Here is a 139,425-nt window from a genome sequence, read left to right on the forward strand (position 1 = left end):
CTGCCAGCTTGCGCCTGTGCCAAGCTGCCAGTTCCCGCCAGGGCCAGGCTGCCAGGTCGCGCCTGTGCCAGGCTGCCAGCTTGCGCCTGTGCCAAGTTGCCAGTTCACGCCAGGGCCAGGCCGCTAGGTGGGACACCATCAAATTGGCTAAGGCAAGTTGTTGCCAAAGTGGTTCCGGGTGTCACCTAGTTGTTCCGAGGTGCCATGTGTCACAATATCATTGGAGGGCCAAATCCGCCATCATCAATAATTAATAACATCCTAATGAAATATATATGACCATCATTTAGTAGGTGTTTGGTTCAGTTTAATTTTTTTCATTCAAACGTTTGTATTTTATTTGATTGTAAAAATGAGAAAGGTAATAATTACAATCATTTATGACAAATAGACACCACATCAGCGTAACAGTGAAAAATGCTTAACTGTTTGTGGAAGCTTTAGTATATGTTTGGCATCAATGCTGCAGTTGATGTGTGGCTTGGAGTACCATTTTCTGGAGCAATAACAACTTTTTCTGTTTGGTACCAATGCTCTAGGAAATGTTTTATGCACTTCTATCCATTTTCCGTTGCTACATTACTACCCTATTGACAACAACGAGCTTCAGCTCCAGAAAACGCCAAATTTGGCATTGCTCCAAGCCATGCCTTCCCGATACCCAAGGTGTGGCTTGGAGCACTATTTTTTATGGAAAAACGGTTCCAAATAGAAGGTTGTTTCCTAGAGCACCATTTTTCCTACATGGTGCTAATGTGGCACCGTTTTCTGGAGCAACAACAACGATTCCAAACAAACAGTTAATGATAGGCATGCACAGAAACCAAAGTCTACTTTTGCCATTCTCGATACATATGGAAGAGTATGAGAGAGGGATTGATGAAGTGACGCCTATGTGGCAGCATTTATTGAATAAACACCCACGAAACCAAACACCCTCTCAATCTCTCACTTAGTATATGGCTATAAGGTTAGGCTATTTTTTTCTTTTCTTTTTTCTTTTGGCTTCATGGGGTTACACAATGGGGTGAAGCCCATCCCCCTCCCTTAAAATGGATGACCGATGAGAAAGGGAAAATGGGTGAATGTTTTTCAAGTTGTATGGTTTGGTTGCAAAAAAGGGAAAATAGTGGAAAAATCACCATAATAACAATTATTAATTAATTCATAGAATAGTAATATTTTATTAATTATTTAATTGATTAATATTGATAATTAGTGAATTAATAAATAATTAAGAACTATTATTTTGATTTTGATTTTATTAATTTTATTATGTGAATTAATTATTTTTAATATTTATTTAGTTAATTAATTATTAGCTATTTTGTTGTTAATTATTAATTAGTTAATTGTTTTTATTTAGTATTTTATTATTCATTATTTAAAAGTAATAATTAGTTAATTAATTATTATTAATAATTAATATTTTAATTTTTATTAGTTTATATTATATTGTTGATATTTTTGTTTTATTAATACCTATGACTTAATTAATAAAATTTTAATAATTTAATATTTATTATTAATAAATTAATAATTTATTTTTAATTAATTAATTAATTAAATTTAATTAGTAAGTTATTTTAATTAAATTATTAATAGTCACTGATTATTTAGTTGTTCATTAATTAGCTGATTAATTAATTATTAACTTTTTCTGTTAATTAATTATTAGCTGAACCCACGGTCCTTTTGTTTTTTTTTTGGAAATTCACTGTCCAAATATTTGTAGTAAAGACGTTCGATTTAGTTGATTTATCTCTATGGTGGGACCACCAATCGAACTAAATCCACATAAAATGGAGAGCGGATCTGCTCCTCACTCATGGCGCCTCACACGAACATCCTACATCTCCCGTATTTATAAGATTATTCACGGGAGATGTTCTAAATGCACGGTGGATATTCCTGTGAGGCGCCCCTGTGTGAGGAGCAGATCCCGTCCCATAAGATGATGTATAGTCAACACGACAGAACTTCTCTGTCCGTTAGGGGGTGTTTGGTTGGTGATCAGAAATCCAGGATCTAGATTCTTGCCCACCCACGTGATGGATTGGTGGTTGTTGTGCTATTCGACATATTATCAGGGGTAATTTACTCGTACGAAATACTTTGGGTTGATTTCCGTCCTTTCGTATAAAAGTAGGGATATTGTCCGTAATTTGCCACTATTTTCCTCCATACAGAACCGAGAGGGCGAGAGGGGTTTCGCAAAGTGAAAGAAGGGACGAGAGAGGGAATGGAAACAGTAAGTAAGAAGAGTTTTGTAAGCAGAATGCAAAAACCGTTGGGTTTTTATATTTGAAATCTCAAATATTAGTTAACATCCGTTTCTTCTTTCCCGCCATGGTGGCCCAGTTGGAGAATCGATCCTCCCTCGACCAAATACAGAAGACCAAGGCATTGATCTGCGCCCTGAATCTCATCTCCAGAAACCTTCCTCTTCCTCCTGAGATCTTCGATACTGTTTCGTCCATCTACAGTGCCGACGATGTGGCCGATGACGCTGTGGAGGATGATGGTGGAGGTAAAGCCCACAGTAAGGACGGTGACCGCTTCCCGGAGGAGGATTCGGTATGGCTTCTCTCGACGCCCTTTTCTCTTCGTATTTTCTTGGGTTGGTTAGCATCGGATTTTGCTTCTCTTTAGTCTTTATGGAATATTCAAGATGAGGTCCACTGACCTTAGGACAGAGAGCCTGCAGTTATGCGGGTTTGATCCTGTGCCTCTATATACTGAAGGACACTGAGTGACCATCTAAGCTTACTAAGCTACTGGGTCATTGGCATGGTGTTTAATTGATTATGACACCACATATCATCTGCTTTTCATGATGCTATGTTGTAGTTTCTGCTGTAGCTTTATTGACTACAAGAATTATGATTTAGCTCTAAATTTGAATTTTCTGTGAACCTTTATGATGCAGGGTGGCCCTAGGGATTTGAATGAGGGGTATTCAATAATGGAGCTTGAAGATGCACTGGTGAAGCAACGGCCATATTGCATTTCGGGTTTGGGGTTGATAGAGTCAAGGGAAAGTCTTTTGGAAAGCCATATTCATCGTCGTTTAACTGAGCTTGAAGGTTACTATTTCATTCATTCTTTTAAGAAGCTTAATGTTGTGCCTTTATTTGTATATGACTAGGATCGATGAATTTTATCTGTTCATGATTGTTAATAACTTTGCTTTCAAAGATTCCAACCTCTACTGATCTACATTTAATTTGCCAATAACCTCATTGATAGAAAACTACCATTTGGATTTCTGATGTCTACAGGAAAAAAAACTTTGAAAATCATTTATCTTTTTCAGTATGACAGCTTCTGACTGTTTTCCTTCTTTAATCTGTGGAACTGTGATATTGTAAATTCATATTTTTCCTTATATTTGCAAATTAGGAGCTTAACTCTAAAACATTAACCAAAAGGACGGTCACCTAACAGTATGCAGATACATGCAGAGTATTATAGAAAAGGGAAACTACCTTTCAGTGTGATCCTACAAAGGATGTCTTTTATGCCACAATGCTTGATCAAATAATCAGCTGCTCCAAAGATGGAAGCTTAAGCTTATCAGTTTAGTTGATTTTTGGCCAAATGATCTCCTTAGTTTGGTCCATTCAGTGGTTGGTCCCAATAGAACTTCTAAATTTGATACTAATAATGAAAAGAAAAAAACTTCACATCTGACCTGCACAGAAAATTTTCATTTATTCTGTTAATGAAATGATACCAATGCACTTTTCGAAATGAAGCTTTACTATATTTCCAGCTATTTGGGAGTTCTTTATCGTAGCTGACTCTACATATTATAATGAAAACAGAGTTGCCTTCGAGTAGAGGTGAGGACCTGCAGATGAAGTGCTTACTTGAGCTATATGGTCTAAAGGTAACTTTATAGTTAAAAGTGCTATGACCACTGAATCATTCTTACACATAAAAAAGATCATTTTACTTCCATATAGTTGTCCATGGTCATGAATCAGTATTTTTGAGATATGCTTGCATAACAAAATTTGTGCTTTGAGTTACAAGATTATCAATTTTTTGTAGAGACCATATAACTGTTTATATTGTTGGAAAGCATAGTTTACATCTATCAATAAATTGGATGGAGAAGTTTTTTTCTCAAATTGTGGCAACAGGAAGAGTATCTTGTACCCTGCGTTGCCTTTTTTGGCTCATTCATTTGGATACACACTGCTGAGGGGTGTATTCCAGGGCAATTAATGCTAGTATAGTTACCACAACGTTACCTATTATGCGTGAACACTTCACTGTTTTTAGGTCTCCTATAACTTATTTTCTTTTGAAATTGAGGGATGACATTTGTTCTGTCCTTGTGGGCAAGGATGTTTTTCTACCAGTTAGCAGATTTGCAAGGCAAGGTTAGGACTGAAGTGTGTTCAGAGTATTGGTTGCGTGATAATTGTGCATATCCAGACAAGCAGTTGTTTGACTGGGGAATGATGCGTTTGCATCATCCCTTTATTATGTATGGTGTGGGAGATGCTTTTGCCATGGAAACTGATGAGCGGCTGCGAAAGAAACGGGAAGCAGAGGTGATTTAGTACTATATATGTTGCTTGTTTTTTTCTAGATTCTTTTTCTTCCTTAAATGGGAGGTGTAAAGCTTGATGTTAATGGAAGTTTGCACTGTATTTGATGCATCCAGACTAGGCATTCACCTTTGCAAAATTTTACCTGCTTAGATTCTTTTAGATAATTAGAGATTTAGAGGAGTTGTGGTAAGAAATCCAATGGTTGTAACCATCCTATCAGGTTAACATTTCTATTAGGATAACTCCTAGAAAGGTAACAACTTGTTGTGGTTTCCTCCCTCTTGTATAATGCTTAAAGTATGGATCTTTAATTCATTTATGGGATTTGTGGATTCCATTCCTGGACACATTATATTAAATTTTTATCTTGTTTTCATAATATTCTGTTCAGTGCTAATTTTGTGAAATCTCTTTGTTATAGAGACTGTCAAGGTTAGAAGAGGAGGAAAAAAACCGTATGGAGACCAAAAAAAGGAAATTTTTTGCAGAAATTCTTAATGCTGCTCGTGAGTTTCAATTGCAAGCACAAGCTGCTCTGAAACGCCGCAAACAAAGGAATGATGGGGTCCAGGCATGTCCTTTATTCTGTCCCTAGTAATGTGTTTATATGTTCCATATGAAATCATGTTTTATACATCTTGGCTTTGTTTTTCACTTTCTTCATTGTATATCTTGTCTTCCTAATAACTGACCTTCGATCCATATCTTGATCTAATCCAAGAATCAAGATATGTTGCCTACCTGAGTCTAACATTTACCTGACTTAGGTTTGGTCAAGGTAGTGGGATAGGGCATAAAGGTTGGAATCAAGTTAAAGTATAGGTAGCAATACATGAATTTTTGTTCACATTTTTTATTATCTTTTCTTGATATATATATGTACTTATATCGCCATCATATGTTCTAACTACTAAACCACACTCCATTTATCTATACTTGTTGTAATTTGATCTCTACTTTTAGGGAGGGTTAAGAGATTTTACCCCTCCCTTCCTGTTGTATTTTTCACTCATCTTTTCTTCTTAATAAAAGTTTCTTTTATTGATAAAAAAAAGGTGTACGAGTCTTACATCTCAAAGCAAGGGTCAAGAAAAACACCTTGAGACTCAAGCTTAAAGTGTATTATCATATTATGTCAAAACATTTGTTATATTGATTAAATAGTTGTAAGAGTGTAGGAGGAAGAAAAGAAGAGAAGAAGAGGAAGAAGAGGAGAGTTACAGGAAAAGAGGGTGTTATTGTTTATGTTTATTAGAATCTTAGGGAAATTTTGTGTGGCGAAGGAGGCCATGGAGAAAGGGAGGTTTCAGCAGACTGAGGTTCGAAGAAGATCTCTAAGGGTGGAAGCAAAGCGGTTCCTATTTGAAAGTTACAGGGTGAAAGGGAAGAAAGCTTTAAAAATCAGAGAAATTAATATGGCCATGGTGTTGCTGGTAGGGGAAGAAGCATAGGTGTGGTTTCAGACTTTCATCGAAGATGCTGTTCAGGTGAGTAGGAAGTCTGAATACAAAGATTCAATTGAGACTAATGGCATGAGGTATATAACAGAAAGAAGGGAGAATCCTAAAGGAAGGTACGTGGTGCTTATGGAATTCTTTGGGGAAGGAAAAAAGCAGATGGTCTGCTTCCCTGAAGGTAAGAAGTGGAATGGCTGGGAAGAAGTTTCAGGGATCTTGAAGGACTTCATTACATGGGAGAAAGCTAGAGAAGAAAGTAGAAGGGAGCTAGTAGAAGAAACACAGGGGGTTTATGGAGACTCTACAGTGAGGGAGCAGAAGGAAATGCCAGAAGAGGTAACAGAAATGCAGCTCATGGCTCAAGCATCAAAGGACTGTAGAATGGTTTGCAACATGCATAAGAATGACTGGGAGAAGAAATTTATTGTTACCTTAACAGCCCCACCGAAGGACTGGAAGAGAATTGCTGAGGAGTTGCTAAAGAAGCTGAAGTTAAACAGTACTGTTATTTTAACCCCCTTTGAAAAGTGTAAGGCCCTTCTAGAGTTGGTAGAAGAGAAAATGGAACTCCAGGCTATGTGTTGTCAATTGGAGTCAGCCTCTGTGACTGTTTCAAAATGGACTCCTCATTCTAACTCTAAGGATCTGCACGCGAGGGACAAAGTAATTGTTCGAATCTTGGGGCTACCGTTTCACCTATGGATTTCAGATGTTTTTGCCTCAATAGCTACTCTGTGCAAAGCAAGGTTAGAGGGTTTTTTTGTTAAAGACCTCTATTCAGCTGCAGTATGTTTGAGTAATGTAAACTTGGAAGATATCCCACGTTCAGTAAAGGTACTGGTTGATGGAATCTTTTTTTCAGCCTGGCTAGTAGCAGCCATTGAAGCTGAGTTTTGGAGGGAGGGAAGAAGGGAAGAAGATGAGAAGGTAGAAGAATGGTTACGTGGAAGAAGTCACGTGGATGCAGGAAAGGAGAAAGGAAATTACACTGAAATGGCTAAGCAAAATCTGGGGAGAGGAAAAGGTGAACTAAAAGAGGAAGAAGCTTATAAGGCAAGGAAGGAAAGGGATGAGACACACGGCTGGTCTTATGCTGAGGCGCTGACCAATGGACCTCGACGTGTGAAACAATCCCAAATTCAAATTTCAAAAGAAGGGGTGGGTCAGCCAGCTGGTGTATCAGATTTGAACAGAACTGAGCCATTAGGGTCAAATGTTAATAACCCATCACTTGGCACTTTAAGTAATCACATGATGGGTTATAAGAAAAATGGGCCTGGGCTTTTGAAACAGGGGCGGGGTACCTTGAAACATAATTGGGGCCCAGCTGTTGGGCATTAAAGGGCACGTGAGTCATAAGGACAGCCCATTGATGGACGGTAATGCTAGTCCATCTTCTTCCTCTTTGATCAAGTCAGTGACAAGGAAACCGAAAATACCAAGGCAGTGTTCGGCAATGATCTGGGTACAGAGTAAAGGGAAAACTCTGGTTTCCCCTGAAAAGCGAAACCCAAAATTTAATAGATGTGATGGTAAAGGTAAGGAGAAGGTACAAGACCTAGATTCAGAGTTTGAAGAGAGTTCCAGCGAGGGTGAGTCAGACTTGAGTGAATACTCAAGCTTGGGCAGTATAGATCAAACAGTGCGGATTGATATGAACGAAGCAGAGAGTTTCAACACTGAAGAATTGTTCTTGGGAGAAGAAAAGGAAAAATCGACCAATACAAAAGAAACAAAGGAATCTGGGCAGGCAGTACATGCAGTCAAAGTTGAGCAGACGGCACCTTCCCCTGACTTAGAGAGATTACCTCCTGTGTTCCAGCAAGAACAGGATGCACAGGAAGTGAGTCAAGAGGAAACTTTGAAGATGAGTATGGAGGCAATGGAGAAGGGTGCATTTGAAAAGGTTATAGGCGCAACCAGAATTGTTAATAATCCCACTCCCACTCAACATAGGCAAATTTCAGGGGCTGATTCTGATTTGCTGGGCTCCAAACAGGACTTCCCAACCACACTTGTCTTCGATCCTCATCGAACGTCTCCAAGTAAGTGTGTCCTTTCAGTTTTGGCTACTGATATGCGTGCTCTGCCCGAAAAAGGTACACCAGCTACCTAGCTTGATTGGTTAAGGAGAGAGGGTGGAGATAGGACTGTGAGATTAGAAGAGGGAGAGGTAGAAGATAGGAGGGGGAGGGAAGAGGAAGTGGAACGGATTTGGGGCCTAATCAGTGAAATTCTTGAGGATTGGAAAAAAAAAGAAAGAGATAAGTCAGGAGGGTGTGTAAGAAAAGGATGACCCAATCTTAAGGGAGAATACAAAAGAGCAAGGAATTCAGAAGACAAAGATGTTTTCTAGAAAGAGTGAAGAAAAAAACAAAAAGCGGAAGAAGAAAAAGACAGAAGTGGAAAGGCTGATCTTTGATGTAGAGGGTGATATCGAATTTAGTGGGAGAGGAGATAGACATAAGCAACCAAAGTAGGGAGGGAAGAATAAAAAGAGGGTTCAAATTAAAAGGTGAAAACATGAAATTAATTAGTTGGAATGTAAAAGGTTTGGGGAGTGCAAGGAAAAGGAGTGTGATAAAAGACCTAATAAAAAGAGAGGATCCTGATGTGGTAATGCTGCAAGAGACCAAATTAACAGAATTGAATCGAAGGTTGATCAGTAGTGTGTGGAGATCAAGAGGAATAAGATGGGTTGAGGCTCCATCTTGGGGGGCTTTAGGGGGTATAGTGATCTTGTGGAAGGATGAAGTGATTGAAGCAATGGAAGAATTGATAGGTAGGTATACCATATCATTAAAATTCAAGAGCGTGGAGGATGGATTCAATTGGGTGTTAACTAATGTCTATGGACCAAATAGTTATAGAGAGAGAAGTGATATGTGGGAGGAACTGTTTGCAATTTGGGGTTTGTGGGAAGGTGCTTGGTGTTTGGGAGGGGACTTCAATGTGATAAGGTTTTCCAATGAAACTTCTAATCCCAATCAGTCTATCACCACTAGTATGAGGAAATTTAATGAATTCATAGACTTGTGTGAATTGAAGGAGATCTCCTTGTTGCAATCCAATTTCACTTGGTCCAATTTTCAGGAAAACCCACTATGCTCAAAGCTAGATAGATTTCTGTTCAATATAGGATGGGAAAATCATTGGGAAGGTTTGGTTTCCAGAGCGTTGCCTAGAGTCACTTCAGATCACCACCCCATTAGATTAGGAACAGAAATCTTTTTACATGGCCCTACTCCTTTCAAATTGAAAACATGTGGTTGATGCATCCGGATTTTATTCGGAAAGTGGAGGATTGGTAGAAGGAGGAATTAAGGGGAATAAGGTGGGAAGGAATCAAATTCCATGAGAAATTGCAAAGATTAAGATCTAAAATGAAAGAGTGGAATATGGACCATTTTGGAAGGTTAGAGGAAAGGAAACTGACTCTAATTTCCCAGATTGAAGAGTTGGACAATGTGGAAAATGAGAGAAATCTCTGTGTGGAAGAGAGGGATTTAAGATGGAAATCAAAGAAAGAATTGGAAGAAGTCCTCAAGAGAGAGGAAATTTCTTGGAGACAAAAGTCAAGACAAAAATGGATAAAGGAAAGGGATGGGAATACAAAATTCTTTCACGCGATCGCCAATGGAAGAAGGTGCAAAAACTTTGTGGCTAGGTTGGAAATCAATGGAGAGCTAATCTCAAATCAGGGAGAAATTGCCAAAATCTTTGTGGACCACTTTAAATCCCTTTATAGGAGACCTCTAGAGGATAGGATGAGTTTAGAAGGATTGGAGTGGCCTTTACTAGATGAGGAGGCAGCAAATTGGCTGGAAAGAGATTTTGAGGAAGAAGAAATAAGAAAGGCAGTGTTCTCCATAAATAGGTCTAAAGCACCGGGCCTAGATGGATTCACAATGGCTTTCTATCAAGATCGTTGGGAAGTGTTGAAAGATGATTTGATTAAAGTCTTTAAGGAATTCTCAAATACACATATTGTTAGCCCTGGAGTTAATGCAACTTTCTTGGCCTTGATTCCAAAGAAAGGTGATGCTAGCCATCCAAAGGATTTCCGACCCATTAGTCTAGTGACTAGTGTTTACAAGATAATGGCTAAAGTCCTATCATTGAGGATCAAAGTAATTCTCCCTTCCCTCATTTGTCAGTATCAAGGAGCTTTTGTTCAAGGGAGACAAATAGTTGATCAAATTCTAATAGCCAATGAATGTGTAGAGGAGATGAAGAGGTCTAGGAAGGAAGGTTTTGTGTGCAAATTGGACTTAGAAAAGGCCTATGACATGGTGGATTGGGGTTTTTTGCAAGAAGTTTTGCATCAACGGGGGTTTGGGGGGTGCAGTTGGATGCTTGGGTGTGTACGATCTTGTCATTTTTCTATCCTTGTTAATGGAGTGGTAAAAGACTTATTCCCAACTTGCAGAGGGTTAAGGCAAGGTGATCCCCTCTCACCCTTCCTTTTTACTTTAGTGGCAGATGTCTTCAGTAGACTCCTCTCTAAGGCAGATAGAGAAGATGACTTTAGGGGTTGGAGAGTGGGTAGAGACAATGTTCCAATTACTCATCTCCAATTTGTAGATGATATCATTATTTTTTGTGAAGGAGGAGACATCAGGAAGGTCGGGAGATTGAAAAATCCAATCAAGAGGTTTGAAAAAGTGTCAAATATGAAAATCAATTTGGACAAGAGTTGCATAGCAGGGATTAATATGGGGGGGATGGCCCTACATAGGATAGCAAATTGCTTAGAATGTCATATCACCCCGTGGCCTTTGACCTACCTAGGGCTTCCCCTAGGTGCAAACCCGATGGAAAGTAGATTTTGGAACCCAGTTATAGAAAGATGTAAAAATAGATTGGCTGCTTGGAAGAGCTTTGGGAGGTAGGATCACTCTGATAGAATCATAAAATCAACTTTGGCTAACCTACCCATCTACTTCCTATCTGTTTTTAGGATTCCACCGAGAGAACAAAAGAAATTAGAAAAAATTATGAGGGATTTCCTTTGGGAGCTGGGAGAGACCAAAAAGGATCACTTAATAAAATGGGAGGTTGTGTAAAAGAAAGGAAGAAGTGGTTTAGGTCTAGGAAATGTAAGGAAGAAGAATACAACTCTGTTAGGGAAATGTTTATTGAGATGGCCTCTTGAGAGAGAAAATTTGTGGGTTGAAGTAGTGGCAAGTATACATAATAGACTGGGGATGGCTGGGACGCTAGTGTATCGCGTAGGGCTACCTTGGAAGCACCTTGGAAAGCAATTCATAGCCTCCTCCCTCAGTTTCTCAAGTACATCAGGTATGATGTTGGCTCAGGGAATTTAATTTGGTTTTGGGAAGACACCTGGCTTGGTGACCGGCCTTTAAAGGAGGTGTTTCCTTCTTTGTATTCTATTTCATTGTATGAAAATAAGGTCTTTTCAAATTTTTTGGTTCTTCCTTCTTTGCCTTCGAGTCTTAATTGGGATCTCGGATTTCGAAGGGGTTTGAGGGATGAGGAAGCAACTTGTCTGTCAAAGCTTCTCCTTCTTCTTGATAGTGTTTGCTTAGAGCTTTCTTGTCCAGATAGAAGAATATGGTTCCCAAGCTCTAAAGGTTCCTTTTCTTGTGCCTCCTTTTTTAAAGCTCTTTGTCAGTCCCTTTCCTCTCTGTCCTTTCCTTGGAAAGAAGTGTGGTTTCAGCTGATTCCCCCTAAAATTCAGGCCTTCTATTGGGAAGTGGCTCTCGGGAAAATTACCATTTACTAATTTCCTGTTCATTTGCTACAGCTATATGGGATTGGTTTTTCTCTTTGTTTGGGTGCAGGTGGAATATGCCAACGGAGATAAAAATGTTGTTTGTCTACCTTTACTTTACCGAAGAAGAGGGGAAGAGTAATGTGGAGGTACACTAGAGCAGCAGTGGTGTGGACCTTGTGGGAAGAGAGAAATGCCAAAATCTTCCAAGAGAAAGAAAGGAGCATACGACAAATTATGGAGTGTGTAATGACTAGGGTTATACATTGGCTACAAACGTTGGAACTATTCAAAAATTTCACATTTGATGATATTTGGAGGAATTGGCCTTTAGTGGATTCTAGCTCAGTGCAAAAGGTTAAGTCAAGGTTGTCTTGGATTCCTCCCATTGAAGGATTTCTGAAACTAAACTTCGATGGGAGTAGCCAAGGAAACTCAGGACCAGCTACAATAGGAGTGGTCATCAGAGACAAGGAAGGAAAGTTAAGAGCACTCTCTCAAGACCAGTGGGGAATGGAGACTCCTTAAAGGCAGAATTGTATGCAGCCCTACAAGGCGTACAGATTGCACAAGAGTTAGGATTGGAGAATTTGGTGATAGAAGGGGACTCCAAGGTGGTGGTGGATTGGATAAAAAACCCAGATTCATTGATTTGTGCTTACAGAAATGAAATGAAGAAATTCAAATGGATAACTCAGCAGATGGATGTAACTATACAATGGGTGGGGAGGGAGGCAAATGCTTTTGCTGATTCTCTAGCTAAACAAGGAGTAACTAGGGATCAATTGTACTGGGCCCACTTGTATCTTTATGATGTTTCTGTATTAATGAGTGAGGCTGCACCTAGAGCCTCATATTGGGATACTTGTAACAGACTATTTATCATCTGCTTCTAATGAAATCAATTGAATTTTTATCTATAAAAAAAGAGGATGTTTATTGTTCACACCCAAAAGGTTTCTTTTTATATTAAAGAAAAATATACATTTATGCCCCTATATGGGCACCCAAATACAAATAAGAGGGAATGACAGCAATGCCCTTATGCCAAATACATATTCTCAACACTCCCCCTCAAGCTGAGCATAGATATCTATCATGCCCAACTTGCTTAGGTTTCTATCAAATTTCAGCTTGTGGAGACCCCTAGTGAGACAATCAGCAAGTTGATCTTCTGACTTGACAAGAGCACACATTTATACATTGGCTATCTTTTCTCTAATGAAATGCCTATCAACCTCAATGTGCTTTGTGTGGTCATGCTAAACAATGTTATGAGCAATGTTTATAGCAGCTTGGTTATCACAGTAAGTCTCATTGGGGCTTCAACCTGGATCCTAATCTTAGATAACAAGGTCTTTACCCATAGCAATTATAATACACTATGAGCCACAACTCTATATTTGGCTTCAACACTAGATTGGGCAATAGTAGATTGTTTTTTGCTTCTCCAAGATACAACATTACCTCCTATCGAAGTGCAATAACCAAAGGTGGATCTTCTGTCATCCACATAACTTGCCCAATCAGCATCAGTATAAGCCTTGACCTTGAGATGTCCCTGGTTGGAGGACAACATTCCTTTTCCTGGACACCCCTTTAGGTAGGCAAGAATCTTGTTGACGGACTGCATATGTGAAGTTCTAGGGTTATGCATATACTAACTCACTACGCTTATGACATAGGATATATTAGGTCGAGTCAGGCACAATTAAAGAAGTCGACAAGCAAGTCTTTGGTAAACACCATTGTCTGGAAGAATGTTTCCATCGTCAACACTCAGTTTATGATTGGGGTCAATGAGAGTTTCAACTGGCTTGCACCCTAATTTCCCGACCTCATGAAAGAGATCAAGGATAGACTTTCTCTATGAAATGAGCGTCCCTCCCTTTGACCTTATCACTTCAATTCCAAGAAAGTATCTGAGATTTCCGAGATCTTTGATCTCAAATTTAGAACCAAGAAATGACTTTACTTGGTTTATCCTAGAGTGATCATCTCTAGTGACAACAATATCATCAACATACACTAGCAATAGAGTCACTAGGTCATTAACCCTTCTTATCAACAGTGTATGGTCTACCTGTGATTGTGTGAACCCGATTTTGAGAACAGCTTTTTTGGATCTATCAAACCAAGCTCTAGGAGACTACTTAAGCCCATAAAGAGATTTTTTTAGACGACAAACCTTCCTCTTGAAGGTCTTCATTCAAGAAGGCATTCTTTACCTCCATTTGGTATAATGACCATGAATAATAAGCAACAAAAAACATAATGACTCGGATAGAGTTCATTTCAGCTATAGGAGCAAATGTCTCATGATAGTCAATCTCATAAGTTTGGGTATGCCCTTTTGCTACCAACCTAGCTTTGTATCTTTCAATTGATTCATTAACCCGATGTTTAATAGTATACACCCACTTGCAACCCACTAGGACATTATCCTCAGGAAGAGGAATGATCTCCCAGGTGTGGTTCTTTATAAGGGCCTCCATCTCTTGGTTCATAGCATCCTTCCACTGAGGGGATTGCACTACATTTGACAAATTATGAGGAACAAAAATAGAGGAAATAGCAGAAATATAGGCACAATAGGAAGGTGAAAGAGCATCATAAGATACATAGTTAGTGATGGGATAGGTAGTGCATTTTCTTTTTCCTTTTCAAACTGCAATGGGAAGATTAATGTTAGATTGTGAAATATTAGGCTCAATAATAGTAGGAATAGGAACTTCAGGGTTGCTTTCAAAATTACCTAGAGGCGGGTGATTAGATTGTTGTGGACATTTAGACTCAGGAGTAACCTTATTTTTGCGTCTTACGAACCACTACTACCAGGAGCACTACTAAGGAACGGGAGGAGGAGTAGGAATATTGTTACTACAAATGGGAAGGAAGGAAAATGGACCAGGAATGTCCATAGAGATAGGAACAGGAAAACAAAAGGGAGTCCTATCTTCATTGACACTCTCCCTCTGAAGAGAAGGACAAGTGGGCTGGAAATATGGAGTGGACTCAAGAAATATAACACCCTTAGATACATACCGGCGGACAGAATGGGGATCAAAGCACTTGTACCTCTTTTGGACCGAATAGTAACCCAAAAAATTGCACTTGATAGATTTAGGATCAAGTTTGAAATGAGAAGGACTCATGTCATAAACAAAGTAGTTACAACCAAAAACTCTGAGAGGTAGACGAAAAATGGGATCTTTAAGGAAAAGAAGTTGATGAAGAGATTGAAGACAAAGGGTCCGTGAAGGAAGTCTATTAATGAGATACACTGATGCTTCAACTGCATATGTGAAGAAACTCCCTGATGTACAGTTATGAGATTTGTAAGAGAACTAAGAGATAAAAGGTTTTTGTATAACTAAGGAACATGGAGAACAAAGCTCAGAGAAAGATCACGAGTAAGCTTAACTTCACCCATACCAGAAATTGGAGTATGAGATCCATCAACTACAGTGATTTTGCCCCCCCCCCCCCCCCTGGAGCCAATTTATAGCAAGTGAAGTGGGACATCATACCAGTCATATGTGCCCTAGTTCTGGAGTTCACAATCTAGGAGCTAGCAGAAGAAGATTGGCAAGCAAGTGCAGTACTTGTATTTGCAAAAGCATTGGAAGGATTACTAGAACCAGTAAAGGTAGAGGACTTAGGCTTCTCAAGTTGAGTCAGTAGGATCCTGAGCTTCTCCATCACATTAGAGGGATAATGTGTAGGAGCTTGTACATTAGGAGGACAATCCACTCCAATAGTAGCAAGGTGAACACATTTCACTTCTTTGTTGTTTTAAACCTTTCAAGCTTCAAATGCGGATTTAGTTTCCAACACCTATGCTTGGTCTGCTTTGGCTTCTTTCAATATTCACATACCACTTCATCAGGTTTTACATTAACACCATTTCTACTTATACTCTACTTGGGTTTGGAAGACATATAAATAGAATGGTCCACCATTGAAGTCTGCATCATGGCAACCCTTCTAATCTCCTCTCCCTGTACCAAGGAATGTAGTAGCAAGAGAAACAATATTTGCACTCAAGATATGTTGTTGAGTAAAATCATACTCAGCATTCAATCCAACTAAGAAGTCAAACACTTAATTCTTCTCAACATACTTCTGGTATTGTTCACCATCCTCAAGGTTTCCATTCCAAGGCCTCCAGATGGTCCATTTCTTCTTATAGAGACTGCAAGGAAGAGAAGTACATGGCTATAGTCCTCTCCCCCTAATGCATATTATAGGCTTATCTTTAGAGTTAGACTTGGGCTGTATTTTTTGCCTGAGAGTATGTGGCTGTAACACAATCCCAAATATCCTTGGCAGTGGAGAAGAACATGTAGTTATGGGCAACATGTGGCTGCATCGAACACACCATCTATGACATAACTAAAGAATTATCTTGTTCCCATTTGGCAAATTTGGGGTCATCAGGTTTCAGCTTCCCCTCCTTACTAGTAATGAATCCTGGCTTACCCTACCTCCAATAGTAAGCTTGACTGATTGAGAGGTTCCATTAAATTTCACAATGGTTATCATACCACTAGAGGCATCAACATTGCCCGGGAGCACTCCAGTAACAGTCTGTACTTCCATTGACATAGTAACATTGAAAAAATTGTAAATATAGCCTTTGCTAAAAACAATTGTAATTTTCATGGTGGTGGGGTAGGTCAAATTTTGTATTCCTGTCCCAATAAGTTGGATAAGGTTCAGTTTGGGACCCATACTGAACCCAACCTGTTGACATCCCTACATTACATATAGTGACTAGTTGTTTTGGTCTCTCTAGTCAATTGATGACTAGTCAGTGCCACTGACTAGTTGATGAAAAAGGATATGTTCTGAATTTAAGATATTGATGTAATCTCATAAATAAGTCAATATAGACTACAACATGCAATAAAAGAATGACCTTGAACATTTATTTTATTGTCTTCATTTTGCAAACATAAAAAATAAAAGGTCAAATTGGATAGGCTAGGAAAGGGAATTACAACCTTTGTTTTCCAAAGGAGTGCAACCTTGACTAATCAGTGTGCGCTTTGTTTGTGCAACTCTGCACCAACACAGCACTGATTGAAAGAAAACTTAAAAGTACTCCTGCATTCTCTTCTTTTATTTTATGTTTTTTTTTTCTATTTTATATGTCATCATCCAATCGTGCTCCATCACAAATATTTAAGACAATGGCATGAATATAACAAAATACAAACATACTCAATATTATTTCAAATAATTTGAAATACAAGCAAACAAATAAAGCTTTAAAATAACTTTGTTGTTAATTGACTAGTTGATGATTAGTCATCCTAGATGATTGCATCATGAGTATTGACCAACTAGTTAGTGGTACAGTTAGTCCAGTCCTCAACTGACTAGTTGGTTGATGACTTGCTGACACTTTTAACACTGATGGTGTATGATATTGTGAGTTTCATGAAAAAAATTGAGAACAAAATAGCATTTATTGTGGTTCTATATGAGTGGTCTTTTTTTTTTTCTTTTGAGAAAGAGAGAGGGAGAGTTAAGTAGTTTCATTGATACTTAACTATAACCATGTACAAGTATTCTCCATGTAGAGCAAGAGAACTATACATGATAATGAAAGGATGTACAAGATAATTATAGAAAAGAATATGTGAAGTTCCAAAAAGCTACTCGACAAACTCTACGATAGATCTCAAGCAAACAATATTGAATACTCAAAATGAGAATGGTGGGAGATGCCTCTAAACAGCACATGGGCTGCAAGGCAAGAATGAAAGGTTTCTATGGCCCACCTAACCACTTAAGTCACAGATTTACCCTTGTCATTAAAATTTCTACTGTTTCAAACCACCTAACCAGAGGGATTGTGCTCAAAAAGGTCCTTCCCCTCTTGCTCATCCCCTGTAAGTATTATTCTTTATTGTTATCTTGTAAAGGGATTCACTGTGGGCCCTCTCATATGTTAACAGGCATGGCATGGAAGGAAACGGCAACGTGCTACACGAGCAGAAAAATTGAGGATTCAAGCACTAAAAGCTGATGACCAAGAAGCATACATGAAGATGGTAGAAGAGAGTAAGAATGAACGGTTAACAATGCTTCTTGGAAAAACCAATGAGCTTCTTGTGCGTCTGGGAGCTGCGGTTAAAAAGCAAAAGGATGCAGAGCATCTTGGTGGAATTGAACCTTTGAAAGGCTCAGAAGATGATGATGCTTCCCAGTCATCTGCTTCTAAAAGTGAAACCCCTAGGGATTTGCTTCCTGATGAAGACATAGAATTTGTTGATTTAGATTCTGGTAATCATGTTAAGACAGGTGATTTACTTGAAGGTCAGCGGCAATATAATTCTGTCGTTCATTCAATTCAGGAAAAGGTAAGATGCAAAACCTCAATCATCTGCCTGCTTTGTTCTTTTTACAAGATATGATAATTTTTATGCTCTTGTGGAGTTTATCCGTATGTAGTTTCTTTATTAGTTATCCATATGTAGTGTTATATCTCACTTGCATCTTAATTAGTGGGACATTGTTAAAATTAAACATTCAATCTTAAAGACCCATGTGGAATTAAACTGTTCATAATGATTACAGTATTTAATCAACCGAGTGTTTGGTGAATCTTTTTGTTTAGAAGAGTTCTTCTTGCCTGTTGGATAGACCATAAAAACAACATCATGAACATCATGCTCAAAAAGGATATGGTGATTGGACACATCATTTGTCCTTTTTGTATGTTTAAAGATATTTGGTCAGCTGATTTTCATCATAGAGGATATCAAAGGTTGGTCTTGGTCCCATTACAGAATTTGTAGTCCCCTGCATATATGTACATACTACTAATTCCTTGCTAGTTTTTCTTTTTCTTATCTTAACAAGTCCCTGATATATTGCCCTTCTAATGTTTCTAAAGCATGCTCAATTTGAGTTTCTATATTTAATACTAAATACTGACAAATGAACTGGACTACCTTATAAAAACAAATTTTGTAGGTGTGAGAATAACCTCCTCCAAAGTGCTTAATTACTTGAGACTAAGTTAACATATAGCATTGAGGTGGGGATTCTTGGCTCCTGCAGTTTGCACTTTTGTGGTGACAGTTTGAAAATAGACTTCATTTTGCAGAGGATGTTATAGCAGCCACATGAATTATAAGTTTATAAAGAAAATATCTATAAAAAGTTAACTGGTGAAAGGTAAGAAGAGTAAAGGATGGTGTAGAGAGACTGGGCCGAATGGGCCCTAGTGTCTATTTTATGTTTCAGTAGTAGGTTATTTATTTTGTATGCTAATGGACCTGTCTTATGTGCATGTTAAATTCTTTTTAAGTTATTTTAAGTTTATGCTTAGCTGGACGCCCCACTTAAGGGCTGATTTGTAATTAACCACATTAGTGAAGATTAATAAAAGGATTAGTGAGGGGAGAGAGGTGATTATCGAACCCTCTTCTTCTATTCTGCTGTTTTCCTCTTCCTTTCTCACTTTTTTACTTCTTTAATCAAGTTTCTTATTAGATTTAGAAGTCAGATTTACTTGGTATCAAAGCAGATTTTCCCTCTTTTTTCTTTTCTCTTTTCCCATACACCCTTCGATTAGGAGTGTGTATGGAGAGATAAGTTCCTGATAGATTAGAGAATATTTTTGCCTAGTTGGTAGAGGGTTTGGAGAGTTAGAATCTGGTCGAAAACTGCCAAGAAGTGGAGCTGTAATTTTCTGCCCAAAACCCTAGCCGACTAGAGAGCTTTTAAGTTACAGGTCAAGGAGAAGATTTGGGTGTGGCGCTTAGGACTTGGGAGGTGTAATTTGATCTCTAGAAGTGTGTGGTTGAGACTTGTAGGTGGTTTGGAAGCTCTGGTAGGAGCGACTACCTCTTCTTTCTTCCTCTCCGACAACCGGGTGCAATGAAACCCTAGTTTTCAAGTTTCTAGGTACTGTAACCGTGGGGCACTTTTTGTAACCGAACCAGTAGTACAGGTTTTTGGAAAATCGATAACCGAAACAAACCAAAACTTATCGGTTAACCGCTGGTTCGATTCATCGGTTTTTTCGGTTTTTTATTTTTTACAATATAAATTATAAAAATATATATAAACATATAATAAGAAATTATAAATATAAATAAACTATTATATTTTAAACAATAAATAATATATTATATAGTATAAATATATATATTTATATATATAATGCATATTTATTAATTTATAATATATAAAATATATATAATATACATAAATATATATAAAATATATAGAAATATATGTATACCGGTCAGTTCGGTTAATCGCCGGTTTTCTATATTGGTTAACTGAAACCGAACTGGTACCTTAGGTTTTTTAAAAACACCGAACCGGTCGGTTCGGTTAACCAATTTTTTGGTTCAGTTTCAGTTGGTTTTTTCAGTCGGTTCGGTTTTTCGGTTTTTTTTGCTCACCCCTAGTTAAATTTATATAGATTGAAGAACTGATTTTTTTATTTTCGTTTGATTAATGGAGCATTCCAAAAGTGAATCAAAGTAGATGCTGGTATCCGGGGTTGGCCCGGTAGATTCCTTTTTGACTGAAGTGACCACTGTAGAGAAACTGATGTGGGGCCACTCTGTCCGTAGGGTAGAATATACCTAGTCTATCTGTTATGTTATTCTGTTATTCTAGTTCTGTTATTTACTTTTCAGGTTTTTTATATTGTTAAGTGTTATGATGTAAACACCAAGGGCAAATATGTCCTTTCATGTAACTAGCATGACATATAAATATTAAATTGAAGTGGTGGCGGCAGATCATTCAGAATCTGTCCTTCCTTTCAAACTTGTGTTCTATTGCTCTCTCACTAATCTTTCTCCTCTTCCTTCTTCACTTTCTCTTCTGTTCGAACCTGAAATTCCTTAGTGTCCAAGACTGATAGCAGTCTTGATCATCTTCATGGTATCAGAGCCAAGTTAGGGTTTCTTATGTGAGTCTAATACCAGCCGACCACATGAGAATCTCCTAAGACTAGAAGCTGAAAAGGTGGAGTTCGCAGACTGATTCTTGGAGATCGCCAGAAGTGCTAGCAGCTGTTGGAAGTTTTGTTATGGTTGCAGAGTATTGGTGGTTAGGAAGGATCAGAGAAGACTAGGGTTCGGGTAACCCTAGAAGGCAGCGAACAATTCTTTTCTTGTAAGTCATCTACTTTTTTAAGAAAAGATAGGTTGGACCTATCTGGAGAGGAAGGTTGAACCGTTCTAGGTTTTTCATCTCTTTGATTCACTAGGGTTTTACAGCAAACCCTACTGTTCTGCTGTGATTAAAACCCTACTGTTTTACACCGAACTGTCTCAACCTTGTTTCTTTCTGCACTAGAGTTTGAAAGTGATCTTGCGGCAAGCCCTAGTGCTGGACTGAATCTTGTGATCTATCTAGAGTTGTCCTCAAGTTTATTGTTAGCATTGATCAGATTCTAGGGTTTCATATTAACCCTACTGCAAGTCTATCTATACAGTACTGATTAGATTGTGCAACTGAATTGATCACTTTAAGGACTGATTAAAACCCTAATTCTGCAAAGGAAAATCAGACCTTCTTCTAAGCTGTTTTTCAGAGTTTTTTGGGGTTTTCGAACTCTCTTAAAGGGGTGAGAGCTCTATGGACAGCCATTGTTGTGTTTGTTAGTTGATTTCAGATCAGAGTTATCCCAGTTTTGTGCACATACACTGAATACAGATCAGGCCTATACTGTTTTTGGTTGTGATTGGTAGTCAAAGTGTTGTTTTAAGACTTGACCGAGATGGAGTTTAAAAATCAGGCAGAAGGCAGCTTTGGAGGCATCAGTTATGGCAGTGTTTCTGAGATGGGTGGTCAGATTACAACCGTAAATTCAGGTACTCTAGCTTCAGCCTACCATGCCTCAGCTCCAGGTACTACTGAACCTTGTTGGGTAATAGATTCAGGTGCATTCGACCACATGACTAGCTTGCCTTCACTGTTTACCTCTTACCATTTGTCATCTGGTAGGGATAAAGTATCTATTGCTGATGGCTCCCCGGTTCCTATTTCTGGGAAGGGAGACATTAAGTTATCAGATACGATCTCTTTGTCTTCTGTCTTACATGTTCCTAAGCTTGATACTAACCTCCTTTCAGTCAGTAGTATTACCAAACACATGAACTGCTCAGTAACTTTCTTCCCTGACCAGTGTGTTTTTCAGGACCTGGAGACGAAGAAGGTGATTGGGACTGGCCGTGAGACGAATGGGATCTATCCGCTCGGGGAGAGTTCTCGTCGGGAAGAGTCAGTGGGTAAGAGGTCACTTGTTTCCCAGAGTGTGAGTTCGGTTATGCTTTGGCATAACCGATTGGGTCATCTGTCTTTTCGGTCCTTAAAGAGTCTGTTTCCTACTTTGTTTGAGTCTGTTGAGTTGTCCTAGTTGCAATGTGAAAGCTGTGAGTTTGCTAAACATTGTAGAAACTCTTATTCATTGAGTAATAAAAGGATAATCGTCCTTTTGATCTTGTGCATACGGATGTTTGGGGGCCATATCACATTCCTTCTATGGGTGGGTACAGATATTTTTTGTTATTTGTTGATGACTATACCCGGTTTTCTTGGGTTTATCTTATGCGTTCACGAGATGAGGTTCCCGCTCTGACCCAAAACTTTCACCAAATGATCCTAACCCAGTTTGATGTCAAGATTAAAGTTCTTAGATCTGATAATGCAAAGGAATACTTTGCTAAGTCATTGGCATCTTACCTTCTTACTCATGGGGTTATCCATCAGAGCTCTTGCCCTCATACACCTCAGCAGAATGGGGTTGCAGAAAGGAAGAATAGGCACATCTTGGAGGTGGCTAGAAGTCTTATGTTTACCTCCAATGTCCCTATTCGCTTTTGGGGTGATGCTATCCTCACGGCGGTATATCTTATTAATCGGATTCCTTCCCGGGTTCTTGATTTGTGATCTCCTTTTTCCCTTCTATACCCACATGAGGAGTTGTTTTCTATTCCCCTTAAAACATTCGGTTGTGCCTGCTTTGTTCAGCTTCTCGGACCCCATCACTCCAAGTTTGAACCCAAGGCCTCCAAATGCATTTTCCTTGGTTATGCACAAACTCAAAAGGGGTATTGCTGCTATGATCCTGTCACAGGGAGGAAGTTCGTCTCCATGGATGTCACTTTCTTTGAGGAGACACCCTATTATCCTCGGGTTTCTCCTCAGGGGGAGAGCAGTGAGAGTGGGGTAGTTCCTTTACCTATTCCATTGGGTGATGGGAGCTGTAATGGTGAGGGTGGCCAGAGGGATCAGGAGTTGAGGGGGAGCTGCAATGGTGAGGGTGGTCAGAGGGATCAGGAGTTGAGGGTCTATCACAGGCAGTGCAGGCAGGTTGATCCCGATCATCAGCAGTCCAGGCCAGCTCCAATCTCATCTACGGCTCCAGGTCCAGACATTACAGTCCCAAGACCCACAGAGACTTCTTCTATTGTTGCCATTTCACCTCCTACAGATGACCTTGATCTTCCGATTGCAGTCCGTAAAGGGAAACGACATTGTACCACATCTACAGCCCACTGTATTTCCCATTTTTTATCCTATGATCGCCTATCTCCTACCTACAGGTCCTACCTTAGTTCCATTTCCAATGTCCCTATTCCAAGAACAGTACAAGAGGCCTTATCAGTCCCGGAGTGGAGAGGTGCAATGCAAGTTGAAATGGATGCCCTGTTGAAAAATAATACCTGGGAGCTAGTTGACTTGCCCAAAGGAAAGAAACCAGTTGGATGCAGATGGGTATTTACTGTAAAGCACAATGCGGATGGATCCATTGAGAGGTACAAAGTTCGGCTAGTTGCAAAAGGGTTCACTTAGACTTATGGTATAGATTACTTGGAGACATTTGCCCCGGTAGCCAAGATGACCACCATTCGGGTTCTATTATCTCTTGCAGCAAGCCACACTTGGCCTTTGTACCAAATGGATGTTAAAAATGCCTTCCTGAATGGGGACTTGCAGGAAGAGGTTTACATGCAGTTGCCTCCTAGATACTATGATACAGAGACAGGTAAGAAGGTCTGCCGGCTCAATAAGGCATTGTATGGTTTGAAGCAGTCACCTAGAGCTTGGTTCGACAGATTCAGACTAGCTCTTGGAAACTTCGGTTATGTACAGGCCCAGTCAAATCATACACTGTTCATCAAGAGGGTGGAGTCTTCAGTGACACTACTTGCAGTATATGTTGATGATATTGTGGTGACAGGAAATGACAACCATGAGATTGAGTCCCTCAAACAGCTCTTTCATCAAGAGTTTGAGGTGAAAGATCTGGGTACACTACGGTATTTTTTGGGCATTGAGGTTGTTAGATCTAAACAGGGGATCTTTGTCTCTCAGAGGAAATATGTTTTAGATTTGTTGGCTGAAACTGGAAAGCTGGGTGTCAAACCTGCAGATACACCCATTGAACAGAACCACAAGATTAGTGCAGAGAGTGGGGAGCTGCTTGAAGACAAAGTTATGTTCCAGCAATTGGTAGGAAATCTCCTATATCTCTGCCTCACTCGGTCGGATATTACTTATGCTGTTAGTGTTGTCAGCCAATACATGCATTCTCCTAGAACCACACATCTTCTTGCGGCAGAAAGAATTTTAGCCTACTTGAAGAGATGCCCGGGTAGGGGTATACTGTTCAAGAACAATAACCACATGAAGGTGGAGGTCTATACAAATGCCGATTGGGCTGGAAGTGTTGATGACAGACGGTCTACCTCAGGATATTGTGCCCTTGTGGGAGGAAACATTGTCTCCTGGAGAAGTAAGAAACAAAGTGTTGTCTCCCGGTCTAGTGCTGAAGCAGAATACAGGTCCATGGCCAACGGAGTGGCTGAAATCCTATGGCTAAGATCTCTACTTGAGGAGTTGGGTATTGAGTATGAGAAGCCTCTGATGTTGTATTGTGATAATCAAGCAGCCATTAATATAGCACATAATCCAGTGCAGCATGACAGAACCAAACACATTGAAGTTGACCGACATTTTGTACGAGAGAGGGTCTCATCTCAAGAAATATGCCTCCCTTACATCACATCCAGTATGCAACTAGCAGATATCCTCACTAAAGCTGTATCAAGAAAGAAGCTAGAAGCGGATCTATCCAAGTTGGGAATGATAAACATTTACTCCCAACTTGAGGGGGAGTGTAGAGAAACTGTGGGGCCACTCTGTCCGTAGGGTAGAATATACCTAGTCTATCTGTTATGTTATTCTGTTATTCTAGTTCTGTTATTTACTTTTCAGGTTTTTTATATTGTTAAGTGTTATGATGTAAACACCAAGGGCAAATATGTCCTTTCATGTAACTAGCATAACATATAAATATTAAATTGAAGTGGCGGCGGCAGATCATTTAGAATCTGTCCTTCCTTTCAAACCTGTGTTCTACTGCTCTCTCACTAATCTTTCTCCTCTTCCTTCTTCACTTTCTCTTATGTTCGAACCTGAAATTCCTTAGTGTCCAAGACTGATAGCAGTCTTGATCATCTTCAACCACAATCAAGCTAGACAACACCAATTATCTACCTTGGGCACAACCTATACGGATTCATGTCTGTAGTATAGGTAAATTGGGATATCTCACAGACAGTAAGGTGAAACCCGTAGAGACAAGCCCTGCATATGAGAAAAGGATGCAGGAGAACTACACTGTTATTGGATAGTTGGTTAACTCTATGCAGTCCCATATAAGTCAACATTATCTCTGGATGTCTTCGGCTAAGGAAATTTAGGACAATGTTACAGAAACATTCACAAAAGTTGAATGTGGCAAGAGTCTATAAGCTGAAAAGTGATGTGAAAATCTGAGACAGGGGGAGGAGTGTAGCGATCTACTATTCCATGCTGAAATCACTATGGTAGGAAATTGATGTTATGGAGACAGTTGTTTGGGAGAGTACTAATGATGCAGAGACTTTTAGGAAATTGGTGGAGTTCTTACAAGGCTCAACCCTGAGTTCAACATTATTAGACAGAGTATTCTGGCGAAGGATGAGATCACTCTTGCTCAGGCATATGTTATGGTAAGCAGTGAAGGGAGTAGGAGACAGGTGCAGTTACAAAGTCCACCTACAGAGAACATTTTGCACATGCTGAAATAAAGCCGAAAGGTCCGACTAAGAAGAAAGAAGTGATATGTGAGTATTGCAAGAAACCAAGGCATACTAAGTACACTTGTTGGAAACTCCATCCTGATCTTCTCCCAGACAGGTTTTGGAATAATAACAATAACAACAATTTTAAGAAGAATGGTTAGATAGGAAAGCCTAAGAATGCTAATGTTGCCACAATACCTGAAAGAGGGAACAAGGAGAGTGAAGAAAAGTCAGCTATGGAGCAACTGGCAGCCATAAAGGCAGAGTTTGAGAAGTATGAGAGGTTACTGAATCACTTGGAAACCATTGTAACAGCATCCTACCCTTCTAGTGGCACTTCATCATCTGCATTTGCTCACTCATACTCGTGCTTTTGCAAATCATGCTTTTGTTTTAGGTAATCATAAAATCCCTTGGATTACGATTCTGGTGCATTAAACCATATGATCAGTTTGGCTAACCTCTTTTGTTCCTATCAGCTCCTCTCTGGTAGAGAGAAGATATCTCTTATTGATGGCTTTCTTGCTTCCATCTCTGGCAAAGGAGATATCAAGGCCTCTGACACACTTGTCTTATCCTCTGTTCTTCATGTCCCCAAGCTTAATACCAATCTTTTATCTATTAGTAGCATGACTAAATTCATGAACTATAGCATAACCTTTTTTTCCTACCCATTGTGTTTTTTAGGACTTAAAATCTCGAAGGACGATTGGAAGTGACCATGAGACGAATGGAATATGCTTGTTGGACACACCTGATAGGAGTCTTGGACCACCTAATGGAGTAGCTTTGGAGTCTGTTGTGTCAGAGTCTATTGATAGAGTCATGTTATGTCATTTGCAGTTTGGTCATTTACCTTTTTCAGCCTTGAGTCATTTGTTTCCCGATATGTTTAAGGGAATGTATTTATCAAGTCTTCATTGTGAGTCTTGTGAACTTGATAAGCAGTGTAGACAATCTTATTCAGTAAGCAATAAAAGATCCATTTTCCTTTTCATATTGTTCACTCTGATGTGTGGGGACCATATCATTTGCCTACTATGGGGGGTTACAGATATTTTATCCTCTTTATTGATGATTATTCTTGCTATACTTGGATTTATCTCATGAGATCCCGGGATGAAGTACCAACTATTGTGAGAAATTTTCATGAGCTTATCCTTATCCAGTTTAATATACGGATCAAAATATTATTCCGATTTGATAATGCCGAGGAAAATATTTTGAAAAGAACCTTTCATCCTACTTTGAGACCTTTGGGGTTATTAATCAGAGTTCTTGTTCCTACGCTCCACAACAGAATGGAGTGGCGGAAAGGAAGAACCGCCATGTGGTTGAGATTGCTTATTGCCTCCATTTTACATTTCATGTTCCTATTAAATTTTGGGTGGATGTTGTCCTTACTGCCACCATCTTGATTAACCGTATGCCTTCTTGGGTTCTGGGTTTCAAAACCCCATTTAGCCTTTTCTTTCCTGATGGGGATCTCTTTTCTCTTCCTCTCCGAGTCTTTGGGTGCACTTGCTATGTACATGCTCATAATCATCAGAGACACAAATTTGAGCCTACGACACATAAGTGTCTTTTTAGGATATGCCTTCACACAAAAGGGATATTGTTGTTTTGATCTGGCTCGTGGCACCCGCTTTGTCTCTAGGGATGTCACATTTGCTGAGTCCATTTCTTTCTTTGGTATTTCTTCTGAGGGGGAGCATCTGATGAGCCATTTGCTATTTCTCCAATTGTTACTCTTCCAGTTCCTTTTGAGTCCCCTATTGAGTCATCCTCTTCTGATGCCTCCCCTTCCACTATGTCTCCACCACATGTTCCTGCTCCCCCTCCTTCTCCAGCTCATCCTCCTACATTTCCTTCACATAATGTGCTCCAAAGGTGGTACCAACAACAAAGATTCAGGCATGGGCAAGTTGTTTCCACACCTTCTGCAGAGCCTCTTGCACCTCCCATCACTACTAAGGTAACAAGTCAGCCCTCCTCTGACCCACCTACCTTTCTATACTTTGACCTTCCTATTGCCCTTCGAAAAGGCAAGCGCAAGTGTACAACACATTGTATCTCCAAACACCTGTTCTATAGCCTTCTATTCCCTACCTATTACTCTTTTCTTGTCTTTGTTTCTGTAGAGAACACTGATGTGGGCCCCACAGCAGTGGTCCCCACTGTGTTCGTAGGACAGCATGTGTAGTTATTTGTTTTCAGTTATAGTAGTGTCAGTTTGTTAATTCAATTGTTATTTATTTCAGTTTTTGTTTACTTTATTTATCATGTAAGTACTAAGGGCAGATCTGTCCTTTCCATTATGTACTGAACATAACCTATAAATGCTAAGAGAGTGGCGGCGGCAGATGTGTTAGAATCTGTCCCTCCTTTCAACTCCTTGTGTTCTCCTGTTTCTCTTCTCTTCCTTCTCCTTTCTCTCACTTTTCTTCTACTTTTGTAAACCTAAAATCTATTAGGATTCAAGACTGATTACAGTCTTGATCTTCTACTTGGTATTAGAGCCTATCTAGGGCTTCTCATGTGTGTCTAGTCCAGCCGACCACATGAGGACTAGCTAGGGCTGGAAGCCTATGAAGAAGTATTCGGCGGCTGATTCTTGGAGATTACCAGGAGAGGTTCGCAGCAGTTGAGGACTTGTCGCGGCTTGCAGAGAGTTGGTAATCAGGAAGAAACAGCAAAGGTTAGGGTTCAGGTAACCTTGGAAGGCAGTAAACCGAACTGTTTTAAGTTTGTTTCTAGGGTTTGACTGTTGGGCCGAACCCCCCTTCTCTCAGAGATGATCAGTTTTAGGGTTTCATATTGACCCTACGACAGGTCCCACTTGTACGGACTGCTTGGAGAGTGCAGATGAGCACTTATTTCAGACCTACAGTTGAAACCCTAATTCTGCTCTCGCAGCAGTGGGCCCCACAGCAGTGGTTTCAGAAAATAGCATCTCAGATTGCTCTTCTAGAGGATAAAAACTTGACAGATTGCCTGGTACTGTGCTTGCCGATTGATTTCAGATCAGATTTGAGTTGGTTTCTTGCATATACTGTGATAGCCGATTAATTTCAGATCAGATTTGTGTTGGTTTCAGATCAGATCAGATTTCGGATCAGATCAGATTCGTGTTGGTTTCAGATCAGATTTCAGACCTGCATTGATTTTACTCTGTTTTTCTAGTGTAGTGGCTCTAACAGTTTGTAACCACTGGTTCTTAACCAAAGATGGAGTTTAAAGGTCAGGGAGAAAGTAATTTTGGAAACAACAGTTATGGTAGTGTATTTGAAACCGGGTTTCAGATTACAACTATGAGATTTGATGGGCCAAATTACTTGGAATGGGCTCAATCAGCCATGATGGCTATTGGAGGAAGGGGAAAACTGGGTTACCTCTTGGGAGATGTGAAAGAACCTTCCAAGGAGGACCCAACATACACCAAGTGGGTTCAAGAGAACTATTTGGTTATGGCATGGCTATGTAATTCTATGCAGCCACATATCAGCCGAAATTACTTGTGGGCAAAGACAGCCAAAGAGATATGGGATGTTGTGAAAGAAACCTATTCCCAACCCCTTAATGTTGCTAGAGCCTATGAACTGAAGTGTGAGGTGAACAACCTTAAACAAGGAGAGAAGCCAGTTTCTATCTACTTCTCTACCTTGAAATCCTTGTGGCATGAGATTGACCATCTAGAGACCCTTGAGTGGGAGAGTCCCAAAGATGCACAGACTCACAGAAAGCAAGTCGAGACAAATAGGGTATTTGAGTTTCTGGCTGGTTTGAATTCAGAATATGACATTGTGCGACAACAAATATTGACAAGAGATAGTGTGACCCTTTCTCAAGCATACTCCCTGGTGCATAGTGAAGAGACCAGGAGGAAAGTCATGATGCAGCCTCAGCCCCCTTTCCCCGCCCTAACAGCTATTAAACCTAAGTCAAGGGGTGATCCAGAAAGGGACCGGAAGAAGGAAGATAAACGGGACCTGGTATGTGAACATTGCAAGAAACCCAAGCACACAAAAGACACTTGTTGGAAGCTACATCCTCACTTGGTCCCAGCAAAACTAAGAAATAAGAAGGGTAATGCTCATGTGGCCGTGAACACTGATTCAGCATCCTCATCAGGCACATCCCTAGAGACTTTAGCCGCTGTTCGGGCTGCCCTCATACAGTTGAAAAAGGAAGTTGGGAGTTCAGCTCAGCCATCTCAGTCACCATCAGCTCCTGCCACATCTGCATTTGCACATTCAAGTACTTGAGCCTTAGCTTACCATGCTTCAGCTCCAAGTAATACTGACCACTGTTGGGTAATATATTTAGGTGCATCTGACCATATGACTAGCTTGCCATCATTGTTCACTTCTTATCACTTGTCCTCTGGTCGAGATAGAGTATCCATTGCTGATGGCTCTCTTGTTCCCATTTCAGGCAAGGGTGACATCAAGCTATCGAATACTATCTCCTTATCTTCTGTCTTGCATGTCCCTAAGCTTGATACTAACCTGCTTTCAGTCAGTAGTATTACCAAACACATGAACTGTTCAATAACCTTTTTCCCTGACCGATGTGTTTTTTAGGACTTGGAGACGAGGAAGGTGATTGGGACTGGCCGTGAGACGAACGGGATCTATCTGCTTGGAGAGAGTTCTCATCGGGAGGAGTCAGTGGATAAGAAGTCTTTTGTTTCTCAGTTTGTGAGTCCGGTTATGCTTTGGCATAATCGATTAGGTCATTTGTCTTTTAGGCCTTTGAAGAGTCTGTTTCCTGCTTTATTTGAGTCTGTTGAGTTGTCAAAGTTGAGGTGTGAGAGTTGTGAGTTTGCCAAACATTGTAGAACCTCTTATTCTTTGAGTAATAAAAGGAGTAATTCCTCTTTTGATATTGTGCATACTGATGCTTGGGGGCCATATCATATCTCTTCTATGGGTGGGTACAGATATTTTCTATTGTTTGTTGATGACCATACCCGCTTTTCTTGGGTCTATCTTATGCGTTCTCGGGATGAGGTTCCTGCTTTGACCCAAAACTTCCATCAGATGATTCTCACTCAGTTTGGGGCCAAAATCAAAGTCCTTAGATCTGATAATGCAAAGGAATACTTTGCTAAGCCATTGACCTCCTACCTTCTTAGCCATGGAGTTATTCACCAGAGCAATTGCCCTTATACACCACAGCAGAACGGCGTTGCCGAAAGGAAGAATAGGCATATATTGGAGGTGGCTAGAAGCATTATGTTTACCTCCAATGTACCTATTCGCTTCTGGGGTGATGCTATCCTCACGACAGTATATCTCATTAATCGGGTTCCTTCCCGGGTTCTTGATATGAAAACCCCTTTTTCCCTTCTATACCCAGACGAGGAGTTGTTCATTGTTCCCCTTAAAACCTTGGGTTGTACCTGTTTCGTTCAGCTTCTCGGGCCTCATCATTCCAAGTTTGAACCTAAGTTCTCCAAATGCATTTTCCTCGGTTATGCACAAACTCAAAAGGGTTATTGCTGCTATGATCCGGTTTCAAGGAAAAGGTTTGTCTCCATGGATGTCACCTTCTTTGAGGAGACACCCTATTATCCTAGGGTTTCTCCTCAGGGGGAGAGCAGTGAGAGTGGGGCTGTTTTGAGTTTCTTTCCTCAGGGGGAGCGCAGTGGGAGTGGGGCTGTTCCTTTACCTATTCCGCTGGGTGGTGAAGGCTGTAGTGGTGAGGGTGGTCAGAGGGATCAGGAGTTGAGAGTCTGTCACAGGCGATGCAGGCAGGTTGATCCTAGTCATCGGCAGTCCCGACCAGCTCTAGTTCCTTCTGCGGCTCCAGATCTAGAGCCTACTGAGACACCTTCCACTGTTGCCATTTCCCCTCCTGTGGATGACCTTGATCTCCCTATTGCCATCCGCAAAGGGAAACGACATTGCACCACTTCTACAGCTCACAGCATCTCATAGTTCTTATCCTATGATCGCCTATCTCCCTCTTACCGGTCCTATCTCACTTCCATTGTCGATGTCCCTATTCCAAGAACAGTGCAAGAAGCCTTATCAGTTCCAGAATGGAAAGATGCAATGCAAGTCGAAATGGATGCCCTGTTGAAGAATAATACTTGGGCACTGGTTGACCCACCAAAAGGAAAGAAACCGGTGGGATGTAGATGGGTGTTCACTGCGAAGCATAATGCTGATGGCTCTATTGAAAGGTACAAAGCCCGGCTGGTCGCAAAGGGGTTCACCCAGACTTACGGTATAGACTACTTGGAGACCTTTGCCCCAGTAGCCAAGATGACCACCATCCGAGTTCTGTTATCCCTTGTAGCAAATCATTCTTGGCCCTTGTTCCAAATGGATGTTAAAAATGCCTTTCTGAATGGAGACTTACAAGAAGAGGTCTACATGCAGTTGCCTCCTAGATTCTATGATACAGAGACAGGGAAGAAGGTTTGCCGACTGAACAAGGCATTGTATGGTTTGAAGCAGTCACCTAGAGCATGGTTTGATAGGTTCAGGTTAGCCCTTGGAAAGTTTGGTTATGTACAGGCCCAGTCAGATCATACACTATTCATCAAGAGGGTGGAGTCCTCTCTGACATTACTTGCAATATATGTTGATGATATTGTGGCGATAGGAAATGATAGTCATGAGATTGAGTCCCTCAAACAGCTCCTTCATCAAGAGTTTGAGGTGAAAGATCTTGGTGCACTACGGTACTTTCTGGGTATTGAGGTTGCTAGATCCAAGCAGGGGATTTTTATCTCTCTGAGAAAATACGTTTTAGATCTGTTGGTGGAAACTGGAAAGTTGGGTGTTAAGCCTGTTGATACACCCATTGAACAAAATCACAAGATTAGTGCAGAAGGCAGGGAGCCTCTTGAAGACAAAGTTATGTTCCAACGGTTGGTTGGAAAGCTCCTATATCTCTACCTCACTCGGCCAGATATCAATTATGCAATTATTGTTGTTAGCCAGTATATGCATTCCCCTAGAACTTCTCATCTTCTTGCGGCAGAGAGAATATTAGCATACTTGAAGAGATGCCCAGGTAGAGGTATACTGCTCAAGAACAATAATCACATGAGGGTGGAGGTCTATATGGATGCCGATTGGGCTGGGAGTGTTGATGACAGAAGGTCTACCTCTGGATATTGTGCCCTTGTGGGAGGTAACCTTGTCTCTTGGAGGAGTAAGAAGCAGAGTGTTGTTTCCTGCTCCAGTGCTGAAGCGGAATACAGGTCAATGGCTAACGGAGTGGCTGAAATCTTATGGCTGAGATCACTACTTGAAGAGTTGGGTATTGACTATGAAAAGCCCTTATGCTGTATTGTGATAATCAGGCAGCTATTAATATAGCTCACAACCCAGTGCAGCATGACAGAACTAAACATATCGAAGTTGATCGACATTTGGTGCGAGAGAGGGTCACATCACAAGAAGTGTCTTCCGTATATCACATCTAATATGCAGCTCGCGGATATCCTCACCAAGGCTGTACCAAGGAAGAAGTTAGAGACAGACCTATCCAAGTTGGGAATGGTAGATATCTACTCCCAACTTGAGGGGGAGTGTAGAGAACATTGATGTGGGCCCCACAGCAGTGGTCCCCACTGTGTTCGTAGGACAGCATGTGTAGTTATTTGTTTTCAGTTATAGTAGTGTCAGTTTGTTAATTCAGTTGTTATTTATTTCAATTTTTGTTTACTTTATTTATCATGTAAGTACTAAGGGCAGATCTGTCCTTTCCATTATGTACTGAACATAACCTATAAATGCTAAGAGAGTGGCGGCGGCAGATGTGTTAGAATCTATCCCTCCTTTCAACTCCTTGTGTTCTCTTGTTTCTCTTCTCTTCCTTCTCCTTTCTCACTTTTCTTCTACTTTTGTAAACCTAAAATCTATTAGGATTCAAGACTGATTACAATCTTGATCTTCTACTGTTTCTACCCATGTGATTCCCATGTCTGTACCAAAAGCCCTGTCCAAACCTGAATGAAGGGATGCTATGATGACTGAACTTGATGCTTTGCATAAGAACCATACCTGGGATATTGTGGATTTGCTTGAAGGGAACGAACCTGTAGGTTGTAAATGGGTATTCACCATTAAGTACCATTCTGATGGCACTATTGAGAGGTTTAAGGCTCGATTGGTTGCTAAAGGCTACACTCAGATGTTTGGTATTGACTACCTTGGGACCTTTACTCTTGTGGCCAAGATGACTTCAGCTCAAGTTTTGTTGTCTATAGCTGCTACTTTTGATTGGCTCCTTCACCAGTTTGATGTTAAAAATGCCTTTTTGAACGGAGACCTCCATGAAGATTCAGAGTTGCTCTTGTATGGAAAGGAAATGCAAGGGAAGGTGTGTAAACTACAGAAATCTATTTATGGTCTTAAACAGTCTCCTCGAGCCTAGTTTGAGAGATTCAGAGCTGCTCTTGTATCCTTTGGTTACACACAAACCCAATCTGACCATATTTTGTTTCTAAAAATAAGTAACTCTTTAGTGACTTTTCTGATTGTTTATGTTGATGACATTGTGGTCATAGGTAATGACACCCAAGAAGTGATTAAGCTCAAAAGACTTCTTAACTCTGAATTTGAAATCAAGGATTTGGGGGATCTTAGATATTTCTTGGGAATTGAAGTTGCTAGATCCAAGGATGGTATCTTCATTTTTCAACGCAAGTATGTTCTTGACCTCCTTGTAGGGACTACTAAACTTGATGCTAAACTAGCTTCCACCACTATAGATTCCAATCATAAGCTCTTTGCCACTGATGGTGAACTGTTGCCTGATAAGGGAGTGTTTCAAGGGCTGCTTGGGAAGTTGTTATTATTCTGCATGACTCGGCCATATATTTCTTATGCAATGAGTGTTATTAGTTAGTTTATGCATTCTCCCAGAGACACATTTAGCTGTTGCAGAAAGAGTTGTGTTATTTGAAAGGCACTTCAGGGAAAGGTATTTTGTTTGCCAAACATGGACACATGAAGTAGGAAGCATACACTAATGTTGATTGGGCTAGATGTATTGATGATAGGAGATCCACCTCAGGATATTGTGCTTTAGTGGTAGGGAACATTGTCTCATGGAGGAGTAAGAAATAGTGTGTAGTAGCCAGATCTTCAGTTGAAGCAGAATACAGGGCAATGACACATGGAGTGTCGGAATTACTATAGTTGAGATCACTTCTGGAAGAGCTGGGTGTTGACTATGAAAAGCCAATGATGCTCTACTGTGACAACTAGGTTGTTATCAACATTGCACATAATCCCGTTCAACATGGCAGAACTAAGCACATAGAGGTTGATAGACATTTTATACGGGAAAGAGTTGCTTCAGGAGAGGTTTTGCTTGCCATTTATTTCTTCAAAAGAGTAGTTGGCTGATGTCTTGACCAAAAGTGTTTCAAAAGGGAAGCTAACACACTATAAGCAAGTTGGGCGTGATTGACATCTATGCTCAGCTTGAGGGGGAGTGTAGAGAGACTGGGATGTATGCTAATGGGCCTGTTAACTTCTTTTTAAGTTATTTTAAGTTTATGCTTAGCTGGATGCCCCACATTAATAAAAGGATTAGTGAGGGGAGAGAGGTGATTATCGAACCCTCTTCTTCTTCTTCTCCATCCCCTTCTATTTTTCTGTTTTCTTCTTCCTTTCTCACTTTTTTACTTCTTTAATCAAGTTTCTTATCAGACTCAGAAGTCAAATTTACTTCTGATGGTAAAGATAAAGAAGGTATAGTTGTCAAAGTTCTACTTCAAGATTAAGGATAACTAATTATTTTACTTTTTCTAAGCATTCAATATTTCAGTGTTGAGGTGAGGAAGAAAAATGATACTATATTATGAAGTATACATTTCATATTTCCTTTTAAGTCCAGTACAAGCATATGTAATTGATTATCAAGAAAAAGGAAAGTACATGCCAGAGTGTGTAAAAAAATCATAAGGAGGACTTGCAAATTTCCGACAAATTGACAATCTTTTTTTGATCAGTCAAATTTCTATCTATAGTATACAGTTTAGATAATAGGTTTTTTAAAACATTATTTTGAAATTTAAGTTTATATTTTTTATTAATATTATGTTTAATTTCTTTTGAAAATTTTTGGCTTTTTTTTTGAATTTTTTGACATTTTTTTTTATTTTTTACCATTTTTTTTTGTATTTTTGCACCTTGCGCCTCAGGCGCAAATTGACCCCTGTGCCTTTTTTGCGCCTTGCGCTTTTAAAACACTAGGGCCATGAGGAAGTGAAGTTGGAGGTGTAGGATTAGGATTAGGAGCACGCAGTCTTCTACGAGAGAAGACAAGAAAATCCTTCACACCAATAGGAGGAGAAGCATCCTATGAGTCAAAATTCTGCAAGACAAAAACAAATGGAGAAGATAACTTTGCAACAACAGAAAAAAAAGGAGATATGCTCAAGGAAAACAACATTTCAAGAAACACGAATATGACGAGTAGAGGGATCATAACAAAGAAATCCTTTGTGGTCTGGACTATATCCCACAAAGGCACACATAACAGACTGAGTAGATAACGCAGATAACTTAGAACGTTCACAAGGAAGAAGATGAACAAAGCGCAGACACCCAAAAATATGGAGGCTAGATAAGTCTGGTGAACGAGCAAATAGTTTTTGGAAAGGGGACATATTAGCTAGAACTGATGAGGGAACATAGTTAATCAAGAAAACAGCAGTACTGGCAGCTTCCACCCAAAAGGAAGAAGGTGCATGAGATTCTTGCAGTAGGGTTCTCACAACACTAAGCACATGACCATTCTTGCGCTCTGCCACTCCATTCTATTGAGGTGTATCTGGACAACTTCGTTGAACTTGTATCCCATGACTTCTCAAGTAGGTTAAGAAGTCTCCATTAGTGTATTCTCCCCCTGAATCTGAACGGAGAATATGCATATGAGACTGAAATCGGACTCGTATCATAGTATGAAAAGGCCGAAATGTAGGATATACTTCAGATTTATGTCTCAGAAAATAAATCCATGTATACCTAGTGCAATCATCAATAAACAAGACAAAAGTACTTGTATCCAAGTCGAGAAATAACAGATGAAGTCCAAACATCACTATGAATAATCTCAAATGGTGATTTGGCATGCTCAGATGTGTGAGAAAAGGGTAGAGTGCGACTTTTATTTAAGCAACAAGAAACACGAGATATCAAACTTTACGGTGTAGTTAGATATCAAACACATGAGAAAAGGGTAGGTGGCATGCTGTAGTTAGTACCATCAAACTTTATGGGAATGATATCAGCCTTCTCAGACATTTTGGAAGCCCAAAAAACGATAACAGATTTCAAGAAAGGGTAACAGTCCAAGAAACTGGTGATTAATCACCCAAATAAAATCAATAGCATCCACACAACAATACTGAAATAATACTCCACCAAAGGAAATTGAGACTCTGCTGCAGAGATCTCAAAAAGAGGGCTGTATCACTCTCAATCCTAAAATGGTAAGTTTCAGGACTGTTAGCAACAAGATGGGATTGAAACCCTATCAAAACTGATCCAAACTTCAAAGAAGAATGATGAACAGATAAAGAAGGCCTGGGCAACACCAACTACAAAGTTCTAGGCTGATTGAATCAGCCGATTAAAAAAAAAAAAAGAAAATCTGACCTGCTGGGCGTCTTTTCCAGGAAAAATGATATCAGCTTCGTCTGATCACAGCAGCACTTAAAAAACTTCAAGTAGGGTTTGAGAGTGATCTAAATACTCCTTAAACAGTCTACTAATCACCCCAAAACTCAAATCAATCAGCAGCTAAAGGATATGGCCCACTCTGATACCATGTCAATCTTCTAGGTTGAGAGAAAACCAAGAGTTTCAGGGGTGTCAAACAGTATATCCGACCCCCACCCTCAAAGAGCCTATATATCTTATTAATTATAAGTATTTACAAAGAGACCCTTGAAAGGCTAAAGATAAAAAAAGGAATAATTACAAAGAGGCCCTTGGAGGGCTGAAAGATAAGAAAGAAAAAGAATGCTATGGTACAATAGGGACCATAGAACAACATTACATCAAGTATCTACACATCTAACTAGCTTTTGAACTCTGTACAGGTCACAGAGCAGCCATCTATACTGCAAGGTGGAGAATTAAGGCCATACCAATTGGAAGGTCTTCAGTGGATGTTATCTTTGTTCAACAACAACTTAAATGGCATTTTAGCTGATGAGATGGGGTTAGGGAAGACAATTCAAACCATATCATTGGTTGCATATCTCATGGAACACAAAGGTGTAACTGGGCCCCATTTGATTGTGGCTCCAAAGGCTGTATTACCAAATTGGGTTAATGAATTTTCAACATGGGCCCCTAGGTATGTCCTTCATATCCTTCTCTTTTTTGTTTTATTTTATTTATTTGCTTTTTGTTTTGATTAGTGTTTACTTTGTTTCCACTCCACTTTCTCAACAGCCTTGTGTTTGATTCAGTATTGTGGCTGTTCTATATGATGGGCGTCTAGATGAACGTAAGCTTTTGAGGGAAGAGTATTCAGGAGAGGGGAAGTTCAATGTAATGATTACCCATTATGATCTTATCATACGGGACAAAGCATTCCTGAAGAAAATTCACTGGTACTACATGATCGTTGATGAAGGACATCGATTAAAAAATCATGAATGTGCTCTTGCAAGGACACTTGTGTCAGGGTATGCCTTAAGCAAAATCTGAAGGCCTTTCTTATTTATTTATTTATTAATTTGCTGGTGTATTGCATTGTCTGCTAGTAGATGCTTCATTGTCTGCTATGTCTCTTAGAAGGTGGGTGCCAGTCCCATACCTGATTTGAAGAATTTACACTGTACCAGGTCCAGGCCCCTTCAAATTTTAACAAATGCTCAACCCAACCCCTGCCCAAATTGCACCTCAAGTGTCATGAATTTTGTTGATTAACAACATGATACACAAAGTATTCCAATCATAATCTATTCATGCTCCTTCATTTCTATGATCCGATCATTATTGATTACCTTGTTAGAACTCTTACCAGTCATTACTTTATGCTGGGCTCAGATTCCACTCAGATTTGAGATAACAGGATTGACCCAGTATGGCTTCACTTAAATATCAGTTAATCTGGTGATTTCTTTTTCAGTTTTCTAGGTTATATAATTTACCATTTGACAGTGCATCCACAAGAATGAAATGCTGTTAATTGGGAAAGAACATTATAGTTCTAAGAAGTAAGGAGACATATTAATGCAGGAATGGTTTTCTGCAGTATCATCGAATTGTAAATTGGATAGATTAGGATGAAATGCAGGAAAATATCATCAGAGACCCTACCAAGAAAACCAGTACATATTTAAGTTTTAAATACATCCCAACTGCTTCCTCAATTGCTTGCAAGCCCTGTACATGGGCAATATCAAAAATGTAGAAGAGAGATGGTTTAGGATGGCGATATAGAAGAAGTCTCACAAGGTAAGAAGACAACTAAATGGTTAAGTCTATCCACACACCCCTCCCAGGACTCTGGATTGCTAGAATCAGCATTGGTAATTGAATAAAAAAAAGAAAACAAATGGATATGGTTGTCATAAGATGGGGAGGTCAGAGGTCATTGACTTGCTATCTATTCAGTAACAGTTTTCTTCTCGCAACCCTCTACCTCGTTGATCAGTGCCAACATAATCCTATTAGACACCTGTCAGTGCAGGAAGAAAAAATCCAGCCAATGTTGATGCAGCATTGAGCTGGCCAGTGTATAAAAAATATAATGAATCATCTAGAACCAGATACATGCATTTCATCAAAGGTTGAACCGCAGCTGGATCAGGCCATAGGGATAAAATTCAAATGTTTGAGATGTCTCATGGATAACAGGATTGATCAACTGTAACATAGTAGGGAGATAAGTCATCACATTCTATTCCTTAAATTGCCATACAAAATGTCCATTATCATACCTTATTTTTTTCCTTTTCAATGACTTATTCATACTGAGTCAGGTTGACCCAGACTTGTGATCATATTTTTATCTATGATCCATATCTGGATTGACCAGATCAAAATCATGGTCCAATCCATTAATGGACTAGAAGAGACGGTAATGAATTTGTGGATTAACCAGATCAACTATGTTTTCAACTGTTAAGTCTTGACTAATGACAACGCATTTGTGGCTCTTCATGCAACATATTTACTTCCACCTGATATTATGCAAGCCAATTACCAGGATTTTGCAAGAAAAGAAGCATTTCCCATTGCAATGAACTGACCTAACATTAACTGCAGATTTACTGTTTTTCTCCTATGACTACTTTGTCACATTTTGTGGACTTAATTTAGTGCACACTGTCCCACTTGATTGGTAAGTAGCAATAGATATTTCCATGGTTACCTGTATTTAGGAAAATGGGCATCATGAATGAGGCTCCTCCTCATAAATGATTACAGGGATACAGTTTCCGTGGTGACAGATCCATGGCTGATCTGTATCCAAGTCTATTTAATATAGCCTTCAACATGGAAAGGAAGATATATATGCTGCTTGTTTTTCTGGATCTGGATAGTCTTGACTCTGGAGTTTGTTCCCTGAATTCAGAAGAAACCTCTTTGATTGGGAGATCAAGCAGCTAGAAACTTGTTTTGTTGGTGTTAAAGTCTTTTTTTATCAGCAGCTCAAAGAATTTTATTAAAACTTAAAAAGAGGAGAGTACAACAAGAAGTTAGAAATTACACCCTTTACAACAAAGAGTCCCACCACCCTATTAACATTGAGCCCAAAATAAATGATGTCTATTTACTCCTTGTTTACCTAATCCATCCGCCAAACCATTAGTGGACCTCCTAACCCATCTTAAATGAATTTGCATTTGTCTGGCAGCAACTTGAACCACCTGAATTCATTTATGAAGTGCCATAATACCCTTCTCCTTTTTTCATCCACTGATGACTATTTTTGAATCCCCTTCTACAATCAGCCTTGTGATTCCCATTTCCTTAGCTTTTTGCACCCCAATAATAGCCACCACGAATTCAGCTCTCACTGAATTTCCTGATCAATAGTTCCTGAAAACAAGCCTCAAATGTTCCCACTCTCATCTCTAATCACTCCTCCATCAAAGTTAAGTTTCATCCATCCTCCACTTGGTGGAGACCAAACCTCCAAGACCTTTTGTTTCCTAGAGGAAGAATGGGAAATTGACCCTCAATTTCTAAAAGGTTGCGTTTATTTTGCAAGAAAGGGATAAGAAAATAGGAATATTCTTTAAAGATTCCATTTTCTCGAGTTTAGTTTGTGAGATGCACAGGGATGGGACGGGAAAATTGTGGGACACAGTTTCTCAAAAAGTGGGATGCAGGGCCACGCCAAAACAGTGTGACCCCAGTGGGAAAGAAAATTAAGGTAAGGTTTATCGAGTTTTATCGAGGCTTGTCACACCAAAACAGTGTGACCCTGGTGTGACACTTTGACCTGCAACGTTCAGTCATTTCTATGCATGAAGCCGTGAATACCTTTCTGAGCTATTTTTACTGAATATAACAAAACCCAGGTCTAAGTTTTTGTCACCAACTTGAGTTCAATATCTCAGATTTGGGTTTGCCTAGATATGATAAAAGGGCTTCACAACATCTCAAACCAATTTGCCTAGATATGATAAAAGGGATTTGTCTTATTTCTATTTTTTACAACGTCTCAAAGCAATTCCACCCTCCTCCATTGATGCATACGCTGATTTTCATATGTCTTCTCATCCCCAACACTATACAACATAAGGACTTAACCTGTATCTACTTCTTTCATTTCAAAAATTTCTTCAGTAAGTTGGTGGGTCTGTATTGTACAAGATTCCTCCACATTTGTTTTGTCCTGTTTCATTTTTGGTGTTTTGCCTTGTTTCAATTTAATTAGTCAAGTTTATCACGTTCCACCAAACCTCCATTCCTAGTTTCAAAACTAGGTTTAGCACTCTTCTTTGCTCATTGTTTTCCCTCAAGGCACTATGGAGGAAATAGTGAAAATCATTCCTTCTAGTCACTTGCACCATGATCAGTTGCTATGGAAACACTCAAGCTCTTAAATTTACACAGTAAAATCATACAAGTTCTTTATACAGTCCTGTCCCAGCCATTTTCATCACACGGTACAATGGAAATCTATATGGTAGCTAAAAATTCCATTCAGATTCCATATTTTCCTATGGAGAGTTTACTGGGATGCAATTCCCACTGTGGACAAGCTTTTTTTCTTACATGAAGAGGATAAACCATGCCTTCTCTATGATGTATATTAGGAAACAATGCATCATTTGTTTTTCTTCTGCCATTTTGCAAGAGAAATTTGGTTGGCTCTCCATCTGAACATCTTCTAGCAAGCATTAAGATGTTCCACAAAATCATCATAGAATGGAAGGGAACTGAACTGTGGTATTCCCTTCTTTGGGTGGTGATGTACAAACCTTTTTCAATATATAATAATATTTTATTTTTGGGTTTGGTTGACAAAAAAAGTAAAGCAAACATTTTTCTCTCAATTATTTCCCCACAAAACAAACATGGGAAAAGGAATATTCCCATTATTTTCCCATGTATAACCAAACGATGGAAAGTGAAAATTTCACATTTTCTCATCCCATCCCATCCCATCCCCACCAAATCTTCCCACAAACCAAACAGAGCCAAAAAGTCTTCACTGAGAAATTTGAGAATAGTTTCAAAGTCTTCACCCAGTGAGCTACTCTAATTGTAACAGTCTTTAAGATTGCTTCCTTGTTTCTTTCTCTATTGTCCACACATGTGTTGCCCTTGCACACTTCCACAAGATTCTACCTATTCTCTTTGTGCTTCTCAGAAAGGATGGGCTAAAGAGTCTTTCCAAACTAACAGGAGGGATTTACCTGGGACCAAAAAGAGAGCAAAACCATTATCAAATATAACAAGCAAAAGGACAGGAGATTAAGAGATGGAAAGCACTTTCACAATTCAACTTACACAAAATGTACCAATCAGGGAACAAGCACCAATTTGGTCTTTTCTTTTGCAGCAAATCACCTGTGTTGATGATCCCATAATAAACTTCCCAACAGGAGTAGAAAACTGTTGAAATAAAAATCTGTAAAAGAAAAAGAATATTTCTTGAAGAAGAATAAAAGAGAGAAGAAAGAGAAGAGGAGATTTGAGAGGGAAAAGAGAGCGCAATAATTCTGGCCGCCCTCTTCACTTTACAAAGACCAATATGCCCTAATAGGGTAGCTAACACATAAAACAGCATAAAACACTTAAAATAACTACTCAAAAAGGACCCAACAAGAGTGTTGTGGTCCCTGCTTCCTATCTAAACAATAAATAATCAAAAACTACCACTGAAAACTGCACAAAACTGTCTAAAATCTCAACAGAAGGCATTGACTTCTAGGGAGATAGGGGCAAAGGACCCAACAAGAGTGTTGTGGTCCCTGCTTCCTATCTAAACAATAAATAATCAAAAACTACCACTAAAAACTGCACAAAACTATCTAAAACCTCAACAGAAGGCATTGACTTCTGGGGAGATAGGGGCACACCGAACTTCTTTAATAGGGAAGGAATGGGAAGGGGAAGTGGACATGAGGGAAGAGAACAAAGATTTACAGGCAAACAACCCAGAGGGACTGAGAGCCCACACCCGTCTATCATCCACTGACTCATAAAAAACTTGGCTATCCAGGATATTCAATAGGTTGACAGCTAAGGAGACAGGATTGAATCTATCTCAGCTGAAAATCATTCTCTCTTTATTCTCCCTCTTTTCTTCTCTTTTTCTTTCTTCCAACTGAACCTTTTCTTCTTGTTTTTATCTCATTTTTTCTGTAATCTAATAGCATTCCAAGTCTGCTTTCAGTCAGCTCCAACCCTTTCACCTGAATCCCAGCTCTGATGACAACAGAATTTGGAAGCAGGCTAGCAAAGGCATATTCTAGTTAGGTCCATGATCCACCACTTCTATTCTAGTGCGCCCATCTTTCCCTTAAAGGCTGTTTGAGCTCGTAAGGTGCCATCAAAAGTGGCTTTTTTCTGTTCTGAGCAATTGCTTTTGGCAAATGCTTAACTAAGAATAAGCTAAACAGGAGGGGTATCTCTATTTCTTCCACCAACTATCCACTCTGCAACGTGGAATTGGAGACAGTAGATCATCTCTTTCTGCACTGCCCCTTTAGCAGACAAATCTAGGCTCATGCTCTTGGCAGTCTCCTGCTGAATTGGGTCTTCCCTGAGACAACTTCTCAATTTTTAGAGAGCTGATACACCAAGGGCCTTTCTAGAGAGGGAGGGTCATTTTGTTCATGATTCCTGCTGCTTCCATACGGACCATCTGGATATAGATGAACTGTAGAATCTTTGAAAACTGAGCCTCACAAACTGATGAAGTGATCCAAAACATGACTGCAAAAATCTGGACTAAAGTTTCTAATCTGTCTACAGAGGCACTTTTTTGTAATTAGTATACTTCTGCATTTTCTTTGAATGCTCATACTGTACAATCACTCACTGTAAAGGGAGCTTCTCCCATTTTCTTCATTGATAAGATTATGCTTTACCTTCTCTCAAAAATAAATAAATAAATATATGACTACAGGGATTTCCTAAAGAGGAGATGAGTCTTTGTGGGAGCGCCATAGCAGCTAAGTATTGTGAATTCGAGTGTGGGTAGTCTTCTAGACCTGTTAGTTCTTCATGTGATTGAAAGGCTTCCCAAAGGATTTTGGAGATAATGTTGCCTTAATTGGGTTCAAAGTTGGAAAGGACTTTAAAGGTTAGGTTCTAAGACGGTAATTTGGGTGCAGTTTGATCTTTTGGCTTTTTTCCTCACCTTTATAGGAAGACAATTTTAGGTGTTTATCCACAAAAGGGAACTGTATTATTTAGAATACACCTTTTAGACAACCTCTTTTGTGTATAGAAATTGATTTCTGCTGCCAATTTCACCTGAAACCAGAAGATATTTTCATTTGATAGGTTTAGAGGATGAAATCATTTCAAAAAACTAAGGCCGCATTCGCTTTTCAGTAAGTTACTTAGCCGGGTAAATGCACTTCCCTGGGTAAGTGTTTCTTGGGAAACATTTACCCGGGTAAGTGCATTTAGCCATGTTCTTTTATTTCCCAAGTAAATAAGGCAACGTCCATTTTAGCCACAAAAATCCATTATTAAAAGGGGCATTTTTGTCCCATTCAAGTGTTGGCAACTTTCCCTCCAGATGGGAAAGTTATTTACCCACCTAGGAGATGGGTATCACTTACCCAAGTAAGTGATACCCAAGAAAATAAAGTTTCCCTGGTCCCCACATAAATCTGAAAAAAAACATGGTTTCTTGGTCAATGGGAACCCAAAATCCCATTGACCAATTTCCCCCCTCTCAAAATCCAAAAAAAGAATGCCCCCTAAAAGAAAATTTTAAAGTGAGCTTTTCTGTGAAGCTCTGACTAGAAGGGATTTGGAGGTGATCGAGGTTGATTGCATTTGGGGTCATTATATTTAGGGTTGTCAATGGGTTGGGTCCAACCCGATGGATCTAGTTCTGGGAACTGGAACCGATGGGTCGGTTCTGAGTCCTGATATAGGGTCCCGATTACTACCGGTTCGGAAGCGGTTCCACCTAGTCTTGAACCAATTTAGGCCGACCCGATATATATAATGTATAATATAGTAAATAAATAAGTTATATATACTACATATATAATATAATATATAGAATATTTAATATATTAAACATAAATATTTATTTTTAATTTAATATAATCGGGTCTGTCGGGTTAGACCCGACTGTCCCGAGAACCAATCGGTTCATTTCTGGGTCCAAAAATTACATACCCTATCGGGTCCAGGTCCTCAACATTTCATGTTGGGTCAATTCCAATTCCAGTTGGTTCCGACCTGTTGCCAGCCCTAATTATATTCCCCTTAGAGTAAGGGTTTCATGTTATATTTGAATAATATAGGCTTTCCAAACCCCAATAGATAAAGATTTCTTTTCCCTTACTTTTGGTTTGAATCAAGCTTGGTCAGGTTTTATTCACTTTATGCTTCATGGCCTACTTTTCTTTTAGCAGCCTTTAGCAATCTTGTGTATAGTTTCATTTGTGATTTGTTCTTCATCTTGAAGATCGATTCAAGTTGCTTGGTGTTCTGTGAAATCTACAAGGTGCGGCTGAGTTTTTTCTATGTCTCCTGGGTTCCGGGTGTGATGCAGTTGATAGGTACGGCTGCATAGAGGTTGATTCACAACACAATATTTTTTGTCTTCATTGATTGTTATTTGAAGTTATTAGATGTTATTTTTGAAGTGTTTTAAGAAGATGGACTCTTTAGAAGTTGAAAACAAGCATATTGCTGAATCTGGACAGGTTCCGGGAGCCTCTGTTAACTCTTTACTGGCTGTGACCATAGTCAAGCTAGATGGAACTAATTATCTGGCATTGTCACAATCAGTAAAAATTCATATTTGCAGTAGAGGCAAATGAGGTTATATCTCTGGGAGCAAGAAGGCTCCCTCGGAAGATGATCCATCCTATGAAAAATGGATGCAAGAAAACTATACTATAATCGGATGGTTAGTGAACTCAATGCAACCTCAAATTAGTCAACACTATTTGTGGATGAGTTCAGCAAAGGAAATATGGGGCAGTGTTGCTGAAACCTATTCCTAGAAATTAAATGTAGCCAGAGCATACAAGCTAAGGAGTGATGTGAAAAATTTAAGACAGGGGGAGAAACCTTTTGCTGTTTATTTCTCAATACTGAAATCTCTATGGCAAGAAATTGACTTGATGGAAACTGTAGCCTAGGAAAGCGCTAATGATGCTGAGACCTACAGGAAACTTGTTTAGAGAAACAGGGTGTTTGAGTTTTTGACAAGGTTGAATCCCGAAATATGACATCACAAAGCAGAATACCTTATCCAAGGATAGTGTTTCATTGTCTCAAGCCTATGCCTTGGTAAGTAGTGAAGAAAGTAGGAGATTAGTCCAAGTTCAAGGGGCTGGCCTAAATGATCACTTTGCTAATATGGGGGTGAAACCTAAGGGAATTATAGGAAATCCAGTTGGCTCGGGGAAGAAAGAAATTATTTGTGAGTACTGTAAGAAACCAAAACACACACAAGACAAGTGTTGGAAATTGCATACGGAACTTCTTCCTCTTCGTTTTCAAAAGAAATATAATAATATGAAGGCAAGGAGTGCCAATATTGCTGTTGGTTTAGATAGTGACAGATGCCTAACTGAAGAGAAGATTGCTAGTGAGCAGTTAGCAGCTATGAAGGCAGAGTATGAGAAGTTTGGAAGGATGATCAGTCACCTAGAGGGTGTGGCCTCTTCTTCCAACCCTCTAGGAAATTCAACCTCTTCTGCATTTGCTCATTCAGGTATACGGGCTTTTGCTAACTATGCAACTATCGCAAGTGATCGTAGGATCCCTTGGATTATTGATTTTGGTGCTTCTGATCATATGACCAGTCTTTCCACTTTGTTTATTTCTTATGATTTGCTTCCTGACCGTGACAAAATCACCCTAGCTGATGGCTCTCTTGCTCCTATCTCTGGCAAGGGAACCATCAAGGCTACAGACTCTTTGGTACTTTCTTCTGCTCTTCATGTACCCAAACTAAATACAAATTTGTTATCTGTAAGTAGCCTAACTAAGTCTTTGAATTGTTATGTAACCTTTTTTCCTTCTTACTGTGTTTTTTAGAATCTGGAGTCTCAGGAAGTGATTGGGAGTGGCCATGAGGCGAATGGAATATATCTGTTGGACACTCCTGGACAGGGCCATGGACAACCTGGGAAAGTTGCATTTGGATCTACATCTTCAGAGTCTGTCAATCATGTCATGTTATGTCATTTTTGTTTGGGTCATCTTTCTTTTATTTCATTAAGTCATTTATTCCCAAAACTATTTATGGGAATTAGTTTGTCAAGTCTTCATTGTGAGTCTTGTGAGTTGTCAAAACGTTATAGAAGCAGTTACCCTTTGAGTAATGAAAGATCTTTTCCATTCCATATTGTGCACTCTGATGTGTGGGGGCCTTACCACTTACCCTCTATGGGTGGCTACAAATATTTTATCCTGTTCATTGATGATTTTTCACGATATACTTGGATATTTTTTGATGAAGTCCCGTGATGAAGTTCTCAGACTTGTAAGGCAATTCCATGAATTTGTTCTAACCCAATTTGATACAAGAATTAAAATTTTCAGATCCGACAATGCAAAAGAATATTTTGAGAAAAACCTAACCTGTTATCTCACTGATTTCGAGGTTATTCACCAAAGCTCCTGTGTTAGGACCCCAGAACAGAATGGAGTTGCTGAGAGAAAAAACCGGCATATTGTTGAAGTTGCAAGAAGTATCTTGTTTGCCTCACATGTCCCTACAAGATTTTGGGGTGATATTGTTTTCACTGCAACCTACCTAATTAATCGTATGCCATCTAGGGTGTTGGGGTTTAAGTCTCCTTTCAGTCTTCTTCATCCGGGCAAGGACCTTTTTCCTATTCCACTCCGTGTCTTTGGCTGCACTTGTTATGTACGTATTCCAAGTATCCAAAGACATAAATTTGAACCAAAAGCCCACAAGTGCATTTTCCTTGGTTATTCCCCCACACAAAAGGGTTATTGTTGTTTTGATCCAAAGACTGGAACTCGGTATTGTCTCAATGGATGTCACTTTTGATGAGCTTTCTTCTTTTTATTATCCTTCTCAGGAGAGGCATTGTCCAAAGGGGGTGAATTTGTCACAGTTGTTTGCTCTCCCCCTTCCTGTCCCAGTTGAGTCTTTTTCTAAGCCTCTTCCTCCTTCAAATGAGTCAAGGGAGGATCAATCATCTCATTCTCATTCTAGTGTTCCTATTCCTCCTCCATTACCTCCTTGTCCTCTTTCTAATCCCAGGCTGTACCAACGGCAGAGAACTAGAAGTGAGCAGATTGTTTCCTCTACATCACATGAGCCTCTTGCACTTCCAGTCACAGAAGAGACAACAAGTACTGATACAACCCCTTTGGAGCCATCATTCCCAGACCTTGATGTCCCTATTGCTATCAGGAAAGGTAAAAGGAAGTGTACTGCACACTGCATTTCCAAACACCTTTCTTATAGTTTGCTCTCTCCTTCATATTTTGGCTATCTTTCTTCTGTTGCTTCTAACCCAATACCCAGGTTTGTGTCAGAAGCTTTTAATATTCTAGAATGGAGGGATGCTATGAGAACAAAAATTGATACCCTGCATAAGAATGACACTTGGGAAGTGGTTGATTTGCTTGAAGGGAAGGAACCAGTAGGTTGTAAGTGGGTTTTTACCAACAAATATCATGTTGATGACACCATTAAAAGGTACAAAGCTAGGCTGGTTGCAAAAGGTTATACACAGACATATGGGATTGGCTATCTGGAGACTTTTGCTCTTGTTGCAAAGATGACTTCTGTGAGAGTTCTGCTATCTCTGGCTGCACACTCAGATTGGCCACTTTACCAGCTAGATGTAAAGAATGCATTTCTGAATGGAGAGTTACATGAGGAGGTTTATATGTTTCTGCCTCCAGGTATGTATGAAACAGATATGGAAGGGAAAGTCTGCAAGCTGAAGAAATCTCTTTATGGACTTAAACAGTCCCCTAGGGCATGGTTTGAAAGGTTTAGGGCTGCCCTTGTTAACTTTGGCCATGTACAAACTTAGTCTGATCATACCCTCTTTGTGAAGAGGAGAGGATCTTTGGCAGTATATCTGATAGTGTATGTTGATGATATAGTTGTGACTGGTAATGATGTATTAGGGATGAATGATCTTAAATCTTTCCTTCATATAGAGTTTGAGATCAAAGATCTGGGGGAATTAAGATGTTTTCTTGGCATAGAAGTTGCTCGATCTAAGGATGGGATTCTTATCTCTCAACGAAAGTATGTACTTGACTTGCTCATTGAAACAGGGAAGATGGGTGCTAAACCAGTTGCTACTCCTATTGATATGAGTCATAAACTCTCTGCCTCAGATGGAATATTGTTGAAAGATAAGGGGAGTATTCTAGGCTACTTGGGAAACTGTTCTATCTGTGCATGACTCGGCCAGACATTGCATATGCTGTCAGTTGCATTAATCAGTTCATGCATGCTCCCAGGGATACTCACATGGCAGCAGCAGAACGAATTCTATGCTATTTGAAGGGTTCTCCTAGAAAGAGAATTCTATTTGCTAAGCATGGTCATATGAAGCTCGAAGCCTACACAGATGCTGATTGGGCTGGAAATGTCGATGACAGAAGATCTATGTCCGGGTATTGTAGCTTTGGTGGCAGGTAATATTGTTCTTGGAGAAGCAAGAAACAATCAGTTGTGGCCAGATCTTCAGTCGAAGCTGAATACAGAACCATGGCTCATGGAGTTTCTGAGTTGTTGTGGCTTCGATCCTTGATGGAAGAACTGGGTATGGAGCATGATAAGCCATTGATGTTATACTGTGATAATCAGGCTGCCACAATATTGCTCACAATTCAGTGCAACATGACAAAACCAAACATATTGAAGTTGATAGACATTTCATTTGAGAAAGAGTGGCTTCTGGAGAAGTTTGTCTACCTTTCATCACTTCTGAAAGACAGCTAGCTGATTTCCTTACCAAGGGCATCCCCAAGGCTAAACTTCAGCATGATATAGGCAAGCTTGGCATGATTGACATCTATGCTCAACTTCAGGGGGAGTATAGAGAAGATGGGCCCAATGGCCATAGACTGTTGGTCTTATTTTGTTTCTTTATGTTCTTTGCTGTAATGGGCCTCAACTTAGGGCCTCTGTAAATTACTAAAATTAAGTTAATGAAATAGGAATAGGGGTGTAAGAGGAGATTATGTTCGAAAATCTCTCTCTGAACCCTTATTGCCGCCATCTTCTTCTTCCTCTCCTCTCTTCTTGAAACCTGATTTCTGCTATTCTTAATCAATTTTCTGCAACATTTTGAACAGTCCTTTCATTTCAAAAGGCTGTTTTTCTTCTCTTGCATTTGTGCAGATGCTCGTAGTTCATTAATGATCTTGGCATTAGCTTTGGAAGATTTCAACCCTTCTAATGTGTTTATTTACATTGTAAAGCCTTTGGTTGTTGCTGTTTATTCTCCTACTCTTTTGTATATACATGCATTAAAAGCTTATAGGTCCTTGCATTTGGGATAGTATAACATATAAAATCCTGGGTTTTGGTAACATCTTTTTAAATCCTCCTGCATCTATGTTACATCATTGTGCAATAAAAAATAAAAGAGAAAAACAGAACTGTTTTTAATATCAGCAACAAAAAACAGAACTGTTTTTGAGCCACGCTCAAATTTAAGTTAACATTGTTCTGTAAATAGCATATTTAAGTTTGCAGTCTTCTGGAAGTAGCATATGTAATGTTGTATGTCCAGAAGATTGCTATGTTTTTCCTTTTACTCCTCTATCATCTTTCTAATTAATTTATTGCTATTTCCATGTTGTATTTTGTCCTAACAGAAAAGGAACTTAGCATCTCTAATCGCATTTATTTTTTTGTGCAGCTATCGCATTAGACGTAGACTTCTATTAACTGGTACACCAATACAGAATAGTCTGCAGGAGCTGTGGGCCCTGCTTAATTTCCTCCTACCAAGCATTTTTAATTCTGTGGAGAATTTCGAAGAGTGGTTTAATGCACCCTTTGCAGATCGATGTGATGTTTCTCTTACAGATGAAGAAGAGTTATTGATTATTCGCCGATTGCATCAGGTGAGTTTTTGTAGCTACCCAAATTCTGTTTTGTGTAACCCTTTTCAGTTCTCATTTCTCACATGTTATGGGATCTCCAGGTTATAAGACCATTCATACTGAGGAGGAAGAAAGATGAAGTGGAAAAGTTTCTTCCTGGGAAAATACAGGTCATACTGAAATGTGATCTGTCAGCGTGGCAGAAAGTATATTATCAACAGGTCACTAATGTGGGCAGAGTTGGTCTTGATACTGGTGAGTTTATTTTTCTTCCTGGTTTCAGCCATGAATAATTTTTCCCAATTTTAAGTGTGGATGATTGTTTGTGTCAACAAGGAAGTTCTTATATGCATCTTATTAGCTAACTAACCCCTATCCCCTAGGCAAAAGAATAGAAAAATAGAGAAAGAATCTCTGGTTCTGGTTTCATCTGTTCTCATTTTTTTTTTATGAATGAATATAATTTATTAAAACAGCAATATGAGGCAATACAGTAGACCCAAGAGGAGGCACGAGTTGTTACCTCTTCTAACAAATATTACATCAAACTAAAGCAGAATTGACCAAAATTAACCAGAACTAAAATTACAAAGCAGCCCAAAATAAATGTTCCCTTGAGGCCCCTTGCTTAGCTAACCCATCCGCTAAGGCATTTGCTGATCTTCCCACCCAATGAAAGGTAACATCCATGTCTTTTGTGATCCAGTTGACTTTCCTTAGCATATCTCTATGTCGCCACGTAGCTGAAGCTGGTTCTGTCAGCCATCCCACAACAATCTCAGAGTCCCCTTCAACTACCAAGTGCTGGACTCCTAACTGTTCTGCAATCTGGATACCTTGTACTGCCTCTAATAACTCAGCTCTATTGGAGTCTCCTATTCCCATGGGGCCTGAAAACAATGCTAATATTTTGCTTTCATTATCTCTCAGCACCCCTCCTATCCCGGAAGGGCCTGGGTTTCCTTGGCTGCTTCTATCAAAATTCAGCTTTACCCATCCTTCAGGTGGAGGCATCCACACAACAGAATTCCTGTCCTTCCTTGTATGGCTGTTAGCCACCGCTAACCAGTTTCTCCAAAAATCATCAAAGGAGAACGTATAAAATAGGCCCATAGTTCTCAACCAATGAATGGCCCTAGTTAATATACAGTCCTCAACAACTTGAGTGCTTCTTTCCTCCTCCTTAAATACCCTTGCATTCCTTTCTTCCCATATTGTCCACAAGGCGGCTGCTCTAATACATCTCCACATTATTTTTCCTTGTCTCGTAGGCCACACAAAAAATGAAGGATCGAATAGCTGACTTAAATCTGTGGACAGATTCCACCTGCACCCAAACAAAGAGAAAATCCAACTCCAAATAGCACTAGAAAAGGAACAAGATACAAGTAAGTGAGAGCAGTCCTCACCACTAGCCCTGCAAAGTACACACCAGTTAGGGGACAAACACAAAGAAGGTCTTTTCCTCTACAAACAGTCCAGGGTATTAATCTTTCTATAAAACACCTCCTAACAGTAAATAATAACTTTAGGTGGAACCGGTCTAGACCACAAAAAATTCCTCACTTTTTGCCTGTCACCCTCTTCACAAAAAATTATGATATCATCAGCAAACTGTAGGTGGGTTACCCTAATGTTATTCCTTCATATCTTCCAGCCACTCACTTCCTCTTCCCTATCTGCCTTAGAGATTAATCTGCTGAAAACATCTGCAACTAAGGTGAAAAGAAATGGGGAAAGAGGGTCACCTTGTCTAAGGCCTCTACAGGTAGGGAAAAAATCTTTGACCACCCCATTCACCAAGACTGAGTAATGACAGGAGCTAATACAACCCTTTGCCCAGTTGCACCATCTATCTCCAAAACCACAACACCCAAGGACCTCTAATAAAAAGCTCCAATCCACAAAATCATAAGCCTTCTCCAAGTCTAACTTACATACAAAACCTTGATTCCCCGACTTTCTCATGTCCTCCACACACTCATTTTCTATTAGGATCTGATCTGTTATTTGCCTTCCCTGCACAAAAGTACCTTGTGCTTGACTATTGATGGAGGGTAGTACTACTCGAATTCTTAAGGACAACACTTTGGCCAGAATTTTATAGGTGCTTGTAACCAGACTAATCGGCTTGTACTCCTTACGGTCCTTCACATCTATCTTTTTTGGGATTAGGGCTAAGAAGGTGGCATGAGCTCCAGGGCTTACCCTTTTCGTATCTACAAACTCCTGAAACACCTCGATAAAATCTTCTTTTACCACATCCCAACAGTCCTGATAAAAAGCCATTGTGAAGCCATCTGGGCCAGGTGCTTTGGATCTATCCATTGAAAATATCGCCTGTCGGATCTCTTCTTCACTGAAATCCCTCTCTAACCAAAACACTTGTTCTTCAGATAACCTAGTCCACTCCAAATTCTCCAATGTTGGCCTATTAATCAAAGGTTTTCTATAGATTGATTTGAAGTGATCCACAAACAGTCTTGCTATCTCATCTTGATTTGTGACTTCCTCCCCATTTACCTCTAACTTAGCCACAAAATTTTTCCTTCTCCTCCCATTAGCCAACGCATGGAAAAATTTTGTATTTCCATCCCCTACCTTAATCCATCTATGTCTTAACTTTTGCCTCTAGGAAATTTCCTCTCTCAGAAGAACCTCTTCCAAATCCTTCTTTAAGTTTCTTCCAAAGTGTTCCCTGTTCCAATCCTTGATCTTGGATCTCAACCTTTTTAGCTTCTTGTGGAATCTCACTCCCTTCCACTTCACCCCTCTTACCTCTTCCCTCCACCAATCCCCAATTAGATGCACAAAATTCGGGTGAGTCAACCACATATTCTCAAATCTGAATGGTCGTGGACCAAAGGCTAGTGTTTCAGGACTTAACTGGATAGGGTAGTGATCAGAAGTGACTCTGGGTAAGGCTCTAGCCATCAGGTTCCTCCAATGGTTCTCCCACTCTTCATTTTTTTTTTCATGATGTCTATGATTCAAGATAAGGATTTAATCAAATTCACAATGTCTGTGAGGTTACTATAGGAGATCTATTGACAAACATCGTGAGTGCACTTTATGAATCCATCTTCTTTCTTTCTTGACCGATATCTATAAAACAGGACAAGACTTCAGACTGACAATGCATATGAGATTACCAGTTACCTTAGGAGATTCATGAATGCACACTATAGCACTCAATTATCAACATCTTAGACTATGGATCTTCTTTCTTCTTTTTTGACCAATAATAGAAATACATATTATATATATATAGACACCTCATGAGCTTTTGCAAAATGGAATCTTGTAGATAATAAATGTTTTTTAATATGTTTTTTCAATTAATCAATATAAGCCTAGGGCCATGCTTGGACAAGCAACCTAGGCCCAAGCCTTGAACAAGCTGCCTAGGCTCAAGCCCAGGTCGAGCTTGGGTTGGTTGGCCCCAAGCTTGACTTGGAAATTTGTGAGCCTAATGTAAGCTCAAGTTGGGCACTTGGGCTAAAGTATTGAGCCAAAGCTTGGCTAAAATTTTATGGGCCTAATGCAGGGCCAAGCCCAAACCAAGTTTAAACGTAAAACTTAGGACCAAGCCTAGAATTTTTGGGCCAAGCCTGGCCTTTTCATCTACCTCTATTTAACGTCTCAATCAAATTCCATGAAACGAAAGAAAACTAATATTTTAAAACATTCTATCTCCCCTCACTCTCTTTCTCTCTCCAAGAATTCAACCACTCCTTCCATTGGGTCGGGCTTGGGCTAGGCCTAAAGTATTGGGCCCAAGCTTGACTTAGAAATTTGCAGGCTTGGGCTAGGCCTAAAAATAAAACCTATCCCAACTAAGGTCACAATCGAATCGAGCTCTAATCGAATAGTTTGGGCTCGAATTCGATTAGGTTTGATTCGAGTTCGAACCTTAGGGTAAAGCTTGATTAATTATTCGAGCTCGGGCTCGACCAATAAAACGTTTGGCTCGAAAGCTCGTAAGCTTGGCTCGATTAACACATACACATTGGCTCGGGCCCGTGCCTTTGTTTTAAAAAATAAATAAATTTTTAGAGTTTTATCTTTTTTGGCTTATATTTGAATAAAATAAAATAAAATAAAAATCCATGATTTCAATTGATGGTTAGATTTTTTGTGATCAGGAAGGATAAAATGGAGTAAATGTGTGGCCAATTGACGTTTCAAAGATTGAGAGAGAGAAAGAAAGAGAAGTGATATGATTTCAATTGTAATATTTGCAAGGCAAAATTCATGTTCCATCAATTTTCGTTGAATGTATTATAGAGTATGCCTTACTATAACTTTGAAAAAAAATTTAGATATTTCAATTAGGTAAATGAAGCAAATTAATTTAGTGTAATTAATTTAGTTAATTTAATTTAATTGATTAAATATGGTAAATTAATTAATTACTAATTTAATTAAACTAATTAAATACTTAAATTACATTAATTACTCGAATTTTAAAACAAATAATTTTACAATTACAATTAATGACTTTAAAGTAATTAATAAAGTCTTGAAAATTACATTTAAGCAAAATTAAGTAACTTAACATATGATATGCACTAAGACATTTTATCAAGTGTATATTGTTGGAGGGGTTGGGGGGAGTGAGGGAGAGAGGGTGGGGAGGGATGGGAGGGGGAGAGAGGGGGGAAAGTCAGGGATTTAGCAACTTTTCAAGGAAAATGTTCCCTAGCTCAAAATAGGCTATAATAGGGATATTGGCATTTTTGTTTTATTATTTTTTTATTTTGGATCAACTATTTTTAATTATTTGTAGGATACTTCCATGGTGGCTCCATATATCCATAAAGTAATTAGGTAATTTGTTTTTTAAAATGGTTTTGATCTCCAACAACATTAGATTATATAGATATTATTTTTGGCATCAATTTATTTTTTATATTTTCTTTAAAATTCTTATATGATGTGAGCTTCAAAATTTACAATTAAGAAAAAACTTTACTTTTTTTCACTTGTTCTGATAAAATATTTATTCAGGGGCCTGACGCTAGTTCAAAATGAAAAAGAATGCACACAACCCTGAGTTACACATTAAAAAAGAATTGAAAGCAAGATGAGCTAAATGTAGGGCTCTCTGTACAAACAATATACACCCTCTCTAACAAGACTAGCAGTGGAATTGGCTGATCTTGGAATCCAATGGAAGAGTTTAGTGTGGAAGGAAAGGTAATATTTATATTCTAACAAGTTTGCCTTGATGTGCACCCCTGGATGACCCCTCATTCATCCAATGGTTATTGTAATTTGTTAATCTCTGCTGATAATGATCCATTGAAAATTAACTGTTGAATCATGCCTTGAAGATGTTAGTAACCAAATGCACATGTAGTTGATGCATGTTGGAATGGTAGTATCAGATTGTGCTTCAAGTGTCTGTGTTAATATAGTATGGGTTGCCAATTCTCAATAACTTCTTTTCAACAGTAAAGCTCAAGAGATATCTAGGTCACACAATGGTCCACAAGGTACTGCAGGGGCAGCATACTGTGGAGTTCGGCAACAGATCTTAAATCTTATCGAAGTTCTAATAAGTTTGCACCTACACTTTGGATGTTTTTGGATCGCCCAGTGGAAGTGTAAATGGAATTTGACTCGAGGAATCCTCTTCCACTGATACCAAAGCCCATAGAATATGAATCCATTGATAATGTATTTCTGTTGTTTGGATGCTAGTCCTTGGATTCCACTTCTACTGTTTGGATGCAGCGATGTATAAGCAGAGCACAGTTACACTGAGGGATCTACTGCAAACGGTTTCTAGATTGAAACAACTTGACATGCACACAAACAAACACAGACTGTAGAACAATGGCATTTTGCAATTCACTGATCATCCAAACCCAGTTATCTTGCATAAATCTTCACTTGACTCCCTGTTCTTAACTTGTTCTTGCCATTTCCACCATCAGAGCTTCTCTCTACCAATGTCCTTTAAATTTCAGGCAGTCAGTAGCTGAAACTGTTGCAATTTCCGTATCTCTTGCATCTTTATCATCTTCAAAGAACTTCCAAACCCTAAATAAGTTCTTTCTGAATAGGAGAGAGATGGTTGCTTCAAGATGAATGAAGGTTTTTTGTTAGATTTCTTTGCTGGGAGGGAAAAGAAAATGGCTACCCCCTGCCCTCCACGCACACACAACAGGATTCACGTTTCAGCAAAAATAAGTTCAGTGCACCTTACTAAAAATGTGCAGCAGAAACTAGTTTCCTCTTTTGCCCTTTAAATGAAACCAATTCGCATAAGCAAACTTTAAGATTTACTTTCTCTCTTCCATTTCATTCCCACCCAAATATAGATTTTGGCCACCCTACTTATGTCTTTTCACTAGATGGTTGGCATTTTTCTTTTCCTTTTTCTTTCTTGATCATTGAGATCCTCCTTCTCTGGTTCTGGAAAATTATTTGAGGTCAAAATGAGGTTAGAATTAAATTTGGAGCATCTTCATCATGTAGTATTCTCATTGTTGTTCATCATCTTCATCATGTTGATTGAGGAAATCAGTTGAGATTAGGGAAGGGTGGTTTAAAGGTTTCTTCTGGGTTCATTGTTTTTTTGGGGTCTTGAGGAGAGTGGATTTTGGTAGTAAGTGGTTGGATCTAAATGGATAAGGGAAGGGGAAGTTCTTGTTTGTGCTTCAAGGGTCCTGGAGGGTTTTTGGCTTATTGGTTTTTTCTTATCCTCTTTGTGGGTGATTTCTTATCACCTTTCTTGTACTTTCTCTTTCTTCTGTTTTTCAATAAAATTTCCTTTTTATTTATTACCAAAAAAACTTTGTTCTTAATGTGATTATTCTTATTTTCCTTGAAGTATCTTATGTCAAATTTAAGCTATCTAATTTTTTATTATATTCATCTTTCTCCCTTTAATCGGATTTAACTTGCTGAAGGGAGGAAAATCAAACATATTACTAATAAGACAATATGCAGGATCTGGGAAGTCAAAGAGTTTACAGAATCTGTCAATGCAACTAAGGAAGTGCTGTAATCATCCATACCTTTTTGTTGGAGAATACAATATGTGGCGTAAGGAAGAGATTGTGAGAGCATCAGGAAAATTCGAACTGCTTGATCGCCTACTTCCAAAACTCCAAAAAGCAGGGCACAGAGTTCTGCTTTTCTCACAGATGACACGCCTCATAGACATTCTTGAAATTTATCTGCAACTGCATGATTTTAAGTATCTTAGACTTGATGGCTCAACAAAGACAGAAGAAAGAGGGGCACTACTAAAGCAGTTCAATGCACCAGATTCTCCAATTTTCATGTTTCTTCTAAGCACACGTGCTGGAGGCCTTGGTCTGAACTTACAAACTGCAGACACTGTCATTATCTTTGATAGTGATTGGAATCCCCAAATGGATCAACAGGCAGAGGATCGAGCACATCGCATAGGGCAAAAGAAGGAAGTTAGGGTTTTTGTGCTCATTAGTGTTGGTTCAATTGAAGAGGTTATATTGGAACGCGCAAAACAGAAAATGGGCATTGATGCCAAGGTCATCCAGGCTGGATTATTTAATACAACTTCCACAGGTATGACTCTTGATCCTTCAGCAGTGACTCCATAATAGTTATAGTGTAAAAATGTGGATGTATCTATACGTTGAGATTGAAGAAATTTAACTTGACAGCTTTCAACATTATACTGCTTGAAAATTGGATATGGTTATCAACTTTTATTTATAAAACTTGGCCATGTAAACCTAGTTGATCTTTGTTTGTGCAGCTCAGGACAGAAGAGAGATGTTGCAGGAGATCATGCGGAGAGGTACCGACTCATTAGGGACAGATGTGCCTAGTGAGAGAGAGATAAATCGTCTTGCAGCTAGAACGGAAGAAGAATTTTGGTTGTTTGAGAAGATGGATGAGGAAAGACGACAAAAGGAGAACTACAGATCAAGATTGATGGAGGAACATGAGGTACCTGATTGGGCATATTCTGTCCCTGATAATGCAGATAAGACCAAAGATACTGAACCCAACAGTGGTAGCATTACAGGGAAACGACGTAGAAAAGAGGTGGTTTATGCTGATACACTGAGTGACGTACAGTGGATGAAAGCTGTTGAAAATGGAGAAGACTTGTCCAAGCTCATGACCAGCAGGAGAGAGCATCTTCCTCCTGATGCCAATGAGTCAACCAGTGATCATGTCGGGGTAGAGCAAAAGTTATCAGAGCCAAGAAATGGTGAGTCTATGACCAGTGAGGGAGCAAGCGAAAATTTCATGAGCCGGACCCCGAAGAGGCTCAAATCTGGACCTGTACAGTGTAACAAACCTGAATATGAAGGCATTGGGGACTATGGTTGGAGTGGGGACATCTTTACATGGAAGACCCACAAGAGGAAGAGATCAAGCCATGGTGTTCCAGGTTCCTCATCATCTGATGCAAAAGGACAGAATTCTAATGGCAGAGGAAATGGATGGGTTTGATTGACACTAATCAAAGCTAACACCAAATCACGAAGGGATTTATATGTACTGTAGCTGAGCCTTGTCATTGTAACCTTGGTTTCTGGAATTCTTCTTCAGGGTAGTGATTTTCACACCATTCCTCGTACTCCAGTTGAAAGAGCTTATTTCTGACTGCTGGTGGCTCGTGCCCCTATTCCAATTCATTTATGGTAATTTTTAGTAGTAACATCTCATGATGCAAATAATAGATCTTTTTTCTTTCAAAAAATAGTTACATGATTTACCAAAAGCAGGAAAGATTCAGGGGCTATCTATCATTTTCCTGTTTGAATATGAAGATTTCCATTTTAGATTGAGTGATTGCTTTCGGAGAAGTTTTGGGATATGAATGTGATAAAATCATCGTAAATGGATAAGAGCATATTCGGAATAGATGTGCCAAATTAGAGAATTGAGGCTGAACTTGCTCCAAAACAAGCGAGGCCGGTGTTTCACGTCTGTAGCTTGGCTGCTGGAGGGTGAGAAGGTATCCCCTATGTGATCTATTGTTCTTGATGGTATATCTGAGTCGGGTGATATCTTCCAAAGGACATGGTTGTCCCTTCATAAATATTAAACAGTTAATCAATAAAAGGTCAAAATGAAATGTACACTGACTGAGATCGGGTGTAGTGTGTACCATGATTCAAAGTATGGGAAATGTCAAGTGTATTGGAAAGACAATTTTAAGAGATTCATTAGGATATGTCTTAGATATGCATGTGTATTGAAGAAAAATTAAGATATGCATGAAACATTATAAATACTTTAATAAATTATAAAAATATATCAATAACACTAGATACAAGGCCTAAATAAAGTATATATACATTAAATTAATATATTTTAATGGGTTTATGAAAAATATATCATAGTCAATTATAATTTTTGTGGGTTTTATGAAAAATACATCATAGTTAATTATATTTTTTGTTAAAAGACCTTATACTTGACTATAATTTATAAATTATAATTCTTAAGTTCTAAGAGATGGGAAAACCCCAACTATCCTATCCAACCATAAAGCACACATTGGCATAACTTCAAAGTGAAAATATAATTAATAATTATTTTTATTTAAATAATTATTATCTATTTTTAATTCCAAATATTACAAAAAAAATCAAATTTAAATAAAGATTGTACAATATATTCAAAAAATTATTAAAGAAGAAATTTCAATTGCATTGTGGATATGAAAAATTATCCAATGATCTACAATATATTTAATTCTTATGATTAGATCATAAAAGTACAATTAATTTTTTTGTTCTAAAAAATATAAAGAAATAAAAAATAATAATTATTGAAGAAGAAACTTTAATTGCTCTATGGATATGATAGATCATTCATAGATCTACAACATACATAATCTTTATGAGCATATAGTCTTTAGAGGTAGATAAAAAAATACATTTTTCAATTTTTTTTTGTTATTTTATATTTTTCCCAAATTTCTTCATAAAATTTTCATACATATGCAAATCAACATAGTTTAAACATTTTCAAGCATTCAAGAAAAAACAAGAAATCACTAAGATATTATGAGAAAATTTGAAAAAAGCTTACCTATTTTTGCAATATTTTTTCAAAACTCGAAAAATCTTCAAAAACTTTGATGATTCATGCTTATTTCTTATATTTTTTATAAATATATAACACTCTAAAAATGAAGTTTGGAATTTTAGAGTCATTTGGAGGTGAAAGAAGACTTATTTTGAGGGAAAGAAGCTTTTATCCCCTTCAGTTTTTTCATTTGTTACCTATATCATATCGACCTATACATTCATTACACCACTAATACGCCCAACGCATGGCCGATATGGGTGCAATACAATGAGGAAAAATGATACCACTTATTTCTCATCGTATCTCACTCAATCCTTCAAAGATATGATGCAATAGGCCCTGTATCAAGTGTATCATGTCAAAATTTTAAACCGTGTTGTGTACAACATTATATCCAAGTCATTACGGTAGATTTCCGATATATGTTGATGGTTTGCTACAAGGAGGTTTATTGTTGGTCATTTTCATCAGTGCTCTCATGAGGTTTACTTGGAAACATTGTTTTCCACTTGTTCATAGGGTTGTAAACAAATCAAATTTGAATCAAATCAGTCAATATCTGAATTTGAATCCGATTAGAAAATTTGATATCTGAATTTGATTTGATATACAACGGATATTGAAAATTAATATTCGAATCCGATTAAATATTCAAATATTCGACTCGATTCAAATTTAAATTCGAATTCGACCATTTAATTATTTTAGGTCATTAATAAATATTTTATTTATATAAAATATATAAATATATAAATTATTCATATAATTTATATAAGAATTAAATAATTGGTCGAATTCATATATTTATCGAATCAAATCAGGTCATATCTAATTCGATTGATTAGATATTTCGATTCGATTATATCGAATCTTGAATTAGAAATCAGATTTATATGATTTTGGTAGGTTGAGTTGGAGAAAGGAATGTTGTCATTGTATCTACTTAGATCTTGTTTGTCGTAGTCTAGTCCAGTCCTTTTTTATCATTGTTACTAAGGTTGCATTTATTTCTAGGGCAAAAACAAATATATACCATTCAAAAACTTCTCTTGACAGCTTCATGAATACAAACTAGTTTAATTCTGTGTTCCAACCAAAAGGTTTTTTGTTGCACAGATTCCAAGACTGAAATCCACCTTTTTTTACATTTAATTAACTATGAGTGCAAAGTTTATATCTAAGACTGTGTTTGGTTGCAATGTAAATAAATTTGCACTGATGCAAAACTATGATAGTCAAATGATTTGAGAAAATTCTGATATATTTTTGTTTTAAATTTTAGTTTGTTTTGTTTGATTGCAGTATAAATGAAGTAAATCAAGATCTGAACCAAAATAAAGTAAAACCAAAAACAAAATTAAACAAGAATTTACATTTTTTTCATTGTACTCCCATGCATTTGTACTAGTGCAAATAAAATTGCACTGCAACCAAACACAGCCAAAGGCTCAGTTTGAAAGGAGTACAAATACAAATATGTAGAGTGCAAAACCTTAAATTTTGTATGTATTTACACCCTATATATTTGTATTTGTACTCTTTCCGAACTGAGCTTAAAAAATTGATACAAACTTTGTATCAATTGTGAATACAAACATGTCTTAGAAATTGTGATAGTTGTCATTATCAGTACATGGATATATGCTTACCAAATGCTTGCAAAACTGACCCAGAATACATTTATGTATTGAACTAGCATTTGCATCACAAATACAAATATGTAGAGGGAAGGGAAACAGTCATTTGAGGGGAGGGGTGTTGGACCAATTACCTGGGTTTCAGATGCCATAGTATTCCTCTGAAAGATGAAATTCTAATGATAACCAACTATTTCGTTTTCTAAAAACTTCAATGTTGTAAAATTGAGTAGCTGGATGAAGAGAATAGCTTTGCACATTTAAAATCTTTGGGGTGAGACCGTGAGAGCACTTAGATATTTGTAGTAAGGGCTCAGTTTGGAAGAAGTATAAATACAAATATGTAAAGTGCAAAACTATGTATTTTTATATTATTTTGTATGTATTTGTATTGTACATATTTGTATTTATATTCCTTCTAAACTGAGCTAAGACAAATTTACTTGAACTAGTACCATATTCGATAGGTTGCAAAACAACCCACTGACCAGTTAAGACTACACCTATTTCATTTTGGTAACAGTTTCTGTTTTAAATTTAAAATTTACTTTTCTATTAGAATAATATTAGTGTCAAAAAAATTTATATCTTTAATTATTCTATACTTTTTAACATTTTCCAAGTGTGTCCTAATAGTTCACACTTCACATAAATGTGTTTCTTATATGTATATACTTCATTTATAAACATCTAAGACTTGAATTTAGTGTTATTGAATCATTAGGATTTATTGAAGTTTCACTAGCAAAGTGCATACCCATGTGTATCCTAATTTTTCGACTGTAGGCATGGGTGTTCAAAGGTATCATACATCTTTTAAGTTTGACTTTCCTATATTATGTCTTTTGATACTTTGAACTTTGATTTTAACACTAAGGCTCAGTTTGGAAGGAGTACAAATACAAATTTGTAGAGTGCAAAACCTTGTATTTTATATTATTTTGTATGTATTTGCACAATACATATTTGTATTTATACTCCTTCCAAACTGAGCCTAAAGTACTAAAAATGAAGTCTTTATTGTTATTATTGTTACTTTTAATTTAACTCAAAGTGCATAAAATCATCACATGACCAATGTATTTTCACAGATTTGAGAAAGTGGTAAAAACTGAGGCCCTGTTTGGCTCGTGGGAATGGAATTGGAATCGGAATGGGCTATTCCAATTCCAACTGTTTGGTTGGATGGAATCAAAATCCCATTCCCACTCCTGTTAATGGCATTCCCCCATTTGAGGGAATGGCCATTTCCTGACCCTCCCTTACCCTTAGAAATGAAATCCCATCATGCTGATTCCAATTCCCATTCCCATTCTTATCTGAACCAAACAGATTATGAGAATAGACCATTCCGATTCTGATTCCAAAGAATTTTGATTCTAATTCCAACAATTAACCAAACGGACCCTGAATTTATTAGAAAATACAATTCACCATAACCCCAGCGATAAGATTAGTAATATTTAATTCAAAATTAAGTTGCATTGCAATTAGAACAAATTTTAAAATATATCTGTTATTTGCTAAATAGTGTGAAAATGAAAATCTTTTGGTAATCGAAACTCTATTGCCCTTGTCATTTTGAGGCCATCAAGCCACAAAAGACTTGGATTTGTGAGGAAATTTGAATCTAGCACAACTCACACATACCAGCATATCTCAAAACATATCAACCATCTAAGCAAAAAGCAGAACAAAATCCATTCCAATTCACTAAAGTAACATCAGAAATAAAAATAAATAATTAAATCAGTGTTCTTGGAATGGGGAGAAAAAAAAAACATGACCCATTACTGACTCGAGTGGTTGAGTTACAGAATCAGTAACTGTATTAGTAGGATACAATGAGCTGATCAATTCCAAATATCACAAGAAAAATCCTTTAAACCTCTTCAACAAGTTAAAAGTTGATATCAGAATCCATCATAGTCTGCTATTCCTCATTGCTGACTTCAAGACGTTTAAGTTTAGATTCCAATTCATCCCCATTTTCATCACCCTTCTCTTCCTCTTCATCACTTTCTCCCCCTTCCTCGTCATTCTCATCAAAGGGCCCTAGCACATCAGGTGATTTCTTGAATATTTCCTTTTCCTCGTTGCTGACTTCAAGATGTTTAAGTTTCGATTCCAATTCATCCCCATTTTCATCACCCATCTCTTCCTCTTCACCACCTTCTCCCCCTTCCTCATCATTCTCATCAAAGGGCCCTAGCACATCAGGTGATTTCTTGAATATTTCCTTTACCTCATCAATACCTTCATCAGAAATGCAATTCCCATTGATAGTCAGCAACTTAAACTCAGGCTTATTTACTACAGCTTGTGCCAAGGACCTCGCCCCAGCCCTTCTTACTGAATTAGTGCTGAAATCAACTTCTTCTAATAGGCCATGGCCTTCTTCCAGTGCTTTTCCGATCAGAATAGCACCCTTGTCCTTCAGTTCATTCTCAGCCAAGTTAAGCTTAGCAAGGAACTGTTTAGCTGCTATACAGGCAGCTAAGGCCGGAGCAGCTTCAATGGTGATGTCATTCCCAGCCAGCTCCAATACTTCAAGTAATGGAGCAGATTCCTTCAGAGAATTAGCAAGAGCTATTGCCCCTTCATTTTCTAAGTTGAGATAGCTGAGGTAAGCCTCAGTTAGAGATGTATGTCCTGAAAGAGCTTTACTCAAGCCAAATCCAGCATCAACACCAAACATATTGTCATGCAGATCCAGTTTTTTCAAATGAGTACATGTACCTAGTGCCTCAGCCAGGACAATACCTCCTTCAGAACCTACTCTTGTAGAGGAGCATCTGAAATCCTCCAATGCAGGAGAATGCATAATGACCTTAGAAATAGCAAATGCACCCTCGTCTCCTGTCATATTATTATGAAAATGAAGGACTTTAAGCTTCTCTGTGGAAGGAATCGATTCACTTACTGCTTGAGCAGCTTCCTTGGAAATGCCATTGTTCATTAAATAGAGCTCCTCCAAGTTATTCTGGGATTTCAACAGCATTTCAAATGCCCTGACACCCTTCTCACCCATTGCATTGTTTGAGAGGTTTAGGGACTTCAAAACACAACCTTCCAAGGCTGACGAGAATATATTCATTACTTCAAGGGCTTCCATTTCTGGCCGTCCAGCAACAAAATCTGAAAGGTCTACATCCGTCAATTGGTTCTTGAGCGACACTAAGATGGGTTCTGCAACGTGGGCTGCACCAATCCCAAAGCTCCTGTTACTGAAGCATATCTTAGTGTATGCATTCCCTGGCTCCATTAATGGTTTTAAAAGGTCCTTTGCCTCCTCTTCCTCAATAAAGGCCCGACGACCTCCAGATATATCAAATAATGTTGCATGAGGTGCAGTATCTTGGTCAGATATCAGACTGCCTTCATCCTCCTTGATTTGTGGGCCTCTTTTAAGAACTTCCAGCATGAGCTTACTAGATTCCTTGGCATAAAGTTGCACTGCAGAACTGCCATTATCATCTGACTCCTCATGGTGCTGATTTGCAGCAGCAAAGGCTGATTCTTCAATTTGTTTAGCATTCTCCTCAGCCTCTTCTTTGGTTAGAAGGCCATGCTTCCTAGAAAATATGGATGGAGTTGAAAGATTCTTGGACATTCGCTCCACAATAACCTGCCGTGTGTTTTCGCTAGGGGGCCACAGTGAAATCGAGCAATCTTCAAAAGACGGCATCCTAGAAAATGTGTTTGCTGCAAATATGTGTTGGAACGATAACATTAACTTCTAAGAAAAACTTAACTAAAAAATTAGGACATCCAGTTCTCAAATGAAAAAATAAATAAAACACCAAAAGGCTTGGATGAGTAAGCTAGTGCACCTCAGTAGCATTTTAATAGTTCAATGAGGTGAGTGGCTAACATTCAGTTCTAGCAACCACAAGCAATCCACTGACTAATCAACAAATTCCACGGTTCCTTGAACCCAAATCACAAGCAACACTTGGCCAATGGCACTCATCAAATCAAAATAATGTATTTGGTGGTACCAATGAATTTCTATGGTGCATATGAAAAAGAGATTCAAAGTCGTAGGACTCTAACATCCACTACTGGCTTATCTTATGCAAGCAGCACACTTTTTTCTTTGTATAGAGGAAAATGGGGAAGATACAAGGAGAAAATTGAGGCGTTACCAATAAAAAAAGAATATGAAGTTTATACAATGCACACATTGCATATGTGTTTGGTTTTCTTTATTTTAATTCAATAGCAATAGTTACTGATAAAAAATACAAAAAAAAAAGCATCTGGCAGGAAATTGGAGAACTAACTCTACCTAAAAGAAAACAAGAAATGAATGTTATTTAAGGGACCATTTGACAACAACTAAAGTTGCTCAACTTAAAGACTTGTTGCTTTATTTTTTAGTTGCTAAAATATTTAAATAATAAAATTTTCAAGGGTATAGTGATCTACCCAACTTCAGTTTTAGCCATTAAGGAACCTACAACCACCTTAACAACTTATTCACTAAAAGACAAAGCAATAAGCTTTTCAGTTCAGAATCTTTAGTTGTTATCAAATGGCCTCTAAATAGTGCACTAATTGAATGATGACTCAGTCCCAATCTGCAGCTGCTACTGCTACTGCTACTGCTACTGCTACTGCTACTACTTTAATATGAAATGTATACTTTTCTTATGAAAACCATGAATAATTATTAAAGAAATATGGTTATGGTACCTAGGGAACTACCCTATGATCTATTTTTTAACATAAAAAAAAATTCATCGCCTAGGCGACTAGGCGGGCACCCCCCAATCGCCTAGCCTCACCTGGGCACCTTGAAAACTGTGCAAAAAGCATCTATTTCCTTGGTGTGTAATCAGGCTGAGTGTGGGAGGGAGACTACCAAACTTCTACTTCACAAGCACAGATGAAACAAATTTGTACACCCCAAGGTCTCACAACAAAAGAATCCTCCCCTAACCTAGGCCAGCTCAGTTGTCCTTATCTATAAATTATGTCTTCCGATTTTAACAGATTAAAGGACAACATGAATAAGAGAAAAAAATCAATCAAGCAATAAGAACATGGGTGAAGAAATAAAGAAATACAAAACATCTCTGAGGAGGGAATTGCCTGATTAAGATTTTCTGTTTTTTCATTGATCTTACTTGCTTAAGGTTTTACTCTTAATGATGCTTGTAACGAAGCCATTCAAATACTTGCTGACATAAAAAGGGGCCAAAATAATGAAAATAGAGTCTAAAAGGTTCATAGGGTTAACTAGAAAATTAACAAAGTAAAATTGAAATTGTAATTGTTATTAGTCTAGAGAAAATAAGACAATCAAGCACTGATTATTACCATACACTCTTTGTAGAGCATTAAGGTAGAATGGGCATAGTTTTCTTGACAAGTTGCTTTCTAACTCATCATATGGCTGAATGGAAGGAACCATAGCATAAGGTAGACTCAGGTGCATCTGACCATATGACTAGCTTGCCATCACTGTTCACTACCTATCACTTATCTTCTGGTAGAGATAAAGTGTCCATTGTTGATGGTTCCCTTGTTCCCATTTCTGGCAAGGGAGACATCAAGTTGTCTAATACCATTTCCTTATCCTCAGTTTTGCATGTTCCTAAGCTTGATACTAACTTGCTTTCAGTCAGTAGTATTACAAAACATCAGAACTGTTCAGTAACCTTCTTCCCTGACCGATGTGTTTTTCAGGATTTGGAGACAAGGAAGGTGATTGGGACTGGCCGTGAGACGAATGGGATCTATCTACTTGGAGAGAGTTCTCATTGGAAAGATCATAAAGATAAGAAGCCTTTTGTTTCTCAGTCTGTTAGCCCGGTTATGCTTTGGCATAATCGGTTAGGTCATTTATCATTTCGGTCTTTGAAGAGTTTGTTTCCTAATTTGTTTGAGTATGTTCAAATGTCAAATTTGAGATGTAAGAGTTGTGAGCTTGCAAAGCATTATAGAACATCTTATTCCTTGAGTAATAAAAGAAGTAGTAATTCTTTTGATGTTGTGCATACCGATGTTTGGGGCCCGTATCACATCCCTTCTATGGGGGGTACAGATATTTCTTGTTGTTTGTTAATGACTATACCCGTTTTTCTTGAGTTTATCTTATGCGTTCTCGAGATGAGGTTCCTATCCTGACCCAGACCTTTCATCAGATGATTTTAACCCAGTTCGGGATCAAAATCAAAATCCTCAGATCTGATAATGCGAAAGAATACTTTACCAAGCCACTGGCCTCTTATCTACTTGCTCATGGGATTATTCACCAGAGTACTTTTCCTTATACACCACAGCAGAATGGGGTTGCCGAGAGGAAGAATAGGCACATTTTGGAGGTGGTTAGAAGCATTATGTTTACCTCCAATGTGCCTATCCGTTTCTGGGGCAATGCTATTCTCACAGCAGTGTATCTCATTAATCGCGTTCCTTCAGGGTTCTTGACTTGAAGCCTCCGTTTACCCTTCTATACCCAAATGAAGAATTATTTATTGTTCCCCTTAAAACCTTTGGTTGCACCTTCTTTGTTCAGATTCTTGGACCTCATCATTCCAAATTTGACCCTAAGGCCTCCAAATGCATTTTTCTCGGTTATGCACAAACTCAAAAGGGTTATTGCTACTATGAACCTACTTCCAGGAGGAGATTTTTTCTCGATGGATATTACTTTCTTTGAGGAGAAACCCTATAGTAGTGAGAATGGGGAGAATGGGGTTTGTGAGAGTGGGGTTAACTCATCTAAAGTTCCTTTACCCATTCCATTGAGTGATGAGGGATGTAATGGGGAGGGTTGTCAGGAGTGTTAGGAGTTGAAAGTCCATCATAGGCGGTGGAGGCAGGTTGATTTCGACCATCAACAGTCCAGGCCAGCCCCAGTTCCTTCTGCAGATCCAGATCCAGGTACTACAGTCCCCTTATTAGATCCAGGTCCCACTGAGATACCTTCCACTGTTGCTACTTCACTTTCTTTGGATGACCTTGACCTCCCTATTGCACTCCGTAAAGGGAAACGGCATTGCACCACATTCACAGCTCACTGCATTTCCCAGTTTTTGTCCTATGATCGCCTATCTCCCTCTTACAGGTCCTTTCTCACATCCATTGCTGATATTCCTATTCCCAGAACAATGCAGGAAGCCTTGTCAGTTTCTGAGTGGAAAGATGCAATGAAGGTTGAAATGGATGCCCTTCTTCTAAGGAATAATACTTGAGAGTTAGTTGACCAGCCCAAAGGAAAGAAATCGGTTGGATGTAGATGGGTATTTACCGTGAAACATAATGCTGATGGTTCCATTGAAAGGTATAAAGCCCGGTTAGTTGCAAAAGGATTTACTCAGACTTATGGTATAGACTACTTTGAGACTTTTGCTCCAGTGGCAAAGATGACCACTATTCAAGTTCTGTTAGCCCTTGCAGCCAGTTATTCTTGGCCCTTGTTCCAGATGGATGTTAAAAATGCCTTCCTAAATGGAGACTTACAAGAAGAAATCTACATGCAATTACCTCCTGGATTTTATTATGCAAAGACAGGTAAGAAGGTTTGCCGATTGAATAAAGCCTTGTATGGACTAAAGTAATCCCCTAGAGCTTGGTTTGATAGATTCAAACAAGCCCTTGAAAATTTCGGCTATACATTGTTCATTAAAAGAGTGGACTCTTCTTTGACCTTGCTTGCTGTATATGTGGATGATATTGTGGTGACAGAGAATGATAATAGTGAGATTGAGTCCCTCAAACAACTCCTTCATCAAGAGTTTGAGGTGAAAGATCTGGGTGAGCTATGATACTTCTTGGGTATTGAGGTTGCTAGATCTAAACACGAGATCTTTATTTCTCAGAGGAAGTATGTTCTAGATCTGTTAGCAGAAACTGGAAAGTTGGGTGTTAAGCCTGCAGATACACCCATTGAACAGAATCACAAGATCAGTGCAGAGGGTGGAGAGCCTCTTAAAGACAAAGTTATGTTCCAACGGTTGGTTGGAAAACTCCTATATCTTTGTCTCACACGACCAGACATCAGTTATGCAGTCAGCGTTATCAGTCAATACATGCATTCTCCTTGAACTATTCACCTCCTTGCAGTTGAGAGAATATTAACATACTTGAAAAAATGTCCAGGTAGAGGTATATTATTCAAGAATAATGATCACATGAAGATAGAGGTTTATACAGATGTTGATTGGGCTGGGAGTGCTGATGACAGGAGGTCTACCTCTGGATATTATGCCTTTGTAGGAGGTAACCTTGTCTCTTGAAGAGTTGGGTATTGATTATGAGAAGCCCTTAATGTTGTATTGTGATAATCATGCAGCACAATCCGGTACAGCATGACAGAACTAAGCATATCGAAGTTGATCATCATTTTTTCAGAGAAAAGGTTTCATCTCAAGAAGTGTGTCTCCCGTATATCGCCTCTAGCATGCAGCTCGCAGATCTTCTCACCAAGGTTGTTCCAAGGAAGAAGTTAGAGGCAGACCTATGCAAGTTGGGAATGAAAAATATCTATTCCCAACTTGAGGGGGAGTGTAGAGAACACTGATGTGGACCCCACAGCTGTGGTCCCCACTGTGTTCGTATGGCAGCACAGCATGTATTCTTTGTTAATTATGTCAGTGTTAGTTGGTAGTTATTTCAATTTTGTTGTTACAACTTGTTATTTCAGCTTTATTATTAGTTTATCTGCCATGTAAGCATTAAGGGCAATTCAGCCTTTTTACAATTAGTAAACATATAAATATTAATAGTGGGTCGGCAGATTGATTCTATTCGACCCTCTCTCTCCTTTTCCTAAAACCCTTCCTGTGCTTCTACTTTCTCCCTCTTTTCTTCTTCTTTTCTCCATCTGAAATCTTTCTTTTTACTTTCGGATTCAAGACTGATTGTAGTCTTGATCGACTACTAAAGCATATCTAGCAAGGTACCAATATGAAGATATTAACCAATATAGTGTCTTGTCGTTTTGGTTCTATAATCCATAACAAAGGATAGATTAAAGAAGATGCAGCCAAAGAATTAGAACAGGATGGGCAAAATGAAAGGGTGCACCTAGAGTCCTATGTGAAAGGAGAACCCCAATTAGGCTAAGAGGGAAATTTTATAAAATGGCCAAAAAGCCAATATATTGTATATAATAGTGTTGGGCAACCAAGAAACATGTACCAAAAAATGAATATGGTAGAAATGTAACTGTCAAGATGGGTAAGTGTGAAACCTTGGAAGGATGGGTTCAATGAACTCATTCAAAACCACCTAGAAGTGGCTCCACTTAGGGGTGCAAGTTGGGCTGGGTTAGATCGAGTTGAGGCCAATCCTAACCCAACCCAAGTTGATGAACTCCCAACACTAATCCTAACCCTAACCCTAGGTTTGGGTTCGGATCAGTTTAGCCAAGTTTTTTACTTCATTTTGCTAAAATGTTCTCATTTCTTACATTTAAGTAATCAAGGTTCACTGATTTTAGAATTATTTTTTAATACAAAGACAAAGCTAGGGTGCTTTAGAAGTATCATAATTATATCATACTACGAAAGTTGTCTTTAAATTTGAAATTGTTGATAATACATATACTAAATACATTTATTCATGGATGCATAGTTGCATCATTGCATGAATGCATAAATACATACATTTGTATATAATATTTATACCCTCAACCCTAGCCCAACCTAAAGTTCACTCAGGTTCATATATTTCAACCTTAACCTTGTCCCAAACTTCAACCTGAGACAAACCAACCTGAAGTTTTTGTCTTCAGGTTGGGTTCAGGCTAACCACTAACCTGGCCCAAGTTGCATCCCTAGCTCAAATTGGTGATAAAATGAGGTAGACTTAGATAGTTTGATCATGTGCAGAGAAGACCATATACAGCACCAGTGAGAAGAAGTGATCTATTACAAGTGTAAGGGCCAGGGATCTAGAAGAGATAGGGATAGATCTAAAAGAAAATGGGCTGAAGTGGTAAGAAATTATTTAAATACTCATAATTTAACAATGGCTATGACACTGAACAAAGTGAAATGGCAGAATAGGAGTCATGTAATTGACCCCTGACAAAGTTGCATAGAACAAGCGGTAGTGCAATGCATGCCTTAAAAACAAAATTGCATCAAGAGGAATAGGGTAACAACATAAAACTGCTAAAAACCCACAGCGAACAGAGAATTACCATAACAAACAATTAATGAGATTAGTTTTAAGAGTCTATATTACATGGCACGGAAAGATGGTATAAGATGAAAACCTGGCGAGTTTCCATTCAGTAGTAGCACCATAACAAAAATGCAAAAATAAATAGTGTAGGCATTCAACTTACAAAGAAATTACAATTCCTAAAATTAGGTAGGAAACACGATGTACTGCAAGTCCAAAGTACATAAAGTATCTAGTCATCAACATTTACATCTCAACCAAGATTACATTAATCCAATAGTTGGGGAGGAAATACTCATATCTAATCACTAACTGCACAAAAAATCCCGTTTTATCTACCTGTTTTACAATGCATTGCTCAAATAACGGAACAAACGCAAATGTATCAGTTGCACTGAAAAAATTTAAAAGTTTCAATCATTCCGTAACAAAGGCATCTGATTCGGTGAAAAAGGAGATAAAACTTTGAATAGAAAATGAAGAGAAAGAAGCTCTCCATTACGGGTAGCTATCGAGACTAACAATGTGAATTGTGGAAAAAAATAATTGATTTAAAACCCTAGAAACGAGGATACCAAAAAAAGAGTAAAAATGAAAAAAAAAAAAAAAAAACGTAACTTAGCACGAAACGAGACCTGGAAACCCTAAAAATTCGATTACAAGGAAGGGCAAAACATTAAAAAGGAAAGAGTACAACAAACCCTAAAAGGGAGAATATGCAATGCTAAAGGAGATAGGTAAGAGAAGTACCTCAACGTCTCAGCCTCTCCTCAGTTGTTGGTCTGCGCTGTACGATAGTCCATAGCGTCGACAGGGATGGAGGGAAAAATAGAAAACCGAAAATAAAGGAGAGAATTCCTTAGGGCTCGAAAAGACTAAGCAGCCTCTCTCTCTCTCTCTCTCTCTCTCTCTCTCTCTCTCTCTGATCTTCCAATCTCCACTTTGCTCCAACTATACGATACTACCATGTCGAACACTTGTAAACAGGTCGACCAGAGGCTACGGGCTACCGGCTTTAAATGTCGACAAAACCGCCAGGTATCGGGCGGGAAATGGGGAAAATCAACAGTTTAAAATGTAATAGTCTAATAGAAATAGATCCGGTCTGGCGGTCTGCCAACGGGCCGACCCGAGGCTATGGGCTATACCGGCTTTAAAAGTCGATAAAACCGCGAGATCTCGAGCGGGAAAAAGAAGAAAACCATTGTTTAAAAGAAGGCAGTGAGAGTGGTCTGCTAACGGGTCGACCCGAGGCTACGGGCTACCGGCTTTAAAAGTCGATAAAACCGCGAGATCTCGAGCGGGAAAAAGAAGAAAGCATTGTTTAAAAGAAACAATGGGAATGTGCGCATCCGGGGAATCGAACCCCGGTCAGTACCGTGGGAGGGTACTATGATACCACTACACCAGATGCGCTTCTAATGCCCACAAGTGCATTTTAACGCTTTTGTAAACAAGATATCAACTGTGGAAATGTCAAGAAACCAGGATAAATGGAAAATTAAGGCTTGGTTTGATATTTGCATTACAAATTTCATTTGCATTGGTGTAAATACATGGGATTACAAAATGGTTGAGTGTAAATTTTGATTTACTTTTACAAGTCTTTTCTTGTGGTCTTTTGGGATTTTCAAAATTTGGTCTTTCTCTATTTGTCACTAAAAGATAGGAAGCCAAAAAGACTTATGCCCAAGGTTTTAAAAGGCGAAAGGCGTAGTGGCCCAAAAAGGTGAGGCGTAAGCCTAAAAGTTAAGAAAAAAATAATTAAAGTTTATAAATGATAAAAATAACAATATAACATGTAATATACCAAGTTAGAATGATGGAAGGTACAAATATCCATAAAATAGAAGTTTATAAGCAATAAGGTTTAACTTTTGAGCATTAAATAAAATAATAATCAACCATCTAACAATTATAAGCATTTTACATTTTATGTTTCAAAATGCAATCTTATGAAATTATTCATATGAAGAATCATCTATATAATGGGAATTAGATTTATCATCATCCAACAGTTGTGAAAAAAAGAAACAAAGTAGTTGATTTGATATATGCAAAAAAAAAAACAATAAAAAGAGAAATAAATCCATTAGGAAAAGAAATAAGAAAAACAACAAACTTGGGATGTTATTAAGAAAAAAATTCCACTTGATTTATCCAAGAAAAACCAATAACTTGATTGGCCTTTTTTTTTTGCATTGAACTCTCTTAGGCTAAAATACTAAAATGAAACTAATAGAACTTGATTTGCCCTATTGTTTTTTTTTTTTTGTACTCTTTATTTGGCCTATAATTATTTAAGTGCTTTTTTTATATCTTTTGAACTATAAAAAATACATAAAATGATAAAAATATGTTTTTTTTTGCATGAAACCACTAAATAATGTTAATATTTGAGGCTTACGCCTCACACCTTGAGGCTTGAGGCTTGAGGCTTACGCCTTATTCTGATAAAGGCTTAAACCTCAAACCAAAGTTGTGAGGCTTATTAAGCCTTAAGGCAAGACCTGAGCGCCTTGCCTCAAGGCTTAAGCATTTTAAAACAATGCCTATGCCCTAAAATGCTCATAGAAGCCCAAAATGGCAAAAGAAAAATCTAAAAGCTTCAAATGAATCTTTCTATCTTTCTACACCTAAAATCTCATTGAATAGCTTTGTAGATCATATTAGACTGGGTTACTTACCAAATAGTGTAGATCTTTAAAGATAGAACCCCAAAAGCTCATTACATTTGGCCATTTATGTTATATGGAGATCTTACTGAAAAGACTTGTCAAATTACACCTTTCTCTTATTTGTTTGTGAGAAATAAAATGAATTAGTGGCATCCACTTTAAATAAAAAGGTGTAAGAGTAGGGTTATTTGTTTAAGAGTAAGGTGGAGTGAGGTAGGATGAAAGATGATATGTTACTCATTTTATATAGGAAAGAATTGAGATAGGAGGAAGGTAGTGCAAATTTTGCGTCAGTCTTTTATGATGGAGAATTGTATTGCCTATGAGTGCAAAAGAGACAAAGTACAAGAAATCATAATAACAAAACAAACAAATAGAAAACCTGAGCCAAGCACAAATTTTGCATCTAATTCAGATTTGCACTGATCAGAATCGAAATCGGAATTGGAATGATCTATTCCCATATTTTATTTGGTTCAAATAGAAATTGGAATGGAAATTAGAATTAGCTAGAGTAGGATTTCATTCCCAATGGATGTCAAGAGAATGGCCATTCCCTCAGATGGGGAAATGTCATTGCACCTTGAATAGGAATGGGATTTTGATTCAACCTAAGTTACCTAACCAAATAATCTGAATGAGAATGGCCCATTCCAATTTCGATACCAGACCCTTTGTGAGGGGATATACCTATATAATACCAATATGAATCCACAGATGTATAAGTACTAGTATTATTGATGGAGGGTGATCTGGCCCAACCTCATCATGAGGGGACACATGGACATGACTCAACATAAGCGACAACTCAGCACGACCAGTCTGCCAAGATCCAGCATGGCAGCTCGCTACGAGATGACACTCCGATTACCCCGAGCTAAGGTTCTTCCAAGTCGGGAATATCCCGAGCTGAAGGCACTTCGGGTTGAGCTCGGGAGCCTCCTAAGTTAGAATAAATTTACTCCTGCCCAAACCTAAGTAGGCCACCTCGGGTAGAAGCACCTCAATACGGCACCTGCAGCTCGGCACAGGGTAGCTCGGTACAAGGCAGCTCGCGAAAGAGTAACTCGGCGTATCAAAGGAAGATCTCCTGTTTGGCAACCATACCTGCCAAACCTGGAGACCTGCACCCACGTCTCTCGCCAGGCAGCGCCGTGCCTGCCAGCCCTGAGAGGTGTCCCTTGTCTGGTAGGGCCGTACTCTGCAACGGTTACCTGCGCCCACCAGCTCAGCCCTAGCAAGTAACGGCCGCAGCAGAGAATCAGAGGCGGTTATGCCAAATCTGTCAGGACACCGCTATATAGAGCTCCGACCCCCAAAGAGCAAGGGTATTGCAACTTGCGTGATCTACACTCTAGCCCTTTTATTTTTCTCTTCAACTCTCTCTTTCAGCTCTTAGCTTTCTCTCCCAGTTACTAACTTAAGCATCGGAGTGTTCCCACCAGGTGAGCTCCCCGGGATCCCTTCATCTGCTTACCTGCACCCACTAGCTCAGCACTAGCAAGTAACGGCCGTAGCAGAGAATTAGAGGCGGTTATGCCAAATCTGTCAGGACACCGCTATATAAGAGCTTTGACCCCCAAAGAGCAAAGGTATTGCAACTTGCATGATCTACACTCTAGCCCTTTTATTTTTCTCTGCAACTCTCTCTTTTAGCTCTCAGCTTTCTCTCCCAGTTACTAACTTAAGCATCGGAATGTTCCCGCCGGGTGAGCTCCCCGGGATCCCTTCATCTTCTTCTTCACAGGTGCTTCGTCCGCCGCCAGCTAGGAGCGCAACCACTTCCAGCTAGGAGTGACCAGGTCGTGCATCATCAATTGGCATCCTCTGTGGGAAACGCTTCGAAAAGCCTTCTTCCACCAAACTATGCAACTTCGGTTTCCATGGCTTCCTCTAGCAATGTCGGACGCAGCACAGAAAATGAGTGCCATCGGGGAGCAACTTCAGGCCCCAGCAGTTTGTATTGGACAGTTCACTGTCCCCATCTCTGCGGATGGGGTTCCTACTTTGAATGTGCCTCAGATAATGGCACCTGTGAATGCTCCACTCCCCTCCACAGTAGGAGCAACTTTCGCCGAACCCTCCATTGTTCCTCCGGTGACCGACCAAAACCAGCTTGAAGACCTGGTGCACTGCATGCGAGCTATGCAGGCCCAAATGCAACAATTTCAACAGTTTCAGTTGTATCAACAGCAAGTGTTGCACCAAGTTTATCAGCACCAGTATCAACAGCAGTTTCCACCGCTGCCCCAAAACTAGCAACAAGTTCCTCCTCGACACCCCACTGCGCAGCAGGCCAAGCCCCGCATCACCTCGGCCTTCGTAGTTCAAGATCCTGCTCGTTGAGAACCAGTTCGAAGTCCTAGCTGTGGATTATAGATAGGGCCCTTCGGTCCACAACCATCAGCAACAGTCCAAGCCCCTTCCCGGGCTTACCGTGCCCGATAACACAGAGGCCAGCAGCACTAATGCAGAGCCAACGAAGCAGCGGAGACGTCATCGAGCTCGCCGAGCTACAGCCCAGCGCCTGCCTGAACTCCCCAAAGAAGAGGCGAGCTTAGGAGCAGTGAAGACCACCCCGCTCCTCTCTATACCATCTCCTCTATTTCCCCGAGCTCCTGGTCGTCCCAATGCCCAAAGACTTCAAGGTACCTTCCCTAGACAAATACGATGGATCATTCGACCCGAATGATCATGTAGATGCTTTTCAGTCACAGATGCACTTAGTCGGGGCAAGTGAGCCCTACATGTGTGTAGCCTTCCCCACCACCTTCAAGGGAGTAGCTCGCACGTGGTACAAGAACCTCGCGCCCAGGTCAATCAAAAGTTAGGCGCAGCTCGTGCAGGTTTTCACCTCCCACTTTGTCTCCAACAAGAGATGCCCGAGGACACAAGAAAGCCTCCTCGGCATAGTCCAGAGGGAAGGGGAGTCCATCCGCAACTACATCAAAAGATTCAATGATGCATGTTTGTAGATACCTGACTTGGACCCTGCGGTGAGGGTCACAGCAGCCAAGAGAGGCATAACGCACAAGGAGTTCAAGTGGCACGTGGTTGTCAACAGACCTAAGGATGTGACTGAATTTCTCAAGCTCACGGACCAGTTCATCGGAATGGAGGAGGAGATGAACCAGAAAGGTGAGAACCCACCCGAGAAGAGGAAAAGAGAAGGTGAGTCCACGACCCACGGGGACAGCAAGAATAAGAAAGATCAAGCTCGGGGAGGAAGGCCAGATCAGTCTTTCCGAGCTCCTCCAGCCGAAAGGACGAACTACACGCCATTGAACGCAAAGCGAGCTGAGATCCTCATGGCGATCAAGGACGCGTCGTACATGAAGTGGCCACCTCGGCTGAGAAGAGATCCAAATGTTAGAAATAAGAACTTGTATTGTCATTTTCATAAATATCACCGTCATAGTACCGAAAGTTGTAAAAACCTTCACGATGAGATAGAAGAACTCACCCGTCGCGGATATTTAAGAAATTTTGTACAAAATGATAATAAAACAGGACGATAGGGGGAGCAAGGTAGATATGCTCCCGAGTCCAGCAGCAGACAAGGTGAGCAGCCGCAGAGGCCGCCCCCCGAAGAGAGGCCAGTTCGGGGGACAATCCACATGATCACTGGCGGGTCGATCGTCGCGGGCTACACCTCAGCTGCAGCCAGGACCTCGGCCCACGAGGTCGAAAGAGAAGGGCAGAATCCCCCAAAGCGACCGAGGATGGAAGAACCGATTTTCTTCATCGAAGACGACGCATGTGGAGTCCACTACCCTCATGACGACGCGCTCGTCGTGAAGATAAGAATCAACGATTTTGAGGTGAAGCATGTTCTCGTCGACTCCGACAGCTCATCAGACATCCTCTTCAAAGTAGCATTTGACAAGCTTCAACTTTAGGAAAGCGACCTCATGCCCACGAGCACTCCCTTGGTGGGCTTAAGCGGAGAGGAAGTCAGGCCCTTGGGGAGGGTTTCCGTACCTGTGGAGGTTGGCACCTGGCCCAGCATAGTGAGGCTCAACCACAACTTTTTGGTGGTCGCAACTCCCTCCCTGTACAACGCCATAATAGGTCGGCCCATCACCCATGCTCTACGTGCGGTGGTCTCCACCTATTATTTGGCCATGAAGTTCCCCACGGACTTCAGAGTTGGGGTAGCGCGCGAGGCGATCAGCTCGAGTCTCGCAAGTGCTATGTTGCCTCCCTCAAAGGAAAAGCCAAGGTAGCAGATGACCTCAAGCTGGAGCGACCTGTGGAGAGCACTATGAAGAGCAAGTTGCACCCGTAGAAGGGACGGTTTCTGTGCCTACTTCAACAGAGGACCCAGCTCGGACCCTCCAGATCGACGCTTCGGTAGAGGAGCCCTTGCGATTTTAGCTGGTAAGTTTCTTATTTCAAAATTTAGATATTTTTGCATGGTCCGCAGCCGAGATGCCCGGCATAGACCCTAAAATCATCACTCACAAACTGAACATTGATCCTGTAGTTAGGCCCGCTAGACAGAAGAAATGCAACCTAGCCCCGGAGCGTTGGAGAGCAGTTGACGAGGAGGTCGGGAAGCTCCTCGCAGCCAATTTTATCAGAGAAGTCCATTACCCGAGCTGGGTAGCCAACCCCGTTCTGGTAAAAAAGGCTAACGGTAAATGGTGCATGTGCGTCGATTATACCAACCTGAACTGAGCTTGCCCGAAGGACTGCTTTCCACTCCCCAAGATTGACCTTTTGGTGGACGCGACCTCAGGGCATGAGTTGTTGAGTTTCTTAGACGCCTATTCGGGCTACAACCAGATCAGAATGGACCCTACCGACTAAGAAAAAATGGCCATCATAACCGAGCTCAGCCTGTACTGCTACAAAGTCATGCCCTTCGGACTGAAAAATGTCGGGGCAACATTTTAGAGACTTGTAAACTAACTGTTTGAGCCGTTGATTGGCAAAAAAGTAGAGTGTTATGTAGATGACATGATCGTCAAAACCCAATTTTCAAGCGAATTAATAAAAGATTTGCACTCTGTTTTTGAAATTTTGCGCAAGTTTAATATGAAGTTAAACCCGAACAAGTGCGTTTTTGGTGTCACCTCGAGTAAATTCCTAGGTTACATCGTTAACCGACGTTGTATTGAGGCCAACCCTGATAAAATTAAGGCCATCTTAGATATGAGACCACCCCAGAAATTGAAGGAGGTTCAGAGGTTGAATGGCCGAATAGCCGCTCTGAGCCGCTTCATGTCTAAATCGGCAGATCACTACCTGCCTCTCTTTAAGGCAATTAAGAGAAGCAGACTTCGAATGGACCGAAGGGTGCCAGCTCGCTTTTGACGAGCTCAAAAGGTACCTCGCTAGTATCCCGATGTTAACCCGACCTGAGGAGGGAGACATTTTGGAGCTGTACCTCTCCGTGAGTGACAAGGTAATCAGCTCAGTACTGACAAAAGTAGTAGATCGGGTCCAATGATCCATCTACTATGTTAGCAAAGTGTTGCAGGAAGCAGAGACGAGGTATCCTGAGATCGAAAAGTTGGCGTACGCGCTAATTGTTGCAGCTCAGAAACTGCGGCCGTACTTCCAAGCTCATACAATCGTCGTCCTCACCAATAAGCCTCTGAGGCAAGTCTTGCTCAAGCCCGAGGTCTCTAGTAGATTGACGAAGCGGGCAATCGAACTCAGCGAGTATGACATCCAGTACAAACTGTGATCTGCCATTAAGGCCCAAGCCTTAGCTGACTTTGTCGCAGAATGCACTTTCAGCACCGAGGTCCTTGAGTTGGCTGAGCCCGAGCACAGTGAGGCTCCAACTAGTGCGGCCTCTCTTCTGGTTAGACCGAAACCGACCTAGGATGAGGAGCCCTGGATCCTCCATGTGGATGGCTCGTTAAATCAGCAGGGTAGTGGGGCTGGAATCGTTCTGTATGGGCCAAGCAGTGTGAAATTGGAGTATGCGCTATACTTCGATTTCATTGTATCCAACAATGAAGCGGAGTACGAGGCATTGATAGTCGGGTTGTCCTTAGCAAGCGAAGTAAAAGCTAAGCATATCGTTATCTGCAGCGACTCCCAGCTCGTGGTCAACCAGGTCACTGACGAATACGAAGCTCGCGAGCCAACCATGGTCGCCTACTTAGCCAAAGTCAGAGAAGCACTGCTCAACTTCCAGTCCTACTTCATCAAGCAGATCCCGAGATCCGAGAACGTTGAGGCCGACGCCCTATCTCGATTAACCAACACAAGCGACAACACCATGAGAACCGTGTACATAGAGAACTTGCCTCAGCCTAGCATTCTTAGGGGGGCAGAGGAGGTCACTCCTGTCGTACAAGCATAGTCGAGCTGGATTGACCCACTCGCGATCTACCTACTACACGGGACCCTCCCTGCAGATCGTAATGCTGCTAGAAGGGTAGAGTGCCAGGCAACCAAATACGTCATAATAGACGGGCGGCTGCACCGAAGATCTTACACGCTCCCTTATCTACGCTGCTTACGACCCTCTGAAGCCGAGCTCATGCTCCGCAACACTCATGAGGGCTTGTGTGGCGGACACTTGGGGGCAGGGCCCTCGCCCAGAAAACAAAGGAGGTTCTTAGTGGTAGCAGTTGATTATTTCACTAAGTGGGTGGAGGTCGAACCTCTCGCAACGATCACAACGCGGAATGTGTAGAACTTCTTGTGGAAGAACATAGTTTTCCATTTCAGACTACCCCGAGTACTCATCTCTGATAACAGCAAGCAGTTCGAGGACATTAAATTCCAGAACTAGTGCAAAGATATGGGAATACAACAAAATTTTACCTTGGTAGCACACCCTCAAGCAAATGGCCAAGCGGAGGTCACAAACAGAGCCATTCTCCGTGGACTGAAGGCACGCCTAGACCGAGCTAAGGGACTGTGGGTAGACGAGCTGCCGAGTGTACTATGGGCTTATCGAACCACGGTGAAGACTGCAACAAGCGAGACCCCCTTCAACCTCACTTACGGCACCGAGGCAGTCATCCCAGCCGATATCGAGGTTCCCACGCTACGTCTGGAAGTGTACGATGACGAAGCAAATGGGGACGAGCTACGCACCAACCTCGACCTACTTGACGAGGTACGGGACCTAGCGTACATTAGGACCGCGACCTACCAGCAGAGAGTAGCTCGGTACTATAACGCCAGGGTCAAGAAGCGGAACCTCCGCGTCGGAGACCTGGTTCTTCATAAAGTCATGGTACCTGAGCCCGGTGTTGGTAAGCTCGGGCCAAATTGGTAAGGCCAAAGTGGGTGCTCGGGAAGAAACGTATGAGTTCGAAACCCTAGAAGAGAAGCAGATACTTCGGGCATGGAATATTGTCAACCTAAGGCAATATTACCTGTAATTATCGAACTCTAGAGGAGTGGACCATGAGTTGCTCCCTTAGCCTAAGGGCCAAAACTCTGAGCTAAGGACCTCGGCGTCCAATCGCCTCTTCGGCATGGGCGAACTCTAGAAGAGTGGACCATAAGTCGCTCTCTCAGCCTAAGGGCCAAAACGCCGAGCTAAGGACCTTGGTGCCCAGTCGCCTCCTCGGCATGGGCAAACTCTAGAAGAGTGGACCATAAGTCGCTCCTTCAGCCTAAGGGCCAAAACGCCGAGCTAAGGACCTCGGTGCCCAGTCGCCTCTTCGGCATGGGCGAACTCTAGAAGAGTGGACCATAAGTCGCTCCCTCAGCCTAAGGGCCAAAACGCCGAGCTAAGGACCTCGGTGCCCAGTCACCTCTTCGGCATGGGCGAACTCCAGAAGAGTGGACTATAAGTCGCTCCCTCAGCCTAAGGGCCAAAGCGCTGAGCTAAAGAATGACCTCGGCACTATAAGTCCAATCGCCTCTTCGGCATGGGCAAACTCTAGGAGAGTGGACTATAAGTCGCTCCCCCAGCCTAAGGGCCAAAGCGTCGAGCTAAAGAAAGACCTCGGTACTATAAGTCCAATCGCCTCTTCGGCATGGGCGAACTCTAGGAGAGTGGACTATAAGTCACTCCCCCAGCCTAAGGGCTAAATCACCGAGCTAACAAAAGACCTCGACACCACATAAGACCTAGTCGCCTCGTCGACATAGGCTAAGTACTTTTAATGCCTAAGGCGCAGGCAGCTCGGGTGTGAACCCTATGATGCATAGCCCGCATACAACGGGTTGAACCCGTTAGGGACAACCGACGTCAACTTAAGTAACCCAGGTGCAGACAGGTCGGGCATATACCCTACTATGTCACTCACCTTGGTGTACATCATAGAATCACCCCAAGTACTGGGAGACAGTTCGGGGTGACGACAGTTAAGAAACCCCTATTTCGGGTATTTAGCTCGATAGCTTAACAGCTCGGGGTAAAATGATCACTTCGGTAGATAAGGTAAATTACACGAACACTTAGCGAAAAGTGGACTTTCATTACAAAGATATTTCATTACAAGAAGTTTGTTACAAAAGAAGAAAGAAAAAACTAAGCTCATAGGCTCAAAGTACAAGGACCGTTCAAACTACTTGGGGAACTTCTCGCTCGGAGCCTCCACAGAAGTGCCGACCTGATCGGTGGCAGTGGCCTCTTCAACGTCATCATCCTCCTCCTTAGAGTCCGGGTCTTCGACGGCTTCGCGGGCTATCTCTCCTGTGATTCGTGAGGTGGTGATGGCGCTTACGTCGAGCTGCGGAAACTCGCGCTTTATCAGCCACCGACTGAGCTTGAAGCCTTTGCGGTAGGCCTCCACCATCACCCCGTCGAACTCCTCCGACTTGATGTAGTCTTGGATGGCCTTGACCTTGGCCTCCTCCATAGCGCCTAGAAGGATATCAGTTCGCTCCTTGACATCGGCTTCGATGTTCTCTACTTGGCGCTTCAGAGTCCCCTTATCCGACTTAAGGTTCTTCACCTTGCGCAACAATTCCTCCTTCTTGCGCAGCAACTCCTCCTTCTTGCGCTGCCACTCCTCCTTCTCTGACATCAACGACGTAACTAGCTCTTTCTGACCTAGCACATCGCCCTCCAGCTGGTGGATTTGGCCGTGAGCTAGCTTCAGAATGGAGTGAGTTGCGTGGGCTGAGTCTTCGGCAGCCAAAGCTCTTTTCAAGTGCCTCTCAGATTGGAGAGTCAGGGCGTGCACGACAGAGTTCACCTGCCAAGAGAATGCTAGTTAGCACCAGTAAGGAAACAATTGTAGAAGTTTGAAGTATAACGAGACTTACCACCATAGAGTGGGTAGCTGCCCGAGATCTGAGCTAAGAAGACGATAGCTCGGCCCATTCGGAGACCTCCTCGGCATACACAACCCCTTTGCTCTTCTGAAGGCTGTGCTGCGGGTTCAAGATGCTCCGAGCTGTTCCTTCGCTCCCTGAGGTAGTGATGGGCACGAGAGCAGGCTCTGTAGTGGTCTCGGGAGCGGGCTTCGTAGTTGTCTCAGGAGCAGGCTCCGCAATCGTCTCGGGCTCCCGAGGTGGGAGGTTCTCTGACCCCTCCAAGTCAATCACCGGAGGAGCTACAGCAGGCTGTTCGGGCTCTGGAGTAGGAGCCCGTGGAGATTCAATGCGAGCTCTCTTTGCAGCTCGCTTCTTTCTCCCCTTCATTTTTCCAAAGAGTTTCTCTGCACTAAGTCGCTCCATAGGACCCGCAATAGAGTTCGACGTCAGTAATGCTACCAAGAAGTAGAAGCTGGCTACCAAAGAAAAATACTAACTCTAAACAAGGAAACCTACTAGGACTCAGACCGACCTCAATGAGCTTGTTCTCGGCGACGAAGTCCTTGTAGTCGAAGCCGAGCTCTGCCCAAGACTGGAGCGTCTCCCTTGTATCACGGTCCAACGTAATGCCGGAGTCCTGAATGGCCACCCTCCAGTGAGTAGGGAAGGGCCATCCCGCAGGGTTCCGAACTACAAAATAATCCCATTTCCAGGCCGAGATTTTATTGGGGAGGTCATGTATCAACTTGTAGCCTGGGCGAGGGGACATGTAGTAAGTCCGCCTGTGCTCGGGGAGAACGCTAGAAGCATTCTTCTTTATGGAAAGTATGGAGGTGAAAATGTCAAGGTCAAGAGGCAGGGCGTAGTCGAAGCAAAGGGAGATGGTACCGACCACGTTCCAAATGGAGTTCGGGTGGAGCTGGTCTATAGTGACGTTGAAGTGATTTAACACTTCAATAATTAGGGGGTGTAGTGGAAGGCGGAGTCCGACCACGAGCTATTCCCCGAAAATCACAATCTCATTGCGACCGTGTTCCCAAGGGAAGTCGCCCGCAGGAAGGTGGTAGGTATACTCCCTAGGAAGGTTATACCGAGCTATCAGGCTCCTAAGCTTGTCTACCGTCATGGTAGAAGGACCGAACTTGTCTGGCATCCGACCTCGATTAGAGGTGGATGCCGGGTTACCCGAGGTCTCCCACACCTTGTAGGTGGAATGTGCCTCGGAGGCACCTACTTGAGCCGAGGTACCCACCTCGGGCTCATCTAAAAGATTGTTGAAGCTATGGTCTGACATAGCTACAAACTAAGGGAAGCTAACTACGAAACTGAAAAGACTGGAACCGAACTAAAGAGGAGAGGCTAAGGAGACTCACCAAGGGAAGATGACCGAACTAGGAAGAATGGCGGATTAGAAAACCCGAGCTGAAGAGCTTAGCCGCGACCTCAAGACGAGCGTTAGTGAACTTATGGCAGAGAAAATGATTGGGGTCCCCCCTATTTATAGCCGCTATGTCCGAGATTCAAAGGTTGAGATTAAGACGATCTAACGGCTCTCAAGAAAACTGGTTGCGCGACCCCCGAGGTGAAATCAGTTTAGCGCATTTTTTGACGTCCGTGGAGTCTATAGATCGCGTGAAGTCCGCGCGTGAACTGCACGCGACCCGTGTTATCTTTGATTGAGCCGAGCAATGAACTGGTCTGACCGATGAACTATTTGACTGGATGGCCTAGACTTCGAGCCAAATCCACCTGTCACGTCGTGAACTCCCCACACCAGGTCAGGACCCCTGGCTCTGGGAGTGGGGGGCAATTGATGGAGGGTGATCTAGCCCGACCTCATCATGAGGAGACACGTGGACATGACTCAACATAAGCAACAACTCAGCACGACCAGTCTGCCAAGATCCAGCGTGGCAGCTCGCTATGAGATGACACTCCGATTACCCCGAGCTAAGGTTCTTCCAAGTCAGGAATATCCCGAGCTGAAGGCACTTCGGGTTGAGCTCGGGAGCCTCCTAAGTTAGAATAAATTTACTCCTGCCCAAACCTAAGTAGGCCACCTCGGGTAGAAGCACCTCGATACGACACCTACAGCTTGGCACAGGGTAGCTCGCGGAAGAGCAGCTCGACGTATCAAAGGAAGATCTCTTGTCTGACAACCGTACCTGCCAAACCTGGAGACCTGCACCCATGTCTCTCGCCAGGCGGCGTCGTGCCTGCCAGTCCTGAGAGGTGTCCCTTGTCTGGCAGGGCCGTACTCTGCAACGGTTACCTGTGCCCACCAGCTCAGCCCTGGCAAGTAAAGGCCGTAGCAGAGAATCAGAGGCAGTTATGCCAGATCTGTCAGGACACCGCTATATAAGAGCTCCGACCCCCAAAGAGCAAGGGTATTGCAACTTGCGTGATCTGCACTCTATCCCTTTTATTTTTCTCTGCAACTCTCTCTTTCAGCTCTCAGCTTTCTCTCCCAGTTACTAACTTAAGCATCGGAGTGTTTCCACCGGATGAGCTCCCCAGGATCCCTTCATCTTCTTCTTCACAGGTGCTTCATCCGCCGCCAAATAGGAGCGCAGCCACTTCTAGCTAGGAGTGACTAGGTCGCGCATCATCAATTATCATGATTCATGGATCTCCTACAAACTCAAAACTTGAAACTGCATTACCTTTTGCAATACATGAGACAAAAAAATGGATAAAGTAAATAGGAATTATAGCGGGTTCCCTACATCGCAGCCTGACACTTGTCCTCATCAGGGCAGCCTAAGGAAGTAAAATATTTTAGAATTTCTGAGTTAATAACTACCGAGGGAATATTTTAGAATTCTTATCCATGCACGTAGCGAACCCTCCCTTTGCCTATAAATAATAGGGTTCATGACATGAAAGAACACCTCCTCATCCTTTCATTCATCCAACAATTATCTCATTCGGTCTTTCATTACCTTTGCTCAGATTTAAGTCCTCTTATGAGCTTTCCAACCCTAGCATAACCTCGTCTTTTATTCCCTAAGATTTCCATTTTCTAGCCCTATAAACTAGTTTCACTCTGACGCTATTGATGTTATTGTTCTCCCTGGCATCTTATTCACTCTCACCAGAACTTAGACTACTTTCACAATGTCCTTCCTACACTCTTATTCTCACAAAACCAAATGGGCCCTTAGCTAAGTTGGTAAGGACTCTCATTGATTCTAGCAAAGACTTGGAAGCTAGGGCATGGGTAGAGGGATGGGCTACCCCTTATGTAGCCTCATGACTAATAAAAGTAAAAAAAAAAAAAAAGAGAGAAAGAGAAGATCCATGCTAACCTTGGAGAGACCACATTAACCTTTGTATTGAATTTAAATAACCAAAGAAATATAAAATGGCATACGTTGTGTGGTTAAAAGCACATGGCTTTGAACTACACCACAATCCATAAGGTGTTATATAACATGTTGAGATTGTATTCTCAACAAAATTTTAATTTAAAGGGCATATTTTGGTTATTTATTATATTATGGTATATGGCAATCATTTAACTTTATTGTAGCATGAATCATGGTTGTAAAAAACGACTCAGAAACAGAACCGTTATGGCCACCAGTTTCTGGGTCAACAGTTTGACCATTTAGTTTGAATGGACAACCCATTATGATAAAAAATTAAAAAACAAAAAATAGTCAAAAACTGTTGAACAGGTCGATGGGTCAACCACCAGGGTCAATGCATTGTTGACTTTTTTAATGGGTTTTCGTTAGGGATTAGGTTTGGGGTAAAGCGGAACCGGTTGCCTGGATGGTTTCTAGGCCGAATGGTCCGATTGTCTGAGTCAACGACGGTTCAAAAACCATGGCATGAATAGAACTAAGAGATTTTACAATGAATAGAAATTGCCGGTATCATGTGGATTAGAATCATAAAGCTGGTGTTGGGCAGCAAGGTTTTGTTGTGTTACTCATTCTAAAATGAGTCATGGCAAAAATGGATTCTGGATTTCTTGTCCATGAGAACTCTTCCCACGTCTACCCACAACGCATTACCCCCATGAATTGAAAACATCTCCCCCTGCATAATACTATATAGGAGGATAAGATATTCTTTATGTGTGAATGCAATGTTATGTGGATAGAAGAGATCCGAACTCGGCAAAATGTATTTGTTTAAGGGTGCGGATCGTTCCAAAATGAGTTGCGGCTGAAACACAAAATCTCACGCCAGCCCAATCACACCAATATCTAATGTTCCACACCCATCCTCTATGTCATTTTTTATTCCGTGCTTCCCACCCCTATTATTTGTGCTATTTTTATTGATTCTTGTTAACTTTTGTTATTTGATTTATTTTTATTAGATGTACTGAAATTATAATACATATATATCATTATTTTATATATTAGATTTACTTACATTATTTTTTATTATCTTTAAAATATTTTAATAATTATTTTTATTACACTTACTTATATTGTTTTTTATTATATTTATATTTATCTTATAAATTGTAATGCTTTATTTGTATAATTTAATTTAATTTTTTTGATTAATTATAAAATGTGACTCATATAATAGACACATTATAAATATGTGTTGGTGCATGATTAATGGTATCGGTATCAATTTATGTTATATATATGTTATACATTACCATATTCTATTAAGAACATACCATATATATATATAGTATAATATATATATATATACTATATATAATATAGTATATTATATGTGCTTCTAGTATTTTATTATATGTTTATTTATAATGTATTTTATAAATATCAAAAGCTAAAAAACCAACATATCAAACTGGTGAAAAACCAAAGTGATCAACTGATTAATCGATTGCCTTCCATTCGATTTTGGTTCATAATTTTCCAAAAACTGATAATACCAGTTCAGCTTAAAAAAAGCTCATATATAGTTTGATTTACTGAACTAAGGGTGTCAATGGACCGTTTTGGACTGGACCCCATCCAGTCCAAAATCAATTTGGACAGATTGGACGGATCAAAAAGACATAGTGGATTGGACCAATCTGGTCTAAAATATTTATTAGATTGGACTGGACCTGGTCCGTCTGTAATAAATTTATATTGGATTTAGTTGAATTAAGCCAATATCCGGTTCATTAATATAAGATAAGAATATAGGTGTCAATGAACAGGTTTTGGATTGAAACCAATCTAAATTAAAATGAATTTGAACAAATTGGACGGTCCAAACATTGAATTGGACCGATCCAAAATGGTCTAAATTATTCATTGGATTGAATTGGACCTGGTCCATTTGTAGTGGACTCACACTGGACTGAATCGGATTGGACCAAATCCAGTCCAATCGACACCCCTAAACTGAACTGTGAACACCCCTAATACTAATGCATGTATCCAGGGTAATTTTGACCAAATCAAACTTTCCACGCATCCAAAACCCTCTGTTGTCACTTCCTCGTTCAAGTGGTTCAACCACCTGGTTCAATCGAAGTCTATTATCAATGCTCCTCTCTACCACCATGTTTTCCCAATCAAAAATATAAAAGAAAATAGAGTTTTTGAGGAGTTAGACTGAAACTTCCACAAATTTCTTTGTTTTCATGTTGAAAAAAGTTTGGCTGTTTGTAAGAAGCTACATACACAACATGAACGTGACTCCACATTTTAAATATTGATTACAGTTTGACTGTCCGATTCGAATGGACAGCCCATTTTAATAAAAAATTAAAAATAATTTAAAAATAAAAAACAGTCAAAAACTGTTGAACAGGTCAATAATTCAATCGTCCAAATTAGTGGGTCGCTGATCAATTCAATGATTTTTGGCCAAAAATCAAATTTGAAGTAAAATGGAATCGATTGCTTGAACGATCCAACCATCCGAATCAATTATGGTTCGAATACATTGATACAAAGATAACCTCAATTCTTCCACCAAAAAAAAAAGCCTCCTTTTCCATCTCTAACCAATAAATATGCAAAAAAAAAAAACAACATATTCATTTAATTTATGAATAATGATTAACCATTTTGAGTGGATTGCAAGAAAAGTACTTATATTTCTTCCAAGTTCCATCCACCCGATGTCCTTACTCACATAATGTGGGCATCTCCCTCCGGTGGGTATATGCTGGACCCCTCATTTATCTCTTTGGTTGGACTGAAATTGATGTGTAATGGGCAAAAATGGCTGACATGGACATTTTCCTTCCACCATTGCCTAGATTCCACTTTGCAACTCTGTTGTACCAATCGTACGTTGAGGTTATGTTTGATTTGTTAAATGGAAAAATTTTAAGGCATTTTGCTTATTTTAGGCATATTTGCTTTTCTTTATATATTTCCTTGGTGAAGTTTGACCTGCCATCCATCACTCATGTCATCAAAATTCAAGCCATTCAGGTAGGTACACCAATATTCTTTTATTTTCTTTCTTTTTTATTGTGTGTTATTTTGTCATGATAAACACTTGTATGATAAAATAGTTAAGTAGTTTTTTATTCTATATAATGAAAAAATGGAGATCAAATCAGCCCCTCAAAAAATTGTCCCCCACAATTTACCAGAGCACATCCCCGTCGTGTATTGGTAATATTGGTAACATTTCTCAATGATAATATAAAAAATGATGATATCATCATTGGGAGATGTTCCCAATACAAGGCAGAGATGTGATGTGGGACATTGTGGGGGGTTGATTTGAACTTGAAAAAATGATTCAATGTGATCATTGATGGGTGTACATTGGGGTAGTGGACCTCACGATAGTTCCTCTAGGGATGTCACTGGATTGGGTTAAACGATAAATCTAACTTATCAGGTACATTTAGGTTTAGGGTTTGGGTAAGGATTTTGACTCATTAACCCAAATTGGATTCGGGTTTTGATTGATCCATCCCATCAGGTCATGATACCCCTATAATATATGACTTTTTTTATTTACTTCTAATTCTATAGTCTTAAAGTTTATGATTTCTTTTTGTGTTGATTTTATTTTTTCTTATTTTTTAATGAAAAAATGACACCTCAGAACCCATAACACTAGTTCCAACTTAAATTAGGGATTATTCTGTATTGTGGTTGGAAAAGGCTCATCTCAAAATGAGTTTACATCTGCAGCCCACAGCACATCTCGGCCTTGTATTGGGAATATCTCCCGAAACAAGTATAGGTCGGGATGTACTGTGAGGTAGGGGTGATCATTTCAGCCTGGCTCGGAAATTCTGGACTTGGGCTTGGGTTTTGTGTTCAGGCCCGGCCCGGGCCCAGGCCCACATCAGTATCGCAAATTTTAGGGTTGGGCTCGGGCTTAATACTTCAAGCCCGACCCGGCCCGCATATATTCAAACTTACACATTTTGTGTATAATGTATACATTATATTATTATTATATATATAAATATTATAACATGATATGTATAATTTATGTTATATGTAATATTTTATATTATATAATGTATAAAATAAGTTTATATGCATGTTATGTTATTTAATATATAGATATATAATGTTTTATGTATGAGTGACATTGGCCTGGAATTAGGCCCGACCTAGCCCGGGCCTGTATAGACCTGGACAAGGGCTTATGTTTCAGGCCCGGAACCCTGGGCCGGTCTTGGCCCAGGCCTAAGCTATAACCCTTATCATAAGTGCAAAGCCCGGCCCATGATCACCCCTACTATAAAGTATTGTAGGGCGCAGATGTGAACTATCTCAAAACACACCACACTAGCATGGTGCATTCTAGAATAAGGTGGTTAGAAAAGGCTCGTATCAAAATGCACCATGCATTCTGTAGGCTGTAGGGTGGTGTGTTCTAGGGCAAGTCATAATAAAAAATATATTCTACACTATAGTGAGAAGCTGGAATAACAGATAAACATAGAGGAGGGGTGTGGTGCCTTTGGGAACATGAGGAATTAGCATGGCTGGACTGGCACGGGATTTTGCATTCCAAAACCAGGTATAGTTCGTTCTGGAATGAGCCACACCCCTACAAGAACGTGCTTTGTTGTGGCTTGTTCCAGAATAGGTTGAAATACGCCAAAATGTATTGAATGTTGTGTTAATGGCTTTAGATTTTCAAAACCCGACCCATTAACATCCCTAATTTCTGGTGTCGGAACTGTACCTCGGCGTATCTTGCTTGCCACACGAACATTGACGTGGCCTAAAAACTAAGCCACATCCTCGTCCGAGCCGACAATGTAAAACACTACATGTTGGAACCTATGGTCACGCCCCCAATGAAAACCCCAGATGGAAGTGGGGCACATGGCAAACAATGAACCACCCATGCCAAGGAGTGTGGGAACTGTCCGAGAACCTTGGGCAATGCCACACGTCCCTAAAAGCAGTGGCAGAGTTAAGAATTTTCTTTTGGGGGGGGGGGGGTCAAGTTTAACAAAAAAATGAGATAGAGAGTAGAGGAGGTAGAGTTGGGAGTTGGAGGTGTTAGAAAGTGATCCTCTGCATTTTAGTTAAAGTTTTGGAGGCCAAGGACCCCACCAATATACTTGGCTCCGCCCTTACCTGGAAGTGAGGAGCACAGTGACACTCTCTGGTGGGCATTTAAGCGAATGACTCATGAGATATTCCCTTCTTCCACACTCTCAACATTCTAGTCCTCTCACTTTTTTGTTCTCTTGCTCTTTAGCACTGCTCGGTTACGACCAGTTCATCTTAATTCTTTAGTAGCTCAGCCTAGCTGCCCTTCCCAACTCTTACTGACTTGAGCATCAGGGTGCCTTTCCTTAGAGAATCTCATCGGGGTCTGTGACTCAACTTACTCGCTGGTCATTCGGTGTCTAACACTTCATCCTATTCACCTCCTTCAGCATAGCTCTTCCAACAATCCCAGTTTGGTTCTTCCAACTCAGCAGGACTTATATCTATTCCTCGTCCACATCAGTTCGGACAACATCACCTGCCTATCATTGAATTGGGGCCATGTGCCTTGAGTTTTAATGTGTTGCTTTCTATAAGATGGAATCAGGTGAAGTGATAAATCCAACTTGACTTGGAGTTGTTTGAGCCTTAATTGGGGATTTGGTTGAGGGGCAACTCATGGCAAACTTGACCCGTTGACATTATTACTGCAATTTTGGCCGGGTTAGCCTGAACCCAACGTAGGGTTGGGTTGAAGTTTAAAAGCAAGTTAAAGACTTAAACATGTATCTTTGGAGTCTAAGAAATAAATAGATTTGGCAAAAGAAAGTAGAGAAATCAACCCAACCCAAAATTAATCCAAGTGTAACCTAAACCCAACCCAAAATTTTAGGGTTGGATTTAATTTGACCTCAACCTGACCTAACCCAGCCCGATTTGCACTTGACATCATGGTTTTTAAAACCGGTTCAGAAGCCGAATTGGTCAGGGGTCCGGTTACCGGGTTGAACAGTCCAACCATTCGACCCGAACGGTTGTCCTGTTCTAACAAAGAATAAAAAATTTAGAAAAAAATAAAAAAATAAAAACCGGTCAAAACCGTTCGAACGGTTAACTGCCCGGGTCAGCGGTTAGCTGACCAAAATCAACGGTTTTGGGAAAAACCAGAACTGATCACCTGACCAGTTCCCGGTTTTCCGGTCCGACCATCCGGTCCGGTCCGGTTTTGAAAACCATGCTTGACATAGTAAATATTGAAATCTTCGTAAATATGACATTTGCTGAGTAACTGGATTTTCAAGTCGGATTTGATAAGAGGTCAACCCATTACCCATGCGGCCCAACCCATTGAAACAATAGTATTTGAAATTTTTCTAAACACAGGCACGTAGCCTTTTTTTTTTTGTACTTAACACAACACACACTAAACACACTAGCTAAATAGATTTTTCAGTTTTTAGAAAACCGTGATCTGAAATTGAACCAAAAGAGAGAGGCAAACAGAGACAACTAAACCCGGGAGCTGGGAGGTGGCTCCCCTTTCTTGTTTCCCGGTTCCTCACTTGAATATGTCTATTACTCGTGAATCGTGATCGTGATTCGTGAATTTGAACTTTTATTCATTAACGGCGTAGATCCGGATTTTTTGTAAATATATACGCTAGAATGCGCTGTGGATGCTGGATATGAAGCTCATCTGCAACGCAGGATCCAGTGATGGATGGATGCGGATTGTCATTGTGCAGCTGTGTAGGTCCCGCCCTCTTCGAAGGATGAAAAGTTTCTCCCCACTTAACAATGGAACCGCCGATAGGAGCTTCCATGTGAAGCAATAAATCCTCCTTGATAACGAAACCAAAGCAAACGTGCAGAGGAATAAAGTAGAGATAGAAAACTCTCTCTGTTTGTTTGTGGGTCGAAATCTCTCTCTCTGGTTCGGGCAAGGGAATGATGACACTTCAATGACTTGTTCTGTCTTTGGAGTATCTTCTTCGTGCCCGATGCTCATGTAGAAGGAAACAGAGGCTTTAGAGATCTCTCAGGAAGCTGTACCTGTAAGACCTTCTTCTAAATATCTTTCTATTTTCTGTTCCTTTAATTTGGGGGTGGGGTTGGGGGGTGGCTACGTTTTGTTTCCAATGTGATTGAAATGTCAGATACGTGATACGGTCTGCAGTTTATTTTTGGTCATTTGGGTTTTATTTTTTGTTCTTGATTTCCCATCCGGTTTTATGTTTCTGTTGTAACTTATATTCTTTACTCTGATTTGTTCATCCTTTTCCTTATGTGCTCGTGTTGAATTTGGAGCTTTTGCTTCTTAGTTGGTCGCGTGCTGTATACGATTTTCTGAATGGGTGTTTGATTTTGGTTAATTTGCTTCATTGAACTTACTTTTGTCCGTTGATTTTCTGTATTTCCTTTTGATTTTTTTTCTAGGTGGTTCTGTTTTTTACTATTTGTGCTTGTTGATGTGCTTATTAGCTTGAATTTGACTGCCACTACATCACATTCATCAGTCATAACGACTTACAATCATCTTCTTCTTAGGAAGACGGGTCCAAGAGATTTCTTAGGAAGATGGAGTTATATAGTCGATCTAGATTTTTTTCCCTTCATTTCTTTTTTCATCCCATCTTCTAACAAGTAAAGCAGGTAAAATGAGATTAGTATTTACCAGAAGCAGCAATGACGGAGCAGAATAAATGTATGATAAGCCCTATGAAGTAAGCAGAAGGGCCATTGCCCAATGATGGTGCTGGCCAACCTGGGTCTTAGGAGAGAAGACTGGATACAGAACAATGATGAAAAAAAAGTGAAAAAGAAATGAAGATTTATGGTGCCAATGGAGGAACCACACCTTCAGAAATAATGCAGTTTGATTTTATTGCCAAACAATCAACAGTCTGCAACTCCCTGTTGTTTTACTGGACCATGCATAGATGACCCACTAGATTTTCTTGGCACCCTAATTCCTTTTTTACCACTAGGTGATTCCCTTGGTGAGATAATCAAATGACCAAAGCTGTCAAAAACAGGGGTTTGGGTTTGATTAGCTGTCCAGATCACTGGTTCAAGGGCCAAAGTTGAAAACACTTCTTACTAGCTGCAGTTCCTATCTAGTGCTTCTATATTTCCATGTTGAGCAAAATAATATACAATGCTAAGTTGAATACGGAATCATCCCAGCCAAATGCCAACTACATCTGCATGCCTTCAAAATAATTGCCAATACAAATTTGTAGTTTTGTACTTACTATTAATCATCTCATCTTGGGAGAAAGAGATATTATGAGCAAATGCTACTTTTGTCATAAAGGCAGGGAATTAGCGGCCTACTTATTGCTTTTGTGCCCATATTCTTATAAAATATCAAGTAGTTTGAAAGAGAATGGGTAGCAGCAAAATGTCCCTGATTCAGGCAAGGCCACTTAAAAGGCTTCTCCAAGAGAGGTTAATCCTTTGGTGTCTCACTATTTTTGCAATCTCACTCCCTTAGGTTTTTTAAACACAAGCCAACCATTTATGAAAACAGTTGCCTTTTTTTTTTTTCTGGGCATCAATTCCAAAGGATTTTGAAGGTCTACTTTTTTGTATAGAGTGGTGCAACCTCATATACCAATCTTCGGATAATGCGTAATGTACATGATTCACACACCACACACCATGTCAGCCTTGTAAATCTTTTGATACTGTTAATAAGAATACTCAAACTAAAGGAAAAAAAAGAGCTATTCCTACAGAACTATCTTCGGGCATGTTACAACCATCTGAGAAAAGTAAAATTCTTTGTGACTCATAATGGTTGCAGCTAGAGAATTCAATCTCAATAAATTTCTTCCAGAAATTTTTAACCACGAACATTTCCTTCTTTTTGTCATGGAAAATCAAGGCATTGTCCAAATAACTAGTTGCGCAAAACCCAGAAACAACGGATTCAAATGGCACAAGAAAAACAAAGTAAATAAAGATACTGAGAAGCAAGAGAAGGGAAGATGAAGAATGGAGGACACAGATTTATGTTGTCCGGCCTTTGGCCTATGTCAACAGGTGATGGAGGAACAAAAATCCACTAAAGAAAACAATAATGGAGAGTACAAGGTTGAGCAGTCTCTCTCTCTCTCTCTCACACACACACACACACACACACACACACCCCAAAACCCTAAACCCCAATATACCTGAACTCCAAACTTTGTCTCTTTCACACTCTGTTCGCATGCTGATACAATGAGATACATATTTTGAGAAAACCATACAAGTATAATTCAGGCCCATAAACACAAAACAGGTCTGGTCCATAAATTTTCCCTTTGGGTTCTTCTCCAGCAAAAATTGCCAGGTTGAGTCATGGAGTGGGCCACAAACTGGAATTCAACGCACAAGTCAACACTATTTTACAATTTGGAACATCTCATCAATTAATTCTTGTTCATGGTTTTCAAGGTGCCAAGGAAAACCTAGGCAACAGAGGGCCCTTGTTACCTAGGCGATGAGTTTTTTATAATAAAAAACATAAATCCTGGGGTAGTTCCCTAGGTTTTATAGTAGTCAGCAGTATTCTTTGACTAATAATTACCATAATCCTTATGAAAAATCAAGTAAATCTTATTTAAAAAATGTGGAAACTCAACATATTTATGAGAAGTAAAGGAAGAAAGATAAGAAAACATAGAAATATAGGGGCTGAGCCCTTGTTTTTACCCTAGGAGAAGGAGTAATAATAATAATATAAGAATTGTTATTAATATAACAACAACAACAACAACAAAAATAATGATGATGATGATAATGATAATGATAATGCCAGGGGCACCTTGTCACCTAGGTGCCACCTTGAGAACTATACTCTTGTTTTTTATTTCTCTCCTTGTCAGTTTTCTATTCAATAAAGACATAGAGAAATTCATGCCCAATTAGGGCAAATCTCTGTTTCACCCTTAAAGTTACAGGTGCAAAATCCACACTTAAATTGCCTGAAAGAAAGAGAAAAGTAATATTAAGTTTTTTTTTTTGTGAATAAAGTAAATAAAGTTATTAAAATTGGTTTAAGAAGATTTTTTTTAATAGTGGATTTAGGAGTATTGTCTAGTGTACAACTGTACATCCAATGTCACAACTAAACATGAGAAGAATAGAAAGGCATAAGCCAAACTGAGAGTATGTCTTTATATTTGAGAATATTCAAGAAGGTTCAAGAAGATTGACCCTAATGGTTCTCTGTTCTTTATTTGTGAGATGCAATATCATGATCATCTGTGTATCCATTGCAGCACAGTTTTGATATGGGAACATTGGCACTTCATACTGAAGATGTTGGCTTAGGGCTTTATTCATCTCTGGGTCTGATTGAATCAGACAAAGGAATTCCAGGAACCCCTCTAGTGTTGCCACTCCTTTCTTCGCTTCTTGAGAGATCTGTTCAAAAGAATGAGAAGTTATTAGATTCCATGAAGAAGAAAGATGCAATCACAATCTTTCATGGCTTAAAAGCACCCACCATGAGTATCCGGAAATACATCGATCGCATCTTCAAGTACTCAGGCTGCACTCCATCTTGCTTTGTTGTCGCATATATATACATGGATAGATTCCTCCAACAGACAGATGTTTACCTCACTTCCCTCAATGTTCACCGACTTCTAATCACTGCTGTGATGTTAGCAGTGAAATTCGTTGAGGATGTGTAAGTACTAATTCTCCCTATAGGCAGGTATCTCTTTTGGTTATTCTGTATCGAATTCTAATAAAATAAGATAAAGAATAGATAAAAAGAAGGAAATGAAGAAACAAAGAAACAAAAAAGAAGAAAAGATAAATGATGTACCACATGTACTTCATCCTCAACAAATCCTACACCTGGTGACCAACTCATTGAGTCTGACCTTTTAATAGGAGGTCTTTAATGGGAAATTGCTCAAGAGGTGGAAGGACCTTGGACTTCATAACCTTGGGATCAGTATCTGAGGTCAATGATTAACAGAGAAATTTCATCATCTTCAGCCAATGCCTCAATGAAGAGCTGATGGGTGATTTAATTGTTCATTGATGTTAGCTAGCATATGTAGCATAGGGATATCCATTAATAACTTGGGTAACTAATTTGTTTGGATAATTAATTTCCTAATTTGACATCTCTGTGGGTATGTAACTAGAAAAAACATGGATATATGGTAACTTTATCTGAATTCTACATACATATAGCTTAATAATAAGTATATGATAAAATCATAAATGGCATATCGGGACAGCTCATTACATGATTGTTGTTGATAATAATAATACATCATTTCCTCCTTATGTTGGGAGTTTCTTTACTTCATTGTTGTGGTCCACATATATAATAGAGAAAACTTCATCAAGTACCATGGACATTAGGTCTATAAAATTCCTTTGGCATAGAAATTTGTGCTGGTGCTTTACCAATTACCATAGAGATAACATGACAGAAACTGCTTTCAACAACATCATGTTTTAAGGCTCAGGGAAAACTGTCAACAATATGTGCTGTGACATTCTAGGTTTCATAAAAGAAACACATGTCTCCATTGAGCAATGAATGACCATTCATGGAACTGGCCTTCTATGATGTCATCGAATATGTTTGTTGTCTAAGTACAGTAGAACATGAAATCTGCTCATTTCTTGATTTTTTTTTCTGTATTTGGTGTTATGCCTGAATAGCACAGCACCACACTTAGCCCCCCCCCCCCTCCAAATCTGGTGGTGGCGAGATTCGAATTCCCATCTCTGCTGGGACGAACCAACTACCATACCAACTGAGCCACCCCTCAGTTGGCTTTGTTTTGCTATTATGGGTCTTTATTTTTGTACAGAAACATGTATACATTGTACATACAACACTGTTTTCTATTTCCTCAATAAAATTATACTTTTATGATCAAAGAAAGAAAGAAAGAAACCTGTTTGTCTCTGGTTGTTGAGCCAAAGAAAACTCTTATGAAAGACAAAGTTAATTAGAAATAAAAGGGAACATATGAAAGAAATCTGTTTGTGTTGATTTTTGCAACCATGTGACAGTATATTCAATTTGTTTGAGTTAGAATTTACCTTGTGAACATATGAAATAGTGTCTGAGTTACAACGCTTCTTTTTCTCATTTAATTGTGGTTTTGGCTAAGATCAAGTGTCTTTAAAGATTAAAAATATTTGTTGACAGTAGATCAAAGAAAAATTTATTGAGACAAAAAAGGAAAAGACAGAACAGCAAGTGGAGGATTTTATTTCTTTCTTTCCAAATCCCCCAGCAAATGACAAAAGTAACAACTGCAGAAAAAAAAATTGCCTTGTTGCTCCCTTGCAGATGTGGTCAATCAGAAGATTTCCCTAAGGATTACTCAGTTGAAATGGTTGAAACTTGAACAATGAAAAGAAGAAACCCCATATAAAGGCCCCTGATTTTCAATGAATGAAGAAATGCCTTGACTTCTGCCTCTCTCAATGCACATGTAGTATAGGCTGGCCATCTTGAAACCTTTCTTCAAATGATCTGCTGTAAGAATACTGTCCAAGGCAACAAACAGTGCAAATGCTTCCATCCTTGGAGGAAATAAAATTTCCCCAAATTCCTCTAATATCCAAATTCTCCACTTGGTTCCAAATAATTGCATTGTAATAGGATCTTCTTTATCAGTCTGGACTCGTAAATGGACTGTGTGCCCTAAATTCTGTGTTGTATTGATAGGAACTATGAATTTTTGTAAAATTTTACTGATGTTTGCAATTCTAACTTGTTCTTTTGAATCTTTTAAAAGATGGTTTGGATTGAATAAACTAATAGCCATAAGCAGTGACATATACTAGCCACCTACTGCTGATTAAAAAGGGGGAAAAAGAATAAGTTCTAGGTTATTATTTCCTGCTTTTGAACTCTGTAGGTATGTTTGGACGAATGAGAAAGACTGAGTCAAGGCGTTTTATTGTACGGAATTGTTTGATGTGATTTTTATTGTGGGGTGGTGCTTGTAGAATTAGTACCACGTTTTCTTTATCTGTTAATAAGAATTGTGCTCCCAATATCAGTTTAGAGAAAAAAAAAGGCTTTGGCAAATGCTGTTGACTGACTTTGCATTGAAAGTGGAAATAGGTCTCCTTTAAAATAAGGCTTCAGTTTTAGCGACACATTTTTTCATTTTTGTTTATACTTTTTCTTTCTGGATTCTGCTCTCTCCTATGATCCAAACCATCTCAAATAACAGACCACTCTGAAACTTGTCAGGTACTACAACAATGCCTATTATGCAAGAGTGGGAGGAATAACTATTGCAGAGATGAACAGGATGGAGATGAAGTTCCTGTTCAGTCTAGAATTTAGACTCCACGTTACCACAGAAACTTTCAAGTCTTACTGTTTGCAGTTGGAGAAAGAAGCTGCTGCAGAGTATAAGATTGAGCGGCCAATCCAGGTCTGTGGATTGAAGGAAAGCTGGCCAAACAAAGATGAGCCAAAATGTGCAACCACGATTGCAAGATACAGTTGCTAGTTATAGCTGTAAGTTTATCATTAATTCATGTTAGAAATAAGGATGTTGAATGGGTTTACATTGTAATCATACGTAACAGGTTGTAGTTACAGTAACAGACTGAGATTTGATTGCTTTTCAATAATCAGTTCGATTGCTTCTTGTGGTTCCCTTCCGAGTCTCCTACCCGAGGTAATCAAATAATAAAGAAAAAAAACTGACCAATGCAGTGTGTTTCAACAGGCTTTGACCTGTAACAAAGAACACATCTACTATGACCAAAGTTACAGCACTCCCTTGCTACTCCCAATGCAACGCGGATACGCCACTGATATTTTAAAAAAAAAATGGAAAACGGGATGCTATTTCCGTCGCTGGCATGTTCATGTTTCATTGGGGGCTTGCAGGCTAGTGCTGAGACCGTCGTTGCCACATATTTGAACTTCTTTACTCTGATGTTGTGTACTAGTCTTGGGAATGGATTGTGTGTGCGCTTTTGCTACTAGGCGGTATTCCTTCACTTGTTGATCACAACACTACACTGGAACTCTCACACCAAAAATAAATATGGGTTCAATTTAATAAATTCTAAAAGTAAGAACCAAGGTTTTCAAAGCATTGTTGACCCAGATGGTTGGACCGTTCAGCTTGAAAAGCATCCAAACAGCCGGCTCTGCTTCACCCTAAAACTGTTCCTGGGCCAAAAAATGTTGACTTGATCAGTGATTCACTGACCCGGGCAGTTGAACCATTGGCCCATCAATCCAAACAACGGTTTTGACTATTTTTTAAATCAGAACGGACCATCTATTTGAACTAGACAGTTGAACCACTGACTCAAAAACCGGTGGCCAAGGTTCCGGTTTTGGATCAGTTTTTAAAACATTGGTAAGAATGATGTAACACCCGAGAAAGAATCAGTCTCGCTTTTGATGTTTAGGCATTCTAGTTGCTTAGACATCATACCTGGGTAAGTTAGAAATGTCCACATGGCCATGAATAGACCTGTTCATGGGCTGGGCCAGGCCGAGTTCAGACTGGGCTTTGTATATGTATCAACAGAATACACTCAGGCCCGAGCCCGAGCCCGACTAGAAATTTAAAAACATTTTTTTTATTTTTTATTCAATAAAAAAATATTTTATTTATATTAAAAACCTTCAAAACTAAAAAATAATAAACATCTCACTATTACTTGAAAAAAAGAAAAGAATAAAGAAAAATATTGTATATATTTTTTATTAAATAAAATATATTATTATTATTTAATATAAGAAGAATGACGGTTCAACCTAGCGTCAAAATTCATAGGCCTAAAGTACAGTTGATGGATAAATTTTACCTAAATAAAACTTATTTTACTATGAGCCCATTAATAAATGCAAAAAGAACATTGTAAGTTAGTCGATGGAAAAGAGATTCCCATTGACCAACTTTCCCAAGCTTATTTACTGATAAATGAACCGGATAAAAATCGGTGGCGCATAACAAGTACTTCAAGCATGATTTCTGTGCCTAAAAAGATTATTTTGCTGAATTAACGAAATTCTCTTGTTCAAAAAAATCTTTTCATTTTCATCCGAACGAAGAAGGATCATTCCGGTCCAGTTTTCAGATCAGATCGGCTGGGCCAGCTGCTGCAGCTGAATCCGTATTTTGTCAGCACAAAGATGTCCTCACACAATACTTCACAGTCGTGTTGTGAGAACAGTCTGAAGACCATTATTGCGAGGATGAAATCCGAATTTTTTGCAGTATCATCATTGAATATGGATTTGATTTGCTCCTCACAAATGAAATATCACTGAATCCAGATTTGCTCCTCAGCTTGTCTCACACCAACCTCAGTTTTTACAGTGCACATTGGAAATATCTCCTGTACTATTATTATGTTCTCAATTCAGGGCCAGTTGAACCTAGAAAATGAGAAAACCATACCGACTGACTGCTTATTCGCTTTGAAAAAGATTCAAACTCAAGTAGTTGAGCAACAAACAATTTTAAATTGGAATCACATGAACGAGAAGGGTGAGATCCATCTTAGACCCGCTAACTTGCAAGAGACAAGGTTCAAAGTATCAATGCGTATCGGTCTGTATCAGTATTTTTTTTAGGTTTTATTTATTTTTTTCAAAATTGGTTCAGAGTTATTGGTTTAAAGCTCGGCTACCATCTAAACCAATGTCTGACCCGATACAACCCCTGGAGGGGCATATCGAGAAGTCATCAACACGATACATATCGTATCGATACTTTGAACCTTGACAAGAAAAAGCCAGTCAAACCCAACTTTATTTGTGGATTAAAACCGGCAATCAGTGGTTCCACAACTTCTGTTATTCGTGCAAGGGACGAAGCTCCATAGCACAAGTAGCGGGATGACGCAAAAGTGTTAATTCTTAAGCTCAACATAGTAGAAGGGGATATGCTATAGGCTGAGATGAAACAAATCACAGCAACTCATTCAAGACCATACCATGATAAAAAAGGATAGCCTTCTTTTTTTTGACATTACTAGATAGCTCACTAGCTCCACATCTTAGTACCACCCCTACAACCTAAATAAATAGGGGCACTGTATGGTGCTGCCGTGCCGAAGTTTGTGCAAATGCTGAGGCAATACTGTTATTGATTATTACCTATCTTAAAATTCTAGACCCTACCCATCTCCTAAACTTCCCAACCTGTACGCACCCCAAACACCCTGCACATGAAAATGCAAAATCCTCTCCAATCTTACCCTCCACACATTCAAAGGTAAGTTGGGTTGGGCTTAAACCCACATCTAATTTCTTATTATTTCTTGTTATATATAAGCAATAAAAAAGTAAAATAACATGAAAAAACAGCAAAATTTCCAATTATTTGATTAATATATGTAAGAAACACATAAACTATCAATTATCATTTACATAAAATTCAAAATATTATTAAATTCAACACCTAATATTTAAAGTTCATATGCTTTCGAACAATATGCGGGTCAGGGAGGGTTGGGTTTAGCCTAATACTATACCCTACCCGAACCCATACGGGCTATAGAATCCCAAAACCCATCCCGCCCTAAAATTGTCATCTTGACAAGATACCACGTTATTGGAGAAAATGCCCACCCAAAAAGAGTGACCGGTCATTAATTTGATTCTGCAGCTGAGTACCACTGTCAATATGCATGCTACGCATGCTACAATGCTTGAATCTCCAATTCAAAACATGTAATCTTTTGTTAACTGGACCCTAACGTGTCACCTCACCTCATCCATCTCCTATGATGAAAATAGCATTGGATGCTATTCACCAATCAAATGGACGGTCAACCTAAATGATCAAGTTCTTTTGAGGGAGAGGGGGCGGCCTGAATCTAGATACGAGAATGTAGATCCATCCAAAGGCTACTTTAATAACAATCCATATCAAGGCTACCTACCTATACATACAATCAGGACTAGGTGGCAAAAAAAAGGCAAGATTTCCTTTTCAACTTTAAAAAGTAAATAAAAAAGCTATAAAGGAAAGAAAAACTAGCGAATAAAAAAGTCTAAACCAAAGAACTTTTTATCAAAATAGAAAAAAAACAAGACTTGTGATCAACAGAAAAACAGAGAACTCTATGGGTAGGAGATCACAGTATGCCAATTCATTACATTTCTCACCGAGATGGCCCAGCCAAGAATGACAATCTTTGTTTTGCGCTCAATTTTTTTTGATAAGTAATATAAGTTTATTGATTAAAAATCACAAGTAAAAGGTTACAAAGAGCAAGCTCCCCATAAAGAGGCGTGAGATGCCGCCTCTAAACTACATCACACAGCTTACAATTGAGCCCAAAAGAAATGGTTCCTATATCTCCCTTGTTTGGCTAGAAAACCTGTCATCCCATTTGCTGATCTTCTTTCCCATTGAACTCTGACTGTTATATTAGTAGTTAAGCATTCGAACCTTCTTGTAGCCCCCCTATAGGACCAAACTACAGTTTCCAGCTCTTTCAGCCAACCAATAACCAGTTTAGAGTCACCCTCAATTAACAAGTATCCCTTTGCATTAACTGAGTGTTCCTTGCCTATAGGACCAGAAAATAGGGCTACAACCTGGTCCTCAGCATTTTTGAAGACTCCTCCAATTCCAAACGGCCCTGGGTTACCAATACTACTGCCATCAAAATTTAACTTAATAACACCTTCTTCAGGAGGTCTCCAATCCACCAAAGGTTTATTTCTTGCAGTAGAACTGTTGGCAACTTGCTCCCAATTTCTCCAGATGTCATCAAAGGAGAAGGGTAAAAAGAGGTCCAAGGACTTTACCCAATTTATAGCCCTATTTAGAGTGCTTTCCCTTTGCTAGTCTCATCCCTTTCCTTGTCATTGAAGGATTCTAGCATTCCTTTCCTCCCAAACATTCCTTGCGCTCAATTGTAATATTCTGTTTTTTTTATAGGAGGTAGCATCCCGTGCCTCTCTAAGGGATGCTTGTAATGATGTTATCTTTAGAATTAATAAAATATAAGCTCATTTATTAAAAAAAACATAAAACCAGAGAACATTATAACATTATGGCTAGGAGATCATAGTCATCCAACTCAGTACACTTCTCAGAGAGATGGTCCGAACAAGGAAGATCTACCTTCACTGTCAGGTGATTCAGTACTAAATGGTTGCCTTTCAAGGGGAACGCTGAATCCAGTTATGAGAAAATTGGGACCATCAAATTCAAAGTACAACCATTCAAAAGCCAACCCCCCAAACCCCAATGATCTGTACGAGTAGAGTCAAGATAGTGGCTAGGTTTCCTAGTATAAAAACTAAAAAACCACTAACTAGTAAAATAGGCTGTTGTTTTTGAGAAAATGTAGCAAAGATTTCATTAATGTACATGACAAGATGTACAATAGTGGAGAAAAGAAACACGGAGGTTACAATGGGAGATTTCTGTAACTAAACAAAGACTCCCAGAAAGCCAAACCAGACTATGCATTCATGTCATCAAGGATGCCTCTTGCTTCAGTTTCCAGGGAATTGAATCACCTTCAATAGTTAAGTCGGAGAAACCGAAATCTATGGCCATCCTAATTCCAGTGGGAGCAGCCAGCACCTCAGCCTTTGTAGGATCCCAGTTCCTATTGGGACATCCCACAATAAATGTTTCCAACCCTCCACTTATCACACCTACGATTCCTGCATCACCTGGATTCCCTAATGCACTGCCATCAAAATTTAATTTCACCACTCCCCCCTGACACTTGGGAGGCCCCAGATGGAAGGACAGATTGCTATGGGAAGAGTAAGGGTAGCTGATAACATTTCTCTGCAAGTCTTTTATAGAGATTCCATGGAACAACCCAGGACTCACAATCCACATGTTGCAAAGGTGAGATGTGGATTACAACCCAGGACTCACAAATCAGCTCTTCAACCAGTCTAGCCTTGTTATCAAAATTTGGCTGTTTCTTCCATCTCAACCACCTCTGCATAACAGCATGGATTACTATTGTCCAATAATTTTTTTCCCTTCTATTGAGCCCCCTACCTTTCCATTATCAAAAAAGTCCATGACAGCCCCTGGAGCAACCCAGCTATACCCAGAAAGGTTTAAGAAATGGTTCCAAATTTTTTGTGTTTCCTGACAGTGTATTAATAAATGATTGGAGATTCTCCACTTCAAAGGCAGAGAATACAAGTGCGGGGAGAAATATAGAGACAGCCACCATTCTTCTTTTGTAAGAGATCTAAGGTTTTAGATTCTCTTCAGACTAGTTTTCCAAACAAAGAAACAAACTCTATAAGGAATGTGAAAACACTAATCTTCTTTGCAGGGACATGGGTATTAAGCACCTATGTGGTCAATGCCTTGAAAAGGACTTTAGTTGAGAAGCTACCAGTGGCGTGTAGATTTCAAACACATTGGTCAGGGGCCGAGGGGGAGATAGTAGACTCTTTTAGGGAGTGAAGAAGATTGGTCACTTCAGCAATTTCCACATCCCTTAAAGGCCCTTCTAAGGTACAGGCTACAGTTGTTTCCTTGGGAAGGAAAGGAAAGACAGACCGAAATGGTGGCTTCTTGGTCAGCAGGAGACTCAAATTACAGTCAATAAAAGAAACCCTAAAACCTAATCGTATATTATGAAGTTCAAAGCCCTAATCTATCAAAAACTCAAAAGACATCGAGCGTGACATTCTAATTTCCAACAACCTGAACCTAGACGCAAACAATAAAACTGAGATAGGATTCAATCCATTAGACATCGTAGTTTTGCAACTCTATAACACAATTCTCGTCCATGAGAAACATTAAAAAGAAACTGCCTTGAAACATAATCTACTGCAATCGGAACTTGTGTTAAACAAGCAAAACAATCACATCAGTCATTATAGAATTCAAAATTCTAGGACTTGATAACTTAAAACACTATATAGTCGATGCTCAAAATTTTCAAAAGCAAACTTCAAAAATGGCTAACATCACTGGATTGCTCCTTATGAAAACCCTAAACAACCTGAACCAAAAAGACTGAGCCAACCATTGGACTCCAGATAGACTAATTTCTTCAAAAACAAACCTAGTTTTTCAACGGTAAGATTTCTGAAACCTGGCACGCGCACCCCGTCCACCGAACTTCTTGGGCTCGCAACGACGAGGGTCGGCAACAAGTAGCGTCCGGTCGTATCTCACCAGGATGTCTTTGATCTCCTTTTTCGCTTGTTCATCCACGTACTTCTGGTAGTAAGCAACCAATGCCTTGGCTATGCTTTGCCGAATTGCATATATCTGCGAGGTGTGCCCACCACCTCGCACTCGGATTCGCATATCGACGCCGGAGAATCGGTGCCTCCCCAGCAGAAGGATGGGCTCGTAGGCTTTAAATCGAAGAATCTCCGGCTCCACTAACTCGATTGGACATCCGTTGATCTTGATCAGACCCCTGCCTCGCTTACAGTAGGTGACGGCGACAGCCGTTTTCTTCCGGCCGAAACATTGAACGGATTCTATTGGCGACGACATAGTTGTGCTTCTTCTTCTCCTCTCTCTCTCTAATGCTCCTAAGTCCTAACCCTAACCCTAAAAAAGTTTCGAAACAAATGCAGAGAGAGAGAAAATAAGGCGTAGGTGTTAAAAATTGCTACTCACTCGCGAGTAGGATTAGAGATATACTTTTACACGCGTTCTGTACATCTCCAATTCAACTCGCGAGAGTACCAGTGTTTATAGTGTTTAATTACACGGACCCCTCTTGTACTATATAGTCTTTGTGACAAAGACCCTCTGCACTTTTTTATGATAAAGACTCCTTCTGTACTTTGGCTGTTAGACAAACCCCCCCTCCGTTAATACTCCCTCACTTAACTTCGAAAAAGATTCTCGCTTGACTATTTGGAATTTTTTAAATGCCCAAACTACCATTTTCTTTACATTTTATTGTCTTCTCCACTGAAGTTCACCGAAGGGGCTATAGTAAAGACGGTCGTTTTAGGACATTTTGTGATGGAGGTAAATTTGACCCGACCTCTTGATCGTCCGATACGTGGAAGCAGCCAAGGGTGACTTGAAAAGAACGACAGCTCGGCACGGCAGTGCTTAAGGCACGAGCTCCAAGAAGATGAACCCCGAGCTCCCCCAAGAGGGACCTGTGACCCGAGCTCCCCAAAAGAAGTTCGAACTCTCCCCTTGGCCCCAAACCTTGCGAAGAGCACAAAGGGCCACAACCCGAATTGGCCCACCCTAAGGCAGTTCGAGCCACACTTCTATCCGAACTCAAGACTTTACCTCGCGCACCACTCCGACACTGTCTCCTGGCCACCGAACTGAACCACCGTACTTGACACCAGAGCCCGTATCCTGAGGCGGCGCAGCAGACTGACTTGGGATCTGACGCTTGACAGCCACACTTCAACGACCACCTGCCACCGCCACCTCCAGTTACAGAGACGGCTCCGACAAATAGAGTAGTGGCGGTTGCCTGCCCCAACAGAGGTGACGACACCCGAACTGGCAGAAGTGCAGAGGTAATGATACCCGACCTGACAAGAGCTTGGGAGTGAGTGCGCGAAGTGGTTATAAAAGGCCCTCTTCCCCCTCCCCCGAGAATGGAGGTACGTGATAACTTTGTGCTATTTGGTCTTGATCTTGCCTTTGAGGAAATACTAAGTTGAGTTTCGGAGCACTCTCACTGGGTTCCTCCCCGGAGACTCCTCGCCTTCTTCTCCGTTTCAGGCACCTGTTGCTCCAGTCAAAGGCAAGGTCGTTGACAGCTAGGACCGACCGGATTGCGCTACATCATTTGGCGCCGTCTGTGGGATCCGCTTCTAAAAGCCTCCCTCTAAAACTTTCGTAGCACCTTCTGACCAAGAAACCCCAACACCCATGGCTTCTTCCAGTAATGCTGGACGTAGCACGGAGATGAACGCCACCGGGGAACAACTTCAAGTCCCTGTGGTATGCATTGGACAATTCACCATCCCCCTTTCGGTGGATGGGACCCCCAGCCTGAGTACGCCGCGAACAATGGTGCCTATGAATCTTCCCTCCGTGAACGTCCCCCTTCCTCCTTCTGTTGGAACCACCTTTGCTGAACCTACCATTGTTCCCCCGGCAACTAGCCAGAACCAATTCGATGACCTGATGCATAGCATGCGGGCCATCCAAGCCCAGATGCAGCAGCTTTAACAACAGCAAATCCACCAGCAGTAGATGCTGCACCATGTCTCCCAGTACCACTACCAGTAGCAGTTCCCCCAACTGCTTCAAAGTCAGCTTCAAAGTCAGCCGTAGCTCCCACCTCGACACCCCACCGTTAGGCGAGCCAAGCCCTCCCCTCAAGGTGGGCGCCCCCACCAGGAGGCTTCCCAAGCTCGGGCTCCCCAAGCTCGGGCCTCCTAGCCTCGGAGCCCCTCTAGGAGCCAGGCCTCATCCCCTGGCAGGAGAGAGTGAGCTGCGGCCCCCGCCTTGCCACGCGCCGATGGATCAGGAACCCGATCTATCAAAACAACATCACCTCGGCACCCTCAGGACGGGCTCCTGCACACCGAGAATTGGTTCAGCGCCTTAGCCGCGGACTACCCCCAACAGTCCAGGCCCATCGAGCTTGGGAACGCTGAGGCAAGTAGTGCCAACGTTGGGCCTTCCAAGTAGTAGAGGCGCCATCGACGAAGTCGCCGAACTGCAACCCGCGTCCTACCCGAGCTTCGAGGCAAAGAAAAAGCGAGCTCGGACGAGGTAAAAGCTACCCTTGTCCTCTCAGTCTCTTCCCCCCTGTCATCAGGACTCCTTGCAGTCCCCATGCCCAGAGACTTCAAACTCCCCCCACTTACAAGTATGACGGGTCCTTTGACCCCAGCGACCATGTCAATGCCTTCCAGTCCCAGATGCACCTGGCGAGAGCTAGCGAGTCCTATATGTGCGTAGCCTTCACCACCACCTTCAGAGGAGTGGCTCGCACCTGGTACAGGAACCTGGCCCCCGGGTCAATAAGGAGCTGGGCCCAGTTCGTACAAGTCTTCACCACGCACTTCGTAACCAACAAGTAGTGCCCCCGAACCGAGGAGAGCCTCCTTGGCGTGGTCCAGAAGGAAGGGGAGCCCATTCGCAGCTACATCAAACGGTTTAACGACGCATGCCTACAGATCCCACGCCTGGACCCCGCAGTTCAGCTCGCGGCAGCCAAGATGGGAGTGATGCACAAGGAGTTCAAATGGCACATAGTGGCCAACTAGCCCACGACCATCGCCGAATTCCTTGATCTTGCGGACAAGTTCATGCGAACGGAGGAGGAGATCCATCAAAGGATTGGGGGCAGGTTTGAAAAAAGAAAGAGAGAAGAACTCCCCAGCCAAGGAGACAACCGGAAGGATCCAGCTCGAGCGCTGAAACCGAGCCAGCCATTCCAAGCTCCTGTGGCAGATTGGACAGACTATACGCCCTTGAACACAAAGCGGGCTGAGATCTTAATGACGATCAAGGACGCCCCGTACGTAAAGTGGCCACCTCGCCTAAAAGGGAACCCAAACGAGAGGAACAAAAACCTATACTGCAGTTTCCATAGAGATCATGGTCATAGTACCGAAAATTGTAATAATCTCCGCGACGAGATAGAGGAACTCATCCACCGCGGGTACTTAAGAAATTTTGTACAACATAGTAGTAACAATAATAATACTAATAATAGTAAGACAGGTCGGCAAGGGGAGCGCGGCAAGGATGCTCCTGAATCTAGCAGCAGGCCGGCCGAACAGCCACAGAAGCAGCCTCCGGAAGAGAGGCCAGTTCGGGGGACCATCCACGTGATAGTGGGAGGTTCGGTTGTAGCAGGGTGCACTTCGGCAGCGGCTCGGATGTCAGTTCGCGAAGCTGCCCGAGAAGACCAAAATCCTCCAAAAAGGCCGAAGGTGGAAGAGCCAATTCTTTTCACAGAAGACGATGCGCGAGGGCTCCACTACCCTCACGGCGATGCACTTGTGATAAAGCTGAGGATCAACGACTTCGAAGTCAGGCGCGTGCTTGTCGACTCAGGCAGCTCGACAGACATTCTATTCAAATCGGCGTTTGACCAGCTCCAGCTGCGGAGAAGTGACTTGAAGCCCGCGAACACTCCCTTGGTGGGCTTCAGTGGGAAAGAAGTCAAGCCCCTTGGGAAAGTGACAGTACCCGTCGAGGTCGGCACGTGGCCCTGTGCGGTCAGACTCAACCACGACTTCCTAGTGGTCACGACCCCCTCCCCGTACAACGCCATAGTAGGGTGACCAATCACCCATGTCTTACGGGCGGTGGTCTCCACCTACTATTTGGTGATGGAGTTCCCCATGGACTTTGGTGTGGGAGTAGCGCGGGGCGACCAACTCGACCAACTCGTCGACAGACCCAGCTCGGACGCTATAGATTGGTGCTTCCATCCAAGAACCTCTACAATCCGAACTGGTAAGTTTCTTACTTCAAAATTTAGATATTTTTGCTTGGTCCGCGGTAGAAATGCCTGGCATAGACCCTGTGCTCATAACTCACAAGCTCAATACTGACCCCGTAGTCAGACCCATTAGACAGAAGAAACGCAACCCAGCCCCAGAACGCTGGAGGGCGGTCGATGAGGAGGTCAAGAAGCTCATCGAAGCAGATTTCATCAGAGAAGCTCATTACTCGAGCTAAGTAGCCAACCCAGTACTGGTAAAAAAGGCAAACGACAAATGGCGCATGTGCGTCGATTGCACCGACCTGAACCAAGCTTGCCCGAAAGATTGCTTCCCCCTCCCCAGGATTGATCGCCTAGTAGATGCGACATCGAGACATGAGTTGCTAAGCTTCCTAGACGCCTACTCGGGCTACAACCAAATCAGGATGGACCCAACCGACGAGGAAAAAACAACCTTCATAATCGAGTTCGGCTTGTACTGTTACAAGGTCATGCCCTTCGGACTGAAAAATGTTGGGGCGACCTTCCAAAGACTTGTGAATAAGTTGTTTCAGCCCTTAATTGGCACAAAAATAGAATGTTATGTAGACGACATGGTCGTCAAGACACAATTTTCGCATGAATTAGTACAAGACTTGCATTCTGTCTTCTAAATTCTTCGACAATTTAACATGAAACTAAACCCAAATAAGTGTGTCTTCGGTGTCACCTCGGGTAAGTTCCTAGGGTACATCGTCAACCAGCGCGGTATTGAGGCCAACCCGGACAAAATAAAGGCCATCTTAGATATGAGACCACCACAAAAAGTAAAAGGGGTTCAGAGGCTAAACGGCAGGATAGCCGCTCTGAGTCGTTTCATGTCTAAATCAGCAGACCGCTGCCTGCCCTTCTTCAAGGCAATAAAAGGCAAAGGGTTTGAGTGGAACCCGAACTGCCAGCTCGCATTTGACGAGCTCAAAAGATACCTCGCCAGCATCCCAGTGTTGACCCAAACTGCTAGCTCGCATTTGACGAGTGGTCAGTTCGGTACTAATAAAGGAAGCAGATTGGGTCCAACGACCCATCTACTATGTTAGTAAGATATTACAGGGAGCAGAAATGAGATATCCAGAGATAGAAAAGCTAGCCTATGCGCTAGTCATCACGGCCCGCAAACTCCGCCCGTATTTCCAAGCCCATACCATCGTCATCCTCACTGACAAACCCCTAAGGTAAGTATTACTTAGACCCGAGGTCTCTGAACGATTGACGAAGTGGGCCATCAAACTCAGTGAATACAACCTCCACTACAAGCCCCGAACTGCCATCAAAGCCCAAGTCTTGGCAGACTTCGTTGCAGAATGCACGTTCCGCTCCGAGACTCCTGGCCCAACCGAGCATGAGGCTCCCAGTTCGGGTGAGCTCGGTGCTTCCAGGAAAATTGAGTCCGAGCACCATGAGGTCATACCCAGATCGGTATCTCTCCTAGTTAGGCCAAGTGCGAACTGGGATGAAAAGCCCTGGATCCTTCACGTGGATGGCTCCTCGAATCAGTAGGGCAGCGAAGCCGGTGTAGTTCTTCACGGCCCGAGTGGCATAAAACTGGAGTACACGCTACGCTTTGAGTTCACGGCATCCAACAATGAGGTGGAATATGAAGCGCTGATAGCCGGGCTAGCCCTAGCACAAGAAGTAAGAGCGAAGCACATAATCGTTTGCAGTGATTCCCAACTCGTGGTCAACCAGGTCACCGGCGAATATGAAGCTCGCGAGTCAACCATGATCGCCTACTTAGGAAAGGTAAAGGAGGCTCTCCTCAACTTCCAGTCACACTTCATCAGACAGATCCCGAGGTCGGAGAACACTGAGGCCGATGCCCTGTCCCAGTTAGTTAGCACCAGTGACAACACCATGAGAACGGTGTATATAGAGGACTTACCTCGGCTTAGTATTCTCAGGGGGGTAGAGGAGGTCACTCCCGTCCTTGAGGCAGAGCCGAGCTGGATTGACTCACTCGCGAGCTTCCTGCTACATGGAACCCTCCCTGCAGATCGCAACACAGCCAGAAGGGTGCAACGCCAGGTAGCCAAGTATGTCATAATAGACGGACGGCTGTACCGACGATCCTATACACTCCCCTATCTGCGTTGCTTGCGACCTACCGAGGCCGAGCTTGTACTACGCGACACCCATGAGGGTCTGTGCGGCAGAGACTTGGGGGGCAGGGCTCTCGCCCAGAAGGCACTTCGACAAGGGTACTACTGGCCAACAATGAAGGCCGAGGCCACCGAGCTCGTTAGAAAATGCGACAAGTGCCAGAGGCACGCCAACATCCACCATCAGCCTGCCGCCGACCTCAAGTACCTCACTAGTCCGTGGCCCTTTGCACAATGGGGCATCGACCTACTAGGACCATTCCCGCCAGCAACAGGTGGGAGGAAATTCCTAGTAGTGGCGGTGGATTACTTCACGAAGTAGGTAGAAGCCAAACCTCTCGTAACAATCACAACCTGAAACGTCCATAATTTCTTTTGGAAGAGCATAGTATGTCGTTTCGGGTTACCTCGGGTATTGATCTCCGACAATGGCAAGCAGTTCGAGGACATCAAATTTTAGGAATGGTGCCAAGATATGGGGATTCAACAGAATTTCACATCGGTCGCACACCCGCAGGCAAACGGTCAAGTAGAAGTTATGAACATGGCTATCCTCCGCGGACTGAAAGTGCGACTAGACCGAGCTAAAGGGTTGTGGGCAGATGAGTTACCAAGTGTTCTATGGGCTCACCGAACTACCGAAAAAACCGCCACGGGAGAGACCCCCTTTAACCTCACCTACGGCACCAAAGCAGTAATACCAGCGGAGATCGAAGTTCCCACACTGCGACTAGAAGCATACGACGAGCAGACGAACGGAGAAGAACTACGTACCAACCTCAATCTACTCGACGAGGTAAGAGATCTCGCGTACATCCGGACTGCAGCTTACCAGCAAAGAGTAGCTCGGTACTACAATGCCAGAGTACCTGGTTCTCCGTAAGATCATGGCACCCGAGCCCGGCGTCGGCAAACTTGGACCGAACTGGGAAGGGCCCTACCGAGTAAAGAGAGCGCTTGGGGGAGCATACAAGCTCGAAACTTTAGAGGGCAAACAAGTACCCCGAGCGTGGAACGTCGTTAACTTGAGACGATACTACCTATAGATCACCAAGCGAAGTGGACTAAGAGTTGCTACCAGAACCTAAAGGCTAGAATGCCGAGTTAACAAGGACCTCGGCATGGGCAAGCAAAGGCAAAAAATGCTAACCAAAAGCTCAGGCAAAGTGCTAACAGCGAACTAATAAGGACATCGGCATCTCAGAGGCCAAGTGTTAACACCAAAACAGGCCGCACGAGTGTAGTAACCCGGGCAAAAAATGGATTGGGCATATGGTCAGTTCGGAAGAAAGAGTGACAACAACACTTAACCAAAAGAAGATCGTTCCATTGCAAAGTACTTTAAAAAAACAACAGAAGCGAGCTCACAGGCCCGGGGGTACTTCTTCACCATCGGAAGGCACTTCAACGATACCCGAAGGTCCTGCCTTATCCTCAGAATTCGGTTCACCGTCAGCAGCGTTGGCCATCTCCTGAGTAATGCGCGAGTTCACCATCAGGTTGGGGTACGTATTCCGGATCATCCACCGGCTCAGTTTAAAGCCCCTCTGGTACGAGTTCACCATCAGGTCGTCAAAATGCGGCGAGGCAATATAGTCATCGACAGCCTTCTTCTTGGCATCCTCGATGCCCTGAGAAAAGATCTCGGTCCTCTCCCGAATGTCCTCCTGAAGGTATTCGACCTGATGCTGCAAGTCCAGCCTCAGGTCCGCCATGTGCTTCAGCACCACTCCCATGGCCTCGGTGTCTCTCTGAGACCTCGCCAGCTTGGCCTGTGTAGTGCGATAAGCCGCTTCAGCAGCTCGGGAAGCCTCTTCGGCAGCTCGCACCCGCCTCGAGCTCCTTTCCGCTTGGGCCGCTAAGGCATGGATGGAGGAGTTCACCTACCAAAAGGAAAAATAACGAGAATGTTAAAAGAGTAGCAACGAAAAGGGTAACGACAAGGAGCCCAACAAGAAGTCACTAACTTACCACCATAGCGAAAGAAGCAGCATGCCCGACCACATGGTTCAATGGAAGCTCGGCCCACGCCGCGACCTCCTCAGGGTAACAGGCCTCCTTACTTTTTTGGAGAGCTTGGTTTGGCGACAACATGCTCCTAAGCTCGCCTCGGCCTCCCGAGCCTAAAGGACCAGCCCGGGTATAAGCGGCATCGGTGTAAGGTGCCCCCGTATAAGCAGCCTCGGCGTAAGGGGCCCCTGCCACTTCTTGCACTAGAGGGGCCACCTCGGGCTCCCTGGGTGGAGAGCTCGGCACCTCGGGGCGGTTCGACACGAACCTATTTGGCGACTCGCTTCCTCCTCTTCATGGTGTGAAAAAGGTTCCCACCACGAGTCTTTTCTGAGTCCATCGCACCTGCAAAAAGCAAGAGAGCTCGGCATTAGAAAAAAAAAAAACAAAGGCAAGCCTTTGAGCGAGGAACCTACCCGAACTCAGGCCGGCCTGGATGAGTTTGCCCTCGTCAAGTAGTGGTGGCATTTTAGCCCAAGCCGGGCCCACTCCCGGAGGCCCTTCGCCGTCTCCCTATCTAGCGTAACACCGGGGTCAGGGGCAGCCAACCCCCACCCGGTTTGAAACGGCCACCCCGATACACTTCGTGCCACGAAGTAGTCCTGTTTCCACGCCGGGACCTTGTTGGGAAGGTCGTGTAAAAGCTTGAACCCCGGGCGAGGAGACAGGTAGTATGCCCACCTACGCCCGAGAAGGGGGCCCACTTGCTTCTTAAGCATAAGGATAGAGGAGAAGATCTCTAGGTCTAAGGGCAGAATGTGTGAGCAAAAGAGGGAGATGGTCCCAACCAAGTTACAGATAGAATTCGGGTGAAGCTGACCGACGGTAACGCCAAAGTGATTCATGACCTCGACGATAAAGGGGTGGAAAGGTAGGCGCAGCCCAGCGACGAGCTGCTCCCGAAATACCACGATCTCATCCGGACTGTGTTCCCAAGGGAAATCACTCGAGGGTATAGAATAAGTATACTCCCCGGGCAAGTTGAACTGGGCGATAAGGGAGTGTAGCCTCTCGGGCATCATGGTTGAAGGCCCGAACTTGTCTAACGTCCGACCTCGACGGGAGGAGGACGCCAAACTACCCGAGGCAACTCGGCCGACGGGTTCTAACTCTTCCTCGAGCTCTACTTCGGGTTTCGCCTCGAACTCACTAAGGCTGTTGGGGTCCGCAGCTCGGTTCGAGGAACCTACGTATGACCCCCTCGAGAAGCTGTCTGAGCTGTCCGAGCTAGACATGGCGAGGAAAGGAAAACCAAAAAGAAAAATAGACTCACCCGGAAAAAGCTAAACGGACTACGGAAGGTTGACACGAGCTAAAAATCTGGACGCAAGCTTAAGAAGCAAACGCAGGAGAATGGCGGAAGAAAACGACTAGGGGTCCCCCACTATTTATACCCACAGTGACCAAAAACCAACGGCTCTGATCAAGACAAATCCAACGGCTCGCGACCAGGCTGACCGCACGCCTCCTAAGACCGAGACGTGACTAGCTGCACGTCTTTGGAAACTGAAGCGGTGCCGACGTACATCTCCCAGCTTTAAAAGCGGCGGTGGCGCGTTTTTTGAATTTAAATAACGCCCGCCGCCACGTCTCCCACGTCTCCCAGCATTGAAGGCTACAACGGCGGGATTTTTTGAATTTTAAATGCCCACCGTCGCGCCTCCATTGAAAGGCGGACTGGCGCATTTTTTCTGACTTTTTGGCGCTCGAGGAAACTTTTGACGTCCGTGCACTTCACGCCGTCAGCCAGACGGTTTGAAAGAACGGGTCAAATCCACTCGTCACCTCGCGAACTCCCCGCACTAGCGCAAAGACCCTTAGCACGAGGAGTGGGGGGCAATTGATGGAGGTAAATTTGACCCGACCTCTTGACCGCCCGACACGTGGAAGCAGCCAAGGGTGACCTGACAAGAACGACAGCTCGGCATGACAGTGCTCAAGGCGCGTGCTCCAAGAAGAGGAACCTGTGACCCGAGCTCCCCAAAAGAAGCCCGAACTCTCCCCTTGGCCCCAAACCTTGCGAAGAGCACAAAGGGCCACAACCCGAACTAGCCCACCCCAGGGCAGTTCGGGCCACACTTCTATCCGAACTCAAGACTTTACCTCGCGCACCACTCTAGCACTATCTCCTGGCCACCGAACTGAACCACCGTACCTGACACCAGAGCCCGTATCCTGAGGCGGCGCACCAGACTGACTTGGGATCTGACGCTTGACAGCCGCATTTCAACGACCACCTGCCACCGCCACCTCTAGTTACAGAGACGGCTCCGACAAATAGAGCAGTGGCGGTTGCCTGCCCCAACAGAGGTGACGACACCCAAACTGGCAAAAGTGCAGAGGTAATGATACCTGACCTGACAGGAGCTTGGGAGTGAGTGCATGAAGTGGTTATAAAAGGCCCTCTTCCCCCCCCCCCACCCCGAGAATGGAGGTACGTGATAACTTTGTGCTATCTGGTCTTGATCTTGCCTTTGAGGAAATACTAACTTGAGCTTCAGAGCACTCTCACTGGGTTCCTCCCCGGAGACTCCTCGCCTTCTTCTCCGTTTCAGGCACCTGTTGCTCCAGTCAGAGACAAAATCGTTAACAGTTAGGACCGACCGGATTGCGCTACATCAGTTTGCTTTACACTTTGCTCACATTTTTCTGCAGAAACGATACCAACCGCTTTGGAAAAACTACTAACCTCGCTGCACAGTTCTTCATCAATGTAGCCACCAGCCTGGATTTGGTTAGGTAGTTTTGTCTATTGAATCTTCCATATAGATTTGTCATTCATTCTATGCCAAAACATTTCATTTTGTTCTCTTAAACCCCCAGCTCCTCTTATTTCAATCTCTCCTGAAACTTAAGCTTCGTCAATACTTTTCTTCTCTGTTTTTGACAAACAACAGAGACGTGCAATGAGGAAAATAAGTGCGATGAAGAAAAGTTCTTCTCCTTGTATTTGAATATATAGCATCATACATATTTATAATTTACAAGTAACCATTGCCATGAAGATCGAGACACTGTCACTTGCTTCTTGGTCTTCCATTCCATGAAAGAAGTGATCCCCCAAGAATCATAACATATTCCGTAGTAGATCGTCTTGTGAGTGGACAACAAGTCCAATCAGAGTCGCAATAGGCCTGTAGAATGAAATCATTAGAGGCGGAGAATAAAATGCCTTGTTGAACATTGGTGGAGACAGCGAATGACACGCTTAGCAGCTTGGAGGTGTTTTTGACGTGGTGCATTCATAACCTGGGTAAGCATGTGAACTAGGTAAGACAAGTCTGGGCGAGTAATGGTCAAGTAAGTAAGTCGCCCAACAAGTTTCCGGTATTGGGCTAGATCATCAAGTAATGGACGAGTTATCTACAAAATGTCGTTGCTGCTCCATGGGATGAGTAACATGATTGAAATCAATCATTCCAGTGTCTGTAACTATATCCATTACATATTTGCATTGTGAGACAAAGATACCCGAAGAAGATCAAGAGACTTCAAGTCTCAGAAAATAGTGGAGGGGACCAAGATTCTTCAAGTGAAAACATCTATCAATGTGAGATTTGATGTCAGCAATGCGTGCTGGATCACTACTGGTGATAACCAGATCATCTACATAAACAAGCACGACAAGATAAGAGGAACCCTGATAGGAAGTGAATAAAGAGCTTCGCCGACTTACTCAATAGTTTTCGTTGCTATTTGTCTTGTATGTAACCTTGTAAGTTTTCCTTTTCTAAGTTGTCTCTACTTACTATTACTTGGATTCTTTTACCCAGTTTATTTCTTATATGCCAAATAACAGGGGCAGGTCTAAGCCAATGGAATTGTCAAAGAAAAGGGCCGAGGAGATAGGTGTTTGGGACAGAAATAGTGTTGTTGCAGCAACAATAGAAGGGAAGAGAAAGGCGATGTTGCTCCAGAGTTCTCAAAAGTCCATTCACAATAGTTGAGTGTTCCCTTTTTTATTATTAATTTATCGAAGAGTTTTTTCTTTTCCTGCGACGACCATAGGTGAAATGATAGAAGTATGTCTTTCTCAACAAGTGAGCAATGTAGGTATTTTAGGGTTAGTTAGGTTGTAAAGTGGGCAAGAAAAAGAAAATAAAGAAAGTTTTGTGGGGTATTTGAGTGATTTAACCCTTTTGTCATTTGATTTAGGTATTTGTCACAAGTAAAAGTACAAGGGGTTTTTATGGGAAAAAAAGTGTAGGAGGGGTCTTTGTCACAAACCCCATTGTACAGGGGCTCCGTGTAATTTATCCTTATCTTTTAGTGTTTATTTTATTAAAGGGCAATTTATAAACTGTACCCTTATTGTTTACGTATTGTTTTAAATTACCTTTAAATTTTCTGACACATGCAAATATTGGGCCTTATTTGCATGTGACACCATATGATTGATAATATTGTCTATAATTCTTAAAATACCTTTTTATGGCCAAAAATGCCCTTCTAATTTTAGTTTATAGGGCTCGGTCAGCACTGAATTGCTTCTTGGAGTAGGACTCGGCCACTGGCATTTGTAACCCATTTTATTAACATTTGTAACCAGCGGTGGATTTTGGAACTACGGTGTGGGGGAGGAGAAAGGAGAACGTGGGTGACCCATGACACTGCGGTGTTGGGGAGGAGAAAGGAGGACACCAACACCCCTTCCTCCTCCGACCCCTCTCTCTCTCTCTCTTCCTTTCCTCTGACACTGAACAGATTTGCTTTCTGAGTTTTATTTTCCGAAAAAATGGTGAACTTGTATGACACGAAACTGGCTATATGTTTATCTTTTCCATGTTTTGTGAGTATTTCCTATTTATTCTTCTGATTTTGATATCTTGCGGCATTAAACGAGGACTAGAAGCTCTGCTACATAGTAAATCACGGTTGTTGTGGTTATGAATGAGAGAGAAGTTTGAATCTGATTTATCAAAAAAAGAAACAAAGATTGAATAATCAATCAGCAACCCCTCAATCTAATATCCCGAATGCCCAAACCAATGGCTAAGCGATGCGGAACACCAATAGTCAACGTATTGAAAACCCAATCAAGAACGTGGCGTTCCCTTTGTTAGAGATGTGTAATCACTTTAAAAGGGGTTTCATTACTTGTTCTGGCGTCAGTACTCCATACAGGGACTAAATAGATTTCGTGGTCACCATTAGGTGGATGCTTTCTCTGTGTTCTCCTGTGTTTGCAATAGGTCGATCTTTCTAACAATAATTTCACAAGTCTTGAGATTTGATGATCAGAGGGGTGGTGCTGACGAGGGCAGCGCTTTTGGTAACAGAGGAAATTCACAAAGAGATGAGGGCGGTGCCTCCCCTAAAGGCTGAAGTCACAGACCCACAACCGTTACAAGAAAGCCCTTCTTGTCAGAACGACAACCTTGACAGACACATACCCAGAACTGTTACAAGCAAACCCAAGCAATAACCAGAAGACAAACTCCCCTTACTTAATTTACCAGTTCGTTTAACTGGTCACTGTTGTTAATAACAAAAGGTGAAGGGGTTGGAATTGTCATATTGGAATTTTTTAGCCCAGGTGCTTCAAGTTGTCGCTCTTGGTGAGCTCGGAGCCTCGGATGAGAGGTATTCATTTTCCTCGAATGGAGATCAAATGGTGGTATTCATTTTAGCAATGGTGGTAGTGACGGCCATGTGGGGGAATGTGAGTGAAGTAAAGGGGAAAAAGGAGAAGGCGTGCACCAAGGGATGGGAGTGCCAGGGCTCCATGTACTGTTGCAACCTAACCATCTCCGTCTACTTCTAGACCAACCGGTTTGAGAACCTGTTCTCCAGCGTAACAAGTTGTTTTTGAGAAGGTTATTTCTCAACTGGAATTTCTTGAACAGAAAGGCATTGAACGGGTTTTTTTCTGGTGGGTCGGGAGTCTCCGGTAGCTTCATAGATAACCGTCTCACTTAAACAAGAAACCAAGGGGAAAAACAGGCAGCACTGGAACGTGGGGAACAAATGTTGTCCTTCCATCGAACAAAAGATGATGGGGTAAGAAGGTAATTTGAATAATAAGATCAATTTGTGTCGGACTTAACGGAAGGATAAAAACATAAATTCAAACTTAAGGGTAGTTTAAGACAATATGTGTAGAGTTAGAAAGTTTCGTAAGCAGTAGGGATAGTTTAAGGAAATTGCCCTTTGATAAATACTTATGCCCTGTTTGATTTCACCGGTAAGAAGTACTTATTTTTATAAGTACTTAGAAAAAAAGTGTTGGGATCACACATTAAGTGGAAAAAAAACACTTATGCCTGTTTGGTAAATAAGTTAGGGCCCATTTGGCGTGTCTTTTCGCGTGGTCTCTCAGCTGTTTACAAGCTGAGAAGACTGATTTTTTATCTATTCCCGTTTGGCTCGCAGAAGATCTAGTTGCTTAAAGACGGTGCATCAAAAAGACGCAAGAAGCCCATCTCGAGCTGATTTTGAGAAGCTTCAAATAAAGCTTCCCGCGTCTTTCACGTTTTAATCTCGCGCAGAAAGACGCGGACAACTGCACGGAAAGACGCACATTCGCCAAACTATCTTCGGGCTGCCCAGATCTTATATCAAAAGCTCAATGCATCTTTTGACTGTCAGAACTACAAGAAGATCTTCTCAAAAAGACGTGCCAAATGGAACCTTAGGTATAAATGTTTTATTTTTCAAAATAAGCACTTAACAAATAAGCAATTTCAAGGTTGCTTTTTTATTCAAAAATTTTCATAATGTCCAAACTGCCCCCATGAATGGAGAAAACCCTTGTCTTCTCCATTCGCCCAGTTTGAATAGGGCGTTAACGGCAAGATATCAAAGAGCGATTGGTGAAGACTTTGAATATGAAAAATCAACCGGTGGGTGGGTTGTTTTTCAATTATAGTCAATCATCTTCGTCTCCCCTTTTTGTTTTTTGACGTTTTTTCTGATATGAAATCTTCAACCAAAACCCTACCTGAAACGCACCGGCAGGTAAAGCTCCCTCCACCTACCACTTTGATCATTTTTAGTTTTTATCCTTTTTCTTGTATATTTTAGTGAAAGTCGATTTTTTTTATTTTTCAATTATATGAATTGAAAAAATGATGCATGTTATGAACAACTATGAATTTTTTCTCTTATAGAAATATTATGCAATTATTTGAATTTATTTTGTTATGTTCTTGCATATTCCAAATTTTGCTTCATTTTTTCAGGAATTTTAATGTGAATAATTGGTGAATGTATGAATTTATTTTGTTATGTTCTTGCATATTCCGAATGTTGCTTCATATTTTTTGGAATATTAATGTGAATAATTGGTGAATGTGTGAATTATTATTATTATTATTAGGTCATTATCATTATTGTTATTATTACAATTATTTTCATTATCATTGTTTTTATTCATTTTTGGTCTATTTGGGTCCACATGGTACTCTACGTGTGGGTCCATGTGGGCTAAAATTGTTTATATGTGTGAAAAACATTATTTATATGTGTGGGTGAAATGAGGGATAAAATTGTCATTTAAAATAAAATAAACACTTGTGGGGATACTAGCTCACCAAATATCCCCACCTAATAAGTGATTTGGCAAATGGGTCACCAAACAGCTTTAAGTGGTTGTTAAAATAAGCACTTAGGCAACAAGTGCCTATTTTAGCAACCACTTAATCACCAAACATAGCCTTAGTTTTACATTTACAAAATTAGCCTACTTTAATCAAGAAATCCAAAATTTGATCTTATTTTTTCCTTAGAATACCTATACTACCTATGAGTGCTTATTAGAACACTATAAGCACTTTTATATCAAATAAGTACTCCCAAAAACTTGCCTATAGGCTTGCAACTATTGCAAACCGTGCTTTCAGTCTATAAGGATAGAGAGCAAGGAGGTTCAAGAGAACCATATGATCCACAATATGGATTTGGCTAAGAGGAAATCGGCTTTGGTGCTCACAAGACCATGCTCATACCGTTCGCACAGTCCTTTGCAACCTTGCATAGGGAATATCACTTTATGAAAAAAAAACATATGAGTATGGAGATATTCCCAATGCACGACTGTAAAAGGTTGTACAAACAATGTGAGTACGGTCTTGTGAGAATTGAAGCCAATCTTAGCAAAGAAAGGATCTGAGCTCCTCCACTTTGGTGGATCAATTGAAAATCATTTTTTGGAACATAAGAGGATCAATTCATGCCAAAGAAGAGTGGCATGGGGCTTCTAGAAAAAGTGGGACCCTTTAATTCTTTACATTCAATAAACTAAGCTAGAGGAGGTCACTATGGAAATTATTAGAAGCTTATGGGGTGATAGGGACTGCAAATGGGAGGCAATACCAATAGTTGGTACAGTAGAAGGCTTGCTAATCATCTGGGATCCAAGTTATTTATTGGCTCAAGAAGTGGTAAAGGGAATGCTTTCTATTTAAGTCTAATTCCAATCGGAAGGAGATCTCTTAAATCGGGTTTTAACTATTCTCAATGGCCCAACTAAAGACAATAGAAGGTCAGAGTTATGGGTTGAACTAGATGGGATTAGAGAGAGATCTATGAGGATTTCCTTGGGTGGTTGGAGGGGATTTCAACACAATCAAGTTTTCTCATGAAAATAAGTGAGAAAACCATAGATGTAGAGGCCAACAAGGCTTCTCTTAGTTCATGAGAAGATGGAATTAGTAGACCTACCACTAACAGAGTAGGTTACACTTGGACAAACAATCAAGAGGAACCAATGCTGGAAAAATTAGATAGATTTGTAATTTATACTCAATGGGAAGACAAATTCCCAAACCTATCCTAAGAAGCTCTTCCTTAACCCATGTTGAATCATTCCCTAGTCCTCTTAGATTGCAAAGGAATTGCCTCACCTGTTCAAGGGCCAGGTCGGGCTTTGCCTCTACATTAATAGAATATGCGCAGGCACGAGCCTGAGCCCGACCTGACCATCGGGCCTAGGTCTTGAGCCCGAGCCCAACCCTCATATAAAGCCTGAAGCCTAGGCCCGACCTGAAATTTGGAAAAAAGATTTTTTTCCTTTTTTATTCAATTAAAAACTATTTTATTTATATTAAAAGACCTCAAAACTTAAAAAAATAAGGGTAAATTTCTTAAACTACCCTTATGGTGTAGCTAATTGACTAAGTGTACCCTTACTATTTGAAAATTGATTGACGCTACCCTACTGTTTCTAACAATTGACTAGCTCTACCCTTATCGTCCGCTTTCGTTAATATTCCATCAAATTCATATACAGATGATGTATATTTTTAAAAAACCCAATTTTACCCTTACTATCTTCTTCCTTTCAACAACAAACCAGTTTGGCATGGAGAGAGATTCATTTTGTATGGGGTTAGATCATCTCATCACAATAACAAGTCCACCATTCAAAAGATGCAGAGCGTCAGCGATAGAGGTTAACCGTTGAAGTTGGATTGGGTGCCTGGAAACATTATTGATTGAAGACAATATTAGACAGTCAACAATGGTCCGTTTTCATTTCTTCTCATGAAAGATAAATAGCTACCATGCACCATCTCGGTTATCGACCTTCACAGTACTATGTGCTTATATCTGAGTTTGTCTGGTAAAAGCTGGGGACAAAAGGGTTTCTTTTTCATTTAAGATGGATTGTAGAGGGATGATTTACTTAGACAAGATGGGATCGTCGTCGCAACACAGCTGATTGAAGACTCAATCAATGGTTTGAACGATGGAGCTCTGGATGAAGCATAGCTCTGAGTTTCATGCTTGTTGTCTTATGGGGTTGAGGGGAAGATTTGGTATGTTGGGTCGCTACGAATGGGGATATACAAGGCAGATTTTGGATGGGGAGGCCAAAGAAGGTGGAGTTAACGCTTGTGGTGCTCCCGTAGGTTCAGTAGGGAGAGACCCCATTATTCTCGACTCTATGGTTCTTTCGTCAACCATTCATGCCCTGTTATCCTTCCCAAACCAATTGTCCTTAACCCTAACTCATCTTCTAATTCCCAGGTTCATTCTCCCGTAATCTCCGACAGAAGATCATTTTCAACATCTCTACCCTGATTGTAATTGGTGTTTCTATTGTGGTGGCCTGGTGTGGTTGTTGTTACTGTCCTCAACCTCTGGGTACGGTCATTCTACTTCTCGTCTGCTACAACCCTCACGCTATTGATTATAGATGAGTTCAACCAATATCTCAGATTTTAGTGATGGTGCCCTTGCCCTGCTCAACAAGGATTGTTACCAGTTGTTGCTGCAACTTCAGCGGTGCTCAAAGACGGTAAACTAATTTCCATAAAGAAGCTTACTATGTCAAGCCTTGTTAGTCCCATGAATATTTCAAGATCTAGTCATCATCCGCCATTCTGGAGAAGAGAATGAGAGGGAGAGGGAGAGATTCGAGTAAGGATCCCATATTCAAGATATGAGAGATACTCATATGTGAGATTCGGTCATCATCCACTGTTCCAATAGTTTCAACGGTTTTGGTAGTTCCAGCAAAGAGGGAGAGATCCGAGTAATCTATAGTGGAGGGTAAAATAGTCTTTTTTTATATCTCCATTAATGCACGTTAATGATTAAGAAGGATTAGTCAATTGTCAGAAACACTAAGGGTAGCATTAGTCAATTTTCAAACAGTAAGGGTATACTTAGTTAATTAGCTAAACCATAAGGATAGTTTAAGAAATTTACCCAAAAATAATGAAAGATCTCACTATTACTTGAAAAAAGAGAAGAAAATAAAGAAAAAATATATTATATATTTTTATTATATAATACACTATCAAGTCAAGCTCGGGCTTAGGCTGACTTTTTTGAGAAAGCCCAAGCCCAGCCCGAAAAATGGTCAAACCCAAATTTTAGGCCTAAGCACAAGCTTGCAGGCCTGAAATCCTATCAAAGCCCGACTTAAATCGGCTCGGGTTGGACCAGCCCGTCGGGCTACTTAGCCCATGAACAAGTCTAGCTGCAGGAGGAAGGAATCTTGGAACTTTTGAAGAAGTGGTGGGAGGATTTTAACATAGAGGGGACAACAAACCACATATTCAGTAAGAAATTATCTCACCTGAAATTTGAACTAAAAAGATGGAGTAGACAAAACTTTAAAGATAGAGATAGGAAAAATCTAAATGCTTACAAGCAATCGGGGAGATTGATAGAGTGAAAGAATATAGGACAATTTCCACAAAGGAAAATTTTAAAAGGACTAAGGTGAAGTTGGAATTTAATAAGATTTGCCATCAAGAAGAAATCAAATGGAGACAAAGATCTAGATGCTTATGGTTGAAACAAGGGGATAAAAACACTTTTTTCTTCCACAAGATGGATACTGGAAGAAGAGGAGAAAATCTTATTAAGAGATTGGAGGAAGGAGAAGAGGTGATTGAGGGACATGAAAGAATCAGAAGTGCAACCATTAACTTCTACCAAAATCTTACAAAGAAAGATGGAAAAGGAGGGCAAAGTTGAATGGCCTAAACTTTCGAACATTACCCCAAGAAGTTGCTAGCCATTTGGAGGAAGCCTTTATAAAGGAAGAAGATTTCATTGCTATCAAAGAAATGGAATGGGATAAGGCCCCTAGCCCAAATGATTTAACAATGGAGTTTCATAAAAAATGCTAGAGTTTCATCAAGGGAGACTTAATGAAGGTGTTTGATGAGTTCCATCAAAATGGAGCCTTAAAAGAAGCCTAAACTCCACTTTTCTATCATTAATCCCTAAGAAGAAAGGGGCAGCTTGCCTAAAATATTTTAGGCCAATAAGTCTATTTGGTAGTGTTTACAAAGTGATCGCAAAAGTGCTATGAGAAAGGCTAAGATTAGTGATGGAGATTATGATTTTAGATTCTCGAAGAGCTTTCATTGACGGAAGGCAGATCATTGATGGGGTTTTAATAGAAAATGAACCGCTTAATTCAAGACAAAGAAGTTAAGAAGAGGGAGTTTCTTTAAGGTAGACCTAGAGAAAACTTTTGACCATGTAAATTGGGAATTTCTGGATTATATGTTGATGAGGTTCAATTTTGGAAGGCTTTTGGAAGGAAATGGAGGAATTGAATGAAGGTTTGCACAAATACAACAAGCTTCTCAGTGTTAATAAATGGCAGCTCAGTAGGTAATTTTCACAACTTCAAGGGAATTAGACAATGATATCATTTATCTCCATTGCTTTTCATTTGCATCATTGAGGCCCTTAGCTCAATGGTGAACAAAGCGGTAGAGGGGGGATTCGTAGAGGGCTTCAAAGTAGGAGAACATCCGAGGATTACTTTCCTGCAATACACGAATGACACTATGTTCTTTGCTAACACTTCTCATGACCATTTGGAGGCTATTAGAATGATCCTTATTTGGTTTGAAGTGGTGTTTGGGCTAAAGGTGAATCTTTACAAAAGTGAATTATTGGTAATAGGAGATGGTTTCAACATTGAGCAACTAGCAAATGTAGTAGGATATAAGATGTGTAAATTTCCAACAAAATACTTAGGAATGCCTCTCGAGGAAAAATGCATTTTCAAGAAGATTTGGGAACAAGTGGTAGAAAGAATTAAAAGAAAGCTAGCTTCTCGGAAGCCAATATATCTATCAAAAGGTGGAAAACTGACCTTATTAAAAAGTATGCTTTCTTCCCTTCCTACTTACCTCTTATCCCTCTTCCCTATTTCCACCAACATAGCCAAGGATATAGAAAAGAAAATGAGAGACTTCCTACGGAATGAGTGGAAAGGGGCTTAAAGTTCCACTTAGTCAATTGGAACAAAGTGTGCAAACCAAGAAAATTGGGGGGGGGGGGGGGTTAGGGATAAGAAATGTACTTTTAATCTGGCTTGCCTAGGCAAATGGTACTGGGGATGGAATAATCAGTCTTCAAGCTAATAAAAAGAATCATCATGGCTAAATACAGCTCAAGGAATCATGGTTGGGAACCAAAAGAGTCCAACTCGTTCCATGGGTGCGCAGTTTGGAGGGACATTTAAAAATCAGAATCAAATTTCAAGAAAGGAATAAAGTTGGTTGCAAGAGATGGAACAAGAATCAGATTTTGGCATGATATCTGGTGTGGCGATAGTTTTTTCAAAGAGAGCTTTCCATACCTTTTCGATATTTCACAAAACAAAGACTACCTAGTTTTAGAGACTTTTTTTTTTAGGATCAAGGGATTGGAGTTTGGAGCCCCTCCGAAAAACTGCAGCCCCACCCAAAGTGGCCTTCTTCACTTGGGTCACTTCTTTAGGAAAATGTTTGACTGCTGAGAACTTGGCAAAAAGAGGAAGACTGATGGAGCCTAGCAATGTGTAGAGAAAGCTCTAAAGACATGGAGCATATATATCTTAACTGTAAGTTTGCAGGGGAGCTTTGATTGAAGGCTTTGAGATGCTTCGAGGTGTCGTGCTTCCCTAAAGGTCTTTTGGAGTTACTTTGGAGTTGGAACCTAGCATTTATTTCTATTGACTCAGTTTGGACAAAGAGGAATTAGAGGATTTTTGAGGACAAGTACAACTCGTTTGATTTAATGCTCAAAGTTTTTTGGGGAAGAATTTATTCTTGGGTGGCTTCTCATAAATTATTCAAGAACACTCCTTAAAACACTTTTTTTTTTTAACAACTACAACATTTTTGTGTCTATGGACAATTTGCATGTATAAAGTTTTCTTTTCTTTTTTGATTTCCCTATTGTAAAAAAATAGGGGTGTATATGGGCCAACTTAGTTTGGTTGTAAGCTGTTTAACCAACTGAACTGGCTTGGTCATATTTGTGAATAGGAACAAAAATCAATTGACCATGATGGAAAACTAATCCAAACATGAAGGTCAGTTTCTTGATTCAACTTTGGTTTTCAGGGTTATTATTCAAATAGGCAAAGACAAACATTATTTCAAGAAATTTGAACATATAATGAAGTGATTAAGTCAAACATTGGCTCCAAAGAAGGTATGAAAACTAGAGTCCAAATATCCCAACCCAATAGACTTATGATATTCTTTATTCTTAATTTTTTTTTTGATAATAGAGATTGAAGAAATTCATTAAGGCTATGTTTGGTTTGAGGGAAAAAGTAGGGAAAGGTAGGGAAACCTATATGTTTTTGTATAGGTTTCCCTACCTTTCCCTACTTTTTCCTTCAAACCAAACACAACCTAAGAGAAAAGATTTAAGGGGGGTACATATCTTCAAAACAGAGGAACTCAAATGGGCTGAACCAAGCAGAGAAATGGTTTGCCATCAACTGATTAAAATCGGGGGAAAGGGTTGCACAAGCTAAATGATGAGCTACCCTATTTGTCTTTTTGCCATAGTGGAGGACATTAGATTGGGTAAAACACCTTGAGAGGTTACAAATATCTGACCACACATTTTTTAGGGGGTTGAATCAGACTATTTATTAGAATTGGCAACTGAAGCGGCTTCTAGAGAATCAGATTCCACCAGAATTCTATCTAGACCTTCTTTTAGAGCTTCCTAGCAGCCCAACTGAATGGCTCTTCCTTCAGAATCAATGATCGATTGGCAGCAAACTCGGTCTCCTCGAGCACCAACAACTTTCCCTTCCTAGTTCCTTATGATGCAGGCAATTCCTACCCACCCAGAGGATGCATTGAAGCTTGCATCACAATTCACCTTCATCCATTGGTTAGGAGGGGATGCCATCTATTGTTTGTTGCAGTTTTTGGCTCCAAATGTTCTATGAGTTATATAAGTTCCTTCCACATACTAGTGCTCTTCCTCACCATTGATAGTGGGTTTGGGCTTTCTCCCCTAAACATGAGATCATTCATGGCCTTCCAAATCTACCAGCACAGGATTGCTTGTAGAGTTGCCCAAGTATCTGTATCATCATCAGGGTAGTTGGTCTTTTGAAACCAAGACATGATCCAATTACCTAAGTTCTTGGATTCCACACTTTTAAAGATAAAGCCTAATGGGGATTGAAACTAGACTGATTTCGCGAATGAGAAACTAATAAAGAGGTGTTTCACATCCTCCTCTTGTCCACATCTTGGGCATATCCCATCAACTTTTATTTGTCGATGTTTCAACTCCATGCCGACCCCAATGGCTTGCCAGCACACCCTCCAAATGAAGTTTTTAATTTTAGGAGGAACTTTCAACTGCCAAACTTTCTTCCATAAAGTTGGTGGCGCTTGTGTTAAGATTTCGTTATTGGCTGCCCTTCTTGTTTCTTCATTTTACTCACAGATGATTTGGTAACCAGATTTCACCGAGTATTGACCATCCTTTGAGTAAGCCCAAATGAGTTTATCTTCCTCCTTTGCCATGCTTAGTGGTATAGTCAAGATACCTACAACTTCTGATGTTGAGAATAATTTGGCCACATTGTCTGATTCCATCAGCATGGGTATCAAATCATTGACTTTCAAAACCTCACATCATTGGGGTCTGGGGAAATGGATTTTAAAATCCTCTAAGGAAGGCAACCAAGGGTCATCCCAAATAAGTATATTAGCCACATAACCAATCCGCCAATAGAGACCATTTTTGAGAAGTTTCATATTGTAAGTGATGCTCTACCAAAGCTAGGAGGAGCGAGGGGACAATTTGAAGTCAATAGCAGTGATCTAGTTGAATACAAAGATATTATAAGTTTTCCCCATAAGGAATCCTGGCTATTCAGTAGCCTCTAGGCCATTTTCCCAAGGAGGGTCCAATTGAAAAGCTTTAGGTTCTGAAAGCCCATACCTCATTTAGATTTGACTAGGCAGAGAGTTTATTCCAATTTAGCCAATGTAATTTCCTCTCATTTGTTTTCTGACCCCAGAAGAAACTTGAGAACTTCCGGTTGATATCATCACAAACAACCACTGGGATTTTAAAGTGGCTCATGTAGTAGATAGGCGAAGCCGTGGCTACAGTTTTGATAAGAATTTCTCTACCGGCTTGGGTAAGTAGCTTCTGTTTCTACCCACTTATCCACTGAGAAGACTTATAGCCCATCTCAATGAAAGCTTTTCTTTTGTTATGACCAATGAGATTAGGCAGCCCTAGATATTTGGAATTCAAATTTTGTTCTTTCATTCTTAGCATCTTGCAGATCATCCTTTGAAACTTTCTTGGAGTGTTCCGACTAAAGAAAAAATTTGACTTATTGTAATTAATCATCTGTCCTGAAGCACTGTAAAATTGTTGAAGGACCAATCGGATCATATCTACATTTTGGAGACATGCTCTAGCAAAAAGAATGCAATTGACAACATAGAATAAATGAGAGTGGTGGGGTACCTCTTTTGATGCAAAGTGGCTCAATAAATGAGAGGGTCACCCTACCGGATTCCCTTGTATAGCTTCACCCTACCTCTTTGAACTCCATTCATCCATTGATATTGAAAGTGAAACCCATCGAAGACATGCAATTATAAATAAGATTCAAAGAGCGTTGGTTCATACCCATTTTCCTAAGAACTTTAATTATAAAATGCCAATCCAGCCTATCATAGGCTTTATTAAAATCAATCTTGATTGCCATGTAGAATGTCCTACCTTTCCTTTTGGACTTTAAAAAGTTGTAAGTTTCATGTGCAATGGCCACATTGTCAGAGATCATTCTATTCTTAATGAATGCGCTTTGGCTCTCGTCCACCATCTTAGGGAGAAGCAATTGCAATCTGTTCACTAGGCACTTGGCCAGGATTCAATATGTCACATTAGTAATTAAACTAATTGGTCTGTATTGAGAGATAGTTTCTGGGTGTTTACACTTGGGGATGAGTACAATGCTTGTGAACTAGGAGCTGAATCTTTTGCTAACTGGTTCAATTTCGGTTTTCAAATATATAAAACCAAAACTGAATCAACCGCTCGGGTTGTATATTTTACTAACCCAAAATTGGTTGATAACCTTGGGGAAACCACCCAGATCGAGTTAGAATGGGCGAATTTGGTTAGCTTTACTCTCTTTGTGAGTAACGACTAAAGTTGCTAAATTGAATGACTTATTATTTTGCTTTCATGATATCTTACCCAACTTCAGTTGAGCCAAAGCAACTGAAGTTGCCCCCATCTCCTTGAAATATTATTCACTACGGCTCAGTTTGGAAGAAGTACAAATACAAATATGTATAGTGCAAATACATATAAAATAATACAAAACCTAAGGTTTTGTACTGTGCATATTTGTATTTATACTCCATCCAAATGGAGCCTAAAAGACAAAGCAATAAGATTTTTAGTTTAGCCACTTCAGTCGTTAATAAAAATGCTCCAAAATACAGTGAGCGAAAAAAAAGTTTTTTTTCCTCATGTAAATAGGGAGTCAAACAAGATTGCTCATTTTCTATCTAGTCAGAATTGTGAAAAATGGGAATGACTTGTGGTGCCTCCCTCTTGGCTTTCGGTTTTGATCCAAAACTCTGATGTATTGTGAGGCATGTTTCTGTTTAGGCTGCATTTGGTTGCAATGCAAACGCAAATATGTACACTACATATTTACCCATTTTTCGGTTCATGAATGCAAATATGGTTCACATTTTAAACCGTTTTTGCATTCATCCTGTTTGTTTGAAATCGGTGCAAAGGTGTGAGCCCATCATTAAATGCTCCGACTATCTTATGCTCCAGTGCCTCAACTTTGGTCAAAAAGTTAATTATCAAATGAATACAAATTTGTATCCAAAAAATAGGTACAATAATGCTCTCTTTTTAGAGTACAAAAGTGTTAGAAAATGCAATTTTACTTTGATAATCATTACTTTTTTACGTTTCAAACAAACGCTCGCAAACGCCAACCGGGGTGCATAAATACCCCGGTTCGGCGTTTGTATCACAAACAAACGCAGCCTTAATGAAATTTTTTGTTTGATTACCCCCAAAAAAGGACCTATATCATGCACAATCACCAACAGCTACCAAATCTCCTTTAGACTCAGTTTGAAAGGAGTACAAATACAGATATGTACTGTGCAAATACATACAAAATACAAGGTTTTGTACTCTACAAAATTGTATTTGTACTCCCTTCCAAACTGAGCCTTACAATCTCTAAAATATCAACATTTGCCTTGAAAGTTGCCCAAAAAAAATAAACAAAATTAAAAAGAACAGGTAGCAACTTCACCTTTGTTAATAAACCCTAGTTGATTCTAGGTCAAAGTAGAGAAGAAGAAAGAAGAAAGAAAAGAGAAAGAAGAAGAAGAGTATTCGGCTAGACTAGGAGAGAATATGAAAAATCCCTTTCCTAGCTGACCCACTTGAATTTTATTCATAAAACTTAGAGTTACAAAAAGACTATTTTGTCTCTCATAAAAGATGGGACACAAAACTTAAACTCAGATACAATAGACCTTTCACTTTCAAGAAGATAAACCAAAATGATCAAAATACCCCTGACCGAGCATTCTAACACTCCCCCTCAAGCTGGAGAGTATATATCATATAATCCCAGCTTGTTACAAATGTAATCTATTCTTCCTCGAGACAATCCGTTTGTGAAGAGATTTGCCCACTGATTTCCTGAGCTCACATGAGATGTAGTTATTACCCCACTTATCACTTTCTCTCTCACAAAGTGACAATCCACCTCAATATGTTTAGTTCTTTCATGGAAGACAGGGTTGGATGAGATGTGAACAGCAACTTGGTTATCACAGTATAGTTTCATGGGTTTGTCAATTGAGAATCCCATCTCCTGTAGTAAGTTCTTCAGCCATACTAGTTCACATGTGGTATGGGCCATAGCCCTATACTCTGCTTCTACACTACTTCTTGCCACCACTATTTGCTTCTTGCTCTTCCAAGTTACAAGATTGCCACCCAGGAAGGTACAATACCCTGTGGTTGATCTCCTGTCTGATATAGAACCAGCCCAGTCAGCATCTGTGTACCCTACTATCTCAAGAGTTCCTCCCTTTTGGTATAACAAACCACGACCTAGAGCACCCTTTAGGTACCTAACAATTCTCAGAACAACTTCCCAGTGAGGAACCCGGGGATGTTGCATAAACTGACTCACCACACTCATAACAAATGATATATTTGGTCGGGTAATGGTCATGTAGTTCAACTTTCCCACCAACCTTCTGTATCTTCCAGGATCATCAAACTCTTCACCTGCATCCACACTTAACTTGGCATTGAGTTCCATAGGAGTCTCTGTTGGTTTAACACTTAACAACCCTATTTCTTCAAGTAGATCAAGAACATATTTTCTCTGACATAGGTTGATCCCTTGTTTTGACCTCGCAACCTCTATTCCTAGGAAATACTTTAGCTTCCCCAGATCTTTCGTATTGAAGTGGTCCTGTAAGAATTTTTTTAGCCTGTCAATTCCAGTTATGACAATATCATCCACATACACGATTAGAAAGATTTTCCCATCCTTTGAGTTATAACTGAACATAGAATGACCAACCTGACACTGTTTCATCCCAAAGGCCTTCACCACTTCACTGAACCTGCCAAACCATGCACGTGGAGATTGTTTCAATCCATAGATTGCCTTTTTAAGCCTGCACACCATATACCCATTGTATGACACCACTTTAACTGGACCCCATACATCAGAATGAACTAAGGCAAAAGGACTTGAGACACGACTATCAACTCTTGGACTAAAGGAGACTCAATGATGTTTTCTCAACTGACATGACTCACAATCTAATGATGAAAGATGACTCAAGGAAGGAACTAGCAGCTTCAAAGCCTAGAGAGAGGGATAACCAAGTCTGTAGTGCCACTAGAGAGGTGTAAGAGACGACTGAAAAGCCACTGGGAGGCCACCACCATCAAGGTAATACAAACCACCTGCTTCATGCCCTCCACCAATCTTCCTCCCCGTCTTGAGATCCTGAAACACACAAGAAGAAGGAAAGAAGGTTACAGAACAATTAAGGGACTTGGTTAATCTGCTAACAAACATAAGGTTAAAAGGGAACTAAAAAACATATAAAATAGATGCTAAAGACAAGGAGGAGAGATCAACATCACCAATACCACAAATAGGAGATGTAGAACCATTAGCAAGTGTAACTGTCTGAGATGTGGAGGAGCGAGAAAGGGAAGAAAATACATCAAGAGTTCCAGACATATGGTCCGGGGCTCCAAAATCAATGATCCAGGGTGAGGCTTTGGAAGCTAAGCAAGTCATACCTGAATGGGCAAGTGTAACTGTGTTCTACTGAGATGTTTGAGGGAACTGCTCATATATTGCCCGTGGTACACTCACCATTTCCTGCCTGGAAGCACAAGCGGGTGTGGAGGGGGTTGGGGCAGTTTGTTGGCTTTCAGTAATTGTGCTACTATTCTTAGATGTAGCATGGTTAGCCCAAGTGTTGAGTGGACCACGCAAATCATAGCAGAAATTAACTGTGTGCCCCTCTAAGCCACAATGTGTACATTTCCTCTGAGCATTACTCCTTCCTTTTCCACAGCCTCCCCCTGACTCTCGGCCTCCAGTCTGGCCACTAGCCCAGTTAAACATGTGTCCACCACGGTTGCTTGGAGGGCCACTTCTGCCACCACCACTTCTACTTCCACAGCCACTCTCCCTTTAGTCACTACCAAACCAGATCTATCAGAAAAGGAAGAATGTTCTACCGGCTCAATGGATGTCTTCTTAAGACGGGCAAAAACTTCTTCAAGTGAGGGGTGACCTGATCCCCCCAACATCTGTGCTCTGACAAGATCATACTCATCCTTCAAGCCCACAAGAAACCTAGTCACATCAAGCTGTTCACGTTGCTGTTGTTGGATCTGGACATCTGATGTTAGAGGGTGATACACATTTAGCTCATTGCGGATGTCTCTCAAACTTGCATAATACTCTTTTAAGCTTTGACTTCCTTGCTTCAAATTGAAGTAGTCTTGGTATAACTGATATACCCTAGTTGTGTTGTCTTGTCCAGAGTACAACTTTTTAGCATGATCCCAGATTTCTTTGGCTGTGTCTAGGAACATGAAGTTCACACTAATCTTTGGTTCGATGCTGTTCCAAAGCCATATCATTATCTGTGCATCATCTTGTTCCCAATCACTGAACCCAGGGGAATCAGAGGAAGGTTTCTCCTCTCTCACATGTTTTACTTTCCTCTTGGCCTTCAAGAACACCTCCACAGATTTTGCCCATGGTACATAGTTCTCACCATTCAACTTGATGGATGTCATATGAACACTTAGATAATCTGGAGAAAGCATGATGCCGGTTTTGTTGTCATTCCCCTATGCAAATGAAGCCATCTCAATTATTTCACCTTTGAATATGCACCACAATCTCACACTCTTCACAAGATTTATCTCACTTATGATACCACCAACTCCACCTACTTCAACTGCACATTACACACTACACTCTAAAGCTGAAATCATTCAGTCAACACATCAAACACTTGGACTGCATACTGCAGAACTGATTACACACAAGGTCTAGGAGTTCACTTTTAAGCATTTAGAATCATAGATATGTCAGCCACCACAACACAACCATCACCACACCACTGTTGTCGTGGACTTCAATAGTCTACTACTCTTCTTTCAGTACACATGCGAGCAAGAAAACAAAGGAACATGACTGATATGTGTATCAATCTCACCCAGCGCCACAACAACTAACTTTTGAAGCACAAAAAATTAGCATTCACAATCCATTTTGAGCACACGACAGTAGTGTCCATACCTGTATACGTCCAACCCTCTTCGTACACTGAATAGAGGGTCTAGTATACCACTTCAACGACCACCAGAGCACCGGCTAGAGGCATTCTCACCTCTAGGCCCTTAAAACGACAAATCCTTTTCAGCCCTTTATGAAACCTACTGTGAAGCTGGCGGCGAACCTAGGAAAAAGACAGCAGCAAGAAAACACGAGACCTTATTGTTTTGATACTATGTGAATAAACCCTAGTTGATTCTAGGTCAAAGTAGAGAAGAAGAAAGAAGAAAGAAGAAGAAGAGTATTCGGCCAGACTAGAAGAGAGAATATGAAAAATCCCTCTCCTAGCCGACCCACTTGAATTTTATTCATAAAACTTAGAGTTACAAGAAAGACTATTATGTCCCTCATAGAAGACGATACACATAACTTAAACTCATATACGATAGACCTTTCACTTTCAAGAAGATAAACCAGAATGACCAAAATACCCCTGACCGAGCATTCTAACAACCTTGAAAGTTGAAACCCTAAGGTGGTTGGAAAATTCTTCAAACCCAAAGACTATCATCTACTGATGAACCAATGAATTACAACATCCTCTAAAAGCTACTTATTAATCCTGGCTTGTGGAAAACATATTCATATCTAAACCAAGAGAGAAAAAAAAAAGCAGAAAGCAAATACAGTTGACTATGT

General features: G+C 40.6%; 3 protein-coding genes, 1 long non-coding RNA gene, 1 other non-coding gene and 1 pseudogene across 9 annotated transcripts; 2 read left to right on the forward strand and 4 right to left on the reverse strand.

Moving 5' to 3' along the window:
- The first annotated feature begins 2,173 nt into the window (after positions 1 to 2,173).
- Positions 2,174 to 60,389, forward strand: LOC104612220 (putative ATP-dependent DNA helicase CHR12). Of its 3 annotated transcripts, XM_019200219.2 has the most exons (13): positions 2,174 to 2,251; positions 2,362 to 2,577; positions 2,930 to 3,086; positions 3,828 to 3,892; positions 4,371 to 4,565; positions 4,987 to 5,136; positions 17,726 to 18,130; positions 37,953 to 38,212; positions 38,328 to 38,546; positions 51,402 to 51,609; positions 51,690 to 51,843; positions 58,549 to 59,151; positions 59,345 to 60,389. In XM_019200219.2, the coding sequence occupies exons 1-13, from the start codon at positions 2,243 to 2,245 to the stop codon at positions 60,049 to 60,051; spliced, it is 3,348 nt and encodes a 1,115-aa protein (XP_019055764.1). In that variant the 5' UTR covers positions 2,174 to 2,242; the 3' UTR covers positions 60,052 to 60,389. The 3 variants fall into 3 exon arrangements, with proteins under 3 accessions (XP_019055764.1, XP_010277873.1, XP_088760440.1); XM_010279571.3 differs by having other exon boundaries at positions 2,217 to 2,577; XM_088904314.1 differs by lacking the exon at positions 4,371 to 4,565 and having other exon boundaries at positions 2,217 to 2,577.
- Positions 60,390 to 64,956: 4,567 nt separating this feature from the next.
- Positions 64,957 to 74,378, reverse strand: LOC104612211 (RAN GTPase-activating protein 2 pseudogene; annotated as a pseudogene). Its single transcript, XR_016068602.1, has 2 exons — positions 74,172 to 74,378; positions 64,957 to 66,983 (listed from the first exon to the last, which is right to left on the reverse strand). The product of XR_016068602.1 is annotated as an RAN GTPase-activating protein 2 pseudogene (transcript).
- Positions 74,379 to 74,766: 388 nt separating this feature from the next.
- TRNAG-CCC (transfer RNA glycine (anticodon CCC)) lies at positions 74,767 to 74,837 on the reverse strand. Its single transcript has one exon. It is a non-coding gene; the product is annotated as a tRNA-Gly (tRNA).
- A 20,257-nt stretch (positions 74,838 to 95,094) lies between these two features.
- Positions 95,095 to 102,296, forward strand: LOC104612195 (cyclin-P3-1-like). 2 transcript variants are annotated; one of them, XR_737787.3, is made up of 2 exons: positions 95,095 to 95,699; positions 101,882 to 102,022. XR_737787.3 is itself a non-coding variant. In XM_010279549.3 (2 exons), exons 1-2 carry the CDS (start codon positions 98,928 to 98,930, stop codon positions 102,144 to 102,146), a joined length of 666 nt encoding a protein of 221 aa, XP_010277851.1. In that variant the 3' UTR covers positions 102,147 to 102,296. The 2 variants fall into 2 exon arrangements, 1 of the variants encoding a protein (XP_010277851.1); XM_010279549.3 differs by lacking the exon at positions 95,095 to 95,699 and adding an exon at positions 98,928 to 99,328 and having other exon boundaries at positions 101,882 to 102,296.
- LOC148800822 (uncharacterized) lies at positions 98,921 to 101,874 on the reverse strand. The gene is made up of 3 exons (XR_016068557.1): positions 99,470 to 101,874; positions 99,143 to 99,345; positions 98,921 to 99,060 (listed from the first exon to the last, which is right to left on the reverse strand). It is a non-coding gene; the product is annotated as an uncharacterized LOC148800822 (long non-coding RNA).
- Positions 102,297 to 108,438: 6,142 nt separating the features above from the next.
- LOC104612186 (small ribosomal subunit protein uS9-like) lies at positions 108,439 to 109,211 on the reverse strand. The gene has a single exon (XM_010279528.3). It carries the CDS (start codon positions 109,119 to 109,121, stop codon positions 108,687 to 108,689), a length of 435 nt encoding a protein of 144 aa, XP_010277830.1. The 5' UTR covers positions 109,122 to 109,211; the 3' UTR covers positions 108,439 to 108,686.
- Between the last annotated feature and the right edge of the window lie 30,214 nt (positions 109,212 to 139,425).

The sequence above is a fragment of the Nelumbo nucifera genome, chromosome 4, assembly GCF_055504915.1.
Source record: "Nelumbo nucifera cultivar China Antique chromosome 4, China Antique-T2T, whole genome shotgun sequence".
NCBI lineage: Eukaryota > Viridiplantae > Streptophyta > Magnoliopsida > Proteales > Nelumbonaceae > Nelumbo > Nelumbo nucifera.

Bases quoted from the DNA above. Each gene is read 5' to 3' on its own strand.
- LOC104612220 (XM_010279571.3), top strand. From the start codon at position 2,350: ATGGTGGCCCAGTTGGAGAATCGATCCTCCCTCGACCAAATACAGAAG. The intron at 3,087-3,827 runs GTTACTATTTCA...TAATGAAAACAG, and splicing joins TCGTTTAACTGAGCTTGAAG to AGTTGCCTTCGAGTAGAGGT. The intron at 59,152-59,344 runs GTATGACTCTTG...TTGTTTGTGCAG, and splicing joins ATTTAATACAACTTCCACAG to CTCAGGACAGAAGAGAGATG.
- LOC104612195 (XM_010279549.3), top strand. From the start codon at position 98,928: ATGGGAACATTGGCACTTCATACTGAAGATGTTGGCTTAGGGCTTTAT. The intron at 99,329-101,881 runs GTAAGTACTAAT...GAAACTTGTCAG, and splicing joins GTGAAATTCGTTGAGGATGT to GTACTACAACAATGCCTATT.
- LOC104612186 (XM_010279528.3), bottom strand. From the start codon at position 109,121: ATGTCGTCGCCAATAGAATCCGTTCAATGTTTCGGCCGGAAGAAAACG.